A 136,792-nucleotide genomic window follows, 5' to 3' on the forward strand; every position below is an offset into this window, starting at 1 on the left:
AAGAGCGTTTATCAAGTGCAACGACGCAGGAGTGAGAATCGTGGAGTCGCAGTGTGATAAAACGGTGCGTGAATGGTTGGATGAAAAAAAGTTTTGTTTTGATGAAGAACTCGTTCATGACCACGTTCTTGGTCCTGACCTTGCGTTTTCTCCTTTGGTTTTTGTCAAGGTATGTGTATGTTATACATCAATAATCTATCTTATTATTATTATTATTATTATTATGTAGGTTCGTTGTAGGACAGTCAGACTTTGCAAAAGTTACATTTTGTATTTTTTTTAGGGTTATGATTTTTTTTTTTTTAATTTAAAATTGAATTACATATATCTATGATTTCTTGAGTTTGAATATGAAACAAAAAGTCATACTTAATAATATTGTTATTTTTCAATTAAATTAAGGCCTAAAAACATATATTTATATATTAATAATATTTTTATACTTATTTAATAACGCCTACATTTTTTTCTTTACCTCTCTTTCTATTCCTATATCACTTTTATCTTTTTCTTTCTTAAGGTATTAGATGAGGATACTAATTTACATATCATTTTTCTTTTTTGATAAACAATTTTAAATTATAGCTTTTACAAAATAGATACTTTTTGGAGGATATTAGATATTAGATATTTGTTTGTTTTATCTAATAGTTGTGGGGTAGATTAATTAAATGTGTTTCTTAGATACCTATAAACTACAAGTCCACTTGTTAAAATTGAAAGATCATTTAGATGCTTTGGATTTTAGCAGAGAAAATTGATTTGGATTAAAAATGATTGGAATATAGAGTCATTTTTGTTAAAAAGTACTTGCGTATGGAAAAGTGAGATAAAAATAGATTCCATACTAAAAAAGTGATTAAACTCAAATTCTCAACTTCAAGGACAAATGTAATTATGGAAACAAAATTTATACGTCTACTCAGAACTACTTAAACATATAAAATTCAATTAATAAAATTTAACAAACAGCAAAACTAATTTAAAAATAAAAAATTGGCATGAATTAAAATTATGCAAGATATATCGATAAAAAAAGTATATTTAATATTGTAGACGTTTATGGTATAATTGGAATTGATTTTAGGCAAAAACCACTGCAATCTAAATATTAAAGTCACTAAAGTTTGGCTTGGTTTGAATGATTGGGAAAAAAGAATTGGTCTAGTTTGATCAAATTAAATGCACTTTTATTGAATAATTTTAAAAAAAACTATACAATTATAAAAAAATATATTAATACTTATCTTATAAAATCACAAAAAATTAATTTAATTGATGTAAAATATAATATATATATATATATATATATATATATAGAGAGAGAGAGAGAGATAATATATTAAAATTTACATTATATAATAATAACGAAAAATTATATTTAAAGCATATAGAAATAATTATATAAGAGAGAGAATATATTAAAATAAAGATTCATTTTAATATATAATGGTACGTTTATTGAAAAAAACTTATAAACTCATAAATAATAAATTATATGACATCTCATACTAATAAAAAAATAATGAAGTATTCAAATTTATATGTGTAGTTTAGTTTAGTTTAGTTTGATTCAATTTTTTAAAAAAAATCTAAAATTTAATAGGAGCTATTTTTATAAAAATAAATATAAAAACATTCAATAATATTTAATTTTTTGCAATATCTTTTTTATTGATATACAATTTTATTTAATTTGTATCGGTTTTGATTTGAACATATTATTTTGGTTTTACGTACAACGGTACAAGGGTTTAGTTTCCCCTATATCGTGTCCTTGATATATTAAAATTTTAAATTGCCACCGCACTTGTCCAAAGTTATTATTATTATTGAAGATTTTTGTTGCGGCTACAAATTTTTTCTTGCTAATACATGTGATTAGTTTACAATATAAAAATTCTATTGTATATAAATTATATCAATTAACGAAATGGTTAAATCTTTTTAATTGCATCATTTTATTATATACAAATTTTAAATATAAAGTCACAATTCTATAGTTAAAAACTAAAATAAAATAGTTTTGCGACATTCAGATAGTTATATTGTTTATTACAAATAATTAACAAAAAAAGATGATAATATATACATATAAAGATTTTAACCAATTAACAATAACGTATATTATTCTTAAGATTTGAATCCTCTTTTTTTTTTCTTTCTCTTCTTATGTTTGGAAGAAAATAGAAACAACAATAATTTTGATAAAATTGATATACAAAAACAAAAATAAATAAAAAGTATGAAGAAGAAAAGGGAAAAAAGAATGAGATAATTGAAATTTTTATTTTTAAAATCTATCATCACAGTATCCATTTCCTTTTTCACAAATGGAAAACACATACACAGGTATCTGTTGTGATTTGTGGTATAAAAAGAAAGAGTACAGTTTATGAAACATCTGAAGATCTGATGGTTGTTTGAGAAATAGGGGTAAAATTGGCAAAGCAGGCCATGTCACGTTTATATCAGTCAATGTCAATGTCATCGCACCGCCGCGGGCGCCGCTGACACTGTACTAAATTCAATGCACCCCAACCGAGTTTATCGTATGAGTTATACACAAAACATTTGTCATTGATTAATTAATTAAAAGAATTTATTTCACGAATTAGTTAACTAAAAGGGAAATAACTATATTTTTTATTAGTAGCATGTTTCTTAAATATTTTCAATATATAATTAGGAAGGAAAATATAATACCCATATATAGTTTATGATAAAGATTATACATGAAACAAATGTTACACATAAATAGTGACTCATACATGCATGACCTAAGTGAATGTATGAATATTTTCCTAATTTCACATTAAGAATAAAGCAAAAAAAAAAACATATATAGAACTATCAGGGTATCTTTTCATATGGAATAATAAATATAGGACTATAATCAGTACTTTATATGTATCAAAATAATTAAATTATTTGATTATTTTATATATATTAAAAAAATTGTATAAATAAAAGAAATATAATACTATTTTTATTAAATTATTTAGATATTAGTATATTATTAATGTTATAAATACATAATAAAATATATTATATTGAAAATGATGTAAGTAATATTAATTTAATTATACAATTAAAAGAAATGTATTGAAAATTCAAATAGGAAATTATTTTAAAACAAATTTTTTTGTTGCAAATGAGTAATTTTTTTTTTGAAAGAATGGAGTAATATATTATTTGAGACCAATTGATCATATGGCTAACGAGTTTTAATTAAAAACCAATGATTGAAGACAATCTCAATTCAAAATCTTTTAAGAACAATTCTTAAATACATATTTTAATTACTTCTTGGTCAATCTCTATATTATCAACAATACATTTCCATATAAAATAAAAGGTCGAGATAAGTAAAGTAAATTCTATAATAGTATTTATAAAGACATTATTTTTATGTATTGAAGCCTCTCTACAAATATCTAAATAATAAGATGTAATTGAATATATTTATAAAGCATTTCCATTGTCAACACATACAAATTAAATCCTTTTATAAATAGCAAAACAACATACATTAAATTTAACTATTTTTATATAACTTTGTAAAGTGGGATTTGTCTCTAGGTTGAACAAAAATAAAATAATGAGCTACAGTTAATTATATGTGCTTTATTTACAGTTCACATACTTCAAATGTGGAGGACTATCTATAGGACTGAGTTGGGCTCACATCCTTGGAGATGCATTTTCAGCCTTTAACTTCATCTCCAATTGGAGTCACTTACTAGCTGGTCAAGCCCTACCAAAAAATCTTCACATGCCAAATCATTCCAAACCTCAATTTTTACCAAATTCTGTTTCAGATAATCCAATTTCAATTAAAAGGGCAACAAATGTTGGAGAATATTGGCTAGCCTCTAATGAAAGTAATCTAGCAACTCACACTTTTCACATCACTTATAAACAACTTCAACATTTGGTAACAACAACAACATCTACTAAGTATACCAATACCAAATATTTTGAGATTATTTCGGCTATGATATGGAAATGTATATCACAAATTAGAGGAGATTTTGGATCAAATGTTGTGACAATATGTACCACAAATATCTCTAACCGTGACGAAAATGATTTCGCCACAAATTACTTGATGATAAGTAAAATTGAAACAAATTTGCCACTTGAACAATGTGATATATCACAATTAGTGAAACTTATTGGTGACAAAAAAATGAATGAGAATCATGTATTGGAAAAATTTGAGGAGGAAGGTTATGGAGCAAAGTTAACATTTGTAGACTTGGAAGAAAGTGAATTTTATGGGGTAAAGCTTAATGGGAAAAAACCCATTATGACAAATTGCGATTTTCGTGGTGTGGGTGATCAAGGAGTTGTTTTGGTTCTTCCAGCACCACAAGACGATGATGATGATGGTAATAATGGAAGAATGATTACAGTTTCTTTGCCTGGAAATGAACTCAACCAAATGAAATCTAAGCTAGCAAGAGAATGGGGTATACAATAATATTATGTAATTTTATTTTATTTTATTTTGTGTGAATTGTTAATGGGTATAAATGTGATATGTGTATGAATTATTTTTCACCCTTTGTTTGTTTGTTTGTTTGTTTGTTGATGTTTGGTATTTTTCTATTAAGTTTTTTTTTTTTTTTGAGCAATTGTCTATGCAGTTGTTAAATAAAGGTTTGGTAATTAAAGATATGCAGTCATTGTCTTATAAGGAATTTGGCATGGTGTTATTTAAGAAATTATTGTAATTTGTATGGTATTTAATTGACAGTTTCTTTCATAAAATTTGTGATTTCAACATATTGGTTTATATGTAAATTTAGATATTTTTGAATCATTTTAGAAATGGATATTATATCTTTTATAATTTTAAAATATATTTAGTGCTTTATTGTTTTATTAATAATATTATGTTTTTATATTTCTAGAGAGGAGATCACTTTTCCTCATAAATAAATTTTTAGAAATACTTCACATTTCTCCAAAAAATAATTCTTGTTTAATAATAATAGGCTAAATTACATATGTGGTCCTTTAACTTAATTTCAGGTAACGTTTTAGTCCTTTACCTTTTTTTTTCCCGACTTGATCCTTTATTTTAATTTTAAGTGACAATTTGATATTTTATGTTTTAAAATTTCAACAATGTTATCATTTTTTATACAAAAATTCAAAAAAAATTCAATCAAAACTCATAAAATTAATTATATTCTTCAATATAATACAAATTTCATCAAATTTGTAACGCAAATCTTTAAATAAACTCATATTTTCATACTTTATTTGATATTATTAGGAATAAAGGATTAAATCGGGAAAAAAAAAAAGATAAATGACTAAAACGTTATCTGAAATTAAGTTAAGGGACTACAGATATAATTTAGCCATAATAATAATAATAATAATAATAATAATAATAATAATAATAATAATAATAATAATAATAATAATAATAATAATAATAATAATAATAATAATAATAATAATATTAATAATAATAATAATAATAATAATAATATTAACAGTGGCATTGACCAAAATATTAAATAAAATAGTCAATTAATATAGAAACATAAAATTTAATGCTTTGTAACAATTTGTTAATTATTACTTTTTTCTCTAAGAGTTTTTTTACAAAATTAATACTATTAAATTAAATCCACTTTTCCTAAAACAAATATTTATTTTGGGAAGATATAGTTTATTAGTTCTTTTATAAAATAAATTATCAATAGTAATCAATGTTAGAGTTGTTTTTCTAATAGTATATTAAGAGATATGATATTATTATTATTATTATTATTATTATTATTATTATTATTATTATTATTATTACATGTAATATATGTTAAATAAAAAATATATATGGTAAGCCAAATATCTATATATATATATATATATTTAAAATTAAAACTACTACCTAGAACCAATGAAAGTAAATATTAATTACACGATGGTTTCTAGAAGACACTCGTATATTAGCGGTAATGTGGTGGTCTCTAGAACAATATATCTTATACAATTTTAATACTTACACCTCCTATTTTGTTAACGACACCACTTAATTTTTTTTTGTTTTTTCATCACCATCCTTAACCTTATAACTTACATATCACAACTCATCCATGACGCACACATCATAACTCATAATCATTTAAAACTCACATCACTCACTTATAACTTACATCTCATAAGTCTCATCTTCATATTGCCCTTAAAGTCACCAACATGATATGTTTTACTAATCTGCCTTTGAGTTCATTTTTTTTCTTCAAAATTTAGGGATTTTACGTGAACTGAGTTCACGTACGTTGTAAATAATTCATTCTACGCAAACTTAAATCGTGTATCCTTACGTGAACTAAATTCACATACATTATTAAATTTAAGAAATTACAGCAAATACATCAATCCAAGTCACATAAGGATAATGATTTAAGTTTGCACAGTGGAGTTTAATCATTCACATGCACTACATGAATACAGTTTATGTACATCTACATGAACTTAATTCACGCAAGTTCCGTGAATTCAGGCCACATAGACGTACATGAATTCAATTTACGTGTAAGTGATCTCAGTTAAGTAAGTGAGACGTATGTGAATTGAGTTCATGTACACGGATGTAAATTCAATTCACGTAAAGTTCGATATCAGTTTATTTCACATACTTCTAAATTTTTTTATATGTTTTTATTGGATGCAGATAAATGGACCAAGGGGAAAACAATAGTGACGAAATATATGATGATTTAAACCCTGACTTTGACAGAATGCATGATGGTTTGGATCATGATTTTGACACATTGAATGATGATGTTGAAATCGAAATTGAATACACTATGAATTACTATGTTGAACCTGTTATAGTGGATTTGACTGATGTATTTACCACCTACATGATGTTTGATACACAGGATGATTTATTGGGATGTGCTATAAATGTTGGAAGGAACACTGAAATTGTCGTAGTCATTTTAAGATACGAAACTGTAACAACACGACCAATAACAAAGACAAAATTAATGATTGGTTGTAAAATAAGCGGCAAATATAGATCATAGAAGAATCATAAACCTACAAGGATTACATGTACTACAAAATATAGATGTATTTTTAGATTGCGAATAACACCATCAAGTGTTGGTGAGAGATGATATCTGCATGTAGCATGTGGTCTCCATAACCATGAATTGATCAAAAAATTGACCGGTCATTATTTTTTAGGTCGATTGTCTCATGAAGAGAAAAATGTACTTAGTGATATGACAAAGAACATGATGAAACCAAGAAACACATTAACGATATTAAAAGATCATAATATTGAAAGTTTTAACAACAATCAAGCAAGTTTACAATGCACGTCAAGCACGTCGTTCATCACTTATAGGTAATAGAATAGAAATGCAATATCTAATGACATTGATGGAAAACAACAAATATGTTTATCGATATAGGGAGGTAAAGAGTTCAAATGAGCTAAAAGTCATTTTTGGGCTCATCCAGATGTTATTATTCTTGCAAATAATATTCATATTGTATTGATTGTGGATAACACATACAAAATTTGCAGGTGTCGAACGACACTACTTGAGATTATTGGTGTTACTTCTACTGAAATGATATTTTACGTGGGATTTGCATATCTATCATCTCAACGTGCTGATAATTTCATGTAGGCACTACATATGTCAAAATAACAAATTATAAGTGGTGAAATTCAACTCATCGCCAGTAATAGAGTCCTTGCTTTGATGAACGCAATTCAATATATTTTTCCTTCAAAAAACAATCAATCTAGTATGTTTGTTTCATGTATGTAATAATGTCAAAACCAATTGCAACATGATTGTGTTTCCAAAAAAGAAGCAAGTGCACATAATGGAGGAACGTAAGACTCTTGTTTCCAGTTATAATGAGACTCAGTGTTAATGAAGTTGGCTATGTTTAAAGGAATTTGTAGTAACAATTATATGTTTTATGATTATATATATGAATAATGGTTAATTTCTCACAAGGAAATATTTGTTAAGCATGGACAAATAGAGTTATGTACTTTGAGAACATCACAACACAAAGAGTTGAGTCGAAGTATTGGAGTTTGAAAATTATATTAAAAGATAATATGGGTGATATATTTAGTATTTGAGAAATTATTTATAGCATGATTGTATTATAATACAATGAGATAATAACATCATTTAAAAAGAGCATCATTCAAAATGTGTATCGATATAATAATAAACTGTACACTTATTTGTGTGGTGTTGTGTCTAAAAATTAAATACAAAACATTGCGTTAAGTATGATAGCGTGAAATATGTAGGTATTGATAAGTATGAGTGTTGTAACACTATTAGGACAACACATGGTCTACTTTGTGCATCTGAAATAGTCAAGTATAATATGATTTCACATTCTATTACGTTAGACGCTATTAATGTTTGGTGGAGTAAATTAACTTTTTATGATGATTGATCGGGTAAATCTTCATAGTTATATGTGAAACCTGAAATAGATGTCATAGTGAAAAAGTTTGATGATCTTGATGTACCTGACAAGATTGTACTTAAAGATAAATTACGAGAGATCACATATACATCAACTACGTCGATGTATCATCTTGTTGATAAGGTTAAAACAAATGATGTATAAAAAATAAATAAAGTATCAAAAAGAGCTAAATTAACCAAGTGTGATTCATCTTGGTGTGGGTATGTGGATGCAAGTGTTGGATGTAGTGGCACAAATGCATGTAGGACTATAACATATGCAAGTAAGGTACAACAACTTCAATCATTAGTCAAAAAGTTCACACCTCAACCATTAATCAGCAAGATTAAACAATCTAGAGTTTTTCCCTTCAACGACTGGTTGTCGGTAGAAATTCATAATGAAGTGCAATGTAAGAAGCAAAACAATGAGAATAAATATAAATTCAAATAATGTTAGTTAATGATAAACAAATTTAGCTAAAATATTTGCAAAGGCATTTGCAGTTTTTTTTAACATGCTCAACTCAAAGATAAAAAAAAAAAAATAAAAAAAAAAACTATCACTCAAACAAAATAATTATTATTTCTTGTATCACGTTAAGGGTGTATATGTCAACCATAATATTACGAAAATTAATTTCAAATACAAATTGAAGCGTTAAGTGAAAATCATGCATCTCAATTGTATCTTAGTCAAATAAGATTAATATCTTGTAAGTAGTAGCAACTAATACAACCCCTCAATTTCTCTAATAACGGAATCAACTCTATAGAAAATGTTATAGGAACCAACAACATCCACATTAATTTTATATCTATCATAAGGTGAAAAAGACTATAATTTAAAGTAGGTTTAATTGCAGTTTTGGTCCCCCTATTTTAACTGAATCGCAAAAGTAGTCTCCCATTTTGTTTCTCCCCAGTTTTGGTTCCCCAAGCAGAATTTTGGTCCAAAACTTGATGAAATTTTATTTTTTTTGCATTTATTTAAGTCACACAATGCCTCAATATCTCATTTGCAACAATTGTACCTGAAATATATGACCATAAATGGTGTAGTATGAATTATGAGTATTTTACTTTGTACTATGTAAATATTTAACATTAATTAATAATAATAATAATAATAATAATAATAATAATAATAATAATAATAATAATAATAATAATAATGTTAGTTAATTTCCTAAACTTATGTGACAGTATTTATTGCAGACAGCAACCACATCCCATTTTTCTTGAGTTAGGTGAATGATATTTTCAAAATTATGACATTAAATTAAATGTACAAATTTGTTTCAAACAAAAATAATTACATAGTACAAAGTAAAATACTCATAATTCATAACGTTGAAAGATACATTTTTAAGACTTAAATTTATATTTTTCATCCTATTAACATCTTAAAAGTTTGGTGTAAATTAATAAATTATTTTTTTGTAATTTTAAATATTCAATATAACGGTATCGATATTTGTTAATTAATTATTAGTTTAAGATAATTAATAAACTCTTTTAATTATATAATAATATAATTATGAATGACAATATACTCTAAATATATATATTGCGTTTTTTCATAATTCCTTAATACATATCGCTTATAGAGTTTATCTATTAATGATAATCTAATTTGACAAAAGAATAAGATAATTATTATGTTTTTATTTATTTAATATCTCTCATTTACGGATGATAAAGTGGCCGTGCAGTCCCATTTAACCCGCTTTATTATTAGATCGAGTTAAAAGTACTACTTCTTCGTTATGCTCGGTGGCGAATTGGTGGACTTGCCCAACCCACCAAAAATGCTTTTTTAAAAAAATAAATAATATTTTGTAAAATAATAAATATAACCATAATAAATCAATAAAATTAAATATAAAAATAAAATTACCACCAAGATAAAAAATCTCAAAATCAATTCATCAATATTAAACAATCTCAAAATATTTTTTACAATCTACTTACAAATGCAATATATGAATAAATAAAAAAATTCAGAAATATTATAAATTACTATAGAATTTAACTATGCATTTTTTATATGATATTATATGTTATCACCTTAATAATATTAACACACTAATTATCGTTATATTGTTTGTCTTTATTATTTTATTGGTACATAAAACTCATATCCTTATTAATCATTTTGAGTTTTTATATTTAGTTTGTGTTATTAAAAAAACAAACAAACAAATAAAAATCATTAAAAAAAATAATAAATAAATAAAATCGTTTTTTTATTTTGATTCAACGGAACAACTCATTCCGTTTTGTGATCGTTTTATTTTTTCAACGGTTAAATAAAACCGATCAATTTAAATAAATAGATTCAAATCTTCAATTAACAAACAAAATAGTTTATCAAATTCAATCTATTTTACTATCTTCGTTGTCATTATACTCTTAATATAAAAAAAAAAGTTTATAAAATATGAACATTTTCGATACAAACATTTATAGTGGTGTAGAATATAAATTTGCTATAGAAGAAGAAACCAATGGTACCGTAACATGTGGTATGTATCCCCATATCAATATTTCTCTTTAAAGTGCATTTAGGAGAATAATTACTTTATGGAAATCTTAAATATAACAAATGGCACATAAAGATAAAGTGGATAAAATGTAACTTTAAGTTATCAAAAGGACATGTAAAAATGAACAAGAATTTTCTCTGAAAACAGCATGTATTAAAGAACGAAAGGAGCAATAACTTCGACTCCTCTAAGAAATTGATTAAACTCTTCACCACTAACAAAGATAACACATGACCGGTTCAAGTGAGAGGTAAGTGAGGTTGCCGTCTTAAACGTCAAATATATTTAGAATTTATATTTGTATTTTTAATTTTTTCTAATAATAATTTATACTTTTGATTTTATTAATGTTGTTATTTTTTTAGTATTAAATTATTTAGTTTTTATAGTATAAATTTTACTCTCTAATTTTGGTACTTATTAATTCAATAAAAAAGTTATTTGATTCATGCTAATGTATTTAATATTTATTTGTAAGTTATTTAGAATTGTATATATCCGTCAAAAAAATTGTTTAATTTTGTGAAAATAGTTAAGTTTAAAGACCTCCATATTTATTAATGTTAATTTTTAAATAGTTTCATTTTAAATTTTATTTTAAATTTTTAAAAATCTATTTTATAGACAAGATAAGATACATAATATGAAAATGTTATCATATCCTATCTAAATTCACTATTTGATCAATCACTAAGATATGATAAATTAATTCATACCTCTATCATATTATGTCTCTCTGGTCGAAATTTTTATCCTAAATACGGATTGAGTTAGAAATCAGCTGATTAAGATGAAAATAATAATTTACTCAATTATCTTTATAAATAATAATTTAAAAATAAAAATCTAATCAAATATCAATATAAAAATAGTTAATGGAATTTGATATTAAAAATTAAAAAATAAATATTATTAATTAATTTTAAAAAATATTTATGATTTTTTCACAAGGGTAGTTATGTCTTTATATATAGTTTAATAAATTAGCATTAATAATTATAAGATATATGAAAATTAATTGAAATTTTAAAATAAATATAATTTGTTTACAAGACTATTTTGCTATATACATATAATGTATATCATATCTTTATCTACATTCTAACAAATGAAATAGAATTATTCGGTTACTCGTTATTTTGTTTTTAAAATTTATATTATTTATTTGGTAATGTCAATTGATAGATTTAAATATTAAATTATTTCATTACTTAATTATATTTTTTTGTTAATTTAAAATATAAAAATTAATATGTAATTATTTTCATTCGTAATTTTGTTATTTAAATATAATATATATTATATCATATCATGATAAGATGTGTATCAAATACCTGACAAAATAAACTATTGTTTAAAATCATAAACTCTCCAACTTTTTTGTTTAATACTTAACATCTGATTAGTTCTACAATTGCGATCATTAATTTCGACATAATTTATTTTGAGTGAATTGATTTTTAGTTAAAAGTGAGTTGAATAAAAATTGATTTATGTTTGAATATATTATTATAAAAGTGATTTTTATCGATTGATGTTGTTTGAATAATTTAAATCAAAATTGCTTTGGATGCTTAATTACCTAAACGAGTTCAAACTTAAATTATATCATTTTTCATTCTTTAAATATTTTTACATTAAGCATTTTTTTATTAAAAAAATATATTCGTTCAAATTGATAAAATTACATCGACTGAAAATATTATAATTCAAAGTCGCTAAAACCGAAAAGAATGAATCTGCAAATAAATTCACAACACTCGTGTTATAAAAACTATAAAAAATTTTAAAAATTAAGGTGTTCGGAATACACATGCATCCGAAAATGTAATATTGATAGTATAAAAACCATCAATTGAATTTGTACTTAATCGAAATTGATCTGTCAATTTGAATCAAATAATACCACACCAGTACCAGAAAACCAAAACACTTCACTAAGTCGACGAATAAATTCAACATTGTATAAAGATGATAAAACCACGAAAAACATTAGAAAAAAACTAAATATGTATAAAAAAAAATTATTTATTTAAATAAAAGATAATAAAGTATAATTTAAAGTGATTGTTTCAAATAAAAAATTGAACTTAAACTACTTATCTTTCTATTAAAGGGGAGAGATGACAATTTTTACAATAAGCAATAAAAAAAGTGTTTATTTAATTTTTCTCTCTTAATTATGTTGACTTTCTATAAAACAAAAATTGTTAAATGGACCAGGCACTATTTTAATAACCAGCCCAATAGATTGTCTTCTTCAACCTAATGGCTTTGTCACAACAGACCAGTGAGAAGAGTTATTGAGGATGTAAGGGTGGTGAAGGAATACAAACATGTCACACATCATTCAATTTTAGAATCGATTTCAATTTACCGTGTCAGCTTCAAATTGCAGCTTTGGATAAACTCAAATTTGGACAATAAAATCAATTAAATGTATTTTATAACATAATATTTAAACAAAAGTTATTTTATACATACAAAAGTTATTTTATAACATAATATTTAAATTATATAATTAAATGTATTTTTAAATGTATATTATTGTTAAAAAGGTTATATATTTTATTATAATATAACGTGAGTTTTGTGGTTATATTATTTTGCGGTTAGTGTAAAAATGGGTAGGATTTTTTTTTATACTTCTAAAAATAAAATTGACAATTCAAAAATACATATTATGATACTTTTAATTAAATGTGAATTTAAAGCAAAATTATATCTCTATAATTTATTTCTAAAATAACCGAAACATAATGTCAATTCACGTTTTCATTGTAAAATTACATTTAGAGTTGCAAATAGTAGTTACATTTGCAGTTGAAATGTGAAACAAACATATGTGAGGGTGTGTAACAAATATGATTAATTAGACTATAAATTAGATGTACTATATTAAAAAATTCAAATAAATTAAATGGTTCATAAATTAAACTATGAATTTAAAACGAATTAAATAACTAAATTTAATTAAAAATTTGTTTTAATTAATCTTAAATCTTATCTCAATTGATAAATGTTGAAAAAAAAATATAATTTTAACTATTTTAAAATTTATTTGACCAACATAATTCCAATAATTAAAAAAATTCACCAATTTTATTAAAAAAATATTTTTGCCCTCTCTCTCAAATTCATTGAAAAATCTGTCACCCTCTCTCAGATTATCTGAAAACAATTTTAAAATATATATAAAAAAACAATAAAAAATATTTATCTCGTTGTAGAATAAAATATATAAAAAGAACAATAAAAAACATTATGGCAGATATAAAAAGAGTCAACCTAACGTCAACAATCATACAGTCAGCTCAATATCAACAACATAAAACAACCATGAAATAAGAGGAAATAAAAAAAAAAAATTATTACATCAACAAAATGAGAAATCAAAAGAAATTAGGATAAATATAAAAAGAAGAAATGATGCTTTCTTCGTTTGGTTGCTCTACTAAACACAAAAGAATGCTTGTATTTATTGTGTCTCACGTCAAAAAATGTTTCAGTACAATATTGTAAGAAAACATGAAAGAAATATGCATTTAGTATAAGAGAAATGTTATTTAAACACGAATACAAACACATATATGGTACATATACATATTTAAAGACATATACATACTTAAGGGACATTTTAATAATTTTATACTCTATCTTCATTAATATACTCTTATCACTCTCTTTTCATTAATTAATAATAAAATCAAATTAAAAAAACAAACATCACACACTCTGTTTCTCTCTCTTCCTTTTCATCTTCATCCCCCTCTCTTTCTCTCTTCTTTTTGGATCAATCAGTTAACTATTTGTGTTGACCTAGATGTTGTTTTTAACATGTATTTCTTACACATTACTCTCCAAATGTACACTTCTTATATTTATATTTTATTTTTTTAAATAGATTTTTATTTTATTTTAGTTTTTTTGTTATTTTCTTAGTTGTTTACTCTTGTTGTTTTTGGCTCATACAACGGTTTTCTTGGCTCATACACGGTTTTCTAGTTTTTTTTTTTTTCTTTTCTGTATTTCTTTTTTTGGTTAATAGTGTAAACGTTATTGGTTAATAAAGTACAATAGGTGATTAATGTATTATTTTTGTCTAAAAATTAAGGTTGCGAATTGTTAATCCATGTTAATTATTTATGTCTAAATATTAAGTTTCATCACTGCTATTGTTATTGATAGGTCTAACACATTTTATATTTTGTTATTAATGGTGTGCTAATTATGAGTATTTTTGAGTTTGTTTCTAGTTAATAGTGTAAATATTATTGGTTAATGACGTACAAATAGTGGTTAATGAATTATTTTTGTCTAAAGGAAGAAGGAGAAATTATGGAAGAAATGAAGAAGAAAAAATTATGGAAGAAAGGAAAAATGAATGTGTGAGGTTTATTTTTGTTATTAATGGTATGCTAATTAAGGATCTTTATGAGTTTGTTTCCTGTTAATAGTGTAAATATTATTGGTTAACGACGTATAAATAGTGATTAATTAATGAATTATTTATGTCTTAATGAAGAAGGAGAAATTATAGAAGAAAGGAAAAAGGAAAAATTATGGAAGAAATAAAAAATGAATGTGTGATGTTTATTTTTGTAGAGGAAGACAAAAAAAAAGATAAATAAAAAAGGGGAATATATAAAAAATAAATAAATTAAATGAAGAGAGAGATTATGTGGGGGCCACGTGTATTTGTGTTTGCTTTTGTGTTTAAAATTGTGTTGAAGTGTCATTGTTCAATATAAAATTAACATGAGATAAATATTTTTGCATTGATACATGCAAAAATATGAGACACATATTTGTCGGTAATAAATATTAAAAAGATATGGAGTAAATATTTATCATTATTAAATATAAAAAATGGTATAAATATTTATAATTGAAAAATATAAAAAAATACAAATATTTGTCATTGATTCACTAAAAATATGAGATACATAGTTGTCATTGATAAAACAAAAATACGAGATAAATACATACTATTCATAAATATAAAAAAACAAATGATATATACTTATCATTGATAAATATATAAAAAAAAAATACATACCAAATATATGTTATTGATATATAACGAAAATACATGACACATATTTGTTATTGATAAATATAAAAAAACGAAATAAATATTTTTCATTGATAAATAAAAAACAAAAGACACATATTTTATCATGAATATAAAAAAAAACTAAAAAGTATTTGTCATTCATACCTAAAAGTAACAAATAACATATATTTTTCATTGATAAATATTAAAAATACATGACACAAAATTGTCACCGATAAAATAGAAAAAATAGGGAACAAACATATTTTTTTTATAAATATTAAAAAAATACATAGTATAAATATTTATCATTGATAAATATAAGATAATACAAAAAAAATATTTATCACTAATATATACAAAAAAAGGAATGAATATTTGTGAACAATAAATCTAAAAAAAATTATGAGACAAATATTTATTATTAATATATAAAATTTAATAGTCAAATATTTATTACTAATAAATATAACAAAATACGTAATAAATAACACATATTTAATATTTTTTAATATATTATAAAATACAAATATAAATAATTATAATTTACTAATTATAATTTATTATCAAAACAATACATAAAACAAATAATTTTCATTAAAAAATTATTTAAAATTATCATTTTTTAATATCATCTGTATAAAAATAAAAATATTTATAATATACTAATTATAAAAAAAAAAACCATACACGTAACACATTTCAAACTAAAAAAATATACCACTCACGTGTCTTACTAGTTTTGATTGAAAAGTTTTTGAACACGCTTGCAGTTGTTTGGTGCTTGGACCCTTTTAACTTTGTCGGAAAAAAAGACCCCCTTACTCTATTTTTTACCAAAATCGCTACTTTTAGTGTTCAATCATTCAATATAATAATCTCGTAATACTTATTTTATAGCTAATAGATTTCTTTAACTGTTTCAAGTCTCAAGAGTGGTAATGAAAATAAAATGTAACGAACGCAAAGGCATTTCTATGTATTTTATATTTCAAATTTATTCTTGCAAATGAAAATTAATTTAGCTACAAACTGTTTTTTATTTACAAATACTTTAGTTTACCCAATATCTATTTTTCTTTCAAAACTAATTTTGTATTTATTTTGACCTTTTGAACAAATTGACTTATTTGTTTATTTTAAACTAAATTATTATTTTATTATTTAAATGAATATATTTGAATAATTTGAAGTAAATAATTTACTTTAAAAAATAAAATTAATAACCTCAATCATTAATCATAAAATAAATAGTTTTTAATATATATATATATATATATATATATATATATATATATATAAAATATTTGACTCATTTGAAGTAAATAATTTACTTTAAAAAATAAAATTAATAACCTCAATCATTAATCATAAAATAAATAGTTTTTAATATATATATATATATATATATATATATATATATATATAACCAATCATAAATAATTAAATTAATAACTATTAATTTATTATTTTTTCAGATTCTCAAATCTTAGTGTGAATGTATAGATCGCATTTTATTGAAAGATATTGACGTGGTTCACAAATATGCATGTTCCTTTCTCCTTACTTTCTATTAAGTCAAATCAGAAAAAGGAAAGAATCATTTAGCTTTTACCAAACAATAAAAAATGATTTAACTTTTGAATAACTTTCTTTTATTTCGTTTAATCTCCACTCTCATATATAATATAAAAATAAAAATAAAAATAAATAAGAGTCTCATATATAATATAAAAATAAAAAAATAAAATAGAAAAGTGAGCTTTTCGTGTGGTAGATGTCAACGCCGCGAGAGGTCGTCTGGGCTTGATTTGTCAAAAATTCCATATTGCTAACTTAAACCCGAAAACGACTTCCATTTGCCACCAATCACAAAAATAAAACTGCCCCAATCTCTCTCTCTCTCTCTCTCTCTCTCCACCTCATTCTTCTTAGGTCTCGAGAGAGAGACGCAGAGACCAAATCCACAAACAATCACTCCTTCTTCTCAAATTCCAACTGATTTTGACTCCATGACTTCTTCCAGTTCCGATTTAGTCCGTACTATCGAATCCGTACTCGGCGTTTCTCTCGGAGACTCCGTCTCGGATTCGTTGATCCTCATCGTAACTACCTCCGCCGCCGTCGTAATTGGACTTCTCGTTTTTCTATGGAAGAAATCGTCGGATCGGAGCAACGAGTTGAAACCGGTTATAGTTCCAAAATCGTTGGTGAAAGAAGAAGACGATGATATCGATGTAGGTGATGGAAAGACCAAAGTCACTGTTCTCTTTGGTACTCAAACTGGTACTGCTGAGGGATTCGCTAAGGTACATCTATTTTTTTCTTTCTGTTGACGAATTTAATTTTATCTAAGTAAGATCGAATCGAATGTGCTGGATCTTTATTTATTCATTTTTAATTTAATTTAATATGTTATTCTGGTATAAAATATTTTATTCTTCGTGTTTTCGATTATTTAATTATGCAGTACTAGTAGCTTATATAGTTTCAATTATTTTCGTTGCTTTATTATTCTTGTGTTATATTTTGTTTTTTTCCCAAAAACTTATACCGCCCTTTTATATGTTAGTGCTTACCGAATAGTTTTTTTTTCTTTCTTTTCCTGCCATGAAATTGAATTTGCTGAACGAGAATATTTCTTGTGTTTGGTTTTAAGGTAGCGGAAATTGATTTGAATTAAAAGTGATTTTAAGGTAAAATGATTTATAGTTGGACACGTTTCCGTGAAAGTTCTTGCGTAAGTGATTTGCTCAATAAATTTGAGTTTAAGGGTTACGTTTTGAAGTTAAATGCTACAAATCATAAGCAGCAAGTTAGTTCTAGAGTAAAAATAAATTCTATTCGAGAAACCATCAACATACTAAACTTTCCAAATTGTCTTCAAAATGTGAATCCTAACACTTCAAATCGCGTTCATTCACACAGTTAGTATGCCTTTCATCACATCAGGTCTTCAATAAATTATTTTCAGATGGGCACCGATAACACCATCTCAGAATCAAAGCATAAGACATATGAACAGTATTGATTTCGTAAAAACCGGATAAAATTAATGAAATTTGAAGACCATACAATTACAAATATTAACTTTTTTTTCCTCTAAAATCACAATTTCTATATCCGAACCCTCCTTTGAACTTTTGAAGTACTCCGTTGTTTTCCCAAATATGATAAAAATTGATCAGATGAGGTGCCAGAAGAGGTCAGTGCATCTCTCTGGTTGAGCCACTACCTTTCCAATAAGTCGCACACCTTTTGTGCTTGGTTCACGCCTTTCTAATTGCGAAATGTGGTATTACATAGGGTGAAATAGTCAAAATATTGAAAAGGGTCGGTCATTGGGATACTTAGCAGTTAGTAGTTTAGGGTTTGGTAAATTAAATGTTATAGATTCCTATTTTCACTTTGAATGAACTGCTTGTGTAGTTCAAAATAGTCAAATACTATAGTGATTTATTCTTTTTCGAATGTTAATGCCTTTTTTAATGAAACAAAAAACCCTTGTTTTGTGCTCTTGCCTTGCCATAGAAGGCGAATTTGTTCTTGGTTAATTGTGAGTATTCTACTTTAGGTAGAAATGATATCAGCTTATGGAAATGTACCGTACATAGATGGAATTATTTTCCTGTTTTCCTGAGTAGTTTGAAATGTTCAACCTAGGGTACCGACCGCCCTTTCCCCACAGGGCACCATCTGTTCATCTTTAAATCTACACAGGCAGTATAATTACTTTTTATTTTTTTTTTAATTTTTAATATAGGCGTTGGCAGAGGAGATCAAGGCAAGATATGAAAAAGCAGTCGTCAAAGTTGTTGATCTGGTAAGTTGGATTAAAATAATGAAATTTTGCCAATCCCTCCATTGTGGCAGTAAATTTGTCTGCCTCATTTTTTTTCTTTTCGATTTCTTAGTGGCGTAGTTCTAGAAGGCATTTGATATTATTTTACAGGATCCACTGATAGGATTGGGCCCAGCAATACAGAACCAATTGTGGCACTTGAGGAAAATGTGTGCAGTCCCAAAGGGTGGAGAGTGTATCAAAGGAAACGTGGGAAGGGAAAAGGTGCTGGGCTGGCAGCTAATGAGTGAAATGTGCATGAGGGTGGACGTGGGAGTGAGGGAAGAAAGTTAGTTATATAAGGAATAATAGATGGAGAGAGGGATTATTATTAAGTTCTGTTATTAGAGAGAGAAGGGATCACAGAGAATCTTTCTCTGTTGATAGGGCCATTTATAAAGGCTGGTAGTTATTCTATCAGATTTTATTCTTCTTTTATACTGTAACACTGTATTCATTGTTATTACTCCATTAATATAACAGTGTGTTCAGCTTTCTATTTCTTTGAGTCTATTATCTACAATTTTAAAATATTGCTTTGGCTGAAGTGCCTGATGTATTTATTTTGAATTTGAACTAGGATGACTATGCAATGGATGATGACCAATATGAAGAGAAGCTGAAGAAAGAAACTCTTGCATTTTTCATGGTGGCAACGTAAGATTTATGTACATAAAAAAGATTGAAATGCATTTATTTATTAATTGAAATGTGTAGTAATATGATGCATTTGGACTTGACATGGCAGTTACGGAGATGGAGAGCCAACTGACAATGCTGCAAGATTCTATAAATGGTTTACAGAGGTTTGTAGTTACATAACATTACTTTTAAGTACATTGTAGGCTTACGGTCTCTCTCTCTCCCTCCCCCCCCTCTCATGTATTCACAATCATATGGCTTACTTAAAGTGATTCTAAGTTTTGGAGGGCATTAATTTTAGGGTAAAGATGAGAGGGGCACTTGGCTTCAACATCTCACATATGGAGTTTTTGGCCTAGGTAACAGGCAGTATGAACATTTTAACAAGGTAAAATTCAATGTTTTCACATTAAAAAAAGGACGGAGTTTCATCATCTGATTTTGATGCTGTTCTTTTGAAACAGATAGGTAAAATTGTTGATGATGATCTCAGTGAACAAGGTAAAATATTTCATAATCTGTATTTTCAAAAGTATAAATTTGGTTATCTACTGATAAGACTAATAGCCCTAAGCCTACTATTAGAAATGTATATCAGAGGGGAAATAGGAGAGTTTGGTTGAAAACTTCCTAATGTAACACGTGTCTAAAAGTTAGTTAGGCAGTTAGTGGTTGAAAACTTCCTAATGTAACACGTGTCTAAAAGTTAGTTAGGCAGTTAGTGAATAAATGAACTATAAGAAGGAATAGCTGTTAGAAGTTGAGGCAGTTTTGGGTGTTAACAGAATTTCTGGTTGTGGAACCAGCAAGGTCGTGGGACCTATTGTAACCATTCTTCTTCTATTCAATTCAATAAAATTCTTTTTGTTCTTCCTAGCAGAATCACTCTGATTCTGATTAGGTTGACTGATTCATTGTTCAATTCCCTTTCTTTGTTAATTCCAGTGGTTGTATCACTGGTATCAGAGCACCGTTTCTGGTGCCTGAGGGAGTGGATCCACCACCAACCAATCGCTGCCGCAATCGTCTATGGTCTCTACCAGAAGAATGGCACGAAACGATGAGAGTTGGACTCAAGAGATGGAGGAGCTGAAGCAAGATCGCGAGAGAATGAGATTGCGATTGGAGCTTAACGAAGCTCGAATGCAGAAAACCGAAGAGCTGTTATCGGCGATAGCCAACAAATTGGGGATAAACGGAAATGGACACTCGCGGGAGGGTGGAAGCGAAAGTGAGAATGAAGGAGAGAGTCATCAGCGGAGTCTGAATCCAAATTGTTGGAGAAGATTGGAAATCCCTATTTTTTTTGGGGACGACGCGTACGGGTGGATCCAAAAATTGGAGCGGTACTTTGCAATTAGAGGCGTGACAGCAGAGGAGAAGATGCAAGCCACAATCATTTCCTTGGAGGGCAAAGCTCTTAGTTGGTATCAATGGTGGGAAGGTTGCAACCCTAATCCAACTTGCTGAAGTGAAATTGTATGATTTGGCTACTCTGTCAGAATTAATTCAAAAAGCTATATTAGTGGAACAGAAGAATCTGGTGTTATTAAAGAAGAATAGTGGAACATAATCTAGATCCTATAGCTCATATAAACCAAATTCTTATAGTAAGATGGTGACCCTGGAACCCCAGACTGCAGTAAATAAACAGAGAGAGGGCTCTTCCATGGGCAGTGTGAATAATACCATCAGACCAAACTTAGATGCGGAAAGTTCTAGAACAAGAGGAGATTATAAAAAACTGTCCAGTGTTGAGATGAAAGAAAAAAGAGAAAAAGGGTTGTGCTTTAGATGTGATGAACCCTTCAGTAGAGAACATGTGTGCAAAAATAAACAGCTGAGGATGTTGCTTTTAGCTGAAGAGGAAGATGAAGAACCAGAAAATAAGACTTGAGTCAGGTGGACTCTTCCAACTCATTACAGTTATCCATGTATTCCATGACTGGGTTGACATCTACTAAGTCTTGGAAGGTGAGGGGAAACATAGAAGAGATACCTGTAGTCATTCTCATTGACTGTGGAGCTTCCCACAACTTTATTTCCAAGCAGTTAGTGGAGAGGTTACAACTACAAGTAGCAGAAACTCCAGTGTATATGGTTGAAGTGGGAGATGGACATAAAGTAAAGGGCAAAGGGAAATGTGCGAAGCTAAAATTCTGCATGCAAAAATTAGAGGTAATTCAAGATTTCTATCTTTTCAGTTTGAAAGGAGTAGACTTAGTTCTTGGGCTAGATTGGTTGGCTGGGTTGGGAGAGGTGAAGGCAGATTTTGGTAAGATGGAGTTGACCGTGAAAAAAGGGAATTCAGTGATCACTATCGCAGGGGATCCAGCTTTGACCAAAACTGAACTATCTTATGGTGCCCTTATGCAAGTATTGTTGAAGGAGGGTGAAGGATTATTGTTGCAGTGTGATAATGATCAAGGCAGGCGGCAGCAACAACACCAAATTCCAGAGATGATTGAGGAAATACTACAGCAGTTTCAGGAAGTTTTTCAGAATCCTCAAGGGCTACCTCCCTCTAGAAGGCATGATCACGCCATCCATCTGAAAGAAGGTACTGAAATTCCAAACTTAAGGCCTTACAAATGTCCACACTACCAGAAAACTGAAATAGAGAAGTTAGTATTGGAAATGCTCGACGCTGGAGTGATTAGACCGAGTATAAGTCCCTATTCTAGTCCTATCCTTTTAGTGAAAAAGAAGGATGGAGGTTGGAGATTTTGTGTAGACTATAGGGCTCTTAACAAAATTACCATTCCTAACAAATTCCCCATTCCTATTATTGAAGAGTTATTAGATGAATTAGGGGGGGCACAGGTGTTTTCTAAGTTGGATCTCAAATCAGGGTATCACCAAATCAGGATGAAAACAGAGGATGTTGAAAAAACAGCATTTAGGACTCATGAGGGACACTATGAGTTCCTTGTAATGCCCTTTGGATTAACTAATGCTCCATCTACTTTTCAAGCCTTGATGAATGACATCCTAAAACCTTATTTGAGAAAATTCACATTGGTGTTCTTTGATGACATACTAGTCTACAGCACTGATATGAAGGCTCATGCACAACATTTGCAACTAGTTCTGGACATATTGAAACAGAATGATCTAAAAGCCAATCTAAAAAAATGTAGTTTTGGGCAGTCCAGTTTAGAATACTTGGGCCATATCATCTCAGGAGAAGGAGTGGCAGCTGATAATTCCAAGGTTGAAGATATGAAGTCTTGGCCTACACCTACCAACATCAAAAGCCTAAGGGGTTTCTTAGGGCTGACTGGTTACTACAGAAGATTTGTGCAAAACTATGGTAGAAAAGCCAAACCGCTCACTGATTTACTAAAAAAAGATGCATTTGTTTGGTCACCTGAAGCTAGTTATGCTTTTGAGGAATTGAAGACTGCTATGGTGAACTTACCTATGCTGGCTGTACCTGATTTCAATAAGCAATTTATAATTGAAACAGATGCTTCCAGCAAGGGGTTGGGAGCTGTACTAATGCAAGAAGGGTGACCTCTAGCTTTTTGGTGTAAAGGATTGTCTACTAGATCTCAACAAAAGTCCGTGTATGAAAGAGAATTAATGGCGCTGGTTCAAGCCATTCAGAAGTGGAGACACTATTTGATGGGAAGACACTTCATTGTAAAGACAGACCAGAAAAGTCTTAAGTTTCTCACTGAGCAGAGATTATTTTCAGATGAACAATTCAAATGGGCAGTCAAGCTTATAGGGTTAGATTTTGAAATTCAGTACAAGCCAGGGGCTGAAAATTCGGCGGCAGATGCTCTTTCAAGAAAGATGATGTATTCAGTGATTTCAGTTTTATCTGTGGATGAAAAAGATACTTGGATTCAGGAATTACAACAAGAATCTAAGTGGATGCAAATGATGCAAGATCTGATCATTAACCCTACGGCACATCAGAACTTTGAGTTGAGAAAAGGAGTGCTTTATTACAAAGGACGACTAGTTCTTTCTAGGCTGTCTAACAGAATCCCTATTATCATTGCTGAATGCCATGAAACACCTATGGGAGGCCACTCTGGATACTTCAGAACTTACAAAAAAGTTGCTACATTTCTGTACTGGGAAGGCATGAGGGCAGATATTAAGAGCTTTGTTGATAAGTGTGAAGTTTGCCACAGAAATAAGTACTCGACACTCACTCCTGCAGGATTATTACAACCGCTCCCTATTCCTCAGCAAGTTTGGACGGATATTTCATTAGACTTTATTGGTGGATTACCTAAAGTTAGAGGAAGGGATACCATTCTAGTAGTGGTAGATAGGCTCACTAAGTATGCCCATTTTTTTGCTTTGGGACATCCTTACTCAGCCAAGGATGTAGCTGCGGTGTTTGTGAGAGAAATAGTGAAGCTGCATGGGTTTCCAACCACCATTGTTTCTGACAGAGACCCTTTGTTCTTGAGCCATTTCTGGAAAGAGTTGTTCAAGCTGGCTGGAACTCAATTAAAAATGAGTACTTCCTATCATCCTCAGTCAGATGGGCAAACTGAGGTAACAAATAGATGTCTAGAAACTTATCTGCGATGCTTTGTAGGTCCTAAGCCTAAGAAGTGGTTAGATGGGTTGCACTGGGCAGAATTTTGGTTTAATTCCAATTACAATAGTTCAGCTGGGATGACTCCTTTTCGTGCCTTATATGGTAGAGACCCTCCTAGTTTACTAAAGGCTGGAGCTATACCTTCTAAAGTAGAAGAAGTCAACAGATTAATGTTTCAGAGGGATGCTATTCTTGAAGAATTGAAGTTGAACTTGACTAAAGCCCAAAACCAAATGAAACAGAATGCAGACAAGCACAGAAGGGTTGTTGAATTTCAGATAGATGATTGGGTCTATCTCAAATTACAGCCCTATAAGTTCAAATCGTTGGCCAATAGACCTTATGCTAAGTTGTCCCCCCGCTTCTATGGCCCTTATCAAATTAGTAGCAAGATTGGCCCAGTGGCTTACAAGTTAATCCTCCCTAGTCATGCTAAAATTCACCCGGTCTTTCATGTATCTTTGTTGAAGAAAGCATTGAAGCCACACCAGCAGCCTCAACCACTTCCACCTATGTTAAATGAAGAATTAGAGTTGGAAGTGACCCCAGAAGCCATATTGGATAGCAGAGAGGACAAGCAGGGTTACTTAGAGGTGCTAGTTAAATGGAAAGATCTTCCTCAGCATGAGTGTACCTGGGAATTGGCAGCAAACATTCAAGACAATTTTCCTGATTTCCAACTTGAGGACAAGTTAGTTCTTTTAGGGGGGGGTAGTGATAAGACTAATAGCCCTAAGCCTACTATTAGAAATGTATATCAGAGGGGAAATGGCAGTTAGTGGTTGAAAACTTCCTAATGTAACACGTGTCTAAAAGTTAGTTAGGCAGTTAGTGAATAAATGAACTATAAGAAGGAATAGCTGTTAGAAGTTGAGGCAGTTTTTTGGGGTGTTAACAGAATTTCTGGTTGTGGAACCAGCAAGGTCGTGGGACCTATTGTAACCATTCTTCTTCTATTCAATTCAATAAAATTCTTTTTGTTCTTCCTAGCAGAATCACTCTGATTCTGATTAGGTTGACTGATTCATTGTTCAATTCCCTTTCTTTGTTAATTCCAGTGGTTGTATCATCTACCCCATTGTTATTGATTAAAACTGGAGCATGGTACAGCTTGTCGTGTTCATACTTGTGTTAATATTGTTGTAAGCAGAGGAAAGCTGGATTGTTGACATTTGTAATAGAATTGTTTTACAGTTGTAAGAAGGGAACTCTTCCCTTGGCAGAGCTATGCACCCTGAATATTTATTCTTGCTCCACAATTCTTTCTTTCTCGAGAGCATAACAAAACACCTGAGTGCTTTGAAGTTAAATGCATAGCTAGTAAATGCAGCAAGCATCTAATCTAAATAGCAAAACATATATAAAAGACTTAGGTGTTAAAGTAGTTATTGACTTTGCATGGATATCTTCTTCCATGTATTGTTGTGTTTGCTTCAGGTGCAAAGCGTCTGGTTCCAGTTGGACTAGGTGATGATGATCAATCCATTGAGGATGATTTTTCTGCCTGGTAAGTATAGTTCTCTTGCTCCTGCTATCTATTTATCTATTATAATTATATTGTTCCTCAAAGAGTAATATACAATCGCTATAAAAACACTTACATTAAATGTGTTACTGCATTTTTGCATTTTAAATGTCATGAATTGCCTTTTTCTGTGCAGGAAAGAATCTCTGTGGCCTGAGTTGGATCAGTTGCTCCGAAATGAGGATGATATAAATACCGTGTCGACTCCCTATACAGCTGCTATTTCTGAATATCGAGTAGTAATTCATGATCCTACTGTCACGACGTCCAACGATAATCACTTCAATGTGGCAAATGGGGGCACTGTATTTGATATTCATCATCCTTGCAGGTGCTTGGAGTTATGCATGCTGATTTATAACCATTCTTACTAAACAAGGCTAAAACGGACCTGTTGTTTCTTTTCGTGAAGGGTGAATGTTGCTGTTCGAAGGGAGCTTCACAAACCTCAGTCTGACCGTTCTTGCATTCATTTGGAGTTTGATGTATCGGGGACTGGCATAACGTAAGTCGGATTATGTGTTTGCTGACAAAGAGCCATATCATCTTTTGTGGTAAACAATGAAAAAATAACAATACTAATGGCATGCATATTGTGGAGCTTGTTTAATAAAAATTGTCATCAGCAATTATTTATAAATTGATATTTCGCCATCTCTATTTTTATGGCTACTAGCATATCCTGTTCCAAGTATTTTGTACTTTTAATCTGTTGATGGCTTATGTCCGATCTTTCCCAGATATGAAACTGGTGACCATGTGGGGGTTTATGCTGAGAATTGTGATGAAACCGTTGAAGAAGCTGGGAAGTTGTTGGGTCAGAATTTAGATTTGCTGTTTTCTCTTCACACTGATAATGAGGATGGCACTTCCCTAGGTGGTTCTCTTCTACCTCCTTTCCCTGGTCCTTGCACAGTGCGCACTGCATTAGCATGTTATGCAGATCTCTTGAACCCCCCACGAAAGGTTTTACATGATCTTCATTTCATGTGTTTGCCTTGTCTTTTCTATTCCTATTAAATACATAATTGGTTTTACTTGTTATAATGGTGTGTCCCAACAGGATTTGTCCTTGTTTTATATTTAATAAAAATGAAGAAATAGTTAGATATTCTTCTTTTTTCAGGCTGCTTTAGTTGCGTTAGCTGCTCATGCTTCTGAGCCTAGTGAAGCAGAAAGATTGAAGTTTCTCTCATCTCCTCAGGGAAAGGTAAAATCAATTGCTAGTACTGTTCCCGTAGCTTGTTTTCAAGTCTGAAATTTTAATTTTTCACCCGTTTTTCTGATAATTTGCAATTTTCTTTTCCAGGATGAATACTCCAAATGGGTTGTTGGAAGCCATAGAAGTCTCCTTGAGGTGATGGCAGATTTTCCGTCAGCAAAACCTCCCCTCGGTGTGTTTTTTGCTTCCATAGCCCCTCGTTTACAGCCTCGTTATTATTCTATCTCATCCTCTCCTAGGTGGGTTATCTTATCCTATCATTAGTTTCTAACTGAAGCTTTATGAGTAACTTATTGAGGAATAATATTGCATTTTTTTTATTGTCCAGGCTTGCCCCACAAAGGGTACATGTAACTTGTGCCCTGGTGCACGGTCCAACTCCCACTGGAAGAATTCACAAAGGGATATGTTCAACCTGGATGAAGGTAACAATTTGCAATTGGTACCTTTCTCATGTAACCAATCCCTGTTTCAGCATCCTGGACCCTCTGTTGTCATGTTTATGATCCCTTTCTCCCCCTTGAGTGCAGTTCCAAACATGCTGTGTTGTATCTAACTTAAATCTCTCTCATGAATGATCAGAATGCTATTCCCTCAGATGAAAGTCGTGACTGTAGCAAGGCTCCCATTTTTATCAGGCCTTCAAATTTCAAGCTACCAGCAGATCATTCGATTCCTATTATTATGGTTGGACCTGGTACTGGTTTAGCACCTTTTAGGGGATTTTTACAGGTATGTGAATATGTTAGGGATATGAATTGTTTAATGATTTTAAATTTTTAATAAAATTGGATTGTTAGATATGACGATATGGAATGCAGAGGGGGTGGAGATATAATTGAAATCAATGACCGGAGAGAAACATTGGTAATCAACTAGAGTCAAAACTGTAAACCAAAATAAAGAGATATAATTGTGTTGTCATATAGCAGCAGAAGCTGAAAAATTATTATTGTAAAAGTGTCATGTCTTTCTATTTACTTAGATAAAAATTGAATCTATTCAGAAATTAGGAATTGTGTTAGTGTACATACAAAAAAATAGGGCTTAGAATTAGAATTTTATATTCAACTATAATTTATTATTCAAATGTAAGATCTAGAATATATAAATCAAAAGTGTGTGTGTGTGTAAATATTGTATTTTTAATACTAATAAACCTAATATACAAGTTTGACTAGTAAAAGATTATAAAAAATGTATCTTTAATCAATAATTTTCTAAGTGTACGTTTGACACGCACACCATTTTTTCGCGCTTCTCAAACTTATTTTGTCATCCTATATATAATCGAAGTCTTTTAAAAAAAAAAATAAAGCAGCAACATGAGAGAGAGAGAGAGAGAGAGAGAGAGAGAGAGAGAGAGAGAGGCACATCTTTTATTTGGGTTGAACACATATTTTGATTCAGAAATATGGTTTAGCAATTTTTATGTTGTTGACTAAGAATTGGAAAACTTGAGTTAAGTTGATTTGCAATTTAATAGAATTGTCAAATGAAATTATGATTCTAATTCTAAAATGACTTCAGAACGTTAAAATAAAAATTAGAACAATTAGGCCAAATTCCAATTCCAAGATCTAATTCAATGGTCAATTCCAGAAGCCAAATACCTATTTTACCTATATTAATTAATAGCTAATAAATCCAATATTCCAAAATTGTTAACCAAATCCTTCTTCTGAATGACATAAGTCCGTTGAACCAATTTTTTCATTAAAATCTCCTTATTCTTCATTCTTGTTTGATCTTTGATTTACCCAGGAGAGACTTGCCCTCAAAGAGGACGGGGTTCAACTTGGTCCTGCACTACTCTTCTTTGGATGCAGGAACCGTCAAATGGTAAATTAATTATGCAATGCACTTCCAGTCCAAATGGATTTCCAGAGCAATATGTGATTTTTCAATTATGTTATTTTGTATAGGATTTTATTTATGAAGATGAGCTAAATAATTTTGTGGAACAAGGTTCTCTGTCAGAGTTGATAGTTGCATTCTCTAGAGAGGGGTCCGAAAAGGAGTATGTTCAACACAAAATGATGGATAAAGTAAGTGAGGGCAGTAGTTTATTGAGGAACAAATTTCACTGAATAAATTATTTACTGTGTCTCGCACCCAAAAAAATTATTTACTGCATCAAATTTCTTATGTGCAGGCAGCATACTTGTGGAGTCTGATTTCTCAGGGAGGTTATCTTTATGTCTGTGGTGATGCCAAGGGCATGGCCAGAGATGTTCATCGAACTCTTCATACCATTGTCCAGCAGCAGGTGCGGATTGTCTTTCATCATCCCTCACTATGCAGAAAACTTGATAGTCTTAACTTCTATTGTTCCCTAACATTCTTAAATAGTATTGATTTTCAAAGAACATAGCCGACTAATATTAGAAATAAGAGAATTTTTTATATCTTCTTCATATGCCTCTTCACCTAGAACAAATGCTTAGTAATATTGCTAAATGACGATTAAAATATTACATTATGTGGTTGTGGAAATGTGACAATTGTTCATGAATTTGTTTTTGGAATACAAATACAGAAGTTACTCTTTATTTGGTGAAAATTCAGTACTAAATTGTTTTGCCGTACTTGTGCTTTCCAGAAGGCACCAATGCCCTTTTTTCTTTTAGGCAAATCTTGAATTGGCTCATCAGTTATATGTTTCGGTTCTGTTCTTTTGCATCAGGTTTACTATCATGTGGTATTTAGTATTTTAAATTTGTAAAACTTGAACATTCTTCTGTGTCTGGGGCATGTGAATGTGTGTTTTTGTGCTTGTGATTCAATGTCACTGAAGAAACTATTGGACAAAAATAGCAAGCTTGCTATTTAAAGTTTTGAAGTGTTGACTATTTGAAAAAAAAAAAGATTTCTTCTTTAGTTTCTTTGAAGTGAATCACAACTCAACTACTTTATGTTTCTGTTTTTTTGTGTGTGTCTTGTACACGAAATCTGTCCACATAATTTCAGTGTATCCCTTAGCATGTTCACATTCATATATGGGGTATGTTTAGTTTCCTCTTATTTCTTTAGAGTTGAAACCTGAATAGGTGAATGAGGTGGCTTTGCCCACCTCTATACTCTATCTGCTGATTCTGTTAAACATGGTTATACACTATTATTGTCTTTAGTGCTTGAACGGACTCAATGTCATTTTTCATCTTTGAATTATTACCTTGTTAAGCATTTAATTTATCTTGCTATATTTTCTTTGAACAAATCCAACTTCTATTTTTGGTTGCAATGAGATATGCTTCCATACCTAATTGGATGAAACTACATCTGGATTGAATTTCAGGAAAATGCGGACTCGACAAAGGCAGAGGCTACGGTGAAAAAACTCCAGATGGATGGACGTTACCTTAGGGACGTCTGGTGATTTTTCTGATTGTGGCATCCTTGCAATTAGATATGTTACTTTCAAGATTCACTGAAGGATATTTTTTTATGAGATTAAGCACTGCTTCTAGGGAATTTTGGGACACAGAAGGTGGAGGCTGAACAGGTTTCCTTGAGAAGAAACAATTTTATGGGCAAATGCTTCTTTCTTTTCTATTATCTTTACACTATTATCTTCTTATGATAGGTTAGACAGACCCTTTTGGACTAGGATTATTTTTAGGGGATTATATGGACTGTCTCAAGATCGTTCTACAAAACATGCAGATTACAGTGGATTGTAATGTATGTATAATAGTGTAGGAATTGGTTACCAATAATGATTTCATCAATGAAACTGCGGTATTTTTTAAAATACTATGGATGTTCAAGGTGATATCTTCCTCTGTGTTGGACACCTAGTTTCAATAAACTACTAGTCCGAGCATAGTGTCTCAATCAATCTTACATTTACATGATGTTGAAATTAAACAGTATGTTGAAATTTTGTCATATAGAACCCTCACTTTTCTGTCTTGAGCTATTAAGGAAGACGTTTTGTGCTATTGTTGAAATTGTCATATAGAACCCTCAGTTACAGCTATGCATGCATGTTCTATAGTACTACTTACTGTAGTTATAATTTTTAAGAAATTAAAAATGAAAAATTTAATTAAAAATGTATTGAAACTTGTGTTTTTAACTCTTTGAAAGCTTAAAATTGTTCTTTTTCATGCATAGTTTTCACTTTTGGTTCTTTAACAAGTGTCTTAAGAAGAAACCATAACCTATTTTAATAATCATGAGCATTTTTTTTTTGTCATTCTTTGCAAAATCATAAAATCATAAGCATTTTCTGCATGCATGTTCTGTATTAATAATCACAAATATTTTCTTGTCATTCTCTAAAATCATTTTGAAATAAGAGTAAATATTTATTTCTATTTTCCTCTCTTTTATTTTCTCAAAAGCACCCCTTGAAACTTGCAAACGAAGCCTTAGAAAAAAGATTGAGATTAGACTCAGACTCAAGAAAGAGGAAAAAATTAAAAAGAACTATTGACACATTGAGTATTTTCTTACATTAAAGTGGCACCAACTATTTTGATAAGATTACAAGGTTTTTTTTTACCCTCTTATCCAACTTCTATCACATTACTACTATATGCCTGTTTGCATTCGAGATTTGGGTAGATGCACGTTCAACTAGAAGATGATAATTGTAGCTTATGTATTGGGATGCTATAATCAACTCACTTACCATAGTTCCAAACGAACTATATTTTTCATTTATATGAAAACAAGAGAATTAAATTCAAAAAAAAAATTACTATTACGTATAAAGGAGTCCAAATCCTCATGTTAAAACTAATATGAAAAAATAATGTAAAGCATTTGAATTCCTGAAAGATAATTAAAATTTGAGAAAATGGGGGAAGATGTATATTAGGGAATCAAGTATTGATTCACTTGCAAGTGTATGCAATGAGTTAGTTAGAACTAGTTATTACAGCTCTCAACTACTGTTAGATGCTAGTTGTATTCTATAAATACCAATCATTGTAAAGATTGCAACACAAGTTTTCCTTTTGTAATCATCATCACATAACACTTTCTTATCACTTTCATTTCTCTATTAATGTTGATTAAAGGTGGAGATTTAAAGAATAAGAGAGAAAAGAACACGAGAAGATTATTTTCTATTTATAAAATGTTTTTTTTACAAGGACGTATAAAGTATTGTTGTTAAGGTTAATTGCATAGTAGTATTTATTCATGTTCGGTTAAATTAATTGCATATTTTAACATGTAGGGTGATTAAGCCAAATTGATGATGCCAGTGAGGGAAAACTAAGAAGAGATTTGATGTTAATATATACACACTTAACTTCTGTGTTGAATTTTATAACTTTTGTGCAAGAAAATATTGTCGTTATTAGCTTGTACCTATTTGGCTCATATAGCACCTTGAGAAATGAGAATAGTTTTCTAGCTGTCATGCATGAACCCGTACTTTTTATTACTATGTGAAAAAAATGGATTTGCATCTACTAATATTTAATTAATTTATTTGATTTAATTATACTTTTGATCTTTTTATCTTAACTGAACTACAAAAATAGTCTGCTATTTTAGTTTTTATCTTATGGTATAATAATTGTACGATATGATCAAGGCCGGTCCAACACGTTATGAGGTCTAAAACAAAATTATTAGATAAGACCTTTTCAAAATTTAATAAATAAATTATTAATATTTTATTTAATAATTATATAAATTTTGTTTAACAAAATTAATGACATTTTCAAATCTATTTTCTTTATATTTTTCAAATAATGAAATAAGACATTTAACCTGTTATACGGCAACAACAGACCGTCAATTTTTCCATATTTTAGTTGAATAAGAAAAAAATGTGTATATATTGTAGCACTCAAGTAACTCATGTTAACAATATGTTCACTATTTATCTCATGATCTCTCCATTTATAACTTGTATTTCTCATATTTATCTCATGATTATTCAATTTATAATTAATATTTCTCTCGTCTGTTTTAATTAACTAATTTAGTTGTACTGAGATAAGTATTAGATAATTTGTAATAAAAACAAAAATATTTATTTAATTTATATAAAATTTTATCAAAATTAGTTTTAAAAATATTAAAATGTGAGGCCTTTTTCATAGATAAAAAAATATTTGAGGCATTTTTTTAAGTAAAAAATTTTGTTTTTTAGGGAGGCCTAATTGGTGGCCTTACCCTTGGACCGGGCTCTCGATATAATGTGGTGTGACTTAAAAAAATAACACTACAATAAATTTATATTAAAATTTTATTTGAAAACAAAAACTGAGGAAAAATAAAATAGAGAAATTATTTTCGTAATTCAAATTAAAAATTACAATTAACTTTTATTTTATAATTATTTTTAAAAAATATAAGACGCTTGGAAGAAAAAAAAAAGAGGCTAAATTGTTTTGTTACTAATAAAATAAGATGGTAATTAATAATAATTATTTAAGAGTAAATGAGTAATAATCATCTCATTCACATACCCTAACGGTATAAACCCAGCAAGTGACTAGTGAGTGATCTTCGCATCTTCTTCAACGGTCTCACTATCACTGTCCCATTATCCCAAACTTTCATTGACTCACTCAAAATACTACTTACATCTCAGTTTCCGTTTTGTTTCATTCTATGCTCGCTCTTTTTTTTTTTTTTCTCACTCTCTGCGTTTTCATCATAGGGTTTAGGGTTTTGCTTCATATTTCTCTAAAACCATTATTCTAGCAATTTCCGATTCAATCAACAATCACCAATGCCAGAAAAAAACTCCAACAAAGTTCCGTTCTCAGAAAACGATATTGCTACTCTCGTACAACGGTATCTTCTATTCTCTTCTCTATTTATTTATTTATTTGTTTGTCTTTCTGTTTATTTTAAATTAATGTTGTGTTTTGCAGGTATGACGCAACGATATTGTTGACGTTGCTTCAGGAAATAGCACATTACCATGACACGAAGAAGTTTGATTGGAATGAATTGGTGAAGAAAACATCCACCGGAATTTCTAATCCCAGAGAATATCAGATGTTATGGCGCTACTTAGCGTATCATGATTCCTTGAATCAAATTTTTGAAGAAGCTGATCAACCTGTGGTCTGTCTGTGTGTCAAATTACTGTTTTTTAAATTTATATATTTTATTTATCATAACATATGAATATGATCTAACCTGTCTTTGGTTTGTATTCGTTTGTTCGCATTTGTTATTGTTTGGATGAATCCGCAGGGATGTTGTGATAATTAATTTCAAAAAAATTTAAGAGTGAAAACATAATGTTTTGAATATTTTCAATTTTGAATCTAAAGATTCAGTTTACAATCACTTTTATAGCTTTTAACCTAACAGTCACCGATTTAGATGCTAACTTTCACCCTTTGACTTTGTAACACTTACAACTTGCCATGCTTATGTGAACTTTGAGAAACTCAATGATACTACTGTATTAGGTTAAAACTCGGGAAATAAACTTTGATATTTTTGAATATTTTCAGTTTTGAATCCAAAGATTCAGATTTCACCATTTGTAACCGACTCTAAAGCAGTTACAGTTGGTAGTGCTTATGTGAACTTTGAGAAGCTCTATGATACCATATTAGAGTTAAAACTCAGGAAATGAAATTTGATAGTATTTTTGAAGATTTTCAGTTCTGAACCCGAAGATTCAGATTACAATCATTTATCCGGCTACTAATATTGATTCATCTTGAAGCTAACCTACACCCTCTGTAACTGACTCTAGAATAGTCGCAACTGACAGTTCTTATTATGTGGCACTTTACAAGCTGTTGAGAACAGTTCTACCCAAGCTAAAACTACTATACTCACAAATGTCATTGAAATCCGTGTTAGTACTATGGATACGTAGTTTTTAAAAGGATTTGTTTGTCAAGGTAGATGTGTTGCGTTTGCACCAATGTCAAAATACTCTTGACAGTTTAGTGGTTACTTTTGAAAATTAACAACCTAAAAATTATATTAGGTTGCAATTATTAGATTCTTTTTTTATTTTTATTTTTTATATATTTGAGCCTTCAGCATCTTCATTGTGCTTGGCTGTGAGGGTGTGTTTAGACCCACATCACATAGAGATAGGGCATAAGTAGTGCATAGTCCTCACCTTACAAGCTTGTTTTGTGGGGATGAAGACTTTAAATCCAAAATCTTCGAGTAAGTTGAGGCATCATACTATGCACAATTTACATTCAGTTTTTTCTTTGCAAAATTTATGAGATTAATATACGACTGTGATAGTGCAGTCACTCAACACTTGTGACTGCAGTTGTGTTTTTGTTAGCAACACAGATTATCCTCATGCTGAACATAAGAACATTGTCATGATTCTGTATATTATTTTAGTCTCAACAACCCTTTTACATGTACTGCCTTCCACCTTCGTTACTCTTCTAATTTCCATTCCTAATTAGTTTTGCACAATCAGCAGTCCTTTTGTTTTTCATTGACTTTTTGTTTTATAGATTCTTGGATAAGTATTGTACTTTCTCATATTATTCATGCTTATTTGGATTCATATTTATAGGATGATGATAGTGACCTAGACTGCGAGCCAGAATCATTAGCTTCTGTAAGTGTGGAGTCTGCATCAGAGTCCTCAGCTTGTGTGAAGGTGAATATACTAATATTTTAATTATTGCATTCTATCTCAATAGTTTAGTACTGTGTTCATGACTTAGCTAGTTACATTTTACTTATTCGATTATCATGTTAATAGACTTGTATTAAATGAAACAGTATTCCTGGCACATTTCTCAAATTTTAGCAAAAAAGAGGATTCTATCAGATTAATATCTGACAGTGATGTGGTTTGGTCACATGAGAAGAGTAGTGTTAGGAGTCCCACATTGAGTAGCTAAAAGTACCCAATGTGGTACTTAAGCCATGAGGCTCTTCCACCTAATGGACTAAGTCTTTTGGGTTGGGTTCTCCTTACACGCTTAAGTCTAATCAACTATCAAGTAGCAGAGGTTTCATCGGAGTAATTGGATCAAGATAAAGATAGTCTGATTAAAATGGGTAGAATCCCTAAAAAAAGTACAGAAGATTCCAACGTTTATTAATGGTTTTACTGAAAGATATGGTTTTTGATAGATTCCCATTTAGTGTGGAATAACTAAGTTCTGTAGGGTTTCAATGTTTAAACATCCTGTTTGTGCTATTTGTTGTTCTCCAATTTTGACCAGCCTGTTTCTTGCTGTTGTTTAATCATCAGGTCATGATTGCTTCCCGTACTCTAAGTGAATCTACCCCTAGTAGCTCAACAATTGAGGCTCCATTGACTGTATATCTTCCAGTTTGTTGTTCATCTAGAACTCCTAAGGAAAATTCACAGCCATCTGATTTGATGGGACAGGCAAGCATTAGTTTCCCAGTTACCGTTCATAGACAGACACTGCCAACTGTATCATCAACTGATGCTTTAGAAACCAAGGGATTAGTTGGTGGTACCATGGCTTCCAAAAGGAAAAGAAAAGCTTGGTCAGAGGAAGAGGACAATCTGCTACGAGCTGCTGTTCAGCGATTGGGTGAAGGGAATTGGGCAACCATGGCAAAAGGAGATGACTTTCCTGTTAAGAGAAGTGCAACGCAATTGGCTCAGGTGGTTTTTCAACCCTAAATATTTGTTAATTACATGGCCTTCTCCACTCTTATTATATCATTTATCAACATGATCATATATTTCATTATTCATTTATGTAAAGCAGCATGTTTATCATTATCCCTTTTGATTAATAGTTAGAAGTATTTGTGAATAGTCATGTCTATCCGGATAGTGAAGAAAGAAAATAAAATACATTAAGGGTTTAAGTGCTTCAGAATTATTAAAAAAGGTGTAACATGCTGCTACAAAGCTTCTGCCATGAAGGGTCTAGGGAAGGATGCAGCCTTCCCTTACATTACAAGAGGCTGATTCCACGACTTCAACCAGTGACTTTTAAGTCGCATAGCAGCAACTCCTATTGTTGTTCCAAAACCTATTTTCTCTTCAAAATCGTCTCTCCTTTATTTAAAAACCAGTAACAATTTTTTTCCTTTTATACCACATTTTGTAGTGTGTTTAAATGTTTAGTTGTTTAGTGGTCATAGCTCTAACAGCACCCTTTGGCAATTTTAATGATGAAGTATAAAGATCTTTACATCCTGCATTATATAACCATATGTAGTTTATTTATTCTCTGACCTGGAATATCACCGAGATTTATTATATGTACACTATCAATTCCATTTTGTTACCAATCTGGTTTCCCCTGAAATTCAAAACAGATAAGTAAATGCTAATTCTCTTCAAAGGGGAAACCTTTAAAGAAGTAAAGTTGCTAACTATGAATATTTATCTAAATTTATTCCGGTATGTTATCTTGTTGATCAATAAGGTAGATAATAGCTGGCATTATATAAAGTTAAATATCAATAGGAGGCCACAATCCATGGTTTCCTATAGGTAGGTTGCTCTGTTTACTTGGATGCTAATAAGTTGTCTTATTATTTGATTTTTCTCATCTAACACGGCAGATCTATACCAGCCAGATGTATTATTAGGAGCGTTTACTTTAGCTTGTGAAGCTATTGTAGTTGTTCCTATTCAGGCTGACCATTTTTTGTGTAGATCTGTAAACTGTTTTATGTTATATCTTGATTCTTAAAGGAAGAAAGAAAAATCATCAGTTGAAAAACATGTGTTAATGTGTGCACAGTGCTTGTCTTTCCGTAATATTTTACTGGAATCTGATGACTGATGGCACTAAATTTATTTTAAAACCGTTGTCATCTAGTCAGGTCAGGATGTCTGGGTATGCCCAGTTCTCCCGGGTTCAAATCCCGGCAACGGAGTTTTACATGTACTGCTCTTCAAGCAACTTCTGATTTGTATAAAATGTGTGATCAGTAATGGTTTAAGTCATAGTAAAATGAATATTTGTTTAGATCATCGAAAGTACAGTTTTTTGTACCAATTGTTTTGTTTCCATTTCACCTTTATTATAAATTTGCTATTAATACTACATGTTGTCATGGACTATCCAAATACTCAGAGGTGGAGCACTTTACGAAAGAAAGACTGCAGTACTAATACAGGAACAAACGTGACCAACACACAGTATACTACTGCTGAACAGTTGGCTACTCGTCACTCCTTATCATTAGCCCTTGACATGCCATTCAAAAAGTTAACTGCTCCTGGAATGACTAATCCTAATCCTGGTAATTGTCATCGGACTCTTTTTAATTTTAATTTTGCATTTAGTGTTCATATTAATGCAATTCCAGAAGTTGCTGTTTTTGTTGTTTATTGTTTCCTTTTTTTTCTTGTTTGCTTTAGGTCTCTAACTATTTACTGAGTCTCAAGTTAACCTTATGTTAGGATGGTTCTAGTTGATGGTTGTGGATATATTCAATGTCTTTTCTAGGCATGGCAACAGATCCACATCATGGGTATCTGCCCCAAACCCATCCTGACTTTGACGGGGAAATCCAATTTGACTTGGGGCGGAGATGTGGCTACTGATTCCTGCCCCCGAACCCTCTCCATTAGTAAAAAATATTTATTTATGTACATATACTTATTTTTTATTTTAGATCATTTATCTATTTTAAATTATAGCCTCTTCTCAATAATAAATATTTTTTTGATATTTTATTTTATAATTGCCTAATAGTTATTTTTTATTATATTGTTTATAACTAATTTGCTTTTTTAATTTTTTTTTATTGTCTGACTAACTTTATTTTTCTCTCTCTATATATATAGACAGAGGTGGAGTGGGGAAACCTGACTCCCATGTAGTACATTATAGAGATTTTGGCATTGTTTTATCCATATAGTTAACTCCACAATTCACATAGTAGTGATTGGGAAAAGGCTAGTTTGTTGTTGCCATTTAATGTATCCAAGGATTGTGTAATCTGCAATATGAAAGCACAATTGTAGGAGAACATTGAATGAGCACATTGCAGTCACCATCCTGCAAGTGGACTTCTTGCCCTTCATCGCAGGAGTGAAATATCGTAGTGAACTTTCCTATTCTCTCAACTCCATCAAATAGTATTACTTTTCCACTATAACTTGTGTTCTTTGCTACAGATTATCAATGTTTTGATGGTTTTTAAGTAAGTATTTGATTTAGTTAATTTCTTAAGGAATTATGTATCTAATTAGGTGACAAAAGTAAAAGATTACAGGTTTGCTCATAAATCTTCTGGAAAATATGTTTTCTATAGCTTTCATTGTTTTAGTAATGTCATAGTTTCAATGTAAGGCTGGTGAATCTAATAGAAAAGTTGTTATATATAAGTCATATATTCTAGTAAGGTTATTTATTACTTAAGTAGGTATATGAATAACTTAAATGGTTGCAGGTAGGACATCCACATCAATTAAAAATCAAGTGCAGTCTCGTAATGCTACAGAAGTTTCCACAGTTCGTAGTTCTGTTCCAGCTCAGCGTCCATCTCAACAAGCTGTGTTGGGATCATGTGGTTCTCCTGCAAAATCCAAACTAGCCTCTGAAAGTTCAGTCTCTAAGTGTAACACAATTCCAGGTCCATCTCAACAAGCTGTGTTGGGATCCTGTGGTTCCCCTGCAAAATTCAAATTAGCCTCTGAAAATCCAGTCTCTAAGTGTAATGCGATTTCAGGGCGTGAGTTAAAACCTGCCATAGTTCATTCTGGAGCACAAACTGTTTCACGACCAAATACACTAACTGTTTCGCGACCAAATGCACCAACTGTTTCGCGACCAAATACTCTACCACAATTTAAGGTTGCTCAAGCGAAAAATGTGGTACATCCTGTGCCTGCTGGTAGTTCTTTGACAAAGACACCCATTTCTGCTGGTTTGCCTTCTGTCCAAAAGGTTCATTCAAATGTACCTTATCTATTTCTTGCATCATGCAATTAGTATATTAAAAAGAGATTGATGTTGATGCACTTTCTGTATAAAACTCTTTACACTGCCTACATATATTTTAATGATCCTACATATATTTTTGTATATGATGTTGTCTCAACAGGATAAACATGTTACATCTGTGCAAGAAGAGGTTAAAAGAGTTTCTGATCTTGGCTCCACACCGAAAGAAAAGGTGAAAGAAGAGGAAACTTCTGCGTTGACTACTCAGAGCCAGGTAGATAGCAAATTGGATAAGGCAAAGTTAGAATTAGATAAGGCCAAAAGCATGCCCGGTGAGAAAATTTTGGAAAATAAAGTAGTAGTCTCACAAAATCCAAGAGGGTGTGAAGAGCAAGGAAGTGTTCAGAATTCAAATTTGATTCCTAAGAAGGCAGCCACCGAGAATGGAAATGACAAAGTCAATAAGGAAAGTCAAGTTCAAAATCAAGACAAGAAGACGAATTCAAGTAATGGAAGTTCTAACCAACAAAACATGCATCAGAAACAAGTACATTTGCCAAAACAAGATGAACGCCTTCAAGGTTTGGAACAGCCGAAATAGTAAAAATAGAAATTGAAAAGTGGTAGTGGTGTCTAGTGTTTTTTCTTTTAATATATATAAGTGTCTAGTGATTTTGGGTTAATTTATACTGTCAACATTAATATTTTACAATTTCTTTTTTTATTTCTGGATTGGTTTTTTGCAAATTTTTATAGTGAGTGGTAAAATTACTTGTATAAAATGTCTTTTCGACAGTTATCTAAACTCTGTTATTCAATTTATGTTTTTAAAAGATAGAATATTAAGATGACAAAAAAATGGTAAATCGGTAAAGGATAAGATTGAATTATTTACTGTCTGTCTTACAATCAATTCAAAAAAGACCGCAAATCCCCCGAGATAAAATGATTTCTGGTTTAATTATACTTGCAAAAACTTGTGATTTAAGGTTTTGATTAAAACTAAAATATGATTTAAGGCCATGTTTTTTGTTTTTAGGTACAACCCATGGGGTTTTAATTACACCAATAAGGTCTATACTGTTTTTAGTAAAATATATTCTATAATTTTAAAAAACTAATATATACATTCATATGTTTTCTGAATAAAATATAAACCAATTCAAATCCATGTAGAACATATTAGCTTGAGTTGGATTGATTGGGTTAAAACACAGTAATTATGTTTAAAATATTACATTAAAATTTTAAAATGTAATTTTTTTTTAAATAAAAAAAAATTAAAACTATGGATAAATGTAAATTTTTTTAATGTAATATTTTTAAATTAAAAAAAAAATTAAACTTTGGATGAATGTGAAATTTCTCACAATGTGATTTTTTTTAAAGTTTAAAACAATTTTAAAACTTTAAAAGAATATGAAACTTTTAAAATGTAATTATTCTTAAAGTTTAATTTTTTTTTTTGAAATTTTTGATAAATGTTTCAAAAAATTTAAACTTTGGATTAATCGGAGTTTGAAAATTTGGATGAATAAGTTTCAAAAAGCAATTTTTATAGAAGTTTTTAAAATAATTTGAAATATTAATAATTTCAAAAATTTTGACTATTAAATAATAGAGGTAAAAATCAATAAAATAGTATTTTTATGTACTTTGAGGTGGAGTGAGAGATAAATGTGAGAAGGTAAGAGGTAAATTTACTTGCACAATACACGACACAACTTTATATTTTAATAACAATATATAATAAGGAGATTACCGGTTCGGAGTGCATGGACACAAGAATAATATTCAATATTCATTACTCGAACTAATTCGGATTTGGATGGTTGGTTTAGATTTGGAACTATTAAAAAAATTACTGAATCCAGTAAGTACAGTTTGAATTCTGATTTTGTCTGAACTATTGCACACACCTAGTCAGAATGTCAATAAATAGAAAATGAGATTTAAATACAATTTTAAAAATACAATTAAATTAGAATATTTTTGGAAAAGATGAATATCACCTCTCCTCACATTTTATGCCTTTGATGTAATGTAACTTTCAAGTATATGTATGCATATGTTAGTGTATATATGTCATACATATGTGATGAATCGTTTGAAATAAAAATAGAATCTTCTAAAAACAAAATATAATCTTCTATACTTTCTGAATAATTACATACATGCAAATACTAGCATGCTTTGTTTTTGCGCTAAAATACTAACATGATTTACAGTTTACACACAGGAAAAGTTTGTATATCAAATCAATCTCACTATTTGAAGCATAAAACTAATCTCAAAAGAAGAAAATAAATCATATTCAGAGTACACACAAAGATTAGTCTCTTAAGGGAGTTCTGCCGTCGATTATGGTCCTATCCGATTTGAAGGATTAGTTTGCTGTTGGGCAAATTGGATATCTGATTCTTTTTAAAAAAGACTACATACAGAGATTACTCTTGTGGAAGAGCTCTGCTGCCCATTGTGGTTTTACTTGACTCGTGGAATTAGTATCTACAGTTGGGCGCCACAGAGGATATATGGTTTTCACAACAAAAAAAACTACATAAAGAGATGGAAACGTCTCTATATTGGAGCATCGTTAGCTCCTTCTAGATCACTAAATTGTCTCTGCAGTGTTGGATTGACACAAGCAAACATTGACTGTCTTTGCTTCTTCAACTTAATTCCAAATAAGAAAGACTTCAATGGTATTCTAGCACGACTTGTAGAGTGTTTCATGTGATCATGGCTATTGTTAACTCCCATTGCATGATTCAATTCATCAAGCATCTTCTCAACTTTAATTTTAAGTTCATTCACATAACTCAAACCTTCTTGCAATTCACTAGAAACCTTATTGCTCTCTTGTTTCATATTTATAACTTCACCTTGAAACTTTGCAGCCTGATAATCACTAAATTCAACTTTTTTCCATACCGATTCTGGATTTGCTGCTCTTGCTATTTCATCCTGTATGCTGCACAATGATGGATGTCTTGCTTGTAATTCATCCTGCAACACTTCATTGTGTTCTAGCCACAATGATAACTCGGTTCTTATCTCTCTTAAGTGTCTAAATATCGGCTTTATTTCTGATTTTATAGCATTTGAGTTCTTTTCTGATAAATTGTTGTTAAGCTTTATTTTCCTTAGTTCTGATTGTAAGTCCTGTATTGATTTTTGGAACTGTTGTATCTGGTGAACTGAAGTGCTGAACCTCAACCAGAACTCTAAATTCTCTTCGAGCAAATCATCAATTTCGGATCGAAATTTCTTTTCTAAAGGTGAAAGGGAATTGTTCTTTTCAATTTGGTTTTCTTTCACCACAACTAATCTTGTATTTATAATTGACATGTCAATGTTTACTGTGTTTTCAACATGTTGGTGTTGATTTTCAAAAGAAGTGCTAACTGTATCTGAAGATTGGATTTCAGGACCCTGCAAGTTAGCTCCTTCGGCCGCGTTTTCGATATGCGATTCTTGTGTGAGAGTGGTGTGAGGACTTTCATCTGGATTTGTTTCTGAACAGGTCAACTTCTTTTGTAAGATGTTTATCTCTTCATCCTTATTGGCAACTACATTCTTCAACTCCCTCACCTGCATATATGCATATCTTCATTGTCAGGATTAGAGGTAATGTACTTGTAATATTAATCGCTTTGTTTATATATATTTATGGAATAAACCATCAATTCATCGCTAAACTATTGCATGGTTGGTCCCTGAGCTATAAAAATATAATAAGTAGTCTCTAAACTATTTTTAATCCATCAAGTTAGTCCTTGAACTTATTGGAGTCTGACATTGCCAAGGTTTCTGGACTGTTGGATGTATATCTGTGCTTAGACATCCTCATCCTTTGAACTAGCTTTTGTGAGTGAGATCCAACCCATTTAACATGGTATGAGAGCCAGGTTAAGGATGACAATGACAATGTGAGAATTGAATCCAGGCGTGAGAGTGAGGGACTATATCGATGGATTAATAATAGTTTAGGGACTAATCATATTTCTATAGTTCAGGGACCAAATAGGAGAAAGAATAATATTTTCTGGACTAAATTGAAGGTTTACTCTATACTTATGTGTCTGTGTTCTGTTTATTATTCTTTATTTGGCTGGATGTTCAATAATTTCAAATAACTTCTAATATGTCTTGTGTGTTGTGACTACAAACCTACTTTAAAAATATATGAAACTTTTTTTTACTTTAATAAGATTATACCAAATTTAAGTCAGGACAACTAATCATTCTAAAAAGTATATCTATATGCCAAATTTGTTAAAACTTATGGATCGTTTAATTAGACTTTCCATTGTTAAAAATGAAATTTTAACTATAAAGCAAAGTATCTGTCAAATTAAATTTTACCTGAAGTGCCAATTCAAAAATGCTGTTCCTATTTTTATTCTCCACATCATTGAGCTTGTCTGATACATCATTGTAGTTTTTTAAAACTGATGTGTACTCTTCCAACATAATCTTTTCTCTGTCATCTGATGCATTTACTAACATCTTTTTCAAGTTAGTTTCATCTTTTTCTTCCCCAGTTTCCAGATCAAGCGATTCGACATCAACATTACTTGTAGTCTCAGACAAATCATCTTTATCCTGCTGCGTTAGCTCCGGTATCTCTTCGATCCCAAAATCTATATTTTCCTTAAAACTAGACTTATCATCTTCGTTTTCCACTTCGCCGATATTTGCAGCATGTTCTTCCTTCTCCTCATTTGCTGTCATGACGTCATTCATGATTGCTACATTATCATTAGACAATTCATCATCTACATGTTTTTCTAAATCCTCTCTAAGCTCATCATTATTAAAACTTGTTTTCTCGTTAAGTACTAAATTCCCTACTTCCTCGTCTAGCTTCACATTTTTCAACCTTCCTGAAAGATTGTCAAGATTAAAACTAGCTTCGTGAAAGTTTGTTTGGAGATTGTTATCTCGGCTTTCAACACTTTGGTTCAGAATTCTCACTCTATTCAACTCCTCCTCCAATTCTTTCATCCTCTTGTTAGCATTTTCCGAATCTTCAATAAGAATTTCCTTATCCTCTTCTAAGCTTTGTATATTTGTTTGAAGTTCATCTGCTTCTGATCTCAATCTCTTCACCAACCCATTCTGAGAACTAACTTCTGTTTCCAAACTAACAACCTTACTCACAAGCTCATCGATCATCTCCGCGATTTCGTTCATAGTAAGCGAGTTTCCTGAATCTTCCTCAAGCTTTTCCATAATCTTCTCTTGCAACTTCCCTACATCAATTTCATGAATCTCTTCTTCCAAGCTAGCTATCACTTCTTCATCTTTACTTTTCACTTCACTTTCTTGCTCTTGTTGATTTGTAGTATTCTTAGAAATGAAGTTTCCTTTAAGATTTTCAAATTTGTAATGAGCTTCTTTAACTTTTTTATATGCTTCTCTAGCTTCCTCAGATGATTTTTCTTGTACCTCTTTCAACTATGTCAAAGTTTCTTTACATGAATTTAATGCTGTGGCTGCCATTAAAGCTCTTGCATCATTATCTTCAATGACGGTACAAATGGAAAATTCATCTTGCAAACTGCAAACTCTTTTTTGCATTCCAGTAATCTTGTCATCTATTTCCCAATACTTTTCATAGGAATGTTCATATATGCTCCTTACAAACTCTTTCTCAGTTTGAAGTGCCAAAATCTCTTTCTGAAGCTTGTCGACTTCGGCTAATGCTTCAACTTTACTTAGTCCTGAACATTGAATTGTTAAATTTGAAACAGATTTGGCAGTGCTGAAACTCTTTCTAAGTGTTCCTTTTCTTGAAAGCAACATAGATGGACTCCTAAAATCCTTCTTTGGTATATTTGGAGGCTTAGGGATGCCTTGTTTATCTGTTTGGTTATTAGGGTTAGGAGATGATGAATTAGTTTCAAGGACACTTTGTTCTTCTTCTTCATCATCTTCTTCATCAATTCTGTAATGGACTTGTTCGGGGAAGACGGAGGCGATTGTGCGGTTCGCGCTTTGGAGCTCCTTTGATAGATGATCATATTTCTCTGCTAATGCTCTATATGCTCTAAAGGCTTCTTCCACAAAATTTATCAGTTCTGGTCTCTTTTTGTAGTACATTTCTGCTCTTTGTGCAAATGAGTCTCCATTATCATCAATGATTTTTAGGGTCTCAGCCATTATCTCCTCCATATCTGTTGAATACTTGTTTTCATATGTCATTCCAAAGCAAATGATTGACTATTAAGTTGTGACCTTTAGATTTGGATTAGATGCATTCAAAATACAAATTTGAATTCTCTACAGCCGACTTTATGGTGCAGCTGGCTGTAGACCATTAGATTAAGAGAGATAAAGTTTCTCTCTGTCCTAATCTAACATTCTACAACTGGCTGCACCATAAAATCGGATGTAGAGGATTTTGTTTCTTCAAAATACCATGTGGCTACTGCAGTCAAAAAAATTTGGCCGTATAAAGTTAGTATTTGAATATGATTTGTGAAGTTGGAATATGAGTGTTCTTAATCCAATGGCCGAGATCTCTAACTGCTGTGGCGGCATGGAGTTTCGACGCCAGAGACAATCTGAATATGGGCGGCTAGTACTGTATATAACATGATTTTCATATCATTTTGATACATTTATCTATTTTCCTACATTCATAATGATTTTGTTTTAGTTCTCTAGAATCCAATTATATATCTAGACTATGTTCTGTTATATAGATGTATCATGTACTGCTAATAAAATGGTAACCAATTAATAAAATATCGGATAGTATTTTATACATGGAAAGAAAGACATAATGTTTCAAGCATTTAGGCTTAAACATGTAAGAATGAGAATGTGTTTTTGTTTTTGTTTTCCACATGTTCCCTTAGAGATAATCATGTTTGTCAAACACTAAATGTGAACCCCTCTCCCACTCAATATTTGAATTGTGTTTCGCCACGTTTTGGTCATACGAATGCGAATGTGATAAAACTAATGGCATAAAAGGAAAAAGAAAAGAAAAAAAAAACATATTTGTCTAGCCACATTGATGGAATGTTGTGTGCAAACAAACATACCTTGGAGGCTTTGTTCCAACCATTTTGATTGTTTTGTCCTAATGTGGCTAGCCCACCACCACGAATATGCATTTGTAGCAGCTCTTCGCAACATTTTTATCGTTTCTTAATTACAATCAAACACATTCAATTCAACCCATTGAGGTAAAACCTTGATTAGGAAGATAAATAAAAACCAACAAGGTGACACAAGGTAATTAAGACAAGCACGTCAAATGTTAATTAATGGAAGAAAAAAAAAGGTAATTTTAATGACCTCCATGTTAAAAAATGTTGTTGAAAAGAGAAAGAAATGTTGGTGAAAATGTGTTCTTGTGGGGTAGATATGAAGAGGAGGATACTTCGCCACAATCATAGGTGTGTAATGCATTAGATTAGATCCTTTGAGAAGCAAAATATTGGGAGGGCTTTGTTCGAAAATGTTCCCTACTAGGGACATTACACAACCATCAGAAATGTATATTTTGTATGTTTTGGATTAGATTCATAATTAATTTAAGGGGAAAAACTATTTTTTTAATTAATTATACAAATTTAAGCATGGTGAAATTAATTTTAACAAACTTAGGTTGGTGGCCATCTTCCTACATGTTTGTGATTATTGGATTATTAAATAATGTTCGATAACAATTTCAGAATGTGAAAATTTTGTTTATTTATATTGAAAAAAAATAGATAATTTAGACCCGTTTATTTTGTGATAAAACATTATTTTGCAGAAGGTAATTTAATTGCTTTCCTTTTTTAAACATTATTTGATTTTCTTTCTTTTTTTCAAGCATTTACTTGATTTCATTAAAATAATTATTGAATTTTGTTTTGGATAAACAGTAAACTATATTAATGAGTTTAAATATATCCTGGTTAATTTAGTTGTCTCACCAAATTTTTATTTTTTTTTGAACTTTTTCAAAAAGACTAAGTATAACTCAAACTCACCACTTTGGTCTTTGTCATGTGAGTTAAGTGAGTCAAATGACTCATAATTTCAATCTGTGAAAAATGTGTCTATATTATAGCAATATACATTTAAAATAAAAACTTCCAAACAATTTAAATCAAAAACTGAAAGAAAAAAAATCATTAAAATGTCATTCTTGTAGAAGTAAGCACTCTATTCAAATTACAGTCTGTACACAGAGAATCACAAGGTTATACACAATTTATATTTAATTTATTTAGTTAGTTTAATTATATACAAATCTAAGTGCATGGTTTGACATGCATAATACGACAAATTTCATATATACATATACATTTATTTACAATAATGAATTGCAAGCTCACTCTATTGAACATGTACTCATCTTGATCCATATCTTTTTCCTTCTCTTTCCAATGTTTAGATCGGAACAGACAGTGCTAAAGCAGCATAATTGCTTTGCTAATGACCACATAAGCTCCTTCTATGATTTGGATTAATAGGCTAAACCCAAAATTAAGCAATCCTATTCTGCCATCACATTGCAATACAGCAGTTTTTCTCCTCCAAGTTTTAATGAAGCAGCAGTTTCAGAGGTTCCTTTAAATGCAGAAACATAACTGTAATTTTTTTTTTACATCAGGTATTATGAAGCGAAGATATCCAATTTTCCAAATATTTCTTGCTATCTGCAGACAACAAAGGAACCATACACATTGACATTTTAGCCACCCAAGAAAAAAAAAAGTAGAAAGCATTCAAATAACCTGCAATATGCATACTTTTGTTGTAAATATTACCAAAAAGTCCAAGGAACATTAACATCATAATTCAAAAAGACCAACAAGCATCCCATAACAGGTTCTATGATCCACCTAAGCAAAATTTAATGATGAAACCTCATAAATGGAAAATCCAGAAAGCTAAAAGGTGTCAGCCAGACATAATTTGGAAAAAGGATGTTAAAAAATAATGTATTGAAGACCATGTATTTGCATCAGTTAATATGCTAAGTTGCCTATAAAATCGAAGGTTAACTCGGATGAAGACTGCAGATATTTCAAGTTCCCTGCCTAATTTCAATATGCTAAAAAAACAAGTGTGATTGAAAAATCTCCACAAAGCTGAAAAATTTTCACCAGTTGATTTTTATATATGCACGGCAAATGTTTAACATGTACGAAAATACAATCAGTGCAGCAGCTGGAATCATCCGTTGAAGTTAGATAAGATTAGGAATACAACTACAACTAACTCTTTTTCCACCAAGTGAGGTCAGCTACATGGAACAATTGACACTATAAAGTTGTGAGTTATCTATTAGCTGGCCATTAATTTCTAAATTATAAATCTATCTTAATGGTTTAGTTTAGCCTTTAGTTTTTTTTGGGTCTCCCTCCACCTCTAACTACAAGACTATCTTCCATTTGGTATACTCTTTCTTAAATGTGATTCTACATGTCGCCTTCATACATGTCCAAACCACCTAAGATGAGATTTTATCAACTTTTCTACGAAGGCTCCTATCTTTTCTCTCTAATCTAATGTCCTATCTTTTCGTTTGTAAGTTTTTTCTTTTGTTGCCTTTTTACAACCCAGCATTTAGTATCATACAACATTACAGCAGCATACTTGCATCTGACTTGAATCTAACAAAAAATATTTATTGAGCTATTTTTTTTTAACCAATATATTGTTCAGGACTTCAGCAGCTGAAAGAAGATACAACACCTTTTCAATAGTAAGAAGTCAATATATCAATGCTATGAAAAGATAGAACCAGGTGCTACGAAATTAGTATTACATATGTAAATTCCACCATCAATAAAAACCAGGCAATATTTGAATAGCCAATACATTCTTAATCAAATGTTAACTCTGAACAAATGCATACCATAAAAAAATTAATGGCCTCTTAGATAGCAAATAATGTGTAAATATCCAATGGACAACAGATCAAAGCAAACTCTCATAAATGATAATGAAACTGCTCTTACCATCTGAGAAGTACCCAACATTGCTTAGTAAGTTGTGTTTAGGATCCTCCTCCAACATGGCACCATTCTTGTATCCATAACAGGGAACAAGCACAGCGAAACTGTTATCTGTTTCATGACTTTTATCATCATCTCTAGAGAACCCAGTTCCATGAGGCTCCAACCAGCCAATAGACCAATCAGAATCAACAGATTCAGCGTCAGAAACACATCCATCATCAGATGGAACAATAACAAAATCGCATTCCTTATCAATTTTCTGCTCTTCCCTACTATTCAATTTTTGCTTCACCCTTCTTGAAGACGAAGGCGCAATTTCCTCCTTAACAGAAGGAAACCTTGAAACATTCAATTCCCTCGTAACAGAATCAGCAGAAGGTTTTACAGAATACCCATTTGAGATTCTTGGCTGTTGATGTTTTCCACTCCTTAGCCACCGTGAAAGATGGGAAAGGGTGACATCCATTTGGTATTGAATTTTCACAAAGAAAAAATATTTGCATTGGTTGTTCTCAAACCAGAAGTAATCTCTCTGTTAGGTTAACCTATCAAAACAAATTAATCATCAACTACAAATCAACATAGGAAAAAAGAAAAGTGCAAGCCAACTCAAATCTCAATAAACTAAAAAGTGATGCTGTTGCTAACAACTAAACATAGCAATCAAAATCAGAAAAATAAAAGATAAAAAATTTAGAGTTGGATTTCAAACAGAAGAACACATACAGTTCATTGTGACAGGGGATAGCTTTGATCTTTTAGAGTCATTTCTAGTTTCTACCACCAAAATAGATTGATATTACATGTCATAGTCAACACAAACTCTAAAAATAAACATTTCTCCTAAAAATTGTGTATACACTAAACATAGACACTATAATTTTCATAGAAACCAGAATCAATAGGAATAAAATGCAACATCGTAGAAGATCAACGTAATGACAGATTCAAATACCAATAAATAAATAAATAAATAAATAAATAAAACAAAATCGACTTCTGTAATATAGCAAACCTTGAAACAGCTAATAATACCTAATACTTATAAAATACGCCTACAATAGTATCAAAAAACATATGCATAAATTATATAATATTATTTTTTTACAGAAATTATATAATAATAATAATAATAATAATAATAATAATAATAATAATAATAATAATAATAATCGTAATAAAATAATCTACGATGGAATCCAATCATATCCACACAGTTATAGTTAATTTGACTATCCAAATTAACAAACAAAAATGTATTTCGATGTTTCGTCGGCAAAATAAATCGAAAAGCTGAGTAAAAAGAATGAATAGCATTCTTTTACCTTATGAAAAGCAAATAAGTGTTTATTTTTGAAGATTTCTAAAAGATGAAGAATTGAATGGAAACCCTAGCTTTTATCACACGGGATTATATATGTAATATTGATTTCTTTCTTTCTGAGCAAGACATGGCGATGGAGTTAGAGAGCGCGAGTATATTCAATTTGCGACGAGCTTTCAGATACCGTTAGATTATTCCTAATAACACGTGGCACGTGGGGAACCCTTTGATTTTATTAGTATAATAATGTCACAGTGTAAACAGCGTGCACTTAGAATTAATTAACAGATCATTATAAAGCTTGTCAAGAAAGTTAACAGATCATCATCATAAACGGGGAAAAGTACTTTGCTAACACGAATTGTGGTTGGGTTTCTAGTAACAGTTTCTTTGATATTCTCTAATACTCACTGTTTGATCTACCGCTTTAGAAATTGGTCTTGAATATGGTGGACTCGCATATATTTCACTCAATAAGATATGAGTGTTAGAAAAAAAAGTGTCAAAAATAATATTATTAACACTACTTATAAAATGAATCAAACCAATCACAATAGTCGACTATGTTTGGTTTGGTTTGTGAAATTAAGCTTAAAGAAATTCAATTCAAATCAATGAAAAATGGATTAGTTGGTTGGGTTTAGTTCAACTGAAATGACAATTTCTTTTTATATAATTTAATAAACTTATTTCAAAAACTCTAACGTTTTAACCGGAGGAGGTACATTTTCTTATATAATTTGTATGACTTTAAGAATAAAATACACGTAGTTATAACAAATTTGAGAAAAGTATGAATTTGATAACATTATAGTTGATTAAGAACTATACAAAAAATATATAAAGAAATTCAGATAAATTTTGTCATTTTATAAATATAATAGATTTTTTATACTATCAAAATCAATGTATAAGTAAAGATGAGATAAATAATATATATTGATAAAAAAATTATGAATGGAACATATTTGACTTAGTTGAAATTTTGAACCCTCTATTTTTATTAATTCACGACATTGGTTCATCTATTTTAAAAATTGACAGTTTTGGTTAATTTATCATATTTTTAACTAAAAAGTGACGATTTGAGGTATTTTAAATAATGTGATATATACTTTTATGATATAAAATTATTTAGGTGCATTAGTTATTCATATGTCTTTAATTAAATTTGTAAAGTTTAAAGTTAAGTTTTTATGGTATTTTTATTACGATTTTTTGAGGTTAATCATTTTACATAATTGTAACATATGTCACGTCATTTAAATCATGTCAAATTGCTATTTTTAGTTAAAAATTAGATGAATTAATCAAAACTATCGACTTTTAAAATAAGCTAAATATCACCTGTGGTCCCTTAATTTAATTTCAGTTAACATTTTAGTCCTTTATCTTTTTTTTTTCTTTCGATTTAGTCCTTTATTCCTAACAATATCAAATAAAGTATGAAAATATAAGTTTGTTTGAAGATTTGCGTTACGAATTTGATGAAATTTGTATTATGTTGAAGAATATAATTAATTTTATGAGTTTTGTTTGATTTTTTGTATAAAAAAGGATAACATTGTTGAAATTTTAAAACATAAAATATCAAATTGTCACTTAAAATTAAAATAAAGGACAAAGTCGGAAAAAAAAAAAATAAATGACTAAAACGTTACCTGAAATAAGTTAAGAGACCACAGATGTAATTTAACCTTTAAAATAAGGGGACCAAATTCGTAAATCAGTAATAAATAATGTGACTAAAACTGCAATTAAGCCAACATATTTTATAAGATGATACTACTAATAATCTAAAATAGTAATAAAATATAACAATTTGACATGGGACTCGAGTGATTGATTTTGAATGACGTGAAATGGTAATCGAACCAATAGAGGTGGAGTTTGATTGTTTGTTTTGGCCGAGACCTAGACATTGACAACAACAAAAGGGATCGATTTAATTGGTTTGAATTGATTTTTTTTGTTTATCGAGTGATTTGTTTGATTCTTACATTGCTACTTATGATGATGAACTTTTTAAAAAATAATCATTGTTATATTAATATTGTTAATAATTGTGCTCATAGTATGAGTTTTTTTTATCATTTAATTAAAAAAAAGAACAAAAAACTATACCAAAAGTAAAAACTTAACATCTGACTTATTGATTTATTTATTATAATGTTTCTTAACTCATTTCTTTTAATCAATATTAAATCTATATTGTAACAATGAATTTTTATGTGATACAATTATCATCTCATGACAAATACTAAAGTGGAAGCGGTTAAACCCCCAATTATTCTTTAAAATAAGAAATAAACTAATATAAACGGTGACCATGCATGTTTGATGAACAAAATAAGATAGAGATATGATAGGATAAATAGAGTAAGACAGATTACATGTTAAGATAAAAAGTATTGTTTGATACACAACAAATAACTAAATGATATGATTTATATTGTGATAAAATGACAAATTTGTCTTTATAATCTATTTAATTTTTTTCTTTCAAAATACCATCAAAATAATTATTCTCCATTAATTTTTTTTTGAAACATCAATCAAAGTTTATTATTAGTAACTATATATAAAAACAATTAACATAAAACTCAAATATCAAATATGACAGAGAAAAAAGGCAAATATGAATCTAACAAAAAAAAAAACAATCGAAAATTAAAGTTTATTTTTTCAACCTTTGAATATGAACACAATCATAAGTTTTATTCTATGTAAAATAAAATAAATCAGAAAACAACCAAAAATATCAGGACAAATATAAAAATAGAAAATCGATCAAACGTCAACAATCATAAAATCAACAACAGAAAATAATCACAAAATAAAATTAAAAAATTATTTTATCAACACAATAAGAAGATCAAAATAAATTAAGGTAAAGAGGGGAAAAGAGTAAAAAGAAATGGTACTTTGAGAGAGGGCTAAGTTGAGAGTAGAGAAAATGAGTAAATATTTATTAACGTGAGTAAAATGACAAAATATTTATTAACGTGAGTAACGGATATGTTATCATAACCATCATACCAACTCTTAAAAGATAGAAAACTTATAAATTTTTTTTTTTATCATATATTTGACGTGCCTCGATAAAAATAAATAAACATATATTATTATGTTATATATTTTAGATAAACTAAATAATGTCATATATTATATTTAAATAATATAAAATTGTTCATGTGATAAAGTTATATTTATTTTATGAACAAAATTTAATTTAATTTTGATTTGTTTATAATTTTTTTGAAATTATATTAATTTTTAAATATTTTAATTTTAGATATTTTTGCAAATTTGTTTATTATATAAATAACAAAAGTATCATAGTGATAAAATAATATATTATTTTTAAAAATAATTTTTTAGTATTTAATTTTGTATTTTTGTTGTTTAATATACATATCTACTTTTTATTATATTTTAATATTTATATTTTTAAATATATTTTTATAATAAAATGAAAATTATTTATTATCCCGTCTTTCAATTTTATAGCTGCTAAATAAATGAAATATTAATAACAATATATAAATGCTAACATTATAGTGGTTAGCATTTCCATTATTATTATTATTATTATTATTATTATTATTATTATTATTATTATTATTATTATTATTATTATTATTAAAGTTAAATAAATTTTTAATTTCTATAATTATATTATATTTTGTTTTTAATTTATTTAATTTTTTTAAACAATATTTTTTTTTTAAATATTTTCAATTAACAATTTTGATAATTGTTTTTAAAATTAATTTTGTGCATCAAATGAGTTTTTGAATGATTTTTTAATTATATGTATGTTTAAAATATTATAAGTGTTTTTCTAACAAAAATGTAGAATTTTTTTAACAAAAAATGAGTTAAATATAATTTTGTAAGTTTTTAGCGATTTAAAATCAATATTTTATTAAAAAATTTAAATTTTTTCAACTATTTTTTATAATATTATAAATATGAATGCAAGAATTATTTTAAAAATTTTAAATGATACACATAAATCATCTAAAAAATAAAAACCAAAATTATTAATTAAAAGCATTTCAATAATTATTATTTTAAAAAAATAAAAATAATAGAAATAAAAAACTTATGTAACTTTTATTATTATTAGTTGGATTTCGGGTAATGGTGCAAGTTGTTTTGAGAAAAGCAGGAAATGAGTTTTAAGTACGTTTAAGTTATTTGCAAGAGAACGTGGCACACTCCGAAAAGCACTTAATTTCGCGACAAAACCCTGAATTTGGTGATGGAGCTGTTCTCCTCTCTTGCGCAGTCTTCAACCTTCTTCACTCCATTTCGCGTCCACTCTTCCAACCCTTTTTTCACCATAACACCATCTCGATCCTCCTCATTCATCCCTCTTCGTAAATTCATCACAACCCGAATGGAGGCCCTAGCTAACACCGACAATGCAAAGCCCAAAGAAGCTAAACTCTGGGGTGGAAGGTTTGAAGAAGGCGTTACTGACGTCGTTGAACGATTCACGGAATCCGTTTCTTTTGATAAACAGTTATACAAACATGACATTATGGGTAGCATAGCTCATGCATCCATGCTCGCTCATCAGGTTTTCATCATTTTTATTAATAAACCAACTTTACTCTATTCATTTAATTAAATTCAATGTTTGTTTATATAAAGAATGTTTTTTACTGATTCTTAAAAAAAAGTGATTTTAGATGTTATGCTATAGTGGTTTGTACTGCAATAAAGGCTATTTGACAACACTCGTACTGAATTTGTACTAAATAGGGTAACACGGAATAATAGCAATTTGTTCAAATTCTGCAATGCTATAGTGCTGTAGCTGCTATTGGGAGATTATTTGTTAGAGTTTTTTAAGAGAAACAGAAGATATTGTTTTGTGTTTGTTAAGTTTATCCCAGTGTAAATCAATTTAAAAAACTAAAACAGTTTCTCATTTGAAGCAAATTTTAAATTATTATCAGATTCTCAATTTTTTTAGAAATGTACCAAAGGGATGAAAACTTTCTTAAGTGATTAATTTAAAAAAAATGTTTTTTTTACAGAAAAAGCTATAACAAATGGACCCATAATCACTCACTGAATAGTTATGAACACTTTTTTTTAGGGTTTGATCACAACAAGTGATAGGGACTCAATTATTGAAGGTTTGAGAGAGATTGAGAAGCGAATTGAGAATGGGGAGTTTAATTGGAGAGCTGATAGAGAGGATGTGCATATGAACATTGAAGCTGCACTTACTGATATGATTGGTGAACCTGCTAAGAAGCTACACACATCTCGTAGTAGAAATGATCAAGTTGTTACTGATTTACGCCTCTGGTGTCGTGATGCCATTGATAGGATTGTGGCTAGTATGAAACAGCTTCAGGTTTCGCTTCTTAAGCTGGCTTTAAATAATCAGGGTCTCATTGTTCCTGGTTATACTCATTTGCAGCGTGCACAACCTGTTTTACTACAACACCTTTTGCTTGCTTATGTCGAGGAGGTATGCTCTTAAATTTAATTGATGCTTGATCCAAATTTACTTTCATGCAAACTTTAAATTGTGTTAATGTTGCCTTGCTTTGATACACATGATTCATGGAAACATTTTCTGAAAACACATTTAATGTTATGGATTTACTCTTTGTAAAATGAGCAATTTACTTTACAATGTAAAATGAATATTCTCAACCGTTGATGAGAAAATCAATGGATGATTATCCAACACATTTTTTATTTGTTATTCATGTGCATGTAACCTCGACCGTTGAAATTAACAGTTGAGACTTGAGATTGCTTATTTTACCTTATAAAGTTAATTGTGTACTGCAGTCAAATCCTAATATCATTGTTGTTGACTGTTGTAAAAGAAGTCCATGCTTTCCAATTTGTTTATGAACACTTGTGGAGTAAGCAATTTGGGTTTGGGGAATCGTTTTTTATATCATTTGGTTTTATTGAGCCTTCTTGCAGATTGAGCGTGATGCTGGTCGTTTGATTGATTGTAGAACTAGGATGAATTTTTGTCCTTTAGGGGCTTGTGCATTGGCGGGTACAGGGCTCCCCATTGATCGATTCATGACATCAGATGCATTGGGATTTACAGCTCCCTTGAGGAATAGGTATCTTACTTTTTACTTGTTTGAAATCAGTACATTTAGTTGCACCACGCTTGTGATTAATGTTAAATATGTGAATGTTCACTTGCATCCTTTTTTTCCTGGATAACTGATTGTATGCTGTCATATTTAATAGTATCGATGCAGTTTCTGATCGAGATTTTCTACTGGAGTTTCTCTCTGCTAATGCCATCACAGCAGTGCACCTTTCTCGACTTGGTGAAGAATGGGTATTGTGGGCTTCAGAGGAATTTGGATTTATCACCCCAAGCGATTCTGTTTCAACAGGAAGCAGTATAATGCCTCAGAAAAAGAATCCAGATCCAATGGAACTTGTTCGTGGTAAGTCTGCCAGAGTCATAGGTGGTTTGATGACTCTTCTCACATTGTGCAAAGGACTTCCCCAAGCTTACAATCGCGATTTGCAGGTGGTTAGATAATCAAAGAAGAAAGTTAAACTTTTCTTGCCTTGCATGTTTACTGTGCAATTTTTGTATTCATTTGTTTTCTTTGAACACTATTTATTCGAGATTCATTAAAAAGGGTTGCTTTCTGTTGTAAGTAGGAGGACAAAGAACCAGTGTTCGACAGTGTTAAAACTATTCTGGGGATGCTTGAGGTCTCAACAGAGTTTGCAATGAACATTACTTTCAATCGGGAGAGAATACAGAAGGCTTTACCCGCTGGTTATCTCGATGCAACAACACTTGCTGACTATCTTGTTAAGAAGGTAAGTCGCATTTAGCCTTCTCTCTCTAAGCATTCTGTTCATAATAAAATTTATGAAGTGAAAGCATGATAACATCAAGCTGCATGCCACTGAACAAGTTCAGATTTCCCATAGGTCCTGTGTCTTTCTCTTACTCCTTTCCTTTTTAGTAAGAAATGTGTATATGTTTTTGTTTCATTGAGAGGTGAGAGCAAATATAGATATGCTGCATTTTTCACAGGTTGTAGTCAACTGTGAAGACACAGCATTGTGTATTATTATTATTGTTATCTGGAATTATTTGTGACTTTGGAATTATGTCTTCACTTTTCTCTTTATTCTGCAAATATGCCACAAATTCTTACTCCTTTTCTTTCACATTCAGGGAGTGCCGTTTAGAACATCTCATGATATAGCTGGAAAATCCGTTGCCTTGTGCACATCGAAGAAATGCCAACTGCCGGACTTGAGTCTCGATGAGCTGAGAAGTATAAATCCAGTATTTGACAAGGATGTGTATGAATTTCTTGGGGTAGAAAATGCAATCCAGAAATTTATTTCTTATGGTTCAACCGGGTCTGCTTGTGTTGCCGAACAACTCGATTATTGGATAAAAAAGCTTGAAATTAAGTGAAAGATTATCCTTGATGCCATGAAATTCTCATCATGTGAGTGAAGCTGTTTCTTAGGACTTAGAATAATACACCTTTGCCTACCAAATATCCTGCTGCATATTTATTTGAATAGGTTAAGTTTACTGAATATTTGTCATTGTATGAAATTTAGTCAGGCTTATCAACCGTAAAAACAAGTCAAGGTTACTGAATGGGTAGTTTCAGAATCTCAAGAAGCATGCATGCCTTGGAATCCTGAGCTTCTTGCGTCATACATTACCCCTGTTGTTGGACAGTAATTTCTTAATGAAATAAAGTATGTTTTGGTTGCAATGTGTTAAATGAGAAAACAAACTTAAATAATTTTTTTAAATGGATCAACAGATTTCAAATTTTATTTTATAAATAGCATTAATTATTTAATAAAAAATAGCATTAATTAATTTAATAATCAGTATATTTTCTTATTAAGTTAAATATTCCCTTCATCCACAATATACGTCAAAGTTAGCACTTTATTTTATACTTATTAGCACTTCATATTATGTCTATAATTCATTATTATAATATATTAGAAATAAAAAAAAGGGGTAATAGAGGGGTTTTCTAATTTTATTTTCACTATTTGCTTTGAATTCTAAATTTAAAATAACGGAATGTCTAAATTTAAATTATTTTGAGAAATATAAAATCCTATAATAACATTGTAAAAATTAATCATGCCCACCTTTTTTATAAAAAAAAAAATAGGGGATGTTTTTATTAGATCTAATTCCGGAAATTATACTACACAACATAATCTAGCCTTGTCTTGTTGCTTATCCAGCAAGACCGTCGTTATACGTTAGCTCATTTGTTTTTAATTTGATGGTAGATGAGCATTCAATTTCATGTTTGTTCATTTTTATTAAATCATAGATTTTAATAGTGTAAAATACACTATCAAATTCTAATTCTTTTGTAGTGTATCAAGGGATGGGTGGACAAAATTGGAAAGGCAGATAAATATTTTTCTTATTTTATCTCACCTTGTATTCAACAAATGAGATAAATTTATTGGTGTCAAGAAAACATAATTAATTATTTTATCCATCACAATACAATTAACGTAAAACAATAATCTCAATTTTAAAATAATTTTTTTTGTCATTGTATCATTTAATTAATCTTATTTGTATCATTTCTAATACATTTTTTACTATATATTTATTATATTGATAATAAATTAATATTTAATAAAAATATGATTTTTTTTTGCTAAATTGCATCTACGATCCCTTAATTTAATTTCAGTTAACATTTTAGTCATTTATCTTTTTTTTTCGCGGACTTGATAATTTATTTTAATTCTAAATGACAATTTGATATTTTATGTTTTAAAATGTCAACAACATTATCATTTTTTATACAAAAATTTAAAAAAATCATTAATTTTTTTTAACAAAATCCATAAAATTAATAATCATCTTCAATATAATACAAATTTTATCATGCATAACTCATTCAAATAAACTCATATATTCATCTACAACATCAAATAAAGAATGAAAATATGAGTTTATTTAAAGATTTAAATTATGAATTTGATTAAATTTATATTTTATTGAAAATAATAAATTTTATAGATTTTTTTGAATTTATGTAAAAAAAAAAGAATAACATTATTGATATTTTAAAATATTAAATTACCACTTAAAATTAAAATAAATGACGAACTCAGAAAAAAAATAAAAAATTAAAACCTTAACTGAAATTAAGTTAAGGGACCGCAAATACAATTTAACATTTTTTTTAATATACGCAAAATGATTAAATTTTTCAATTATTTTGAATAAGAGACTACATAAAAGATGCAGATAGACAAACTGAAAACTTACACAATTTATCCTCATATATAGGGTAGAGAGACAATGTTAAATAAGATTTACATGTCTCGACGGATTTTTAGAACAAAATTTCCTAAATAATGAGATAGGTATTTTCACATACTAGTTCATGGCACGAGCAAATAATAAACAAGAGATGAAAATTAACAATGTAAATCGCACTCGACAATTCAGCATTGACATGAATTTTCAAAAACCAGGAATAACAAAGATATAATTCCAGCTCTTGTATTATCCCCAGAAAAGAAGACTGGGTGTGAAAAATGAGAGTTAATCAAAGTTATCTTTCTGTTGAATTTCTTAGGTAAAGAACATCAGCTGCTTCAATAATGGCAGATACCAATACATTTGGCTAGCCAAAATTACTCTTTCCTAGCTGGTTTCTTCGCCTAGTCCAACCTCATTCAATTATTTTCCTGAGTTCCGATATTGTATGTTTCAGTTTCAATACTTCGGTTATTTTCTGCCGAGGATGACATTGGATCCTTGGTAACAAGGTGAATTACTGGCTTCTGAACCTTCTTTTTCCTGCCTTGCTTTTGAGCATCCAAATTACCCTGCAATCAAATTGTCCTTTTGATTAGAAAGCAAGTTGGAAAAACTGCAGCACATGCAAAATTTAAGTTGTATATTATGGTTTTAAGATTTAGGCGAATCTCAGCCAAATCATTAATTAAAATAGGTGCCAAATGCAATTAAGTATTTTTCTGATAACTAAGATCAGAGTTTTGGGATGGAGATTACCAGTGAGTTCTGAATGTCACACAATGGCTTCTTTTTGGGCCCCTGGTTGTCACTGCGACTAGCAGGTTTTTGAACAAGTGCACTCTCTAATAGTTTGGCACATTCGGATGCAATCACACCCCCATCTTTGTTAGCGCTGCATTCTGAATTCTCAGATTTTAGTGATTCGTCTTCTGCTAGCGTGTCTAGTTCCCTATTTGTGCACTTAAAGCGTGTGCAGCCGCATGATGGTCCACAGCTCCCACCAATGGATCGGCATTTGCACTTTGTAGTCTTGCACAAGGACCTTTTACTGCAAGAACAGCACAGCCCTCCACCTCTTCTCTCCTTCTTAACATTTTTTTCATTTGAACTGCTCATTTCGGGGGTAGCCATTTGTGTCGTGTCATTACTCTCTTCAGAAAAAACAGGATGAACGAGGTCCTGCTGATTAGAAGATGTCACAGTTTAAGAAATTAGCAACCTATTTTACTTGTACTTCTTAAATAAATATGTTTCTCCATGATAAATTTCTTGTTTCAACTTTGAATCATATGTATTATACTAATATAGTTCTCAATTGATGTAAATGGCCCAAACCTGCTTCTTATCCCTGGAGTCATGTTTCTCCTTCCGCAATTGTAATTCTTTAAGTAGACAACCAAGATTATTTACTTGTTCCTTTAAATCTTGAATATCATCAAAATCCTTCTCCGGGCTGTCAAGGTCTTCTTCCTGTAACTGAGACCTTGAAGTAACAAAGAAGAGAGTTGAAACACGACATTAAATTAAAGCGCGAACTATGGTACTGCCAGCTCATAGAAGTCGAGCACTAAATACTGCAAAATTTAAACCAGTAAAAATTCACCTTAATTGTTCCGGCCTGTGCATCTCAATTTCTTCTTTCAGCTGTGCAATCTCTGCAGTCATCCTGACCATACAAGCTGTTAGAATAGAGGACCCCTAAATTAATAAAATTAGTATGCAATTCACAAAATTGTGATGATGAGGATACTCTTGTAAGCAACTTTGTGACATACCAAATTTATATTTTAAAAGCTCTCTTAGTATAGGGAAATTATCAAGTTATAGTACTGGCATACTCAACAAATGAGACATTAAAAATAATGTTTCGCAAAACATATATTGAGAAAATGTCAAAGTACTGATGTATTATTGAATCAGTGTTGAAATTTTTGATTCATGGTATGGTATTTGTTTATTTTTGTCGAATGCAAGGTTTTCCTGGTAATTACTGGACCACCAATAAACACCACTAATTTTAGTTTCTTCCCCACACCAATCAAATTTCATTCCAAATTTCATTTGCATCAAAACCAAATGCGCAAGCTACTAATACCTCAAATATTTGAGGAATGTAGAGCAACATAGCTATAATTAAAATGAAGATAAACAAAGTAGCACCTCTAAGTCTCTAACAGAGTTGCTGAAAGAATACAATACTCTATGTTATTGACAGTTCCAAACGAAATATACACCAGTGTAAAATAATCATCGCAAAATCTAACACAATTATGCTAACATTTGTAGTTCAAACTATTAAATAATTTTTTCCACTGCCCAGCAATTAAAAGCTTGTGATGCTACTAACAGTTATTAAAGTGTCTCAAAGGACATATTCCTACCTTTATTAGAGTAAAAAAGGATACATTTCAACATTGTAAAAAATCAAGCATGCAAATAAACACAATTACTACCAGAAAACAGCATTTAGCAATACCAAAATAAAGTTCAGTGCTACTAAATCCGGAAATATGCATATGCATTACTATTTAAAAGTGAAGCCCAAAAATCAAATTTGTTGAATAGCAGAGTCGAACTTTTTAAATACTAATAAAGACTGGCCATAACTATAAGGCAAGGACAAGGAAGGGAGTGACATCAGACTTACTTTTCGATCTTGGATTCATATTGAGAACATAACTTGTGCAACTGAGTTGTGACTTCAAGTTCATCCTCAGCATCCTGCACCAACCAGTTTTGATGTTTTAATATGTTGGGCCAACATATAAATAGACCATTGCAACAAAACAACAATCAAGCCCATGCAATACACATTACCAACAGAAAACTAATGAAGTGTCTGCCTATCGAACTAATGAAGTGACTGCCTATCGAACTATAATTATGGTAAAATCATATGTTGTTTGATCTTACACCCAATCAGCAATTACGGCAGATTAAAAAAAATTACCTGAATTACTTGACCATTTTTATTTTTTGCACCTACATGAGAAATAGCAAAGAAGAAAGGGAATGTAATTTAACAGGGCAAACACAAGTTAGAAAAATTAATATTCAAACCAAACATGTATTCAAATCTTCTAACCAGATGATCGATTAAATATAACTTTTCGAGTTGCTATCATATCTTTTAGACGTTTGGTAGCAGCGGAAGCTTCCTCAGTCTTCCGTTGCAATACCTAGTGAAAGAAAAATGAGAGAAAAGTTAGGTCTCTAAGAAATATAACAAGTGGATAGCCACAAACTATTTTAAGCATCTCATTGAAAATCAGCAAACTCATTCAAAGTAATTCAGGTAAGATACACTTAACCATTTTAAGCATCTCATTTGAAGTCAGCAAACTGTGAGCCTTGATTTCATTCCTTCTTCTCTCCTTCTTAAGCTGATGATGCAGTTACAGATTTCAGTATAATAATTATACTAATCCAAAGGGAATATACTAGTCCTAGATACAAGGACAACGGCTAGATCAAATTACACTGACAAATTACTTGAGCATTGCTACACATTATCAATCATCAAATCTCAGATATGTAAGAGAATGTTGAAAACATACCTGAAGAACTTCCTTTTCCAGTAAGGCCTTACATAATCTGAATCGCACGGACTCTAACTTGATCTTACATTGAAGTTGAACCTATATGTAAACACAAATTGTTAATTCCAAAGCTAAAGCAAACTTGGCAAGAACTAAAGCAACACTAAAACAAATGAGTACACGTAACCATATTCACCTTATGAGCCTTCAAATTCTGAATCTCATACTGCAACTGCTTAGTTGATTCATCTGCTTTTTTCCTATGAGTTGAAAATTGGGATTGAGATCCCAGTTTTTTCTTCAATTCTGCAACCTGCAATAATGCCACATAAAAACACACATCACAATTTTACCAAAACATTTTTCACTCTACCACTGCAAAGTGCAAACTAATGTTTACCTGTTCTTCAAGTAAAGTCAGCTTCTGAAGATAATCTTTCTTAAGCTTCTCAACCCCATCATTAGAAGCGGAAGAATCATTTCCTTTTTCTTTCCTCAATTCTACAATTTCCGTCTGCCAAATTACACAGCACCAATAAATAACTTCCTCTTCAACGATTTCCGTTCTTCAAATTTCAATCTAGAGTAATATACTAACAACTTCTTACTATAAATCATTCATTTTATTCATTTATAGCAAATTAGCACTTACTTCAATTACTTTTTGAAATCAGCAAAATCTGAATCAAAATCCCTAGATTGAACATGTATTTAGTAATAGGGTGAAGAAAATTAATTTCGAATGAATTGATCTTGTAAAATTAATTTTAACTAAATTAAGTTGAATGTAAAGTGATTCGTTCAACAATAATTTTGAGTGCAAAATTCAGGTTAAACCAAACATGGACTTGAGTTAATCCGTTTCAAAAATTTGAAAACGCTTCGGTACAAAATTGAAGAAACCTATTAAAAAAAAACCGAATGCAAACACTGATGTTAAGCAAAGTAAACTTGTCAGAAATAAAAAAAAAATCTAATAATTCAAAGAAGCGTCATCAAGATCGGAAACAAATAAAAAAAAAAGAACGCGTAGTGAAATTAAAAACACTGACCAGATACGCTTTGTTCTGTCGTTCAAGTTCGCGAATCCTCTCCTCGTAATTTAGCTTTTCGTTTGCGTCCGAAGCTGGTGAATCGATCGGGCTCGATTGTTTGGATCGGCGAGTGGCCTTCTTCATGATTCTCGATTGAAATGGGAACGAACTTGTTTTTTAGTTTCAGTTTCAATGGATGCCAAAATGGATCAATTTTGAACAATGCTTTGAAGCCGCTATATAACGTTCATGTGTTGATTCGGCCAAGAAGATAACCAATTATGAAGTGACACGTTAGTGATGTAATTGAAACCCTATGGAGGGAAACCTGGTTGATTCAAATGTCTGAATCTATCTATACTTTTGTTTTGTTTTTTAGAAAATGAATCTATATTTAAACAAATAAAATAAAAATTAATTTTAATCCAATTATGCATTTAAAAAAATGTAAATGATCATATTTAATTTATTCTATATAAAAATTTAGGTCTATCGTCTTAATTATCTTCAATAATTAATAAAACAGTTTATTAAGAATATAAAAGAAAAATTATATTATATTAAGGGAAAATTAGTTAACATTTTTTATGTTTTCATTTCATAAGACATGAAATAAATTTGCTTATGATTAGTTTATAGAAAAATAAAAATAAAAACATCATTTTTCAAAAAAAGAAATTGCTTATGATTCAGTAATATTGGGCTTATGATAAAACCTTAATAATAATAATTTCAGTAAAAAAAGAATATCTTGTTTTAGTATAAAAGTAGTGACAGTTTTTTAAAAATTGGCAAAAAAGATAATAAAACTTTTAAGAATATTAAAAACATTTCAATTTTTATATCAATTTTTATTTATATTCTGTTTTTCAAATAAACATTGACTTATTATATAATATATTTTATTAAATGAAAATATATTATACTTCAATTTGGATGTAAACAAAAATAAAAGAAAAAGAAAAGGGAAAAAGAGATATAAAATCTGCACTCTAGTTATCTGAATTAATTTAATAGAAAAAAGGATACAATATATTTTTATTCTTGACAAATGACAAGAATAAAGTTAACAAATTTGCTACTTACACTCCTCACTTTGCTACCCACACTCTTATTTTTAAATAAAAAAACATAATACCCAAATTACCTTTGCATATTTATAATATTCTTTAGCTCCATTTATCCCTTCATCACCATTCTTAACCACTCAAAACTCACATATCACAAAATCATCATAACTCACCCATCATATTTATTGTTCTGTTTTTGAGTTCGTAAATTTTTTCAAAATCTGAGGATGTTACGTGAACTGAGTTCACGAACGTTGTAACATTACGTGAACTAAATTCAGGTACGTTGTAAAATTGTAAAAATCTCATATAGTACGTGAATTAAGTTCACGTAAAAGTACGTGATTTAAGATTGCGTAATTAATGGAGTTTGAGACTCATTAGTGGTACGTAAACCCAGTTCACGTACATTGTAAAATTGTAAAAATCACAAGTAGTACGTGAATTGAGTTCACGTAAACGTACTTGAACTGAGTTCACGTAAACGTACTTGAACTGAGTTCACGTAAACGTACTTGAACTGAGTTCACATATATTGTAAAAATCTCATGTTGTACGTGAACTGAGTTCACGTAAACAACGTACTTGAACTGAGTTCACGTACATTGTAAAATTGTAAAAAAAACTCAGGTAATACGTGAACTGGGTTCACGTAAACGTACTTGAACTGAGTTCACGTAATTGTAAAAATCACAGATTGTACGTGAACTCAGTTCACGTAAACGTACTTGAATTGAGTTCACGTACGTTGTAAAATTGTAAAAATCTCATATTGTACGTGAACTGAGTTCACGTAAACGTATTTGAACTGAGTTCACGTACATTGTAAAATGGTAAAAATCTCAGATCGTGAATTGAGTTCACGTAAACGTACTCACGTAAAAGTACTTGAACTGAGTAAATGTACTTTTAAAATTACCAAAATGAAGGTTATGATTTTGATGATATGAATGAAGATGTTGATGAATAAGAAAGTTAGGGTTTTGAAGATGAAGATGTAGACAATAGATAAGGGCAGTTTGGGTAATTAATTTATTTTTGAAAAAGAGGGGTGTGAGAAGTAAAGTGAGTGGTGTAGGTAGCATTGTTGTAAAGTTAATTTCAACATGAATAAGAAAATAAGTAGATAAATAAAATTTTAAATAGACTTCATTTATCTCTACCTAATTTCTCTTTTCTCAATTTCTGTAAAAACAAACACAAATTCCTGTATAAACACAGACATAACCTAACATCTAACTTTTACACAACCAAAATCAAAGTATTACAACTTACTATTAATTAGTAAAATTTAGATTAACAATAAAAGAAGTGTTCGTGTGATCCTCTCAATCCTCTTTTGCAAACTATCACAGTTATAGAGAAGTACTCTTTACAGAGAAGATTTTATTTGATGCTCTTTGAGTATCACAATTATGCATGCGATATCAAAATAGTGCAGATAATTTCATGAGCATTTGAATGAGATAAAACATGTCTTTTTTCAATTTATCCAGTGATTTTAAGCTCGTAATTAAGCCATAGGAAAGCATCACATTAATGATGCCCAAGAGATTTGAAAAAACTAATCATATCAGTATAAAATCAGGTGGCACATTTCACTTTACTGCACATGATAGATAACAAACAAAAACTTCAAATTTAAAAGTCCATGACATAATATGCAAATATTGAACGATACATTACTTCCTATAGAGAGAATTTTTTTTTTGGCAAAACACGTCTAGAAAATAAAGGAAAGTAGGAAACTATACAAAATTTTCATCTTTATTTACAGTGAAAAATGTGGCAGCTTTACATAAAATATATATCCCACTTCAGCAGAGGCTGAGCATTGATATGCCCCCAGCAGATGATTTGAAGAACTTGGAAAACACCTAAAGCTGCTTCTTTTGCCTTTCATCTAAAACCTTCTTGAGTTCTTGAGCAAAAAATGCTTAAACAAACAAGGTGTAAGAACAAAAAATATAAAAGCAATTCATCTATGTCCCTGTTTATCTGCTGCAGACAAGGGAAAATCAATTTCCTAAACATTAAACTAGTTGCCTATGGCCTTTTGGGTATATATACACACGTCACCGTAAAGGGTAACAAATGAAAAACATTAATCAGCGTCTGTTGTTCTCTTTTTCATCTTGTGTTCTCTTCTGTCGAGGCTTTCTTCTATCTTCAAAATTTCCAGGCTCCTTACTGACAGATTCATCTGACTTACCCGCAGCATTCCTGTCCCAAAATGGCACACTACCATTGGATGATGTTGCCCTACGCATAACTCTTGGTATTTTTACCGGTGAGTCTGCCTCCACAAAATTACGCTCTGCCTTGGGGACAGAGGCAGCATATTCTGGTTTAGATGTGGGCATTTTCTGTGGTATATTCATAGTGACATTTTGTTCATGGATGTTGCTAATTTGTTTCTTGAGTTTGGAGACTTTCGAATTCTCTGATTGCAAGGAAGGTGGTGGTAGACTTGGAACAAGTATTATAGTGGATTTCCGCAATTTCTTTTTCTGATTACCATGGGCATTCGATTTGACCTGGGATCATAGTGCACTGTCACAAAATTAGTCCATTGAAACCGCTCTCTTTATTATTTTTATTTAGTATCTTTTAGGCACCTATCCTTGAATACAAAATAGTGATATTAAAAAAATTTAGTGAGTGATATGCTGACTAATTGTTAAATGCATTTTTTTTACAAAATTTAAATGAGGTTTACTTAATTATAGTAAATTTACAATTTCTCTATTTCACTATAATTATGGTAAAATTTACACAAATATTCGTAACAAAAAAAATATTAAATTTAATTGTATTAACATTTTAAGGCATTAACAGTCTCTCATGCTATCTATGAAAGATAACAAATAATTATATAATATCTTTTCATTTTTCATTAAAAGACATGAATAATTTTATCAGAAAAACCATTTATGATTAATGAAGTACTAAGAGTATTGGTTTTCTAATCAAAATTGTATTACTAAAGATTATTTAAATTAAATAAATTTGCCAAATGCGAAGAAATGTATTTGTAAACAAATGCTAACAAGTGTAATAAGAGTATTAGTTCCAGTAAAAATAATAATAATAACAGTACTGACTTTCTAATCAAAATTAGAAAAAACAAATTATTGAAAATTATAGTTTTTGAAATTACTACGAATGCATGGAAATAAAAAAAAAATATGAAAGAAGTTTAGACTTTTTAGAGGATGATGACTAATGAGCATGCACCTGTGTATTTCCTATGTCAGAGAGAGGTTTTCTGGGGCCTTGATCATTGGTTGCCTCGGCAAGCCTATCAGCTAGTGCTCCCTGAAGTAATTCTGCGCCTTGAGTAACAAGAAGTAATTCAGATTGTATTGGCTCCTGTGACTCATTCAAGATTGATGTTTGGTTAGCACACTTAGTTGCTAGGCAACTGCAAGAACTCCCACAGCTATTCCCCATAGCTTTGCACGAGCATTTTGTTGTCTTGCACGTTGAGCTTTTGCTACAAGAACAACAAGTATCTGATTCAGTTTCTCCTTGTGCACTTCCAAGTCTATTACTTAAATTGTTTTTGAAATCTTTTGAACTGTTGATGTTTGACTGATTACTTCCCTTTTCTGAAAGCCTGCTCTTAGATTTCCTTTTCCCAACCCTTAATTTTCCTGATTCTTTCCACTCATCATCTGTTTCCTCCACATCATAGCCATCTGATTCTGTCTCATCACATGTATCCATGTCCTCCATTAGAAGGGTAGACTGACGGAGTTCCTAAAGGTAAAATAAGTAGCAGTGAATTTGCAGGCATAGTAATAGTTGTATGAGAGCTAGTAATACTAATATAGTAATATTTGAGATCTACCTGCTTGCGCAAGTCATCATTGTGACCCTCAACATTCAAGTCAGAATATTCTGAGTATCTTTTCAAAGTTGCACTCTGCCATAGTTCAAAGGATATGGGAAAAAGGTCTTTTTAAGAATAAAATACTAAATAATTGAGGAATCAAAGTGCTAAATTAGGTGGGATAGTGCTTCAATTCTATATAGTGCTGCTAAAACTTGTGGAGGGGGAAGATTGACAAGTTATTTACGTACTAAAGCTTCATCTAAATGATGCTATACAGGTAAACACACAAACCTGCAATTTCAGCTTATGAGTGAGCTCAGCATTTATCTTTTCCAACTGTCGAAGTGAGTAGCTTAACCTTACTAATTTTTCTTTTAGATCTCTTATTTCCATGTCTTTCTCTCTGCAAATTACTTCTTTATCTCGCAATGAACATCTGAGATTAAAAAAAGAAAAAAAGCCAGATCGGAACGTCAGCCATATCATCACAGAGGGAAATTGTTTCCATTGCTTGTGATTTAATACATGTTGCTTTCAGACTCCAGTTTAAATTAACAAGATATAAGGTAAAATCATGGGCACATGCAGATAAGTTAATACCTGGAGGAAGATGCTATGTTGAACAAATAATTCATCAAATTTTTGGCATCAGCAAGGGACCGGACTTGATTCCAACGTCCTTTGCCACTGAAAACCCGTTCGGACTCTTCTGCCTCTGACAACTGGGATGCCATAGACACTAGAGTTGTGGAAGAAGTAGAAAGCATGTTTCCAAGGGCGAAAATCCTAGAATTTCTCGCACCAGGAGACATTGATATGGGGCAATCACTACATTAGCAACCAGTCAGTGTTAGTCAAATGTAGATTGCCAATGAAAAACCTCGAGATTACATTATATAATTATTGAAGGAAAAAAAGAAGGTAATTCAAAGGCATTTCACCTGGTATTATTTTGCCTCATCAATTCTGCTTCTTCCTTTAGCCTGGTCATCTCCTCGGCCATTTTAGCCCTCCTGAAACGAAAAACAATGATTACATGATCTAATGACAAGAGCCCAAATAAAGATAATATAAAAGCTTGAATAAAATGTAGAGTAATAGTAATTCTCAGCAGAGAACTTTAAGCTTCACTATACAACTGTCACACCAGTTACCCTATAGCCACTGGGTATCCATTATTCTACTCAATTATTATGTTCTAGATATATTGCAAAAAATTAGCCAAATTTAACATGTAAAATGCATAGACAACACAAGTAGCATTTATAAAGGAAATACTAAAAGAATATTACAGTGTCTGTGAAACACACACTTAGTAACTTGTAAAGCCAATAAATTAGTAAATAATCAGTCCAAGTTTTCCTATCTATTAGACTTGTATGGAGAAGGTATAACAACCAAATTCGGCATACAAAAAATACATACAAGGTCGAATAAATCAACATGCCTGATTCGCTAATACATACTTGATGCCTACGTAAAAATGGTAATATAACAATATAACCTAGATTTGAAATTTCTTAGTGATATAAAAGGCATGGGGTTTCCAACATCCTAGCCTTCAAAATTCAAAGTTACGCTCATAAATTTAATAAAGCACCCACCTAATGATTTTAGAAAAATCTTAAAGTAAAGGACACATACTCTCTGATTTGACGTTCATATTCTGCACGTACTTCATGCACTCGGACAGTGACTTCAAGCTCATGCTCAATTGCCTTCATCAAAACCTTTTAAAGAGAAAAATGTTAATGAAGTGGCAGATACCAAAACAAAGACATCCACTCATTATAGCACGCACAAAACTATGATCCATAGTCTAATCAGTATGTCAAGAAGTGAGAGGTATAATCATTAGAATGAACACCAATGTTTAATAAGCAATTTAATCCCCTGTACTATTTAAAAAGTCATCATAAAGTTACCGCTACCTGAACTCCAGGACCATTTCCACCTCCAACACCTGTGTATAAAACAATAAATTGCCAGTTATTAGTAAGTTCACAAAATATGAAAAAGAGTTATATGGCCCAATAAATCTCCTAACCCATAGTTTCACGTGAGGAAGCCCTTCGAGATTCCAGAAGTTCTTTCAGCCTTTTTGTAGCCAAGGAAGCTTCTTCTGTCTTCCTTTGCAATACCTGCGATAAACATATAAAAAAGTGGGATGAACAGCAAAAAATAGACCACAGCAGCAACTGATGTAAACCAACTCACCATCTTTTGTCTCTGATTCAAGGCTAGCAACTTATGCATCTCGTATTCATTCCTTCTGCCTTCTTTCTTAAGCTGGTTATGAATCAAAATGTGCATCAGAAGACTTGATATCATCATTCATGAATAAATAATTTGTTGAACGAGTGTTAGTTAAAGAGTCAATGTATAGATGAGACCAGAATCTAATGGAAAATAGAACTTCAGAAGTTAAGAAAAGATTACCCTCTCTAAAACCATAGAATGGAATAATAAATGACATTGAGATTGTTATTCAAGAGGTTAAGGGAATTCTTCCCGTGTGCATTTACCTGGAGAACTTCTTTTTCACGTGAAACTTTCCATAACCGAAATTGTTCAGTTTCTTGCTTAATCTTATGCTGAAGTTGAACCTACAGAAAATAAACAATTAGTAATGCCCCAAAAGGATTAAGGAAATGACCACTTCTGCAGTGTCACTGCATGGTCAGAGAGAAACTATGTATTGGAACTTCGTAAAATCACGGGAAATTGGCATTGAGACACGAGAATGGACAATTCAACTCGAATCCAAACATGTTATAAGAAAAGTTTAACTCTGGAAATACAAAGTGCCACAAGATAATTGCACCTTTTGGGCTTTAATTCTTTGGATCTCATCTTGAAGTTGTTTCGTAGCCTCATCACTATTTTGTTTTTGTCTCAAGATTTGAGCCTGAGCTTCTTGTTTTTTCTTCAGGTCGGATACCTGAAAACCAAATAATCAGTTTATGGCATTGAGTAGGCATTCAGCACTAACACATTCCAAATAACTGATCACCTGTGCTTCAAGAGCATTCAACTTTTGAAGGTAATCCTGCTTTAACTTTTGAGCACCGTCATCAGAGGTGGATGAAATATTTGTGAGGTTGAACTTAAGATCCTCGATTTCTTTCTACCAACAATATACATAAGCTGTTATTACACTATCTTTCAAAATGAATGAGAACCTAGAGATCATATCACAGACCAATTACCTGCAAAATTTTCTTTTCATGTTCCATCTCAAGGAGTTTCTTTTCATAATGATGCCTGATAACTGAAGTATCAGAATTACTGTACAACTTCATTTCAGCCTTCAACCATGAGAAAAAAAAGTAGAGACATGTCAGAAAGATAACCACATCCCCACAAAACATGTAATACAGTACAACTAGATAAAAACAACTTTTACCTCCTTTTGTTCTAGTTTCTTATCCAATTCTTTGAGCTCTTTATCCAACTTTTCTTGAAGAGATGAGTGTTCTAGCTCCTTCTCATCATCTTCCATATCATCTGTAAACAAATTATAGATGTTCAAAACAAAATATTCATCCTTATTTAGGATGAAATGCCAATTTACATCCTAGGAAAATATAAATAAATAAAAGCAGTATTTAGAAGTCCAAATATTTGAAGGGAAGCCTTTATGTAACAGTTGAAATGGTGGCCATGTGACTAGGAGATCACATATCCCAATGGTGAGAATAGTTTCTTGTTTCTTGTAATTGCAAGAGGATGACACTTCCCTGAACCCAACATAGCAGCAGTTTTCTGACATCAAGTTGCCTTTTTTTAAGAATTTCAAATGTTGCAGCGGTATCTTTTAGAACCCGTGAAGTCATCTTAAAAATTTAATAGCTGGACAATTTTCAACCAAACAAATAAGGCGAGAGCAATATTTTTAGCATCAGCCACAAGCATTGATATCATTCTCAATGAATAGTTATGATTATCTCAAAATCTCTTTCTCACATCAATTTTATACATTCTCTCCTTTTCTACTATCTTTCTTCCTTTACCATCACATTTCCAACCTTTTCTCTCTTCCCTTTTTATCCTGTTATTCTTAACATTGTTCTCTGAGTATCATTTTTACTCGATAAAATATCACTATACCGCAATACTTCAATAAATCAAATTTCCCAATGTATACCTGGCAAGTCCACAGCTTTGGCATTACAATCGGATGAAAACTCATCACCATGTCCATCTTCATCATAATCAGTACAATCAACAAAATTGCTAGAACTCATGGATTCTGGAGTTTTCAAATGTAGCAATTCCCTTTCCAGAACTTGGATCTTTGACACGTAAGATTTCACTAGATCATAATCCTAAAAATCGATTCAGACCATCTTTAGTCATGCATCCATTTCTGAAAATTGTAACCACGCATTAACAAGGACTTAATGCAGTCAAACCTGATTTGAATTTGAGTCAATCTCATCCCATGATTTACCATTTCGAACTGATTCTATTTTCAAAATCAGTCTGTCTCTTTCAACCTAAAAAAAATTTCAATACCTTAAGTGAGACCCAAGCACTTGAAATAAAAAAACACAAGGAACTCAGCATTTATTATAACTGAGGAGGGAAAACATAAAGAATTAAAAGAAGACCTGGGCATCGAGAGCACGCTGTACTAAACTCTCGGAAGTTACTTGCTGTCTTTTAAGCTCCTGCTTTAGTTCTGCATTACTTGCTTCAAGTAAGGGTATTTTGTGTTTAAGAATCTGAGAAATTGAAGAAGAAAAAATCAAAGGACATCAGAAACATTTAAACACTTCTGACACTTTCTAAATTAAGGATGTACCTGAAGCTCCTCCAATGGTCCACTGGCATCGCCTCTATAAAATAGAAGTTCAGCTTGTAACTGCTCAATTTGATTCCGCATTGTCTGCACTTGAGCAGCCACTGGATCACGATTAATCTGAAACAAGAAAATTCAAAATTATAAATAAAAAAAATAAAAAAGGCAAACAATCCTGCCCAGAGAAGAGTGATATGGCAAAGTGATACACCGCTTACGGTTGCCTTGTTCTGAATGTTGCGAGCACGATTTGAGTATTTTAAAGTGTTCAATGTCTCTTCAGCATTTGAGTCAGCAGGACTAACACATGCTGTAACATACCCAACAAATAAGAAAATACATGTAATGATAGAGTACCAAAATATGACAAGTCTCTCACCATACCTATCATCACTGTTTTGCTATTTCCTCCAAGAGAATCCTACACATACATCATCCAAGTACGTGTCATGGTAAGATATCAATTTATGTGGTAGAGATTTTATACTAAATACTATAAAGCTTTTAGTGACTTAAGTCAGTAATACATTCTACCCGTGTGGGACTTGTTTTAATGGTTTTTATAGGTCAAACAAAATAACGAGGCACACTCCAACAATGCGTGAACTCGTGAGTAAACTTTAATATGTAAGATGTGCTTTTATGTTCCATTGTAGAGTATATAAGCAATAAAGCATACGACTTGTATTACTCAAATAAAATTTGCACAAACCTGCAATAGTCGTGTTAATTTGCTATCCCGGTATGGCACATGGCCTCCTTCTTTTCGCTTTTTTTCATCTCCCAAAGCACTAATTACATTTCCAAGAGCCAATAAACCCTTGTTGATATGAATTCCTAATCCATGAATAATTGATTATTAAATAACAGAGAGCTAGCACCTACAAAGAAATTAGCTAGCAGCAAAAAGGACATTGTTAATTGACTCAGTTTTCAAAATTTATATTTTAACAATTCTATTCCTAACCCTATAATTATGTTGTATTGTTGTCAAAGAGAAATACCTTCTTTTAAACGCATGCCATCTGCACCAGTTCGTTTTGCACGTTCAGAACCAGCTAGGTCCACTAAATGAAATTTGGCACATAAGATATCATCGCCCTTCTTTTGCTCCATAGTGATTGTGAAAATAGCATGTGAACGACTAGTCAAACATATGAACCAAACAGTTAACATTACTACAAATTAATATTCATTCAACATTTTTCATACTTATTAAGTCGGTATCAAAAAATTAGCCACAAATCCAAGAATTCTGTATTTGACAAACTACATTTTACCTTGATTGACTATTCATGTTAGTACTCCCAGTGGCACGTGACAATGAACCGCTTGAGAGATATGATGCCATTTCTTCTTTTGTCTTTACTTCAGGCTCAGTCACACCAGCAAGTGTTATTCCTCCGTTTACTGTTTCTCTGATTTGTATAGGAACTTTGTTAGGAAGAGTGGTCTTTACAGTAGATGCTACTTCTCCTCTAGAAGAATTGGGATCGAACAAATCATAAACCTCTTCCTTGAATATCTGTAATTTTTTTTAGCAGCTCAAATCTTAAAATTTCTGATCTCAATGGATAATTACAGAAAAAAATCAGTCATTCACCGATAACAGTGTTGCTCACCTCAATAAATGATACTCTAATCAAAAACTCTGTAGAGTCCTTCATAGTCTTAACTCTTTTGTATATATTTTCCATGACCTTCGGTATAATTCCATCACTACTTCCCTCTCCATTATAATTGGTACCCATTGAGTATGTTTTCCCAGAGCCGGTCTTACAAAAGATATGGGGAAAATACTCGATTACAATTCACAACAATACAAGTTGAGATTACAATCAATTAATATACAACATAATGCTCTGTTTATTTTGTGAAAACATTGTGTTTTTATTTTTTGAAATGTGTGTTCATTTTACCTTAATGTGTTGAAGTGAACAATACTAATGGGTAGAAGATGAAATGTCAGTTAATGAAGATGCATTTCCATAAGTAACAAAAATATTTTTTTTGACATTTTCATTGTTTCTATAAATGTAGATAATTGTTCACTTCAAAAGTCTTTTACCTTCTTAACAAATAAAATTAATAGTTTAAAACATACTTTACAAAATAAAAATAAGAAACATTTTCACAAAGTAAACGCCCCCTAAGTTTCTGAAATAAATTTTCGCAATCCTATGGCTTACATAACAAGCAACATTTGAAAATCATACCTGACCATAAGCAAGAACCGTGGCATTATAGCCATTGAAGAGTGCATCGACAAGCGGCGCAACACAATCATCATACATTGAAGATGAAGGTTGTCCCGTGCTACCATATACATAATCATATGTGAATGAATGAGACCCGATTTGCACCTATCAAACACATCAAAGTATCAAATCCATAATAACTTTTATAATTCAAACATAAGCAATCTAAAATGAACAATAACAAAATGAAATAATGTAGCACCTGTGGTTCGCCGGGAACAACAGAAATACAATCTGTGCAACCAAGGAGAAGCTCCGACGTGATGAGAGGGCGAATATTGACAGCAACTCGCACGCTTTGTGTAGAATCTGTATTCTCCATCTATAACTAATTTAACCTGACATGGGAACCCTAAAACCCCAAATCGAATGCGAAAATGAATGCTATATTGATTAATCGATCATATGATATAAATCTTCGAGCTGGTTAATTATATACTGGATTGTATAAAATAGAACGAAGATTGTCTGATGAGAGGTTAATTGCCTGTGAGATGATGAACGATGTAGATGGAAGAGAAGGGAGAATGAAGAAAGTGAGGAAATGAATATTGCTGAGGAGCGAGCGGTGGAGAAAGAAGAGAAGGAAACGAAAGGGGTTTACGTTTTTGGTTTGAATAAGGGGGAGTTTTGATTGAGAACGTGTGAGGTTTGTATTGAACTGCATGGGAGAAAAAAGCGCTATGGTGTGTAATTCAAATACCGTATATGAGCACGCGCGAGGCACGTGTAGCGGAAACTAATAATAATGGTGAAATGGTTAAACAATGTCCGACTAAATTACTAAATTTATTTCACCATTAATCTGTAGAGGTCTATCGTTTATCCTTAAATTTTATAAATAGGTAAATAAGATCTTAAAATTGCGTAAAGACAGTATAATTCTGTCTTATAATTTTTCTATTAATTTGTTAATTCTATTGATTTTGAACATATGGGATCTAATTTATTTGACTTTTAAAATAAAATTAAAATTTAATATTTTTTATAAAACCGAAGCTTTCTCATATTGCAATGACAATATCTCTAATTATATAATTTATTTTTATTTTTCTTTCAAAATTTCATATATTCTTCTTTTAACAACTACAAGTGCTAAGTTATTTCAATTTTTTGTTTCAAAATGATATTTGAGAATTTTGTCCAATAGTTTTATTTTCCACACGTCTCTATATGTTTCTCTATTAAGTAATTAGTTCCTTATCCGTATCAAGTCATATGAAAAAATTGCACTTACATATACAGTACAACTCTGAAAAAATTAGATTAATTAGACAAAAGGCATATATATATAATTATCTTCTAAAGTTATTATTAGTTGAAGCAACTCTAACTATAATTTTTTTCACAATGATATTTGATAATCACTAGATTTAAGTTTTCATCCATAAAAAAAGACAAATAATTGATTGTTGATTCTTTCATTCTCTATTATTTGAATATCATAGAATACGAAAAAGAGTGTATTATATAAAAGAAAGTTATTTAAATAATATAAATATTTAAAATCATAAAAGAATAATAAAAATATATTATATACTTGTTATCGCTGCAATGATGACATAGTTTCATTTTAAAAAATAAATAGTTTTAATTTCATTTTTAAATTTAGACAAATTAACTAATCGTGCTTTCAAAATAAAAAATGATTTTCTTTTTACGTGACAATTAGTTATTTGACGGTTAAACTCGTTACATAAAATACATAACATTTGTGTCAATCTCATTAACAGAAATAATACGTGATCTAATGTATTTTAATTTAAATTATTGCTTGTCTATTTCCAAAATTAAGAGAAAATATCAGACCTTGAAATTCATATAATAATTTAGTGTTTTCCTCGTTGAGGAATTATAATATTATATGAATTATTTTATATTTTTTAAATATTAGTTAGTAACATAAAAATTAAATAATTAATTATTTTTTGACAAATTATATTATTTATATTTTATAAAGATGAGTTAAATTCATCCAGAAGATTTTTATTAATTCATTCAAACATTATAATTCTTTATTTTCTTTCTCTTTTACTAAATAATATATCAAATCAACTTTATTTTTTTTTCTTCTTTTCTCATACTTTTTTTAACTTTTTCTCTTTTCTCTTTTTTTGTCCAGAGAGAACGCAATCCTAGATTATAAGATGAGAAGGTGACATGTTTCCTACGTGTATGTTTGTGAGATAGAGAAAATAGGCACGTGATTTGTGTCCTGGATGTGCATCGAAGGTGAAATTATACAAGTTGGATGTGACATATCATAATTTCTGCAATAAAATTAATAAATTTTTTACTTATATTTTTTTTTTCAAACAACACCCCTTAAATTTTTTTAAAAACTAAATAATAAAAAATAATATTATTTATTTATTATATTATTTAAATTATAACTTATTTTTTTATCTTCATCTTTTACTTTATATTTATATTTATTATTTTCTTTCAGATTATTTATTATTTTTCCTCCATTTTCATTAATTTAAAAAATATAATAAATAAATAAAAATATTTTAGATATTTCATTTTTAATTTTTTTTAAAAGATATAATTAATAAAATGAAAAGTATAAATAGCAAAATTATAAAATTAATTAAAAAAATAATATTTTAACTAACGAACTAACCCTTCAAAGTTTAATGAACAAAAAACAAATTATATTTTGAACTAGTGACGAAGAAAAAAGATAATTACACGTTGGCATGAATATTTAATTAATTTATAAAAAATATAAGATATTTGATTTTATTTATTGCAAAATAAAAAAATATTTATTTAAATTTCTTTAAAATTAACATATTTTTATTTTAGTCTCTATTGTTGAATATGGTTAGTTTTTTAACAATTAAATAATTAATTACTTTAAACTTAGTTAATACAAAATTTTAAAAAATTGAATTTAATCTATATAAAATAAAAATCATTTTAATATATTTAAAATGCAAGATAGCTTATTTCAATTACTACATAATAAATAAAAAATGATTTTACTCATGGGATTTTGTAAACGACTATTACTTACATTCTTAATTATAAATACTCAAACTATGTCAACTAATTATTATAATTAACTTAAATGTAACTGCATGTCTCATATAGCAATATATGTTTTCTCATGCATCGAAAATCCTTCGAACAAATATTTATTTATTTATGTAGAATTTAACAAACGTTTAAGTAAGTTGTTAATGGTCACAATATAAGAAAATATAGAATTATAAAATATATTAAAATATTTGTATGGGAATTTTCAATTCATTAGAAAGAAAAAAAAAAGAGATCATCTTACATACTTCATTATCTTTTTATTCTAATCTTATATTTGTTACTATTTAATTCTAATATCATATTTAATCATTATTTTAGATAAAAATATTCCTTTAATTGAAAAACATAGAAGTATAGAATAAGAATAAGTTGAGTTAAACTAGACTTTACAAAACTTAAATTTGATATATAAAAAAATTTAATGCATAAATTTAGTATGTGACTTATCATAGATTTTTTAAAGCTTAAGTCACACACTTCCAAAAATTTAGTACAATTTATTAATTTACTTAAAAGTCTATTTTATATTAATATTTTTAAATAAATAATTATACACATTTTTAATATATTAACAAGTTAATAAGTCAATATTTTTTTATATTTAACATGACATTTTAAAAAATTCGATTTTATATGACTTTATATTGTCAATCTATTTTCTTATAATATATTTAATTATATGTCAAAAACTAATAAAAAATAATATAATTAAATTACTAAAAGATTAATAAATTTATAATTTAACATAAAATAAAAAAATATTATATATATATATATATATATATTATTCATATATACTTAGTAGGTTGGTCCGACAAGGTTAATAGAATTTTTGTGGTGTATACTCTGATTATCTTAATTAAATAAATTCAAAAAAAAAACTATAATCCTATATGTTAAAAAAAAAATCTAGTACCTTAAACCATAAAATAAACGTTAGACAGACACGCAAGCCGCGTACGTCGTCCTTATACAATTTGGATTAGATTTAACATTTACGAGCCACCTTCCAGGCGCCACATAAATGAATCTAACGATGAATAAAATCTATAATTCGCGGCTTTCGAGCATATAATAATAGATCATTACGTAAAAGTGCGTTTTGATAGGACTAACTACTACGTACAAGAAATAAATTAACCCTGTAACTTGGATGAGGAAGAAACTTAACAAATCCAACCAACTTTGGCTTTTCTTCCACTGTCTCCTTCACAGCCACTCCCAAATCTCCAAGGGTAAACTTGTCATATCAGTTTTCATTTTCTCAGAGAAAGAAGAAATTAAGAACCTCTATTAATCTATTTCCAGCGAAAACCATCTTATCTTCCAAAAACATTGGAATAATTTCATTAATACCATTGAGGTACCTTAGATCTCACATGTATCCCTTAATTATATAGATATATTTTAATATTCTCTTCCCTCTTTTTCATCAGCCGCAAGACACATCGAAATTTTATTAAGTTACTCCGCCCGATTTTTTAGGGTTTTGTTTAATTTTTTTAAAAGAAATTCTTGCTGGTTTTATTTTCCGTTCAATTTTAATGCGTTTGCGTTTTATGTAATCCCGTTTAGAAATCGTGAGTTCGTGACATTGAGTTGAAAGGGTCAAGTGATTTTCATCTTTGAAGTGATTGCAATTGCATGAACTTGTGCTTCAATTTCGACAATGGTGTACCCAGGTTCAGTGCAATTTTCTCGCGACGTTAGGCTCAACAATAATAATGGACTACGTAATTTTCAGCATCATGTACGGGCTTATTTGAATTTTAGTTTTTAGCTACTTTTTTGCTTCTGTATAGTTTTAAATTCAGAATGTTGAGTTTCATTTCCATTTCATTTGACAGAATCCGGCGCGGGTTGGTCGATTACATTTGGTCACTATGAATCTTCTACCGCGTACTTTGGTATGGATTTTGTGGATTTAAAAATGAGTTTACTGTAGATTTAATGTCGCCAGATGTTCTATCGATGTAAATTAGTTTTATACTGATATCTCTAATAAGAGCTCGTTATATTGGCATGTAAGCATAAATTGTAACTACGTAATTCTGGATTCTCGTTAGACATCAGTGCAAAACTAGTTTATATTTACAATGTCCTTTTTTATCTTTTAAATTTAGCTTTGAAAGTGTTTAGGTCATTGGCTGAAATCGGGTCTTGTCTCAATGTCTCTTGAGCACTATACATCACATACAACTTTTAATGTGCTTCTCTATGGGTTAATGTTGATTGTGTTTACTCAGTGTGTAATTTGACTCCATGGAAAACTATCTTTTGGAATTTAACAGAAGCAAGATTCTTTGGCACTCCATCTTTTGAGTGGAGTACATGCCCCAATAAGGCACGCACCTTCCAGGTACAGTGTTTTCGTATGTCGGTCTGCCATGATACCAGGTGGAGGGAGCGGGACTGCCCTCGTGAAATCTGCTAGTGTTATTTTAACAAGGTTGGGCTCTTGCCTTTTCCTGTTAATTGAGAAAAGTTTCACCATTTAGTGTGTATGTATGTGTGTGTTTATATATGGTTTTGTGATTCCTTGCTTTTATTTTTCATTATGAAATTTGTTTGTTAGGATGTGAACCTTTTATGCAATAAAATTTAAATTTTCTGTCTTTCTCATAATGTTAGATGTATATACTAATGCTTATGCCATTAATATTTTCTACATCTCTTCTGAATTCATTTTAATGGTTTTACTATAATCAGCTTGTAGTTATTGTTTAGAGGTATATAAATATTTATCATGGCATGGTAGATCAGTTAGATTTTCTTTGATATATTTGTGAATTCAGTTGGACTCATCTTTAAACTTCTGGCTAGTCAGTCGTCTAGTATAAAACCACAGTTGCATGCATACTTCCTCAGCCTCCCTACTCCCATCCAGTTTTTGGTATCTATTTATTAGCTTGTGCCTTCTTGACATATATTTTTGAGTAATTTAAATCTGTTGTACGATCTGCTTCTTTTTTCTGAGAATGAATAAAAATTGGCATTGACTAGAGCCACCGAGATTTACATTAATTAGCATATTGATAGAACTGGTACCAGATTAGAACTCTAAAGTATATTACAGAAGAGAAATTTCTTCAGTGAGAGTATAGAATCTTTATTGAAAATCACTGAACAAATCACAGGTAGTTCGAGACTTCGAGGTACCTGCAACCTCCCACACAACTATTATTTGACAAAATATTACTGCTCTCTACCAATATCACCTATTAAATAGACTCCCTTTCAGCTCCTCCCCCCTAACTATTGCAAGTTTGTAATTACTGACAGTTACCTATTTTAACTCTTTATTTGGCTTCCTCCTTACATAGACTTGATTAGAGTGCCTTGTTCTATCACGTATGAACTTGTTTGCAAGATGATATTGTGATGCATTTAATTTGTATCTATCTTTGTGTTATTTCTGAAGGAGGGGGACTGGTATCAATTGGTGTTAGATTTGTATTGTTTCTTGTTGCATCTTTTCCTTTTTTAAACCTATTATTCAATGCATAATCTATGAAAAAATTCATTCTTAGATATTTATGCAGGTCATATAATTCTTTACTGGGAAGCCCTATTTTGCTTCGATTGATCCCAGCTCTTGGTATTATTGCCTTTGCTGTTTATGGTCTTGAGCCATTCCTCCGTCTCAGCAGGATTCTATTTCTTCAAGTAATTACCAACTTATCTTTCATTTTTATTTCTTCATTTGTTCCAAGTATGATTGAATACTATATAATTAGCACTTCTTCTAATTTGAGAAGTTTTTTTTCAGAGGACCGACAGTAGTTGGAAGAAAAGTAATTCACGCTATATAATGACATCTTATTTTCAGCCATTATTGTTGTGGACTGGGTCAATGCTCATATGCAGGTTTGTTTCTGGATCAGTATGTATACCCCTTCTAAATCCTCGACGGTGTTGATCATAGCATTATTTGTTTCAGGGCATTAGATCCAATAGTCTTGCCATCTGAGACTAGCCAGGTCGTGAAGCAACGGCTACTTAATTTTGTGAGATCTTTGTCAACAGTGATTTCATTTGCTTACTGTTTATCAAGGTATTGTATTTCTGGAAGAATCATGACCAGCAGAATTGTAAATGGTTTTCTTTTTGTATTGATTTTATTTTCTATTATCTTAAACTAAGGATCTAAGTTATATATAAGCTCCCCTCCCTGCAATGTTGTAATCAGTTTGCATTGCTTTTTGTTAGTAGTTACCGTGTTCTGCTTTGTATCAGTTATGAAGAAGTACTGCTTCATTTTTCTCATTTTTTTGTTTCTCTATCATTAAATTTAAGTGTATCGGGTCCTCGTTGTGTTTAAATTATAATGTTATATGGTTTATTTCTTGTTTTCAGCTTAATTCAACAAGCTCAAAAATTCTTTCTGGAGGCAAATGACAACAGTGATGCAAGAAATGTATGTTTCTGTTACATTTTCATTTACTGCTTTTATTAGTTCTTGTCATTTTTCACTTGTTGTGTCCAAAAAAAATTTCCTGCAATAATATTGATGAACTTGTTATTTTTGCTATCCGCGTACCTGGACATATGAATGAATACTTGCCTACTTGAATAATTTATTCTGAATTTTGTAACATCACTAGAAATTGGGATTAGGATTATACTAGATGTCTGGGAATAATAATTTGATCGTTTATATATTATTTACACTTGTTTTTCCTATATGGATTGAATTTTTATATCAAATATTTGTTTTCTGTTTGGATCTTTCTATAAGAGATCCCAAAATCGTTAATCTATTTATCGGCATCTCATTTAAGAAAAAATGATTGACAGATGGGCCTTGATTTTGCTGGGAAGGCAGTATACACTGCTGTATGGGTTGCTGCTGTGTCATTGTTCATGGAGTTGCTAGGTTTCTCCACACAGAAGTGGTTAACTGCTGGTGGTTTGGGCACAGTATTACTCACTCTTGCCGGTCGTGAGGTACACCGTTGTTTCTTTTGTACTGTTTACTAGTATAGTTTAAATTCCCATGTTCATTGCATTTTGTGGATCATCCCCATAAATTTGTAAGAGTAAGTCTTCTAGGTGTCAAGACAGTAGCCATTATCAATTAAGTGACCTTTTTCCAATAAATAAATTATTCAATACTTTTGTTCATTGCAATTCTGAGTTCATACTTGTGATTAATCCAGATATTTACAAACTTTCTTTCAAGTATAATGATCCATGCAACTCGGCCATTTATATTGAATGAGTGGATTCAAACAAAGATTGAAGGATATGAGGTTTCAGGCACAGTTGAGGTTTGTATCTATCTTACAGGAACTTCAATAAGGAGTTTAATGCCTGTTCATTTTTCTTTAAATGAGTGTTCTCCACTATCATGTGACAAATAGAAGAACTAGTATTGATGAATTTCCTTCCTTGCATAACTTCTGTGATGTATTCAAATTTCATCTTTTCTCCAGCATGTAGGCTGGTGGTCACCAACCATTATTAGAGGTGATGATCGTGAGGCAGTTCATATTCCTAATCATAAGTTTACTGTGAATGTTGTGAGAAATCTGAGTCAGAAATCTCATTGGCGTATCAAGAGTTACATTGCTATCAGTCACTTTGATGTTAACAAAATTAATGTGAGCATTCTTAGTTAACATAATTTTAAAACCTGTCCATGTACTTTCTGATGCTCATTTTTTCATGTGCAAGCTAATGTTATCTCCATTTCGTTTTCTGTCATGCAGAGTATTGTAGCTGATATGCGCAAGGTTTTAGCAAAAAATCCTCAAGTGGAGCAGCAGAAATTGCACAGAAGGGTCTTTTTAGAAGACATCAGTCCTGAAAACCAGGCTCTGAAGGTAAGGGCCTGTTCGAAACACTTCTCCTTTTTAGTTTTTGAAAATCATTTTATAAATCAGCTTTAAAAATGAGTTTTTAAAAAGATTATAAAAATAAAATCCGTTTGACTATCTAATTTTCGAAAAGAGAAAAGTGGTTTGGCAATCTAATTTTTTAAAAATAATTTTAAAGATCAGAATAAAAAAACTAATTTGAATCTAATTTTTTAAATCTATTTTTTATATTTAACAATAAAAAGTAAAAAAAAAGTGATATATTTTTGGAAATATAATAATTCAACTAATACACAATTGATTCATTGAGAAAAAAATGTTTAAACAATGCAAATGCACTACAACATAAGTTTTTATAATTTAATTAAAACTAACTAAGCTCTTTGTTTAATTTATTTTATTTTAAATTAATTGACTAATAAATTACAACTATTGTAGATTCAATACTTTTATATTTTGTCGAAAATCGTATACTTGCTAATTATAATAATAAATATTTGAAAAAATTTCAAACAAAAATATTTTAATAATTAAAGAGCAAATGGGATTTTAAAAGGAAAAAAAATAAAATTGAACCAAATCTCATTATTATTCCAACGCTTGAGAGCATCTGTATATATTATAATTGAAGGTGTACACGTGAAATGTGAATGCAACTAAGGTGTACAAATCACCTGGTTGAAAAAAATATACAAGTACACTTTGCAATGATTACAAAGAATGCCATTAATGAAAATGATATGTTTTCCGCTCTTTTCTAGTGTCTTTTATTTGGAGTACAAAAAGTGAATAGTAAAATTGAAAAGCAAAACATATTTAGAGTGTTTTGATTTTTTTCATTTTAAGAAGAGTAAAATAGAAAATAGGTTCTAGAAACAGTTTTGCAAAATTATGTATTCAAACAAGTTTTTAATTTTTTTGATTTAAAAAACTGTTTTTGAGAACTAAATCAAACAGGTTTCTTCATTTTTGTATTTTTTACATAAAATTGGAGCAGATTGAATGAAATGAGAATTTCCCACGTAGCTATAAAACATATGTTGTAGGGGACTGAATGCTGTTAGTAAAGAGCCTTTTAAGAAAATAAGCTTAATGTTTTAATGAGTAGTAAGTTAAGATAGGATTAGGAATGAATGCATGTGACAAAAAGTTGTGTTGGCACCTTCTGTGAAAAAGATGTTGGAATCTAACTTCGTGATTTGGTCATGTGCAGAGAAGAGTTTTAAAAACTGCGATGAGGAGAGCATATTAAATAGATGGTAGTCCAGGTAGTTAGGAATAGGGAGACCTAGAAACTATAGGCTTTAACCATTGAGAATACTATAGATTTAAATGGTTTGTCTCTAGATACTATTTACTAGAAGACATTATTGTTTGATTCGTGTCATCGACTCAACCTAATAGGAAAAAAACTTGTTTATCAATTTACCATATTCTTACTAATGGTCCTTCCTTTTGCAGATATTGATATCGTGCTTTGTGAAAACTTCACATTTTGAGGAGTACCTATGTGTTAAGGTAAAATAATACCTAAGGCAATTGCAGTAACTTTTTTTTTATAAGCATGAATATTTTCAGCTTTATTTCAATCATATCGTTTATTTGTCAATTGTCATCTTTATTTCTTGGAACTTTCATGTGACCTTGTGAGGTGAAAAAAAAAAAGTGTTTTACCTACTTATGAAGCCATAAATTCAGTGTTATGATCTGTTTCTAATTTAAGACTATTATTATTTTCATATTATCGTTTTAATATACTTTCGTATGATTCTGTTTTTCTAATAAATATAAGTGGCCTAAAACATTTAAGACCATTATTATTTTAATATACGTTCATATGATTCTGTTTTTCTAATAAACATAAGTGGCCTAATTAAGGTGATTCACATGTAATAAAACAGGAGGCAATCCTTTTGGATCTTCTCAGAGTTGTCAGTCATCATCGAGCCCGGTTAGCCACTCCCATCCGCACAGTTCAGAAAGTATACAGTGAGCCTGCCTCGGAAAATATACCCTTTGGGGATACCATTTTCACTCGATCCAGAGCAACAGTAAATCGCCCATTCTTGCTGATAGAACCGCCATATAAAGTTAATGGTGAAGAAAAAGCTAAGCCATCAACTCGTTCAACTCGTGGAAATGAGGAAAAAGATGCCAAGATTGATGAACCTGTAGCATCTGACTCCAAAAGCGATGATAATTTTGCAGGAACATCAACCTCTCCACATGGTGTAAACTCCAAGGATAAATCCAAGTCAAATTCTGATGCCCAAATCCAGAACATGGGTTCCGACAATTCAGTGGAGAAGTCCTCCAAAATCACACAGCCTAAAAAAGAAAGTTCAGGGGATGTAGGAAAGGGAAGTACAATACCTGTATCTAAAAACCTTGCACAAAGTGTTGTATCTGAAACTTCACCTGTTACTTCCCCCCATGAGTCTGGCAGGGGAGAGACTGCTTCTACCACTTCTTCACAGTCAAAGCAAGACGAAGATAAATCTTCGGTGCCATCATCATCAGTTAGGCCGGCCTTAGAAGAGAACATTCTTCTTGGGGTTGCACTTGAAGGCTCAAAACGAACTCTTCCAATTGAGGAAGAAATGAGTCCATCTCTGAACTCAGCCGAGTCACAAGAATTTGCTGTCCAACGGAATGGGAATGGACCTCCGGCTAACAAAGATAAGAAGGATGGTCCAATGTCTTCATTTCCAAATGCTAAGCAAAATGACTAGGGTCACTAGATTTAATAGATTGGTAGCTAAATAAGCAGAGTGAAAGTTGACATTGTAGTTTATATGCCTTAGGTTGAAGTTCTGCGAAAAATGATCCAGCTGTCTTTTTTAAGTTGGAATTATTCATTGTATTTTTCTAGCTGATTGCCCATATATGTACATAATTATCAATTGATGGTTTGTTGTATTATCGTATCTCATTGAAAACCTGTTTCCTACTCCGCAAATGGGCTATAAAGACTGTTTTGAATTATAATAAAGAGAATGAAACTGCAGTATTGTTTTCTGTATTACTGGCATCTCAGTTAGATTATGGTTGGCAGATTAATTGGAGCAGTGCAGTTGAACACATACACTTTTGAACTTTCTAGCATTGTCACTTTACTTTTGCCCTTCAAGTTATTTTGAGTTAATTAATTTTTTCTTTCTATCTATTTTCTTTTTTTATCTTTTATGAGAGATTTGGGGTTTATGATATATTTCAGATATGAAATAACGTTTTTTATGTTTAAAAGTTATTTTTTTTACTCAGACTTTAAAATAATTTAATTATTCAATTCTTAATAATTGAAAAGGAGCGAGACTTTGTACAAAAAAAAAAAGTGAGATTAAATCTGCTAAAAAATAGTTATCAACCAAAATCACATTATATTATTGAATAAAAAAACAAACTGTTTGTTTCGCCATTGGTACCCATTCAAACAACCATTCAACAACATGCAATTTTTCCCATTTAACATTCATCTCTTGAAATGTGAACCGAGTTCAGAAGAATTTAGATGAATATACCTTCAATTGCATGCTTTTAAAAACCAACAGAACACTGCAAGTGGATAATCTGGGAGAGAATAATTGAACTCCACTGTGATGTAGAACAACTCAAAGACTAAAGCATAGCATAGTTAACACAGTATGACAAATTTAGTTACATCAGATTGTATTTTGAACTTGATTTGTTTGTAAGGAGAGTAATCTGTCAAAGAGGAGCATTTTTGCACCCAATGGCTATTTTACATCAACTATAGAAGCCATAAGTGTAGTTGAGCTAAAGATCAATTAACATTTTCCAAAACTTGTTTCCATTAAGCTTTGCACATGCAATCAGGAGCAGGATACGTATATATTGATTGCTTCTCCTTTCTTAATCTTATCTGCCCTTGTCTGTTTTTATGTCCATCAAGAACAGTGCGCTGAAATTCTGACCAGCCTATGCTCTTATTCTGAAATAGTTGACCCAAAAGTGCCATGTTTGGTCTGATAGTCTTCAGATTCCTGTAAGCACGATGTGCCACCTGAAGAAGCAAAAAATGTTTGGTTTAAACAGTAAATATTGGGAATTTACTTCATTTCTTCCACCAATGCAGAGCATATTATCGTTCTGTTAAGGACTCTTAAGTAGCTATGCAACGTAATGTAATTCCTCACAATTGTTAAGTTTCAAATATATTTAACAATGATTCTTACCAGAGCATTGTGCATATTGCCTGGAGAAGCAGAAATGAAGATGTCACTGTGCAAGCTCACATGATAATCAACAGCAGCTAGTAAGGATGCCTTTCCTTTAATCTTAGTCAGCTTCTCTGCAGAGACTAGACTCTTCTTATCTTCCATAAAAGGAAATAATTTACTTAATGTTTCCAGCCTAGCTTTTCCACCATAAACCTAAAAGCATAGAATCAATCCAGACTAATAAGTTCAAAACTAAAGCATAAAATGATAATGAAGAAAAACTTGTGCATAACCACAAGCTATCGAGTCATGTGCTGCTACTGAACCTTGTGGGAAGCAAGATAAAGCCGTGTGCTGTTGTTGAACCCCAAAGCAGCTAGGAGCAATCCAATCTCTTCAGGAGTCAGCGGGCAACGCCCCTGACTTCTCAACTCTTCATCCGTGAATTGAGAGTTCAATACTCTTCCCTGCCAAAGCACCTGCCGGTATTTAGCTAGAGCAAGTTTCTCAGCTTTACCCCCACCAAAATCACAAGCTGAATGGGCAGCCATATCCTGCACAGAAAATTTGGAATCAAAGACACGTCGGTGGCCATTATTCAACTAAAAAGAGCCTTAGTTTTCTGAAAAAATATAACTTGTCATTTATATAATCCGATTGCAAAAAGTATTCACAACTGATGCAGTTTTTTGGTTCTATAGGAGCATGTATTAACCAGTACTCTACAACAGGAGAATAATCATCGTTCAAATTTCAAACATATGCAAGCATGCTAATATATTAACACACAGAGGCAGTGCATACAAATTTCCTTCAAGCTGTAGTTACCCCTAAAAGGTATTTAAAAGATATTTAACGCGTCTTGTATACAAAAGCATCCTCTAGTATTACCTGGATCCTCCACTACAGAAGCATACATCGTCAACTTATTCAAGCACACATGCAAACACAATTACAGAAACTAAAATTGAAAATACTTCGGTGCTAAATATATTTGAACCGATTAAAGGAATTAGTCTACTAACATGCAAGTTGTAACTGTAACTACATAGCAAACTACATTCAGCATATAATATTGTAATCGCAATGCAATAACAAGACTCTGCGAATGAAATTAGAGTGAAAATATTTTGAATCCTAGCAAGAAGACTATACTTTATCAAAACGCAGATGCAACACAACAAACTTCCCGCTTTGCTGTTTTCCAAGTTTATCAGTTTCCTCTAGCAAATAGTCATTCCCTTCAGCTTGGTTGATGCTAGCATTGTTGCGAAGGTGGTGAACAAGGATATCTCCTAATTCCTTGATATGTGGAACAAAATTCAGTGCTTCAAAATTGACCTTACAACGGAGACGTTGGATGTCTGATGGCAAGCCGTTGAACGTTAAACGATGAGAAAACGGTGCAATGGCCGCAACACCATAACTGTATCAACGAGAAAATCTACAACATTTGAAAACAGGTATTTATGTAAATAATGCATATCTAAAGGAAGATACTAAGTAAGTGGCTTATGGCACTCAGCAAGCATATTTAGAATTTTATATACGTCAAAGAGTAAATTACAATGTGATATTTATAAGAATGAAGGTGAGGCTTGGCACAATGATTGGAGTTGCTACTGTGTGATTAGCAAGCCACATGTCGAGTTGTAAAAACAGTCTTTTGCAGATGCAAGGTAAGACTAGCTATAATAGATTCACATGAGTTCAACCTTCCCTGAACTTTGCCATGGCAGGCACTTTATAGCACTATGTTGCTCTTTTTATATAAATTTAATAGGAAAATAAGTAGGAAGAAAACACCTTAAACAAAAATTTGCACATAATTCAAACTATGTAAATTCCAAAACCGGTTACTATAAGAAAATTTTGCACATAATTCTTGAAAGAACCAAAGACATTTTTTTCTTCCATCTTAGGTATATCCTCAAGTTACAAATTCACTTATACCATGATAACTATTCGAATCAATAAGCTATGACAAGTGATAGTAGACAAAGAAAATAGGCATTTGACAACAAAAAGTGTCTGCCTGCTCAGCAGTGCCCTGAGGGTGTTGGGTAGTTGTTAGATGTGAAATATGGATGGGTGACACTGACAGGTGACAACAAAGGCATGATCTTGTGCTGGAAATAGTTTCCTTTATATAACTTGTCTGGAAGTTGAAATTATTTTTACTTTGAATAGAAGAAATCTCTTGTCTCTTGAAACTATAAATTAAAATACTTTGTTATTTTCTATAGATAAATTAAGCCTTAAACTGTAAGTTTGTGGGAAAAAACAACGGCTTGAATGGTAGGAGAAATCTTCATTAAGCCTAGTGCATCTTAATAGATTTTATAAGTTTACCCAATTTTATTCTAGAAATATCTCCTGCTTTTTCCCGTATGGGTGAGACAATAATTGATGGGAAATTGAGATATGCTGTCCATGCTCAATATTGAAGCTTATACACAAATTATATTATGGAAATCCATTCTAATAGCTAGTTGCAAAAGCTTCTAAGTCAAGACATTTTCTATATAGTGGTAAAACCCTAGTGCATTTGGGGGCAAAAACAATGAAGGAACATAACAGAATTCTAGGTTAAGCTATTTAAATACCTCTGAAGTACTGGCAATACATTTTCTATATACCAGTCAGCAGTAGCTTGAACAGGTGCTGTTTTAATTCTAGTATCTCTTATTCCCGTGGCATAGTACTCTCTTGTGCTCCAAGAGTACTCACTGGGAAGCTCTTTCACTATAGACACTTCACCACGGAGAACTTCAATGAAGTGATCCACATCAAATATATCTGCAAATGAACTGCAGAAACATAACAGCACATAAATGGCTATTATGAAAATTAAAGACATAAAGGTTGCAAAAATAGTCCACTCTGGATACATACCTTGAATCCTGCCAAACCGGATTTACTTCAAAATGCGGGATCACCAACGTTACATTCAAAATTTTAGCCACAGCAACAGCATCACATATCTTTTAAAATTGAAAATGGGGGTATTAGATAAGTGATCAAATTTTAAGATATCATAGATACATGATAAATTACCACTAATTTTTCTACCCTTCATTTCTTTAATCAGATTATACCCTTTCAGCACAATTTCGTTAACATACCCCCATCTTTTGCTGGTTCAATCCTCCGTCAAGAAAAACTTGGATATAACCCTGAGATTTTTCGGGAAGAGCTGCAATAAATTGAAAGGAAATAAATAAAAAAGCAAGAACCATTAGCAGAAAAAACAATCCTGAATTTCAATTAAAAAAAATCCAATTTAAAATTTGAAACCCACAAGGTGATTTTGGAGGCATGGTACAAGGTTTCCATCCTTGGTAGGCCAAGGGAGACCATAGATTAGTTTGTACTTCAACAGACTGAAAAGAATAACAAAAAAAGCAACAGAATTAGGCAAATTCTAAGGTGAACCAGTTAAAACCGTAGACCAATACTTAAAAGTAGCTCAAAACACTAATTGGTAACACTTTTTATAAGTTACCAGTTCTCTCCGTCTTTCTTTTATGTCACTTCGACGAGTTAAGTTTTAAGGGACCTATTCATTTTTTCTTATTTGTACATCAAGTCACTGTCTTATTCATAAAGTATCGGGAGACCATTCCGAAGAGTGTCCGACTTTTAAATACTAGTCTATCGACCACGATATACCTTCGCATTCACCCACAAAATTAATTAATAATAATAAGAAGAAGAACACTAATAATAATTGGTGATATTGAAAAAAATCATGAACAGAAAAGCATGTAACATTAATGTGTAACATACTGTACTCACAGTTTTATGTTGCAGAGCAGCCTGTAGCAATGTCACATGCCTAGGTTTAGGAGCAATCCACTCCTGCAATTGCAATCAATTCAATCAATCATTTTATTTTTAATTTATGGCGATTGATTAATTCATAAAGGAAATAAGAAAGTGGAAAATGAGGAGTTACGGAAAAGAGAGAAGGCGAAGCACGACCGAGAGGTTGGAAGAGATTGGGAAAGAAAAATGGTAAGAGAATGACGAAAAGAAGAGCAAAAGCGGGTTTCTGAGAGTTGTTCAGTTGGTGAAGCTTCATTGTGGCAAATAAATAGTGTTTGTTTCAGTTATGACGATTCATATGCTCCATTCCCTTTGATTCATCTGAGTCTGCTCAGTCAGGGATCCAAATCCAAGGCTTCTGCAATTTTCCTTTTTTGACAGAAGCTTCTACGATTGCCTATTTCTGAATCTTAATAATATTATTTGTACGATAATTGAGGTGTTAGATGAGACCACTCTTCAAACCATTTTGCTACATTTCCATTTTTGCTATCCACACCCATCAATCTTTTTATAAAAAATAAATATTTAAAATATTTTTATTTATTTATAACATTTTTAATCATGAATTCACGAAGCTTACGTGAATTCCATGCACGTAAACTCAATTTTTGTGTATATGAACTCAATTACTTATCTGACACTATGTATATGTGATTTGAATTTATCTTATGTGAATTGAATTCACGTAAAAATTTTTATTTTTGAAATATTTACAACTTAAGTGAAATGTGAGTTCTCGGAAAACTTCCGATTTTAAAATATTTACAACGCACGTGAACGCTACTTTGTTGGATGACAAAGCTTAATTGGGACATAGAGTTGCCATAACACCCCAAAATTGTCTAACAGTTTAAAAAAAAAAAAATACTCCTTAGCTATTATTTTGTTTGTTAATAAGAGAATTTTAATTAATAATTTATTAAATAAAAATTGATACATAATAAATCAGAATAGACCATTCACTTTTGTGCAAACCATTCTCATTTTCAGATGTCATCCAAAATTTTATATTTATACTCTATATATAGGGTATCAAATCATAAAATAACTATTGTAATTCCATTAATTTTATATTTACTCTTGGATGAGTTGTGATACATAAGTTATAAAGTTATGAATTGTGATGACTATTTGGTTAAAAATATCATAAATAGGCAAATGACATTCTAAGTATTTTATTTTTATAAAAATTTAAACATTATAGATAGAAAAAATGGAGGTATAGATAACAATAATGTTTAACAAATAGTATTTTATTATAAACATCTATCGATTTTTCGCCCTTATTAACAAAAAAGTTTTCACAGGAATGTTAATCTATTTATTTTATTCGTTGAATGTTTTTAAAATAATATTTATATTTAATGTGTTAAATATAACTTTTTATATTTTAAAATAAATTAATAATGTTATTAAAAAATATGTTTAATAATAATAATAAATAAGTAAATTAAAAATATATTTATACTTATAGACAATTTAAAAAAAAAAATCCTTATAATAAAAAAAAGAAAAAATGAAGTATATATGGAACTATTATTATTATTATACCATACAATTTGATTGTTTTAGCTGGATTTATAGACACATATTAATCCATTATATATTAATTTAAAAAGATATTAAAAATTTAGGTTTGTTTTTTTTTCCTCTATTGAAAGAGAGAGTCGGTTTAGAGTAATAGCTAAAATCATCTATCTAAATCGTTTTATATCTCTTTTAATCTAAATAATTAATTTTTACACATTTAGTTTTTTTTTCGTATTTCGTTTGTAAGTTCATTGTTTTAGTGTGAGATTTGTTGATTTTTTTCGTCTTGTTATGGTATTATTATTTTTCTTTCTATATTGTTATGATGTTTATTTGTTTCATATCACCACATTGAGTTTTGATCAAGTGTCAATGCATATCCAGTCAATGATTTTTGTGTATTTAATGTTACAACTCTGAATGCATGAAATTTCAGACACTTTAATTTTATCATATTTGTAGGATTTGTCACTTTTGTAAATATTTTACTGTATGATGTCATTAACATGAGTGATGTGACTTTGTTCGCATACTTATTATTTTTTATTTTAGCGATTTTGAATTGTATTGTTCTTGATCAGTATAATATTATACTAATTTGAATAAATGAATGTTGTTTTCTTTTTCCAACAAAAATTACATATGTTTGCTTTTAAATGTAGACTCTAATGGTCATTTTTATTTTTATGATCGAGACAATGACTTAAATAATATCAGTTCGATAAAAATAAGAAAAAATAAACGAGAGAAGATTGTGAGAGAGTTAAATCTTAACTATACAACCAAACATGAATGATAAGGATTAAAAATTATTTAAGTGACACATGATAACTTAAAAAAATCAGGCTAAATTACACCAATTGTCCCTTAATTTAATTTCAGATAACGTTTTAGTCATTTATCTTCTTTTTTTTTTCCCGAGTTGGTCATTTATTTTAATTTTAAGTGACAATTTGATATTTTATGTTATCATTTTTTTTACAAAAATTCAAAAAAATCATCAAAATTTTCAATCAAAACCCATAAAACTAATAATCATCTTCAATATAATGCAAATTTCATCAAATCCATAACTCAAATATTCAAATAAACTCATATTTCATCTCCAACAACATCAAATAAAGAATAAAAATATGAGTTTATTTCAAGATTTAAGTTATGAATTTGATTAAATTTGCATTTTATTGAAGATAATAATGAATTTTATATGTTTTTTTTGAAAAATTTGATAATTTGTTGAATTTTTGTAAAATAAAAGGACAACATCGTTGATATTTTAAAACATAAAATATCAAATTGTCACTTAAAATTAAAATAAAGGATCAACTCGGGAAAAAAAAAAAGATAAAAGACTAAAACATTACCTGAAATTAAGTTAAGGGACCACAAATATAATTTAGCCCAAAAATCACATGACTTTTTCTTATAATTTTGACCATCATCTCATTTGTTATACTCCACACACACACACACGCACGCACGCACGCACACAATAAATCATTTAAATCGGTATCTACTCAATAACAAGAGTAACATATCATATATCCCTTAATCATCAACGTCAATAAATCAATAGAATGAACATTCAAATCACAGTGTCATGTACATTCAAGAACTACAACCGTGGTTTAACTATATTTTATTTATTTAAATCTAAGTCTTGAAGGAATAATAAATTACAATAAAAATCACTTACGGTTAAAAGTATAAATAGACTAAATTGAATTTCGTTATCGAAAACATAAGTTTGACTTACATTAAAAATATCATGTTTGAGTCGAAATGATAACGCAATATATATAAAAAGAATTATTATTATTCAAAAGAAATGAAAAATACCATTTCCAACTTAATAAAAGATATTGAGTTGGAATCAAACTCTATAAATATTATAGGGTTACCTTTACACGACTTGAGGGATAATATTTGTTTAAAAAAAATAATTACAGCAACCCAAAGTGTCTTACACTAGGTCGATCTGCCTTAAGTATTTCCACTCCTCATTTGCGATTACGTGTGCCAACGGGAGTCCGATTACAAGTAAAAAGATAGTAGTAAATGTTTTGGTTTGTGTTATTTGCAAAGCGGTGATTGTTTTCGTCGAATATTAGCATCTTTGATTCCCTTTATTTTCTTTTCCCCATTCATTTGGAAATAATCACATATCGGCGCATCACTGTTATCTCTCCCAAACTCTCCCTCACTCAGGCATGTTAAATCAAATTAAATTATCTTTACACCATCTTCTTTACTTTTATCAGTTCCATTGCTGAGCAAGTTGTTCAAGGAAGGAATTCAGCTTCTTGCAGTTTCGATGTTGCATGACGTCTTACTTCACTTCAATTCAACAATGGCATATTCTGGATCAATTCGATTCTCTCACGACGTTAGGTTATACAGTACTCATGGAAGCTGTACTTTTTGTCATGTATGTGCTCATTATTTTATATCATTTATTCTCCTACAGATTTCATGTACAATTTTTATTTTCAATTTATTTATCTCTTCACAGAATCCCGTTCCTGGTAATCGATTATGTTCTGTTGCCTTCAATCATCGCCATATGGTTTCATATGTCTCTCAAGTATTCAAATTTCATAATATTTTTTTTTAGCTTGCTACTTATTTGATAGTTTTTTTGCCTGAAACTTCATGGATATACAGTTATTGTATTGAAGAACCATTTTGGTCCTGTCACTATAGTCCCTGAATGTATCGAAATAGTACATACATCCCAAGTATATCTTTTGTTAGTAATTTTATGGACTAAATTGACGAATAAAAAACATATTTGAGGATTAAACTGACCAACTAAAGACACATTCCTTGACCGAAATGACTAACAAAAGATACATTTAGGTATATTTTTGTAATTTTGATACATTCAAAGACTATTGTGTTACAAAGCTTCACACATTTAGAGATCAAAATGTCTGTTTATCTTAATTTAGTATTGGATTCATGTGTTTCTGTTTACTTTATTTCTAAATTGATGTAGAATTTTCTTTGTGAATTGACAGAGACTGAATTCTTCAGCACTCGTATTTTCCAGATTACATTCTCAACTTAAGCCTGTACCTTCTAGATGTAATATTTTGTTGTGCCGATCTGCCCTAGTACCGGCTGGAGGGTGCGAGGCTTCGCTGATGAAAGTGGCTACTGTTTCTTTGTCAAGGTCCTTCTATTTATCTCTTTTGTAGTTGACAGAAGTTTCAACATTCATTGGTATGCATGTCGTTAGAATTAATGTAAATAGGGCAATTATGGACTGGACTCATGTAATTATGGTAATTAGGATAACAATAACTATAAATTCATGTAGTTATGAGTTATGATGTATAAATGAATGCTAGAGACTTCCCTGACTAATTTTAATCATAACTATCCATGAGTTTTTATTAAATCTGAAGGGAACATCAACGTACCCCCCCCCCCAGTAAAGAAGGGGATGCCCTAGAATCAGACTATTTTCCGGATATAATTAAGATACATGGATTCTCTCATTTGCTTTCTCATTTTCCTCTTTCCGAGCATATGTCCATGTTTATCTTTTATTTTTTAATATTCCTGATAGTTTCCTTTTCCATATTGCAATATAGTGTAAGTATATGTTTGGTATCATGGTGAGTTTGTCAGAATTATGGTGAGCCACCATGATACCTTAAGTTGATTGGTTATGTAACTTTTACTTCTAGCTAGACTTCTTCTGTGGTAACACTGTCATGTAACTAATGCCTACATGTATAAACAACCGTGCTTATTCGTACTTTCTGCAAATTATTTTACTTAGATGTTACTAGTTATAAGTTCAGATAGTGATTATGATTGAAGGGTATACCTTACCAGCAGGCTTTCTGTGACGAATTTCACTCCTCTCCCGACTACTTTATGTGGTTAGCTAACTAGTGTCAGGATACCGAGTTTGGCCTAATACAAATGAAGGTGCTAAGTAGGGAAGTTAGGGGAGTATTTGTAATATGTGGTACTAAATTAGAAGCCTTTGGAGATAAAATATGTTTTACCAGCAGGCTTTCTTTGACACGTTGGTATCAATTTTTCTCTATATTTTGGGTAACGAATTTCACTCCTCTCCCGACTACTTTTATGTGGTTAGCTAACTAGTGTCAGGATACTGAGTTTGGCCTAATACCAATGAAGGTGCTAAGTTGGGAAGTTAGGGGAGTATTTGTAATATGTGGTACTAAATTAGAAGCCTTTGGAGATAAAATATGTTTTACCAGCAGGCTTTCTTTGACACGTTGGTATCAATTTTTCTCTATATTTTGGGTAACGAATTTCACTCCTCTCCCGACTACTTTTATGTGGTTAGCTAACTAGTGTCAGGATACTGAGTTTGGCCTAATACCAATGAAGGTGCTAAGTTGGGAAGTTAGGGGAGTATTTGTAATATGTGGTACTAAATTAGAAGCCTTTGGAGATAAAATATGTTTTGGTAGCTAGTTTTTAGTTAGTTAGTTGTAACTACTTTTGTTAGTTAGTTCTAAATTATAAACAACTTGTATATAAGTCAAAGCAAGCAATGCTGACAAAAACAAAAAGCATATAGAATGCAAGATGCAGTTTTGTAGAAAGTGCAGAAAACTGGCAGCATAAGTGTATCAAACATTGTAATCATTTCATCTCACATTAGTGATAATTTAAAATTAGATCCAGTCCCCTAGACGTAGGCATAGGAGTTGATCTCTGAACTGAGTTAACAATTGTGTGTGTTAATTTTAGTATTGCAAGACTTAATTATGTTTAACAGAAAACAGAGAACTTTCTCCCTTTTGTAATATGATCATTCTCCGTTTTATTTTCATCAATCTCTGATTTGAAACCAAGAACATTCTTGGTTTAGAGACTGATTGATCTCCGTTTGTAACAACAATTGGTATCAAAAGCACAGGTGTATTCGATTCAAAGAAAAGATGACATCAACAAAGTATGTACTTGAAAAATTCGATGGGAAAATTGATGTAAAATTGGATGATGAGGATCAAGCCCTACTGTTGATAAATTCATTACCAAGCTCTCTTGAAAATCTGTGTGATACACTCCTTTATGGTAGAGATCTTTTGTCGTTAGAAGAAGTGCAAGCTGCACTAATCTCAAAAGAATTAAAGAGGAAGTCTGATGGGAAAGAAGAAAGCAGTGGTAGGGATTGTTTGTCAAGGCCCAGGCAAGGAAGAAGAATCAAAAACAGAAGAATAAGTTCAAAAATAAAGAAAAGGACAAGTCTAAAATGAAGTGTTTCATATGCAAGAAAGAGGGGTATTTCAAGAAAGAATGTCCAAATTGGAAAGGAAAAGAAGAATCAAATAGTGATGATGATGATGGAAATTCATCTAGAGCCTCTGAAGGATATGAAAGCACAAAAGTTATTATGGCAAATTCAACTGAAATCATGGATGATGATTGAGTGCTTGACTCAGGGTGTTCATTTCACATAACCTCAAATAGAAATTGATTTATGGACTATAAAGAAACTGATGGAGGCAAGATGATTATGGGGAACAAATCAACCTGCAAGGTAGTTGGAATTGGCTCAATCAAGCTGAAGCTGGAAGATGGAACCATGAAGATTTTGTCAAAGGTTAGACATGTTTCAAAGCTGAAGAGGAACTTAAGTTCTCTAGGAATGCTGGAAGAAGTTGGCTGTTCATACATAGTAGAGAAAGATACTCTAAAAGTCATAAAAAGATCATTGGTAATCATGAAGGGATCATGATATCTACCTTCTCAATGGTCAAACAGTGACAAGAATGACAACAGTGGCAGTCCAAACATCAAATAAAACCAGCTTGTGGCATCAAAGGCTGGGACATGTAAGCCTAAGAAGAATGCATGTTCTGGACAGGCAAGACATGCTAGGCGGGGACAAGATTATTGATCTTGAATTTTGTGAGTATTGTGTGTTTGGAAAGATGCATAGGGTAAAGTTCTCTACAGGGAAACATTGCTCAAAAAGAATTCTGGAATATGTTCACAATGATCTATGGGGCCCTGCAAAGATTGCTTCACATGGAGGTAACAAGTACTTCATTACATTTCTTGATGATTATAGTAGAAAAATATGAATTTATTTGTTGAAAGGATGAAACATTCAAAACCTTTAAAGATTGAAAATCTATGGTTGAAAACAAAACTAATAAGAGGATTAAGACCTTAAGGACAAACAATGGTCTTGAATTTTGCAGTGAGGAGTTTACTAGTTTTTGCAAAACTCATGGTGTGAACAGGCATAAGACTGTAACGCACATACCTTAGCAAGATGGTATGTCTGAAAGGATGAATAGAACTCTACTTGAAAGGATGAGATGCATCCTGTCAAATGCAGACATGCTTGCACAATTTTGGGGAGAAGTTGTCCATACAACTTGTTGTTTGATAAATTTGAGTCCTTCAACTGCAATTGAACTCAAAACTCCTCAAGAAATATGGACTGGGCATGCTGCTAATTACAGTCACCTAAAAGTATTTGAATGTGTTGCATACTATCATGTAAATGGAGGGAAGCTAGCCCATCGAGCCAAGAAAGGGTACTTTGTTGGATATCCAAGTGGTGTAAAAGGTTATAGGATATGGTGTCCTGAAAGTAGGAAATGTATCATCAGTAGAGATGTTAAATTTCATGAGGTTGATCTATATAAGTCCTTAAGCAAGGCTGCAAGTGAAAGTTCACATCAAAATGAAACTGAGAGGTTTGATCTTGAGGTGGAGCAAGTCACAGAAAAGGAGAAAGATCAACAGAAACCAAGAACATTCTTGGTTTCAGAACAACAGCAGGCTCAACAAGACAAGACTGATGTAAACCCAACTGAACATGCTATGTTTCTAGAACAGGAATTAGATGATTTTAACCTCATCAGGGACAGAGAAAGAAGGACATCAAAACCCCCTCAAAGATATAGCTATGCCGACATAGTCAGCTATGCATTACATACTACTGAATAGATCATACAAGAAGATCCCAGGAATTACAATGAAGTTGTCAGGTCTCAAGACAAAGACAAATGAATTTTAGCTATGACTGAGGAGCTGAAATCACTGAAGAAGAACAACACTTGGGAACTCATACCTAAGTCTGCCAACTCCATAATTGTAGGCAGCAAGTGGATCTTCAAGAGGAAGGAGGGAATTCCAGGAGTTGAACCACCCATGTTCAAAGCAAGGCTATAGCAAAGGGATTCACTCAAAGGGAAGGTGTAGACTACAATGAAATATTTTCTCGTGTAGTCAAACATGCATCTATAAGGATAATTCTAGCCATGGTAACACACTTTGACGTGGAGTTAGAACAGATGGATGTCAAAACAACATTTCTCCATGGTGATCTGAATGAAACAATCTTAATGCAACAATCAGATGGCTTTAGGACTTAAGAAAAGGAGGATTGGGTCTGCTTGCTAAAGAGATCAATCTATGGACTAAAGCAATCACCAAGACAATGGTATTTGAGGTTTGATTCATTCATGCTCAGTCAAAGCTATGCTAGAAGTAATTTTGATAGTTGTGTGTATTATAAACAAGTATCATCAGCAACATATATTTACTTGTTGCTATATGTGGATGACATGCTAATAGCATCTAAAAATATGAAAGAAATAGAGAGATTAAAGAACCAGCTGAAGAAAGAATTCGAAATGAAGGACTTGGGGCCAGCCAAAAGGATCTTGGAAATGGAAATCATCAAAATTAAAGAGCAAGGAAAACTGATAATTTCTCAAGAAAGCTACATTGGAAAGGTCCTATGTAGATTCAATATAAGTAAATCAAAGACAGACAACTCTCCACTAGCAGCTCACTTCAAACTTTCTTCAGCCGTATCACCAAACACAAACCAGGAAACAGAAGACATGAAGACTATACCATATGCAAGTGCCATAGGGAGTATCATGTATGCTATGGTCTGCTCAAGGCCAGACATTTCTCATGTTGTAAGTGTCACAAGCAGGTTTATGGGAAATCCAGGAATGAGCCATTGGCAAGCAGTCAAATGGACTCTAAGGTACCTAAAGGGAACTCAAAGTATGTGTTTGGAATACAACAAAAGTTTAGAACCATCAAAATCAGTCCAAGGATTTGTAGACTCTAATTTTGCTGGAGATTTAGATAGAAGAAGATCTCTTACAGGATATGTGTTCACAGTGTTTAACAACACAGTCAGTTGGAAAACTAATCTTCAACACATAGTGGCATTATCAACAACAAAAGCAGAATACGTTGTTCTTGCTGAAGCTGTGAAATAAGGAATTTGGCTAAGAGGATTGATCACTGAACTTGGTGTTAAACAAGAGTCTGTTTGCATAAGTTGTCACAACCGAAGTGCCATTCATTTGAGTAAAAATCAAATGTATCATGAAAGAACCAAGCATATAGAAATCAAGCTTCATTTCATCAAGAATGTCATTCAAAGTGGTAAGATAAATGTGGCAAAGGTGCACACAAGTGACAACTCAGCTGACATGTTTACAAAACCTGTCACACTTAGCAAATTCAAACACTGTTTGGATATGCTGCAAATCAAATCCAGGAACTGAGATCAATGACTAAGAGGATTTGATTTGAAAAATCACAGGCTAAAACTTCTCATTTGGTACCAAGGTGGAGGTTTGTAATATGTGGTACTAAATTAGAAGCCTTTGGAGATAAAATCTGTTTTGGGTAGTTAATTTTTAGTTAGTTAGTTGTAACTACTTTTGCTAGTTAATACTAAATTGTAAACAACTTGTATATAAGCCAAAGCAAGCAATGCTGGCAAAAACAGAGAGAGAGAATATAGAATACAAGCTGCAGTTTTGTAGAAAGTGCAGAAAACTGACAGCATAAGTGTATCAAACACTGTAATCATTTCATCTCATATTAGTGATAATTCAAAGTCGGATCCAGTCCCCCAGACGTAGGAGTTTATCTCTGAACTGAGTTAACAATTGTGTGTGTTCATTTTAGTATTGCAAGGCTTAATTTTGTTTGACAGAAAACAGAGAACGTTCTCCATTTTGCAATTTGATCATTCTTCGTTTTATTTTCATCAATCTCTTATCTGAAACCAAGAACATTTTTGGTTTAGAGACTGACTGATCTTCGTTTATAACAAACAGTATTGCTTATGTGGCAGTTAGTGGGGACAGGCAATCGTATATAGGGGAGGAGGGAGCATGGAAAGGGAATGATTTTTTGTCATTTTCAGTTAGAATTGTATAGGTTGGGCAAAGGGAGTATCATCTCTTCTCCAAGGAGCAACAACTCTAGGGTTACGGGGAGTTTCTCTTCTGTAGTACATCTCGTTTTCCATCAATAATTCAATTTTTGTTTCTCTTGATTTCGGGTTTCTATCATAATGTTACACTAAAGCTGCAGGCCACATGGTTATTTCCCCCCATCCTTTCTGTATGGTATTTCTTTCATATTTTGTTGAGATTTCTGTTGGGCATGTGAATTATGAAGTACGGAGCTCTGGTTTTCCTTTTGGGAATGGTGGTGGTGGAGGAGTGAGTAGATATTGGGAATCAACCAAACCCCGTTGAAACTCTAAATTTAAATATTAATTAGAAAAATTAACTGACTGCGTGATATTGCGACGTTTTATATTTATTGTTTGCATTAAGTTTTATCACCGTAAATCATATCATCTAGTGCTAAATTTAGTTGTTGCATCCTTTCTTCTTTTGTCAGCTACCTATTCCTGAGCAGTGAATGAGTGAACACAATCTCTATGTAGATATTTATTTTTTTAAATTGATGTAGGTCATGTAATGCCATATCTGGAAGACCAATTGTGCTTCAATTGATCCCGGCCCTTGGTATCATTGGCTTTGCCATCTTTGGTCTTGAGCCTCTCTTACGCCTGTGCAGGGCTCAATTTCTCCAAGAAGTTAGTATCTTATATTATTCCATGTGTTGTCTAAAGCAATTGAATATTATTATTAGTTGACATTCTGTTTGATAATATATGTTTTCAGTGGACTGATAAAAGTTGGAAGAAAAGTAATTCACGTTATATCATGACATCTTATTTTCAACCTTTGCTGCTGTGGACTGGGGTAATGCTCATCTGCAGGTATCTTTCTAGATCAGCAAGTCTTTTCCGGAAGTTTGTGAAGTCCTATTGGTATACACCTTGACATAAACTGTTTCAGGGGTTTCGATCCACTTGTCCTACAATCCGAAACCAGTCCGATTATAAAGCAACGGCTGCTGAGTTTTGTAAGATCTTTGTCAACCGTGCTTACATTTGCTTACTGTTCCTCAAGGTAGATTTGATTCCGTGCAGAATTATGTCCACATTTATCACTATTCTAACCATATTACTAATATCTTGCACCTAATTGTAAGATTAGCTTATGTTTTCGTATTGTTGGAACATGATGTAGCGCACACACAACTTTAAAAAAATGAGGGGACGAAAAATGAAGTGCATGCACAGTGAAGAGTCTTCTTGTTTAAGTTAATTCTACTATATTTTTTATTTGATCTTTTATGATGTTTTATTTAGCTAATATGCAGATTAAGTAATGAGTCCTGTTAACTGTCCTTCCACTTTGTAAATAATAATTATTTCAGCCACTGATTTATTACTGTTATGTGTTTAGATTTAGAGTTCTTACTCCTTTGTTTTGTTTAAATTTTAATGTAATACTGTATATCCTATTTTCAGCTTTGTTAGACAAGCGCAAAAGTTCTGTACGGAGACAAACGATTCCAGTAATGAAAGAAATGTACGTTCTTTCAACAGATTCTTGCCATAATAATGGGTTAATTTTGTTCTGGGTCCACTTAAAGCTTTTGATGAATTGTGCCATTCCAAATGAAGATTAGAAAAGTAACCAAACTATGAAAAATAAAGGATGATTTCCCTCATTTTCATGTTGCATATTTTAGTGAGGAAATTCTACAATGTTAATTTTGAGGGCATTCCTAAAATTTAAACGCAAATCTTAATTCAATGTAAAATTGTATTGTGCATGACAGATTAGCATTGATCTTATCGGGAAAACTGTATATACTGCAATATGGGTTGCTTCCGTGTCATTGTTCATGGAGTTGCTGGGTCTTTCCACTCAGAAGTGGTTGACAGCTGGTGGTTTGGGTACAGTGTTGCTTTCACTTGCAGGTCGTGAGGTACAGTTAGGCTCTTTGATACTTTCTACAAGAACAATTAAGTCATCTTATTCATTTCATTTTTTTATGGATAATCCTCTGTATTCGATTTCATTAGATTCCTTAAGAGCAACTCTTCAAGGAATAGTCGTGCCATTCTCACTTCATTTTTTGTGATTCATTTAGATATTCACAAACTTCCTTTCAAGTCTGATGATTCATGCAACTCGGCCGTTTGTCGTGAATGAGAGAATCAAAACAAAGATAAAAGGATATGAGGTTTCTGGTAAAGTTGAGGTTAGTACGTATTACCTAACTTACTGAAAAGGTCATTTGAGAGAACTGAAAAATATAATGTTAGTCCAAAGTGAGTGGTTTCCATTATAAGTGATACATATAATTATTTATTTATTTTTTGCATTAAAATTTCATATTTTCTGTAGCATGTAGGCTGGTGGTCGCCAACAGTAGTTAGAGGTGCTGATTGTGAAGCAGTTCACATTCCTAATCACAATTTGAGTGTAAATGTTGTGAGGAATCTTAGTAAGAAATCTCATTGGCGCATCAAAACTCACCTTGCTATCAGTCACTTTGATGCTAACAAGATTAATGTGAGTACTCTTGGTTTAGTTGCTTTTAAAAAATGTACCGGGACTTTCTGATGGTTATCTCCTCATCTAAAAACTGAGGCAATATCTTTCTTAATTTGCTCATGCAGAGCATTGTAGCTGATATGCGCAAGGTTTTGGCCAAAAATCCTCTAGTAGAGCAGAGAAAATTGCACAGAAGGGTTTTTCTGGAGGATATCAATCCAGAAAATCAGGCTCTTATGGTTGATACCTTTTTTCTCTTCATATTTTATATGATTATGAATTCCATTTTCTTTTTTATTTTTAGTATTGGTTCTGAAAGACATTTATAAGGCTAATCTTGAGATGCATCTGATATCATAGCCAGGGAAAAGTACCTTGTAGCTTTGAATTTAAAGCACTGCTTTCCTCTGCTTGTTTAAATTTCTAAAAGCTACCTTAATAGATTTTTATAGGATGCCTAGTGTATGGAAATCTTGGGCGTATTCCTCTTCTTTGTGGAATTCTTTTTTATTCTTTACCATTAATAAGTATAACTTCTATCAAAATAATAATCTTCTAATTGGGACGGTTAAGTAATTTTAGTGTCAAATATGTTACCTATATAGTTATGCTGTTATTTGCCACCATCAGTGAATCAGGTTTCTAGTAACTCTGACTAAATTCTGAGGTTTTCTTTCAAGTATCTGCTTCACAATCATATATGTTCCAGAACTTGTTTTTATTTATCATCCATTGCATTCCAAAATTGTTCTCAATTTTTTATTTTATACTATGATAGTTTTCCAGTGTCTTTTACGTCTTGTCTAGAAATTTTTCAATCCATGGAATCTTATTGGCTATCTTTATCAATGGTGGAAATGAAGCATTTATTTCATTGAAATTTTGGAAATATGTTCAAATCTGATTTTAGCTCCTCCTATCTTATCTACTCTACTATTAGTTGCTATGAATTATCACTTTTCTTCTTTTCATTTCTCAACTGCCAGTATCTTATAAATACATGCCTTTTTCTGTTGCAGATATTAGTATCTTGCTTTGTTAAAACTTCACATTCTGAAGAGTACCTCCGTGTTAAGGTGAGACTAGGTTGCTAATAGAAAATTGGCAATTGCAGTTACATAAAGTGTGATGGTGTAGTATAATAATGCCTCTATTACTAACGCAGTTCTTTCAACTTAATTGTCTTAGTAGCATTCTCAATTCCTCACCCATATTTATGTTTAAAAACCAAATTTTAAGGTTCCTTTAACTATTTTTATTTCCGAGAAAAACTTTAAACTGATTTTTAAACTATTCTCTTCATTCACTCTTTGTAGTCAGAATTTGCAGAATGAGTGTTCCACATGATGGATGTTTTCAGCTTATTATATATTGTTTCATTGGTGTTCTCAGCTTATGAGAATCTTGCCCGTTCGGACAATATCTTGACCCTACTCTTCAATTTACCAATTTGTCTCTGTCAAGCATTTCATCATGAAATATCATTATGATTTAATTTATATTCTTTTTATAATCAATTCATTTTGTTTGGTTAACTGTTGAGTGGCTCACTTCACTTTGAGTGATAATTATCATTTGATAAAACAGGAGGCCATTCTCTTGGATCTTCTTAGAGTGATTAGTCACCATGGAGCTCGGCTAGCGACACCCATCCGCACAATTCAGAAGATGTACAGTGACTCTGATTTAGAAATCGATCCATTTGATGACGCCATTTTTGCTCGTTCCGCAGCAAAGAGAAATCTCTCTTTCCCAGTGATAGATCTACCTTATAAAGTTAAGCCTTCGACTCAATCGACAATTGTAAACGATGAGAAAGATGCCAAGATTCATGAAACCTTGGTATCTGAGATCAAAGTAGATGGTGAAAAAGTTGCTGTGACATGGACCCCCTCTTCAAGTGTAAAGTCTCAGGATAAATTAAAGTCAACATCTGAAGCCAAGACCAAGAATGTGGATTCTGATAATTCAGTCCAGAAGGGCTCTAAATCGGCAACAATACCACAAACTTTGTTATCATCCAATGAGTCTTCACCATCAAAGCAAGATGAAGAAAAATGATCTAGTTGCCCTTTTTTTTAGCTGGATATTTGATATCCCTAACTGATTAGCCATTAAGGGAGATCTGATACTATCAAGTTCCTGTCATCTGGGTCTAGGGAATGGTTCGATTCGTTATCAATCTATTATTACAAGCAGCCTTAACTTGTATTTAAATGAGGTTGATTTTAGCACTAGAATTAGAAATTAGAACCTAATTGAATACGCATATTATGTACATAATTTGTGTCAGATTCTTTGAATAGCAGCATTGCGAGTTAGCAAATAGCACCTGTTAATGAGACAGCATAAAATGAGTTAAAATAAGCATTTTTTCCATTGGTGCATTTAGAAGATAAAAGAATAGTGCAATTTAAATAGTTCTCTACTAAAAAGGTGAAACTAAAAAACCAAAACAAACTGTAAGATTGTAGTAGATGCTACCTCTGTTTCATTTTAGAGCAACTATAATAAGTTAGTGTTTATTCCGAGCCAAGTAAACAGTATTTGTCTATACTCCAATGTTTCTTTTTTTTTTTTTATTAGTTGATTTATGATGTAGTAAAATAATGTTTCTTTTATTAAAAGAAAAAGATACAAAAACATATAGTGCAAAGAAAGTTGATAAAATTTCAGGAAACTTGTTTATCATATTTTAGAAATAAAACGTAAAGACTAAGGATTCTCTGCCTTTATTACTGCCAGTAGAAACTGTCATGCAAATATTTCATCAGGGATTGCCATTTCCAGTTGATTCATTTCATCTTACAAACCATAAACGGTTAAGGACCCAATCATCCATCCAACTTCTTTAGAAACAGTATATGACCGAATCACATTCTTTTTTTATAAAAAACTACAATACCTATAATAACATCACATTCTTTTTTTATAAAAAACTACAATACCTATAATAACATCACATTCTTCAATTAAATTACATTTTATCCATTGCCACTACAATTGAACGTAACGGTTATATCTTATGACATTGACAAGATAGACAACGTAAACAATTTTATTGGTTGTTAATATAAAAAGTTGTCCTAATGTGAGGTTTGCATTCTTAATTAACCAACCATTATGACATCATTTAGGCAATAATAACAATTAAGGAATTAGCCTACTTATATTATTTCTACTCTCTGAACATAAAACAACAGAGAACCTGCCCAAAACCATGACCCACAAAACCATGAGACAAAGAACATTGATTAAACAACAACAACAACAAAATAATCAAATCCACCTATCGTTTCCGCGTAGCAGAAGCAACAACATCACCACCATTTCCTAAATTTTCAAAAACAAAACCCATCGGAAACATCCCCCAAGAAACATAATAAGCTTCTTGTCCAGGAACAATCGGCGGAAGAGACGGAATCGAAACACCATGAAACGATTTGTCACAATTCTGACACATTAAACAACATCCCTCATAAACCTTAGCATACTCATACAAACGATAACAATAAGGACACGCGGTCCAAAAAACCTCCAAACACAAAGCACCGTCGTTTTCAAATTCAAACCCCTTATCATATTGGGCCTTTTGGGCCGGATCAGATAAAACGGCCCAAGCATCAGAAACAAGTTTGAAAGCGAGTTCGGCGAAGGAAAAAGGGTTCTTATCAGGGTGAAGGAGAAGCGCGAGTGTACGATACTGTTTCTTGATGAGATTTAGATCTTGAGAACTTCGATTGATTTGGAGAATAGCGTACCAATCGAGGTGGTGGTTGTTGAGATTGAGAGGCTTTTCGGCTGCTTCGAGGACGTCGACGATTGCTAGGATCTGGTCGGAACCTTCTAGAAGAGGTTCGGTTTCTTGAACTAGAATGGCTAATTCTCTTGAACCTTTAAGATCTCGTTTTTGTAATAGTTCTTCTCCGATTTCTAGTAAACGTTCTGCTTCGGCTCTGTTTGTGTTCATTTCTTCTTCTTCGTCTTTTGGATTATAATGAATGTGACTCAATCTCAAGCTTGGTTTCTTCGAGGATGAAAGTTCCAATGTGTTCACCTCACGGTAAATATATTGAAGCACTGTTCTTTTTTTGGTAAACTATTTTAATATTCTTGTGCGGATTAGTCTATACGACTATAATGCGTGTCACTTCAAGATTTTGTTTAATATAAGAGTTATGATACATCAATATGTTGTGAGACACGCTCTAAGTACATCGCAATTTACATATTTATTCATTGTGTTCAATTTTTTTTTCTTTTTTTTTACAATTTTATACAATACTTATTACAATTTTGCAACTTACATCCCTTTTTCTAACCACACCTCTTAAAATTAAAAAAAATAAAATATTTAAAATACTCTTACTTATTTATTACATTCTTTAAACTATAATCTCTGTTTTTTTCTTCATGTTCAACTGTTATCTTTCTATTTTCATATTTTATTTCACATTTATATTCATCATTTTTTCTTATATCTCCTTATCTTCTTCCTTCATTTTCAACAACTTCAACATCTTCAATAGCTCATATTTACATCATGTTTGCTTCATTTTGTTCTTTTTGTTTTTTTACAATGTTTAGTTATGGTTATGTAATTGAAACTAATTTTGGTGAAAATAAAATTCATTTTGTCAACTGATTTTAGTTACGCAAACTGAGTCTGTCCATAAACATACGTGAACTCAATTTGTGTAACTCAGTTTGCTTATGACCTACATGAACTCAATTTACCCAAGAACATGAGTTCATGTATGTTTTTGGACATGTTGAATTCACATACGCAAATTCATGTATGTTTCTGGGCAGACTTAATTTACATAACCAAAATGAATTTCATTTTCACCAAAATCAGTTTCAATTACATAACCCTAACTAAATATTGTAAAAAAACAAGAAGAATAGCAAGATGATGCAAACATAATATAAATGAGAGTCAATAAAGATGATCGAAGATGTTAAAGTTGTTGAAAATAGAGAAAAAATGATAAAGGATTGTGAGAGAAAATGATGAATATGAAGTAGAATATAAATATAGAAAGAGATGTTATGGTTGAATATAGAAAGAAAGATTATAGTTTAAAGAATATAATAAATAAATAAAAGTAATTTGAGTATTTCATTTTTTTAAATTTGAGAATGTGGTTAGCAAAATCGAGGTATAAGTAGCAAAATTGTAATTATTGTTATTCAATAAAATTCAAATTCAATCTCTTACACGTATATAAATTCATAAATGCGCGTGATAAAGATAACAAGGAAATATTTTATTTTATTTTTTAAATTAAGTAACATACAACTTTATATATATATATATATATATATTATATATATATATATATATATATATATTATATATATATATATATATTGTGGTGTATGTTGTTGTAAATTTAGATTTTATAATCAGTATATTTTATGAGTAAAATAGTTTTTATGAGTAGAATTGTGGTTGTTGGATTATCGTTATCGTTTGTTTGAGTCTAATATATGAAGGTGACATGCTATCTATGCATCTTTTCTTGTTACATTAATTAATCTAACTAAATGACATGCATCTTGTAGATTGGTTTAGTACGTTTAGATACTCAATGCATCATATAGATTAATATGTGTATATAAACTAAAATTTATTTTATTCAATTTTTTAATTATTAAAATTATATTTTTTTTTATTATACTCAATTTTTAATATTAAAACAAAACCTCCAAAATCACTAAGACCTTATAAACAATCTTCCTTGTAACATATGGTTTTTTTTTTAAAAAAAATACTATTATTTTTACATTTTTTAAGATACATATGAGTTATAATTTATCAATTAAATAGACTTATTTGATCTATTTTATGGATCAAATGATTGGATGGACCAAAAGATTTGATCTATTTGATGGAACAAATTCGTCTTTAATTATGTCCAAAACTCAATTAGGTAATTACACTAACATTTCTCACTCTCTTCTCTTATATTGTCCCTATCTTATTTTTAAGCATACTCTCCCTATTTCTATGATCTCATCTCCACGTCCGTTGATTGTGATGAATTTTGACTAGACCTAACATATATTAATAAATATGTTAATTAATATAGATATTGTGATGTATGTTGTTGTAATTTTGAGTTTTATGAGTGAAATTGTTTTTATGAATATAATTATGGTTGTTGGATTATCATTGTCGAAATGTATATTTGAGTCAAATACGTGAAGGTGACATGTTATATGTGCATTTTTTCTTATTACATGAATTAATCTAACAAAATGACATATCATATAGATTCGTACACATAGATCATCAATGCATCATGTAGATTGATATGTGTATATGAACTAAAATTTATTTTACCTAGTTGTTAATTATTAAAAATGTTTGATTTACTACCTCTATGTGATAAACGTTAAGAATTTGATCATCAATATATATTTGTAAATTTACAACTTAAAATTCTTGTATACCATACAATATTATACCTTTTATTTGTCCATTAAAATTTTAAAAATTTAGTCACCCCAATATTTTAGTTGAAGCTTCGCCACTAGCCTTAGAAACAAATATATAAATTTTTGTTGATCAAATTATAATTTAGATATTTATTATAAAAAAATTGGAGGAAATAATTTATAAAAGTAATTTACAAAAGCAACTACTAAATGATTTATAAATATCTAAAATAAATTTTCTAACTTACATTCTAACTATTTGAGTTGTGAGTTTTATCTAAAAATATAAAAATCAAACTAAATGATCATGCAATAATTTAACCAAAATTAATTAAATTAGTTTGATATTCTTTTATGGATTTGAGTCAAAGTTGAACTAAATCAATAAGTCCTACATTTATTGATTTGAAATTAGAAATGACAATGGGTAGGGTTTGAGTATGGTACTATAGTACCCGTTCTCATACCCGCGATTTAAAAAAATACTCATACTCGTGCTCGTACCCTATTGAGTATCAACTTTAATATTCGTACCCTTACCCTTTGGGTACCTAAGTCCCCGTACCCATACCCAGTACCCACGCTTTAACTAAAAAAATCGATAAATAAATAATATTGTTGTGATTAAATTTAAAAATTATTCAAATATCTTAAATCCAATCATAAAATATTATAAACCAAAATATTTTATAACTCAAACATTTTAAATGAACACTCGTTACAATACATATTTAAATATCCATAATTATATTTTATGAAGTTACAAGTCATACTGTAAGACCCATAATTTTAAAGTACCATTTTTTGTATTTTTGGTATATTTTGGATTTTGGCTCGAAGGCTTTTAAGCCAAAGTTATTAATATTTTGGAGTTTTATAATCAAAAAGATATTTCGATGCCAATTAGAATTTCTCGTCGATAAATAAATTAAATTTAACTGCGGAAAATACTTTACGGTTAATTTAAGGCGTTTCGGGTGAAACGGTAATTTAATAAATATCTAGATTTTGAGATATTTGTTAAGTTATATTAATTATATATATATTTATGTATATATGTTTGATTGAGGGGAAAGGAAAAGGAAATAGAAAAGAAAAGAAAGGAAATAGAAAGGAAAGAGAATAGAAGAAAGGAAAAAGGAAGGAAAACAAAATCCCTCGTCTTCTTCCTCTGTTAACCGTGAGACCAATTTTCCTCCTCCTCCCCGTTTTCATTTTCGTCGTTTTCTTTTCTTCAGAACTAGTAACCCAAGGTTGGGTGAGACTTAGATCAAGGTTTTTGCAACTCCATTCTTCCTCTTTGATTCGAAAACGAAGAAAAACGGTTTTGAGATCCAAACACAAACCCCTCCGTTTCTTCATGATCCAAGCCTCATTTCTCGAAGAGATAGAAGGAAAAGTTGATCACCACCACACTACGGTGCTAGTGAACTAATTTGGGAGCGGCGTTGCGAGCGGAGATTTTACCGGAATTTCTCGCAGTACCGGAAACGCGCGTTAAAGCTAACGTTGAGGTAAGGGCTCCTTCCAAACTTCTAGCTTGTATTAGGGACTTATCTGTAGTTGTGTGGGAAGGAAATTGTTAGGGTTAAATGTGTCGATTTGGGGAAAAACCAAACTAGTGCGTTACGGGTAAAACCCTAAGAGTTAGGTTTTGTTTATAGTGATGAATGTTTCGTGGTAAATGAATTTGAATGTCATTGTGTATGATTATGGGTAAATGAAACTTGATGTTTGTTAATTGGTGTGGTTGCTGTGAATTATGGTTTGAATGTGAAAGTATGTTTGAATTTGTTTCTGTGGAATTTGAAAACCATTAGAGTTAAACGAGTATTAAAAATGGGGAATCTTTTAATACCTCGGTTTACTTAATGTGCATTTGAGGAAAAGGTTTAAGTTAACTGGGCGTTGAGAATGGGGAATCTCTTAATGTCCCGGTTACTTAACGATCGTTTTTGAAAATCGTTCCGGTAAATGAGTGTTAAGAATGGGGAATCTCTTAATGACTCGTTTACTGAATATCTTGTGTGAAAATCGTTTAAGTCAAAAGTATATTAAGAATGGGGAATCTCTTAATATGACTGTTTGCTTAACGTTTTGTTTTGAAAATCATTAAGTTAAATCGGTATTAAGAACGGGGAATCTCTTAATGACTTATTTAATTAATGTTGTTTGAAAGTCGTTTAAGTAAATGGGTATTAAAAATGGGGAATCTTTTAATATCTGCATTTGCTTAACGATTGTTGTGAATGGAGTCTGTGTATGCTCATGCATTTCATTTGGTAAATTGTGTCGACCCGTGATAGGTGACACCTTGGTAAACTGTACGGACCCGTGATAGGTTGTACGTTTGCGATTTACATTTTAGTAAATCGTGTTGACCCGTGATAGGTGACACCATGGTAACTGTACTGACCCGTGATAGGTGGTACATTTACGATTTACATTTTTGGTGAATTGTGCTGACCCGTGATAGGTGGCACCTAGGTAAACAGTACTGGTCTGTGATAGGCGGTACGTTTACGATTCCCGCTTTTTCTTTTAGTAAATCGTGTTGACCCGTGATAGGTGACACCATGGTAACTGTACTGACCCGTGATAGGTGGTACATTTACGATTCCCGCTTTTTCTTTTAGTAAATCGTGTTGACCCGTGATAGGTGACACCTCGGTAAACTGTACTGACCCGTGATAGGTGGTACGTTTATGATTTACGCATTTTAGTAAATCGTGCTGACCCGTGATAGGTGGCACCTCGGTAATTGGTACTTTGGCCTGCGATAGGCGGTACAATTATGATTTACGGCCCTTCGAGGAGGGTTTTGGTTTGGAATTCCGAGTCCATGCATTTTGGCATATACGCATTGCATTAGGGTGCCTGGCACGCGAGTCATGTTTGATTTGAGTTTATGATTGAGTGATTCGAATTTTGATTTATCGTGATAACTGAGATGAAGGTGTTAAGTGCTATGTGTTGTGTATTGTGTGTGAGTATGATGGTTATCGAACCTTTGTGTGTCGTAGTAATCGCGTAGAAATTGCTAAGTGTTAAGTGGTGAACTTGATTAGGAATGACTTAGGTTAATTCATGAATTTTTGGAAAACTGATCAGGGAAATCGATTTCCCAATCGATTGGATGGGTAAACAGGGACTTGGCCAATTCACAAAATCGATTAGCCAATCGATTTCGAAAACAATTTTCAAAGGAATCAGTTAAGAAATCGATTGCCCAATCGATTAGGCCTTAAGTCAGGGGCTCAGGAACCAATCAATCGATTTACCAATCGATTGAATTCAGCCCAGGATTCTGTTTTCATTAAGAATCCCTCACCAAATCGATTAGGAAATCGATTGGCTCGAAACCAGGGGCTCAGGAACCAATCAATCGATTTACCAATCGATTGAATTCAGCCCAGGATTCTGTTTTCATTAAAAATCTTCACCCCAATCGATTGCCCAATCGATTGGCTCAGTGAAAATCCTCATTTTTAGTTGTATGATTAATTGCTCATGAATCTATCCATGTTTTGTTTTACCATGTGTTAATTAGGAGATCGAGAACTGCATTTTACCTTCATTTTCATTGGCAATGTAATGTATGAACTTTTCGCACATTGAAAATCCTGTTAAGGTGCATGCTTAGTTAAAAAGTTGTTTTGAGCATTCAAAAACTTAATTGCTATGTGTTATCTGTTATTTTCTGGTTGGTGACCCTTTACACTATTGTGGAAATCTGGGCTTTGCCCTCAGATGAGAGTCAGGACGGCCCTACTGGTTCGTACCCTACGGTCAGGGATGGAGATGGGAACGCTTGACTGCTGTTACGTTAGGAGGATCTCACGGGGCGCGTGGAGATTACTCAGGGTGTATAGCTTTTTGGTAGGATGATCAGATTAGGATGATGTATAGGGACTAGGGGTCCTTCTTTTTGGTTTGAAGTATTTTTAGTTTGGAAAACTGTACTTATACAAATATTATCAGTTTGATATCATCTTTGGATGGGTTCCATGTACCAGTTGATGTTGTGTAAATGTTTTGGATTTATAATTGGAGAAACTTTTCCGCTGCGTAAATTGTAATGACTCAATTATTTATCCAAAAACATTTCCTCATTTGTTTTACTTTGTTTTATTTTAATTTCTTTTGAAAAAAAAAATATACCCTCGCTTTGAAAAGCGGGGTGTTACACATACGACAATATTATTTGAGATAATTGATACAAAGTTGCAAGTATAATTATAAAGTCACGATTAATAAGAATAACTATTAGTTTTAAAATCACAATTATTTACCTATTTATCATTATCAGATTCTTAAAAAGTTTGCAAATATTTATCTTTCAATTATAAATATTGTAGTGGTCCAATGATATTAATATATGTTAAAACATAAAAGAAAACAATTAATTAAACTAAACACTAATATAATAAGTAAATAAATAAATAATATATTTATATAAGTGCATGTGCGGGGCGGGGTGGGTACGATAGTACCCGTACCCGCACCCATACTTAATTTTGCAGGTAATTACATGTCCCCATGCCCATATCCATTATGTTGGTTTTTACCTTACCTATTGTGGATTTTTTTGCGGGTATCCACTGAGTATGGGTTTAATTGTCATTCATATTTGAAATATAGTTTAACATAATTTTAAAATAGATTGTTGAATACTCCAAGCAAACAATTATTTTTTTATCGACACTTTGTCAATATTGGTATCTTAAACATTATTTTATGTTTGAATGTATTTTAATAATTATATATATTGTTTATGACTTTGTAGTTAAAAAAATTGTATTAATAGTGTAAAAATTTAGATTTAATTTGTTTGCATCGACGATGTAAAAATATTTTACATTGTCAATTAATCATAACTGTCAGATTAATAATTTAGTTTCACTTTTATCATAATTATTTTTAAAATAACACTTATGGATGTTTGTGGTGTGCTGAAATTGTAAAACTTTTTACACTGATAAAACATAACAATTAAACTCTAAAAATTTAGTAAATAGCGTCAAACGCTTCTATAAGATCGTGCATAAACAAATGTGTCTTTTGACTTGAACCTTTGCATAGTAAGATTCACATTCAACAAGAGCGACTCGTAGTCTTGAACTTTATCACTGACATCAAACGCACACACAACCTTTTTATATGGTGAATTCTCAAAAGCCTTTGCATTAATGGTTCTGCACATATATCCCAATACACTAAACGCTCTAGGAATTCTGCCTCGAAATTCCATAGAGAACGGTCCCACTTTCACATTCACATAGGCGAGTCTATCAAGAGTACTCATGTAGCTAGGTACTCCACTCTACATAGAGTATAGATCTCATTAAGAGTTTATATTACCTCGTCCTATCATCATTTCAGAAATCATGTTTCTCGGATTTATAATAACATGTTCATCTCATATCACTAGGACTTGTTATTATCCATTGAATCTAATTCTTAGGATCTCCAGTCTTTTAGATCGGGTTTCCATCATGAGTGACTCTATAGGCATTAGTCCCATCCTTTTGGATGTATTTATGACTTTCTCTCTAGCTAGCCCTTTTGTCAAATGTTCTGTTGAATTCTCATCAGTGCATACATGATCCACTATAACAACTCATTTAGAAAGTAACTTTCTAACAATGTTGTGCTTACAACGAATTTGTCATCTCTTATCGTTGTAATAATGATTCTCCATCTTCAAGATAGCTTCTATACTATCGCAGTGAATCAACACATTTGTCGTCGATTTTTTCCTATAAGAGATCTCAACTAGCTCGTTTCTTCACTAGTAGTAGATAGTGCAATCATTTCAGACTCCATGGTGGACTAAGCCAATATAGTTTGTTCTTCTATTTCCAAGATAATACACCACTAGCTATACTAAAATATAGCCATTGGTTGCTTTGGAGTCATCTGATAAAATGTTCCAATCAACAACATTGTATCCTTCAAAGACGATAGAAAATATTTGATAATGCAATCCAAGACTCATGGTGCTTTTTAGGTATCTCATGACTCTTTCTATAGTGTGTCATAGCTCCATATTAGGTATAGTATTAAACTTGCAAACCAGTCCCACGACGTAGGCAGTGTCAGGTCTAGTACAGTTAATGGCATACTTGAGGCTGCCAATGATGCTCCAATATTCAGTTTGTCTAACACCTTCACCAGTGTTCTTGAAAAGTTTCACACTTAGATCATATAGTGTGCAAGCAGGTTTACAGTCAAAGTATTTATATTTCTTTAGGATTGTTTCAACATATTGAGACTAATACAAAGAAATTCCATTTTTTGACCTAGTAATCTTGATTTAAAGGATTACATTCGCTTCTCTGAGGTCTTTCATATCAGAGTTGTTACACAACAATGATTACATAATATATATAGCATGAATGTTTGAATCAAATATGAGTAAGTCGTCTACATAGAGACATATGATAGTGCAAATGTCATTTTCATATTTGTATAAATACATTGGTCACTTTCATTCACTTTAAACTCATTCAATATAATCAAGTTATCAAACTTTTCATATCATTGCTTAGAATCTTGTTGAAGATCATACAAAGATTTATCTAACTTATAGACCTTTTTTTTTCCTTGAATTACAAAACTTTCAGGTTGTTCATATAGATTTCTTCTTCTAAGTCACCCTTTAAAAAAGTTGTTTTAACATCCATCTAGGGTATCATCAGGTTATGAATAGCTGCAAGTGATATGAGCATCGTAATGGATGTTATTCTAGTGACTGGTGAGAAAGTGTTGAAGAAATCTATATTTTCTTTTTGTCTAAAACCTTTGGTTACAAAGTGTGCCTTATATTTATCAAAAGTTCCATCAGATTTTAATTTACTTTTCAAGATCCATTTACAACCTATTGATTTGCAACCAGGAGGCAAGTCTACTAAATATGAGGTACTGTTAGACTCTAGAGAATTCATTTCATCGTTTATTGATTCTTACAATAAATCTGCATCCAAATATGACAAAGCTTCTTTAAGATTTGTAGGATCCTCTTCTGAATTATAGGTCGTATATTCGGGTCTATAATCTTTAGCAACTCTGACTTTCTTACTTCTTCGAGTTCTTGCTTCGCGTTGTTTTCTACTTTCAGTGCTTCTTGTCACAAGAGCGTGACTTGGTTCGTTGCCCCCACTATTTCTCCATTTGAAAGGGAATTTATTTTTGTAGAAGTCAATATCATTTGATTCTATGATCACATTTGCTTTTGGGTCATAAAACCTATACGCTTTGTTATGTACTGCATACCCAATGAATTCACATTCATATGCTCTACTGGAGAGTTTAATTCGCTTGGGATAGATGATTCTGACATAAGCCAGACAACCCCAAGTTTGAAAATAAGACAAGTTCGATTGTCTTTTCTTCACTATCTAATAAGGAGATATTTTGTTTTTAGATTTAAGAGCTCTATTCAAAACATAGCAAATAAGCAATATATTTTATACACACCAATGAAATGCAACACTAGAGTTAAGCATACTAACAACAATTAGTTTAATAAGAGTTTTATTCCTTTTTTTTTCTTTTCATCTTTATCATTCACTTCAATCAATTATGGTGTAGTTGTTCCATGTTTAATTTCAGACAATTTATAAAACTTACTAAACAAACTAGAATCATACTTGGAAACTCTCAACATTTCTACTAGATTGATTTTCAATTTCAGTTACAAAGATTCTTAACATGTCAAATGTTTCGTTTTTTTTTCTTTCATTTCTTGTTAACGTCCCATCAAGTTCACATATATCAAAGTGTAATAAATCTAAAGACTTAGATTCTCTATGTACAAATTTATGTAACACATCCCGTGTCTTTAAAAAAACAAAAAGATTATAATAGTAATTAATTAATAATAATAATAAATAAATAAATAAATAAATAAATAAATAGATAAAACAAATCAACCCGATTTCCACTCACTCTCTCATTTCCCCTACTCTCCCACTGTACCCACTCCACCCCATTTCCCCATTTTTATCTTTTTTTTTTCTTTCCTTCTTCTTGTTCTTCTTCCTTTCACTTAAAGTCACAATAAACCCATGGAAAGGGTATACATTCCCTAAGCAACTTTCTCATATTTTCACAAGTTCTTGAGTATAATTTTTGGCTTAGGGTTTGTGTTCTAAGGAAGAAGAATGATACCCATTTCTTGAGAGTTGTTTATTGATACTCTTTGAGGTAAATACACAACTCTAAAGCTAGTAAGAATCTCTAAAAAAAATTTAATTTAATTTACAAATTTTATTTTTTTGTTTAGAGTAAATTTAAATAATTTTGATGGTTTCCTAGAGTTAGTTAAACTTTAGAATATTTTTCTAAAGTTTGAGAATATTTTTTATACTCAGATTTGGCAACTGAGGTCCTATCGGCTACTCTGGGAGTTAATGGAGAACAAACGTAGTTGATTCTTCATAGTTGTGAGTTGACGACGGTTATCGTCATATATGTTAATAATGCTATAATTGTTATTTTACTTGTTTTCTATGTTAAAGTATTTATTTAAAAATTTGGAAAACACAACCTTTGAAATTTATCTCGATTTCGTCATTTATTTATTTTAATGGTCTTTGTTATATAATATGTTATTAGTTTGATTTACGTATGAGTTAAAAATATTTAAATATTGAATTGTTATGCGATTTAATATATTTTCCAAGAATTACGATGAAATGAGAAATGATTTTAAATACGTGTTTTAGGAGATCGTTGTTATAATTATTAAATCTTTAGCGGCGTTAAGTGCACCTAGTTACCTCGTTTTGATTAGGAAGAGTTACCCGTTAGATGGAGTCGTCCCTACGAGAAATGTCATCCGTAGGAGGAGAATCTATCAACGAGAGGTAAGCTCCCTAATGATGCGTGATGATGCACTGCGGGATTGAGAGGAGATAGTTATTCGTTAGATGGAGCCACCCCTAAGGGAAAGGCAACCCTTAGGAGGAAAGAGCTATCAATGAGATGAAGCCGCTTCTTGGTTCTAAAAAATTTGTATTGTTACTTGTTTGATTTTTTATGGTGATTTTAATGTTGTTCATTTTGATTTCGCTTCATTATTAACTGGATTTATAATATTTCTGTTCGAACGGTTAAATGATAAGTTTAATGACTATATATGTATATATTTAAATTTAGAATTTTCTAGATTTTTAAGTAATATTGTTTAACATAATTGTCGCCCGATTGTAAAGCAGTTATTCATGCATTTTTGTGTTTCCCTTCTAATTGATGGTGGTTGTTGTCTCCTCACTAAGTCTTTGTGACTTACCCCTTTATATTGTTTATTTTTTTCAGATTCGCAGGCAAGTAGAAATTTGTTATTAGATTAAAGTGTCAACATATTTCTTTTTGGTAGGCCTCTTTGATCGAGGACCATTTTTTGTAACGTTTGTTGAGTCTGATGTAAATTGCAGCTATTTTGGAATCTAGAAAGTCTATTTTTTTGGGAAGTGTATTAAGAAATTAGGTTATGTTATTTGAATTGTGACTGAATTGAAAGTTAAATAAGGATTCTATAAATTTGAAAATGTTGAATTTACAGAGGATACTCTGTCGAAATTTCGAGGAAAAATATATATATATATATATATATATATATATTAAAATGGCAGAGAACGATTTAGTTGTTTAATTGTTAAGTTAGTTGTTAGACTTGTCATGCTAGAAGTATAGATTGTGCGCCGGTCAGGACATTTGATTTTCGGGTCGTGACAACATCAATGAGTGCCTTCAGTCATTGAATGAAGAAATTAACACACTTATCAATGATATTTTATGTATACAATACTTAGAAATATATTCAAGCACCCCAATATTGCACTCGTGAATATTAGTCATCTAAGCAATTATTTGAAACATATATCGTAACAAATAAAATGAAAAAGTTAAATATCACACGTGGTTCTTTAACTTAATTTTAGTTAATGTTTTAATCCTTTATTTTTTTTTTTTTTCGATTTGCTTGTTTATTTTAATTTTAAGTAACAATTTGATCTTTTATGTTTTAAAATATCAACAATGTTATCCTTCTTTTTTTTTTTTTTTTTTGCAAAAATTCATCAAAAATTTCAAACAAAACCAATATAATTAATTATTATCCTCAAATAATGCAAATTTCATCAAATTCATAACTAAATCTTTAAATAAATTCATATTTAGGAGGAAAGGGCTATCAATGAGATGAAGTCGCCTCTTGATTCACAAGAATTTGTATTTTTACTTGTTTGATTTTTATGATGATTTTAAGGTTATTTATTTTGATTTCGCTTTGCTATTAATTGAACTTTTAATATTTCTATATGAACAACTAAATTATAAATTTAATGAATTTATTATATGTATAACATAATTGCCACAAGATTGTAAAACAGTTATTCGTACCTTTTTGTGTTTCCTTTCTAGTTGATGGTGGTTGTTGTCTCCTCACTAAGTTTTTGTTGCTTACCTTTCATGTTTATTTTTTTTTCAGATTCACAAGCAGCTGAGTAGCAAACTGTTAGTAGATTCAAGTCTCGACCATATTTCATTTTGGTAGGTCTCTTTGATCAATGACTATTTTTTTGTAAATTCTGTTGAGTCTGGTGTAATTTGCAGCTATTTTGGAGTCTAGATAGTATTTTTTTGGAAAATGTATTAAACAATTAGAGTATGTTCTTTGGATTATGACTGAATTGAAAGTTAAACAGGAATTTTATAAATTTAGGAATGTTGGAGTTACAGAGAATACTCTGTCGAAATTTCGAGAAAAAGTATATATTTTTGAAATGGTTATTGAGAACGATTTAGTTGTTTAATTATTAAGTTAGTTGTTAGGCTAGAGGTATAGCTTGTGCGCCGGTCACGACGTTTAGTTTTTAGGTCATGACGTTATGTGAACTCTTTGTTATTTTAGCTTAACTATAAAAATCACATTTTTTAAAATCATTTAAAAATAGCATGTCGTCACAGAGTCTAGCATGTCAAAATTAATATTACACATCATGTAAGAAGAAAAAGACATTTTATTGATTTCAACATTCAAATAGAAGGAGATATATTAAATTTCAACATTTAATTTAAATATGACATGAGTGATGTACCTTAATAGATGATTTCATGAGTTATCTTCTGAATTTTACGGGAGTGTGCCTCCACGGATCTATCATCGGTCATCTGATACTCTGGATAGCAATTCACAACATACTTATTCAGAGCATCTCTAGCAGCATGGTTGGAACTGTAGTAATTATACAGATCATCAACAAGTTCATTAAGAATATAATTCTTATCATTATTCTCCCATGGATTAATTCTCCAGCTTTCTTATCATTTTTTATTTGCTTCAAACTTAAACAGTTTATTGAAATCAGAGGAAACATAAAAAAATCTAGTAATCTCTTCGGTTGACATAACAGAAATAAACGTCTTAAAATTGTTAATTTTGACTTTCGAAAAACTGTGTAAAATTCACAATTTATGTCACCGAAGATATTACTGGCTTGAGTCACTAGTTAAGTCGCTCTCTTTAAGACGTTTCCTGGTACTGTCCAAATTGTGCAAGACAAATTATCAACCACGAAGTCCCTAGGAAAAAAGTAGCACATATTCACTGTATCGGAGTTTTTGTAACGCTGTAAAATGATAGTGGTATTAGGACCACTAAAAAATCGATGTGTTACAGTATAACAACCGCTCTAAAATACGAAGGGACTACGACATAATAATCGCTCTAAAAACAAAAGGACTATGACATAACAATCGCTCAAAAAATCTAAGGGACTACACTCTAAAAAACGAATGGACTATAGTACAAAATCGCTTATAAATATCAAAGGGACAGAAAGAAATGAGAGAAATAGCTCATAAATTAGGCAAGCACAATAGAAAAGATAAAGTTGAGAAATGAGTCAAACTTTGGTGTACTTTTCATAATAGTTTGAAAATTATTATCTAGTGATGGAAGCAAACTCACGTATATTTTCTATTCAATCTGAAAGTTTAGTATTTATAGAGTTGAAAATTACTCAAAATATGAGAGTTTTTTTAATGTGTGACCTTAGAAAAAAATTCTTTTCAATATGAGATTTAAATTTGAAAAAGCATGTTTCTTTTCACTTGAATTTACAAAAAATATTTATTTCTAATGTGGGACTTCAACAAATTTTTAAATTTACACAATAACATACTCTATGTTCCAACATGTGGTTAAGCCAAATCTGGTCTGAGACTGCATGGCCTGGAAAACTTTGCTGCATTGTGATGTCCTAAGCAAGTGGAAGTTAATAATGTGATTGTAATTTGTAGGGAATTGTTATGGGGTGTTTTTGTTTGTGGTTGGAGGGGTGTTATTAAGGTGTTTGGCTGCTGCTAAGGATTGCTGGTATGCGATATTAATGTGCATATCAGTAGTTCTTCAATTGTATTTACAACATTGTAAATGCTAGTGGCCTTTTGAATGAATTTTTCATAAGTCATTTGGAGCTTTGGAAATCAGGGCCACACTACAATAGTGAAAGACATGAAACACACGTCATAGGTGCCATTTTTCATAACTGTTTGAGAGATATTGCAAATTTATTAGTCTAAAATTCCAACATAATACTGGTAAACGTTAACCATAGATCTTGACAGACAAAATTAACACTAACCTAAAATTATTAAGCTGTAGAAGAATAACAAAATCCAAAAACAGTTGAAACCCAAGAAAAGAAAGTCCTTGAATAGGTGTCAAAAGACCACTTGCCACAGGTCTCAATTTTGCATGTTCTACCTGCAATATTAGATTGTACAGAAAATACATAAAATTTGAATAGCATGATCACTTGAAAAGAGTTGAGAATTTCTCATAATATAAAGGGAAGAAGTATGACATCACATGCAATCATATGCTCACCAAACACAAGTAACTTGATATTATAATGGTGGCCTTGACTATTATTATAATGTCACTAACTTATTGATGTGTATGAAAAGTCTTGAACCAATTTGATCTTTGAAGTTAGATTTTCACATGATTGGTTTCTCTAATTTGAATCATAATAAAAAAATAATACTTCTAGGTGTAAGCCTCTGCCCAGGATCTTTGAAGCTGTAGTCAAATATATCCACACACAGATTCCACTTAAATGCACACAATAGTTTACAACAGAAAAAGCAACGACATTTACCTTTATATATACTCATATAATCAAATGAGAATTGCTCAAAGCATAGGCCAATTTCACAAGTACTGCCATTTTTGTTTTGTGTTTCACAAGACAAAAATCCATAATGATGAAAACGCTTCCAAAATCCAGGATTTGACATCCAATTCAAATAAAAAACAGATAAAATATTTGATCCTCAATCAACTTCCATGGCAATTACTAACTATCAAAGTTAATTATAACCTATTAAACATTAATGCAAATTAATCATTTTGGTAATTCAGATTTGAGGCATACCATTTCATTAAACAAATCATTCCCTTTGGTCACATCAACAAACGAACAGCAGCACAATGCAAAATCCAAACAGCAAACTCTACTACTCCTTCAAAGCCAACTAGCAAGATAACACAAGAAATATAACTCTGTCATAAGAGGTAAGATCTAGCCTACAACCAATCAAAATGTGCACAAAGAAAAAATTTAATTGTTGAATCCCACAAATAGTGGTCAAAACTCATACAGTATTCATCTGCAAAATCATCTCAGGTTACAAAGGGACTAGAGTCATCAAAGCTCAAGATATCAAATTATCTATCCATGCTTTAAGGCAGCAACAACTAGTTTTCACATTAAGGTAACATCTATCATTTTTGAGACATCAAGACATTCAATCCCTTACAAAAATCATGGAACAAAGTATATCCAACTTGGGTCGAATTTGGGGTAATTAAGCTCATGTATACCACATTTTTAGATAATGAAAGAAAAAAAAGAACATTTCATTTCACTTATCAATTCACTAACCAAACTTGGATTCCTTGCATTTATAAATAAAGAGTTCTCAAGACATCCATCCCTTACAAAATTTGTGTAACAAAGTATATCCACCGATTCTCACTTACAAAATTTGTGTAACAAAGTATATCCACCGATTCTCACTGTTTAAGTGTTATCTTTTTTTGAAGCAGAAGATTAAAGATTCTTTTTTATTTAGTCAAAATTCAAAGTTCTTTAACAATCAAGTATGAGAAAAGATAGATATCTAAATTTTAAACAAGTTGGGGCAAATTGTTTGGAATTAAAATTCCAGAATTGTGCAAAACTCCATCATTGTAACAATAGGGTCTTGGAATAGAACATTTTTACCCATTAATGTTTTTTTATTTATCAAGCAGAAGATTGGATTTTCTTGAATAATTAAATAATGAGATAAAAATCTCTTTCAAAATATTGTTACTAAATTAGGTATTGACATATAATATGTTTTGCTCAATTAATGGTTTTTTTCTCAAGCAGAAGATTGAATATTCTTGACTAATCAATAATGAGATAAAAATCTTTTTCAAAATATTGTTACCAAATTGGTCTTAACACGTAACATTTTTGCTCAATTAAAGGTCTTTTTCTTAAGCAAATGATTGAATATTCTTGAATAATTCAAAAATGAGATAAAAATCTCTTTCAAAATATTGGTACCAAATTAGATCTTGGCACATAACAAGTTTTGCTCAATTAAGGGTCTTTTTCCCAAGCACATGATTGAATATTCTTGACTAATCAAGAACGAGAGAAAAATATCTTTCAAAATATTGTTACCAAATTGGGTCTTGACACGTATCATATTTTGCTCAATTAAGGGTCTTTTTCTCAAGCAAATGATTGAATATTCTTGAATAATTCAAGAATGAGATAAAAATCTCTTTCAAAATATTGGTAGCAAAGTAGATCTTGGCACATAATTGCTCAATTAAGGGTCTTTTTATCATGCAGATAATTGAATATTCTTGACTAATCAAGAATGAGATAAAAATCTTTCAAAATATTGTTACCAAATTTGGTCTTTATCCGCAAAGTTTTTTCTCAATTAAGGGTCTTTTTCTCAAGAAAATTATTGTATATTCTTGAATAATTCAAGAATGAGATAAAAATCTCTTTCAAAATATTGTTACCAAATTAGATCTTGACGCATAACTTGTTTTGCTCAATTAAGAGTCTTTTTCTCACGTAGATGATTGAATATTCTTGCCTAATCAATAACGACAAAATATGTATCCCAATGAATTCAAATACTTTGCCCCGAAAATTCCAAATTTACCATAACTAACAAAAAATAAGTCTTTTAAAAATTGATGCAAAACAGAGTTCGAACATTGCGGGAGAAAAACGTTCAAGAAGGCTAGGGTTATGGGTCGTGTACTCCACAGCCTTTTTAAAAATAGATTTCACAGTGATTCTTTTTCTTAAGCAGAAGATTGAATGTTCTTGAACAATCAAAAATGAGAAAATGGATATCCCAATTACAAACCAGACAAGTTTGTTGAAATGAAATTCCGAAATCGTCTAACAAATGTAAAAAGTGTATTTCAAAACCTTGATACCAAATAGGGTTTTCAGAAACAAAACATTTTCATCAATTAAAGCAGAAGATTGAAATCAAGAATGAGAAAATGGTTTCCTGCAAACAGAGTCTTGCAACAGTGAGGGACAAGTACGTTTCACATAAGTTTCAATACTTTCTTGAAGAAAAAAGAAACTGAAATAAACGACATAAGCATCGTAAAATAAAAACGTAACTATAACGCGTAATGGGAAAAGGAGTATGTATGTTGTTTATAAAGCCTATCGTGTTGGGCTTAGGTATTTTAGTGGAAGTTGGGTCTAGGCCCACTACCGAGTTATTGCTATTCGACTCTTTTTAACAAATGGTTATACAAAAAGCAACCAAATATTTTTATAATAAAAAAAAAAACAAATGATTATATCCGAACCAAAAATTTGATGGTTATATTTTTAAGTAATTGGAAAAAAAAAATATTTTACAGTAATTTGAAGTCGATTTCTTAAAATAATTTGTCTTATATTAAAACAACCGATTAAAAATTGTGTGATTAGATGTAATTTTTTTCAAGTTTACAACGAACCTAATAATAAGTTTATAGACTTGATCAGTTTTTTTTATTTTATTTCGGCGATGTAATTATAATTATCAACTCAGTTATAAATTAAATTTATCAAATATTTTAATTTTAATTAATTAATTTTCCAATTATAAATTATCAATTATTAGTTAATTTTTAAGTTATCAGTTTACTTTTTAACTATTAAGTTTATAGTTTAATTTTATCAAATAATTTTTTAGAAGCTTATTTAACTATAGAAATTTTATAGTTAATAAATTTCTAAGAAATTTATTTGAAAAGTTTTTTAAACCTAATGCTTGTAAGAGTTTTTTAAACCTTCACAGAGTCTTGAAGAAATGAATGAAAATGATATCACATATTTTTACAAGCATTAAATGAAGAGAATAGAAAAAGTTCACATGTGAAGCTTTTTCAAGGCATTGAAGAAAGGAGAATGAAAATGACTTCACATAATCTTCAAACATTAAAGAAAGGAAAGAGAAAAGGACAACACGTGTCCCCAAGTACCCAGAAAACAGTTACCTCGTACTTGAACATGGATTGCATCTATCTAAGGAGCTGAATGACATTTTCGTAATTATGAAGAAAAACCTTGGCATTTCTAAAATTGATTTTCCAACTGTCATAAAAGGGTTGACGTATGAAATGAACATTACAAGACCTCTATAAATTGCAGCAAACTGATCTTGATCAACACACAACACATTGCATTAAAAAGATCAAAGATCTTAAAGCTTTTAAGAAGCAACATCCATTATATCTTCATACTTTCTACAAATCCTACATTAGATATTTGTTAATCTTTTGAGAAAGTATTTATAATCAATCACTCTCTTATCACATTGTAATTTCCATGTGAGATACACTTGGAAATATTTGAAATCTGATTGTAAGCTTGGTGAAGCTTAAGAATACACAAGTAGTAATCATCCTCTGTTTGAGGTTGATCTGTTTGAACATTAGTGAAATCTCACAAGGGTGTGAGGACTGAAAGTAGTCATCTTTAGGTGAACCAGTATAAAAATAGTCTGTGTCAATCTTATATTTCTCTTTCACTTTTTAGCTCATTTCAAATCTGAAAGCTTTGAAAAACCCATCCTCGGGCTTGCCATCCTCTGCAAGAGGATAGTTTTTAAAACACTTGAAAATTATTTTTAACAGCAAAATCCCCATTCAACCCCCCTTCTAGTGATATTTAGCTACATCATAATATTTATAAGTATTTAAAATATGAATACAACAAATTAAATAGTTGAACTCAAATGGTTAATGAACTTGTATAAGAGGTCAATTATTTGGGAGAATCTAAATTTGAACTTTGATTGAAGCAATTCTTAACTTGATATTTTTTTACAAATTATTGACTTAACTTTACTTACCTCTTTCTCAAATTCTAGATTACTAAGGGCTTGTTTGATTTTGTTTTACTTTTTAGTTTTTAAAAACTATTTTAAAAATAAATTTTAGAAAATTGTTTTTAAAAAAGAAAATTAAAAAAAAAAATTGTTTGACAACTCCAATTTTTAAAATAGTTTTTGACTAAAAAGTTAAAAAACTGAAAAATGAAAAGTAAAACACAATTTATCTGTTTTGCTTTTTTAGTTTTAAAAAGTATAATATTAAAAATATATTTACAAAACAATTTTTAAAAATAAGTAATCCAAACAAATTTTTTAGTTTTTAAATTTTAAAATACTAAAATATAATTTTTGGGATGTGAATCAAAGAAGTCCTAAATCTGTTTTCCCTAGTAATCGGAGGGATAAGACAAAAATATGCCATGAAACACGTGTAAATAAATTGCAATATTATTTAATGTTTAATTATCACATCATTTCTGTTTTGTTATTTGCACACTACTTTTTTGTCTGAAAAATAAATGATAAAGAAGGTGCATGTTATAGGATGAGTATTATTTATTTATCGCATATAAAAAATAATTAAAAAGAAAATCATGTGCAAATATAATTATAAGAAGGAAAAGCATTAAGCATCAGATACACGAAGAACATTGTCTTGAATTAAAAGGCATGCATAATAGTAGTGAATTTATATTTGGACATTCTTATAGAACACACCTTCCCCTGAGAGACATGAAATGGCAGGAGGAGAAGCTATCCAACATTGTGTGTTAGATTTAAATCAATCCAAACTTCTTAAAGAAGTTGTTTTTATTACAGTGGGAACTGACCAGTTGAACGAAAATGCTCGAGAGTACAGCGTAAACCGTATCTATTAACAGCTGCATTAGTACCTCTAATCTTTCACAGCAACAACAGCGAGCTGTATTATCATATTCATGAGAAGGACAATAGGGATGACACCTATACTCAATCAAACAAGCTCTAATGCCATATGATCAGTTAATGTGAAAAACAGAACTCCTACAATCTTTAAGTATTCATAAATGAATTATTTGAAACACAAATAAATTTTTAAAACCTAATTTGGAATTATTAAAAATATCAAGCTAAATTTGATCTACTAACATTATGTAACAAGCGTTCAAAATTTAACTGTGAATATATTTTTTATAAATTTACCATTTAAGATTCTTATATATAATACAATATTATATTTTTTATTTATTTATTAAAATTTTAAAAATTTAAATACCATAATTTTTTAGTTGAAGAGTGCACCGGCTATCCTTGTCTTCTATCACACTTCTACTACCCAAATAGTAGATTTAGGCCCCCACACTTAATTACTAAATATTTTTATAATTAATAAAAATGAATATATATTTCTTAGCTTATTAAATGTCACATTAAATCCCAAGCAATTTAAGTGGAGGCGAGTGGATTAATGTAAGAGAATAAATCTCTACCAATGTCCAATTTTTCCTTCGCACTACTAGAAGAATTTACTGCTTTCTTGATTATCATATTTGGTCTTTTAAATATATTATTTTTATTTTACAATTTTAATTATTTTAAAAAATTAAGATGTAATTATTAATAATTTTATATCTTTAAGATCTCTAAATAAATTATATTTTGAATTAATAAAAAAATTAAAAAATTAAATTATTTTAAATTTATTATTTTTTAATATATATTTAATTTTAAAAGAAACACAATTTAAGAAACTTCAAAAAAAAAAAAAACTCCTGGCCACTTAGACTAACAGCATTTGTGGTTAAAATATATTTTAGGGACCACACAGATACACTCGTTATGAAAGCTGAAGAAAGAATGACAAAGAAAGAATATTGAAATTATTAAACCATTTAAGAACAACACAAAATGATAATATCTCACGCCAAATTTATTATTTTTAAATTTATATAAAATGTTGCGAATTTTTTTTTACAGTATTATTAAAAAATAATGTGTATTACTATTATGAGTATTTTGATTGATAACTTTTTAAATTTATTTATAAAAATATTACTATGATATCTATTAATTAATTTAAAAGTTTTAATATATTTATTTATTTATTTTTGAGCCTATATTAATTAAATAAATTATTTTTATAATCAAAATTAAAATTATACCAAAAATATAATTTAAAAATAAATCTAAAGAATAAAACATAAAAATTTTATAGTATTAAATTTAAAATATGATAAATTCATTATACAAGACATATTATTCAATTATTAATAACAAAAATTAATTTTTAAATTATCATAGAAATTTTAAAATTGCAATATTATATTTGAATAACTTAATATTTTATTATTAACTTATACATGCATCTCAATTAATTGTATATATTACATCACAAATAATTATTTATTTAATATTTAAAAATAATATTTTTTATTTATCGATCGTATAACATATTATATATTCATATTTTACACCAATATTGTACAAATAATGCATTAAAATTATGTATAAAGCACTGATGGCATGCCAGACAGGTAGTATGGTCATTATGTACGGAATGCAGTAGTCTAGTCCCCATAAGTAAAATACCAAAACTATTTTCGTTTATGAAATGACTGCTTGGTTATTTAATTTTGGTAAGACAGTACGAGAGTATGAAAAAAAAATATTTTTTTATTATTAATTATATCTTTTTCTATGCCTAGTAAAAAAAAATAATCCTTACTATTTTAAAATATATAATTTATTTTTAGGGTCTTTTTTCTTCATATAGAAGCCCCATAATTAATTATATCCTTCTTCTTAATAAAAAAAGAAAAAACAATGATCAAGTAATTAAATTTAATTAATTAATTAATTTTAATTAAAATAAAATATTTAAAAAAATAAAATTTAAATCATAATTAAAAATAATTTTAATTAAATTTTATTTATTTTTTATGAAACTCTAAATTATTAGAATAAGATTATTTGGCAATTAAAAAATATATATAATTAGTAAGTAAGATAGAAAAGAGTGAGTGTGTTTTGTTTATATTTTGCTATAAAGGGAAGGGTCCCTTTCCTTTCTTAATATAACCAACTGACATTCCGATCAATTAAGGCCATCTCTCTCTCCACCACTTCCTTTCTTTGGTAATCTGTCTGCTAATATTTTCTTCCTTTTTTGTTTTCTTTTTCTTGTTTTCACACTAACCAACATAGTGCCATGGAGTGGTAAAATTCTAAAATCAACAAAATCCAAACCTCTCATATCATTGAATGGTAGGTCATTAACTGTTTTTCCTTGTTTAGCCAGATCTGAAATTCTATGTTTTCATTATTTCTAGGGTTTTTTTTTTATATACCCCAATATATTGTACTTTCCTTATGTAGTATTTATTTCTACTCTATCATTGTTTTGACCTTTTAGGATATAGCTAGGTACACTAATTACAACATGAATTTTTTTTTTTAATAACAAATGTTAATATTTTGTAGTCAATAAAGATTTGAAGTTGTTGATTCCACTTATTGTGCAGATGAAAATGAAGAGGAAGAAGATAACTATAAAGAAAATCGACGACAAAACGGCGAGGCAGGTAACATTTTCTAAGAGAAGGAAAGGGCTATTCAAGAAAGCTGAAGAGCTTTCAGTGCTATGTGATGCTGAGGTTGGACTCATTGTTTTCTCATCTACTGGGAAGCTCTTTGATTATTGCAGCACCAGGTACACCTTATGATTTTTCATTTCTCTCTTAAATATATTATTTTTTATTTAGTTTCAAATTTAATAATTAGCTCATATTTGCGCATTTTAATTTCTAACATACAATTTGCACATGTATTAAGAATAGTTATTAGTTGCATTTTATTTTTTTATGCAATCAAAAAATTATTATATTTCTTAAACTACATCTACCTTTAATTTAGTTTTGTATATATGATAAATTATTATATATGTTCAAGAATATTTTGAAAAAAAAAACACGTATGAAATTAATTTGTTTTGTTTATATTTGAGATTATAGAGTATATTTAAAGATTTTGTAATGTGTGAGTGTGAGGTGATTGGACATATGGAGTAAATCTTAGGACAGAAACCTCGTTCCAGTAGCTTAATAATATTTTCCTTAATATTATGGAAAATTTAGCTTATCGAAGTTTCTAGGAAACAGTGTTCTGAGAAATGTAAAGTTTGGAATGATAGGTTTTCGTTTGGAAGCTCAAGAAACGATAATTATGTGACTTTGAAACAAACCAGTTAGTTCTATATATGTCATTACATGAAATATTTGGGAACTATAATATGCTATATTTGATGTAGTATATTGTAATATTTGTGTGCATAATTTCTGTATCCCATAGGGTTAATTAATGATGATGGACTGATCTGATTGTTTGGAAATGGAGTAATATAAATTAAGTTAATTATAAGCATAACCAATTCAATGATAAATTATAAGGAGACAACAAAAATAAACATTTATATCACCAACTCAAGAAGAATGGAGTTGCATGGATTTGGAAATATACTATTCCAGCCTCCTTATAATTATTATTAATTATAATAACATATACATCAGAGTCATATAATTTTTTGTTTTGTAATAAAATATTTATAATGGAAATAGTAAAAATAATTAATATTTTGTTGTTGCTAATTTCTGTATAAATCTTAAAATAGAAGAAGTAAAGTATAATAAATTAATAAAATTGATAAGATATAGTAGCTATTAGTGGAATGGAATTTGTTTTAATGTTGTGAAATCTAAAAACTTTAAATTGATGATTGAAGTTGTTGAAATTATGACCTACACTTAAAGTCTTTAAGTTATCATAAGATTAGGGTTCCCTTGTTAAAAAAGGAATTAAAGCTCACACAAAAAATGTTAAAGGAGCTTAATTTAGAGCAAATTTGATATGGATGGTCTACTATGTCAGTTGCATGGACAAATCGAAAATCTAGGACATTGATATATATATATATATATATAT

At 30.6% G+C, this 136,792-nt stretch overlaps 12 protein-coding genes and 1 pseudogene across 29 annotated transcripts in view; 7 read left to right on the plus strand and 6 right to left on the minus strand.

Annotated features, from left to right (window-relative positions):
* The window catches only part of LOC101514924 (protein ECERIFERUM 2), a 5,041-nt gene extending 354 nt beyond the window's left edge, over positions 1-4,687 (plus strand). The window contains exons 1-2 of the mRNA XM_004501598.4: positions 1-169; positions 3,638-4,687. The exon at positions 1-169 is cut by the window's left edge and continues 354 nt beyond it. Of these exons, the coding sequence (XP_004501655.1) occupies positions 1-169; positions 3,638-4,486 (1,018 nt within the window). The 3' untranslated portion in view covers positions 4,487-4,687. The remainder of the gene's footprint in view (positions 170-3,637) is intronic.
* Positions 4,688-17,929: 13,242 nt separating this feature from the next.
* LOC101514371 (NADPH--cytochrome P450 reductase) lies at positions 17,930-31,660 on the plus strand. Of its 2 annotated transcripts, XM_004501597.4 has the most exons (18): positions 17,930-18,397; positions 19,852-19,911; positions 20,510-20,586; positions 20,678-20,735; positions 20,873-20,959; positions 21,036-21,072; positions 26,576-26,645; positions 26,800-26,994; positions 27,076-27,168; positions 27,404-27,629; positions 27,790-27,873; positions 27,973-28,124; positions 28,214-28,310; positions 28,468-28,617; positions 29,650-29,727; positions 29,811-29,933; positions 30,041-30,154; positions 31,184-31,660. In XM_004501597.4, the coding sequence occupies exons 1-18, from the start codon at positions 18,101-18,103 to the stop codon at positions 31,262-31,264; spliced, it is 2,079 nt and encodes a 692-aa protein (XP_004501654.1). In that variant the 5' UTR covers positions 17,930-18,100; the 3' UTR covers positions 31,265-31,660. The 2 variants fall into 2 exon arrangements, with proteins under 2 accessions (XP_004501654.1, XP_027190571.1); XM_027334770.2 differs by lacking the exon at positions 19,852-19,911 and having other exon boundaries at positions 17,950-18,397.
* A 2,654-nt stretch (positions 31,661-34,314) lies between these two features.
* Positions 34,315-41,518, plus strand: LOC101514044 (uncharacterized). Its single transcript, XM_004501595.4, has 7 exons — positions 34,315-34,653; positions 34,734-34,929; positions 36,374-36,460; positions 37,064-37,450; positions 38,883-39,051; positions 40,207-40,703; positions 40,861-41,518. The coding sequence occupies exons 1-7, from the start codon at positions 34,589-34,591 to the stop codon at positions 41,299-41,301; spliced, it is 1,842 nt and encodes a 613-aa protein (XP_004501652.1). The 5' UTR covers positions 34,315-34,588; the 3' UTR covers positions 41,302-41,518.
* A 1,760-nt stretch (positions 41,519-43,278) lies between these two features.
* On the minus strand, positions 43,279-47,704 carry LOC101515125 (protein NETWORKED 2A-like; annotated as a pseudogene).
* Positions 47,705-48,910: 1,206 nt separating this feature from the next.
* LOC101513502 (uncharacterized) lies at positions 48,911-52,583 on the minus strand. Of its 5 annotated transcripts, none has more exons than XM_073368344.1 (3): positions 52,413-52,583; positions 50,678-51,222; positions 48,911-49,369 (listed from the first exon to the last, which is right to left on the minus strand). In XM_073368344.1, the coding sequence occupies exons 2-3, from the start codon at positions 51,141-51,143 to the stop codon at positions 49,320-49,322; spliced, it is 516 nt and encodes a 171-aa protein (XP_073224445.1). In that variant the 5' UTR covers positions 51,144-51,222; positions 52,413-52,583; the 3' UTR covers positions 48,911-49,319. The 5 variants fall into 5 exon arrangements, with proteins under 5 accessions (XP_073224445.1, XP_073224444.1, XP_004501650.1 ...); XM_073368343.1 differs by having other exon boundaries at positions 52,349-52,583; XM_004501593.4 differs by lacking the exon at positions 52,413-52,583 and adding an exon at positions 52,003-52,396.
* A 3,582-nt stretch (positions 52,584-56,165) lies between these two features.
* On the plus strand, positions 56,166-59,767 carry LOC101513178 (argininosuccinate lyase, chloroplastic). 2 transcript variants are annotated; one of them, XM_012716243.3, is made up of 7 exons: positions 56,166-56,589; positions 57,115-57,495; positions 57,966-58,114; positions 58,248-58,539; positions 58,677-58,841; positions 59,206-59,488; positions 59,607-59,767. In XM_012716243.3, the coding sequence occupies exons 1-6, from the start codon at positions 56,269-56,271 to the stop codon at positions 59,452-59,454; spliced, it is 1,557 nt and encodes a 518-aa protein (XP_012571697.1). In that variant the 5' UTR covers positions 56,166-56,268; the 3' UTR covers positions 59,455-59,488; positions 59,607-59,767. The 2 variants fall into 2 exon arrangements, with proteins under 2 accessions (XP_012571697.1, XP_004501649.1); XM_004501592.4 differs by having other exon boundaries at positions 56,167-56,589; positions 59,206-59,767.
* Positions 59,768-61,523: 1,756 nt separating this feature from the next.
* LOC101512646 (kinesin-like protein KIN-4C) lies at positions 61,524-66,116 on the minus strand. Of its 2 annotated transcripts, none has more exons than XM_004501590.4 (12): positions 65,900-66,116; positions 65,248-65,361; positions 65,044-65,160; positions 64,866-64,946; positions 64,620-64,691; positions 64,394-64,487; positions 64,259-64,290; positions 63,956-64,029; positions 62,912-62,974; positions 62,644-62,791; positions 62,065-62,490; positions 61,524-61,877 (listed from the first exon to the last, which is right to left on the minus strand). In XM_004501590.4, exons 1-12 carry the CDS (start codon positions 66,023-66,025, stop codon positions 61,725-61,727), a joined length of 1,500 nt encoding a protein of 499 aa, XP_004501647.1. In that variant the 5' UTR covers positions 66,026-66,116; the 3' UTR covers positions 61,524-61,724. The 2 variants fall into 2 exon arrangements, with proteins under 2 accessions (XP_004501647.1, XP_004501648.1); XM_004501591.4 differs by having other exon boundaries at positions 62,065-62,487; positions 65,900-66,113.
* Positions 66,117-68,700: 2,584 nt separating this feature from the next.
* LOC101511893 (kinesin-like protein KIN-4C) lies at positions 68,701-78,491 on the minus strand. Of its 3 annotated transcripts, none has more exons than XM_004501587.4 (27): positions 78,054-78,488; positions 77,810-77,956; positions 77,216-77,368; positions 76,874-77,118; positions 76,598-76,737; positions 76,306-76,430; positions 75,978-76,014; positions 75,812-75,903; positions 75,597-75,713; positions 75,403-75,516; positions 75,205-75,288; positions 74,937-75,117; positions 74,196-74,296; positions 73,999-74,097; positions 73,803-73,916; positions 73,614-73,730; positions 73,315-73,395; positions 73,007-73,078; positions 72,837-72,930; positions 72,721-72,752; positions 72,434-72,519; positions 71,731-71,802; positions 71,390-71,617; positions 71,081-71,225; positions 70,805-70,879; positions 70,189-70,713; positions 68,701-69,488 (listed from the first exon to the last, which is right to left on the minus strand). In XM_004501587.4, the coding sequence occupies exons 1-27, from the start codon at positions 78,171-78,173 to the stop codon at positions 69,060-69,062; spliced, it is 3,825 nt and encodes a 1,274-aa protein (XP_004501644.1). In that variant the 5' UTR covers positions 78,174-78,488; the 3' UTR covers positions 68,701-69,059. The 3 variants fall into 3 exon arrangements, with proteins under 3 accessions (XP_004501644.1, XP_073224385.1, XP_004501646.1); XM_004501589.4 differs by having other exon boundaries at positions 69,321-69,504; positions 78,054-78,491; XM_073368284.1 differs by lacking the exon at positions 70,805-70,879 and having other exon boundaries at positions 78,054-78,489.
* Positions 78,492-81,945: 3,454 nt separating this feature from the next.
* On the plus strand, positions 81,946-89,740 carry LOC101511563 (mechanosensitive ion channel protein 2, chloroplastic-like). 4 transcript variants are annotated; one of them, XM_012716208.3, is made up of 14 exons: positions 81,946-82,134; positions 82,582-82,649; positions 82,747-82,806; positions 83,191-83,348; positions 84,442-84,565; positions 84,669-84,766; positions 84,840-84,953; positions 85,256-85,316; positions 85,697-85,846; positions 86,059-86,169; positions 86,335-86,502; positions 86,611-86,724; positions 88,180-88,236; positions 88,620-89,740. In XM_012716208.3, the coding sequence occupies exons 1-14, from the start codon at positions 82,053-82,055 to the stop codon at positions 89,448-89,450; spliced, it is 2,196 nt and encodes a 731-aa protein (XP_012571662.1). In that variant the 5' UTR covers positions 81,946-82,052; the 3' UTR covers positions 89,451-89,740. The 4 variants fall into 4 exon arrangements, with proteins under 4 accessions (XP_012571662.1, XP_012571664.1, XP_012571663.1 ...); XM_012716210.3 differs by having other exon boundaries at positions 81,987-82,134; positions 82,475-82,649; XM_012716209.3 differs by having other exon boundaries at positions 81,991-82,262; positions 82,475-82,649.
* Positions 89,741-90,280: 540 nt separating this feature from the next.
* Positions 90,281-95,178, minus strand: LOC101511243 (O-fucosyltransferase 31). Its single transcript, XM_004501586.4, has 10 exons — positions 94,858-95,178; positions 94,698-94,760; positions 94,201-94,282; positions 94,025-94,095; positions 93,795-93,883; positions 93,506-93,709; positions 92,055-92,325; positions 91,226-91,453; positions 90,915-91,112; positions 90,281-90,742 (listed from the first exon to the last, which is right to left on the minus strand). Exons 1-10 carry the CDS (start codon positions 94,981-94,983, stop codon positions 90,533-90,535), a joined length of 1,542 nt encoding a protein of 513 aa, XP_004501643.1. The 5' UTR covers positions 94,984-95,178; the 3' UTR covers positions 90,281-90,532.
* A 3,050-nt stretch (positions 95,179-98,228) lies between these two features.
* LOC101510717 (mechanosensitive ion channel protein 3, chloroplastic-like) lies at positions 98,229-110,335 on the plus strand. Of its 2 annotated transcripts, none has more exons than XM_004501585.4 (12): positions 98,229-98,688; positions 99,313-99,435; positions 106,011-106,137; positions 106,226-106,323; positions 106,403-106,516; positions 106,921-106,981; positions 107,235-107,384; positions 107,550-107,660; positions 107,807-107,974; positions 108,082-108,195; positions 108,976-109,032; positions 109,544-110,335. In XM_004501585.4, exons 1-12 carry the CDS (start codon positions 98,582-98,584, stop codon positions 110,015-110,017), a joined length of 1,704 nt encoding a protein of 567 aa, XP_004501642.1. In that variant the 5' UTR covers positions 98,229-98,581; the 3' UTR covers positions 110,018-110,335. The 2 variants fall into 2 exon arrangements, with proteins under 2 accessions (XP_004501642.1, XP_004501641.1); XM_004501584.4 differs by having other exon boundaries at positions 98,232-98,688; positions 99,281-99,435.
* Positions 110,336-110,996: 661 nt separating this feature from the next.
* LOC101510389 (uncharacterized) lies at positions 110,997-112,160 on the minus strand. Its single transcript, XM_004501583.4, has one exon. The coding sequence runs from the start codon at positions 111,924-111,926 to the stop codon at positions 111,246-111,248; it is 681 nt and encodes a 226-aa protein (XP_004501640.1). The 5' UTR covers positions 111,927-112,160; the 3' UTR covers positions 110,997-111,245.
* A 22,680-nt stretch (positions 112,161-134,840) lies between these two features.
* LOC101509413 (MADS-box protein AGL24-like) overlaps positions 134,841-136,792 on the plus strand; it is a 7,483-nt gene continuing 5,531 nt past the window's right edge. Inside the window, exons 1-2 of one of the 5 annotated variants that reach the window (XM_012716109.3) lie at positions 134,841-134,950; positions 135,337-135,524. In XM_012716109.3, coding sequence (XP_012571563.1) covers positions 135,337-135,524 — 188 coding nt within the window. In that variant the 5' untranslated portion in view covers positions 134,841-134,950. The other 4 variants (XM_012716108.3, XM_004501582.4, XM_004501579.4 and 1 more) reach the window with 4 other exon arrangements.

This window comes from Cicer arietinum, chromosome 5 (genome assembly GCF_000331145.2).
Source record: "Cicer arietinum cultivar CDC Frontier isolate Library 1 chromosome 5, Cicar.CDCFrontier_v2.0, whole genome shotgun sequence".
NCBI classification, from domain to species: domain Eukaryota; kingdom Viridiplantae; phylum Streptophyta; class Magnoliopsida; order Fabales; family Fabaceae; genus Cicer; species Cicer arietinum.

Coding starts and splice junctions, on each gene's coding strand:
- LOC101514044 (XM_004501595.4), top strand. CDS start 34,589: ATGCCAGAAAAAAACTCCAACAAAGTTCCGTTCTCAGAAAACGATATT. Junction 39,052..40,206: donor AATGACTAATCCTAATCCTG/GTAATTGTCATC, acceptor AAATGGTTGCAG/GTAGGACATCCACATCAATT. Junction 40,704..40,860: donor GTTTGCCTTCTGTCCAAAAG/GTTCATTCAAAT, acceptor TTGTCTCAACAG/GATAAACATGTTACATCTGT.
- LOC101511243 (XM_004501586.4), bottom strand. CDS start 94,983: ATGAAGCTTCACCAACTGAACAACTCTCAGAAACCCGCTTTTGCTCTT. Junction 94,283..94,697: donor CTGCTCTGCAACATAAAACT/GTGAGTACAGTA, acceptor TATTCTTTTCAG/TCTGTTGAAGTACAAACTAA. Junction 91,113..91,225: donor TTTATCTTGCTTCCCACAAG/GTTCAGTAGCAG, acceptor CTATGCTTTTAG/GTTTATGGTGGAAAAGCTAG.
- LOC101510389 (XM_004501583.4), bottom strand. CDS start 111,926: ATGAACACAAACAGAGCCGAAGCAGAACGTTTACTAGAAATCGGAGAA.
- LOC101512646 (XM_004501590.4), bottom strand. CDS start 66,025: ATGAAGAAGGCCACTCGCCGATCCAAACAATCGAGCCCGATCGATTCA. Junction 64,947..65,043: donor AGAATTTGAAGGCTCATAAG/GTGAATATGGTT, acceptor GTTTACATATAG/GTTCAACTTCAATGTAAGAT. Junction 62,792..62,911: donor CACAGGCCGGAACAATTAAG/GTGAATTTTTAC, acceptor TGTTACTTCAAG/GTCTCAGTTACAGGAAGAAG.
- LOC101513502 (XM_073368344.1), bottom strand. CDS start 51,143: ATGGATGTCACCCTTTCCCATCTTTCACGGTGGCTAAGGAGTGGAAAA. Junction 49,370..50,677: donor TGTTGGGTACTTCTCAGATG/GTAAGAGCAGTT, acceptor TGTTGTCTGCAG/ATAGCAAGAAATATTTGGAA.
- LOC101510717 (XM_004501584.4), top strand. CDS start 98,575: ATGTTGCATGACGTCTTACTTCACTTCAATTCAACAATGGCATATTCT. Junction 106,138..106,225: donor GGGCTCAATTTCTCCAAGAA/GTTAGTATCTTA, acceptor ATATGTTTTCAG/TGGACTGATAAAAGTTGGAA. Junction 106,324..106,402: donor GGGGTAATGCTCATCTGCAG/GTATCTTTCTAG, acceptor AAACTGTTTCAG/GGGTTTCGATCCACTTGTCC.
- LOC101511893 (XM_004501587.4), bottom strand. CDS start 78,173: ATGGAGAATACAGATTCTACACAAAGCGTGCGAGTTGCTGTCAATATT. Junction 76,738..76,873: donor AACATGAATAGTCAATCAAG/GTAAAATGTAGT, acceptor ATGTTTGACTAG/TCGTTCACATGCTATTTTCA. Junction 75,904..75,977: donor TAGCAAAACAGTGATGATAG/GTATGGTGAGAG, acceptor GGTATGTTACAG/CATGTGTTAGTCCTGCTGAC.
- LOC101511563 (XM_012716208.3), top strand. CDS start 82,053: ATGAGGAAGAAACTTAACAAATCCAACCAACTTTGGCTTTTCTTCCAC. Junction 83,349..84,441: donor GCTAGTGTTATTTTAACAAG/GTTGGGCTCTTG, acceptor ATATTTATGCAG/GTCATATAATTCTTTACTGG. Junction 84,566..84,668: donor GCAGGATTCTATTTCTTCAA/GTAATTACCAAC, acceptor GTTTTTTTTCAG/AGGACCGACAGTAGTTGGAA.
- LOC101513178 (XM_012716243.3), top strand. CDS start 56,269: ATGGAGCTGTTCTCCTCTCTTGCGCAGTCTTCAACCTTCTTCACTCCA. Junction 57,496..57,965: donor TGCTTGCTTATGTCGAGGAG/GTATGCTCTTAA, acceptor GCCTTCTTGCAG/ATTGAGCGTGATGCTGGTCG. Junction 58,540..58,676: donor CTTACAATCGCGATTTGCAG/GTGGTTAGATAA, acceptor TGTTGTAAGTAG/GAGGACAAAGAACCAGTGTT.
- LOC101514371 (XM_004501597.4), top strand. CDS start 18,101: ATGACTTCTTCCAGTTCCGATTTAGTCCGTACTATCGAATCCGTACTC. Junction 20,736..20,872: donor TCTATAAATGGTTTACAGAG/GTTTGTAGTTAC, acceptor CATTAATTTTAG/GGTAAAGATGAGAGGGGCAC. Junction 29,934..30,040: donor AACACAAAATGATGGATAAA/GTAAGTGAGGGC, acceptor TCTTATGTGCAG/GCAGCATACTTGTGGAGTCT.